We start from the raw sequence: 140,721 nt of genomic DNA on the forward strand, positions 1-140,721 counted from the left end.
TCTGTCGTGAAAACTGAAGCCAGAAGTAATCCCTGTGACTATTCTCTTAAAAAAATACTATGTCTGTCTCCGCCCTCTGACTAAGCCAGAAGTCTGCAATGCTTGCAGTCTGCCACAATGAAGTCCCGAACAGGGGAGTAGGAACCCATATTCTCCTTTGGGTCACTTGTCGTTTTGTGTGAACATGCCTTCCCTTTCTCCCCGGCAGCATTTGTGATCTACAGTTTCCTGAGCCTTTGCTTTGAGTACCTCGGCGGAGAGAGCACCATCATGAGCGAGATCCGAGGGAAGCCTGTTGTGTGAGTGAGCGGATCTGTTCCCCTACGTCGGGGGTCCCCGGCCTTTCTGATTCTGCGGGCGACTTTGTACCTTTGATTCAGGAGTCGATTGGCATTTTTAAAAAACAAGAACCGGGAGCATGATGAGCCGAGCGGCCCCTGTAGCACCGCTCAAGACTGTAAGCCCCCTTGAACCACAAGGAACGCCGGGATATAAATGTTTAAATAAATAAATAAATAAATAAGAACACCTATTACCTGCAGCTAGAGATGTCGGGGATCGAACCCGGAACTTTCTGCATAAAGCAGGGATGGTCCTGCTGAGCCGCAGCCTCCCCTTGGGAGCTTCTGTTGCAGATTAAGTGGGGTATAAATGTTTTATTATCCTCCCTGTGGCTGAATTTTGACTTGGCACCGTTTTCCGTCTGGTCCCAGGTCCAGTTGTATCTATGGGACCTGCTGCCTACAAGGGATGTCCTATTCGATTGGGTTCCTTCGGTTTTGCAAGCAGGTGAGAGCCCACTGGAGCGGGAAACCGTTTGGGGATGGGTAGGGGAGAGACGGGTACAGATCTGGGTCCAGTTTTGCGCCCGTGCTGTGACTGGTGGTGGTGAGGATACAATAGCTGGGACGAAAGGGACTGCCCCCTGTCCAAGGGTCTCAAAAACTCGGCAGCCACCCCTTACGGGGATCATGAGAGTTGCACATGGGGAGGAGCATAGCCGTGGTGATGCAGAGTTAAACGTTTAACCCCGCTTTTGTTCCGTCTGTCCAGGCGACGCTGCAGTTCTGCATCGTGAAGCCTCTAATGGCTGTTCTCACCATCGTCCTGCAAGCTTTTGGGAAATACCATGACGGCGACTTCAAGTGAGGATTTTGAAAAGTTGGGGTGGGGGCCTGGGCACCGGCTCGCAGCAAGGCCCAAAGGGGGTACAAGTGCGGAGGATCTTGATGTGCCACAGGGTCTCGGCTCATGCTCAGCCGTCCAGCAGCACAGGAGGGGACCGGCCAGTGTGGTGTAATGGTTAAGAGCGGCGGACTCTAATCTGGAGAGCCGGGTTCGATTCCCCGCTCCTCCACTTGCAGCCTGCTGAGTGACCTTGGGCTAGTCACAGTTCTCTCCGAACTCTCTCAGCCCCGCCTACCTCACAAGGTGCCTGTTGTGGGGAGAGGTAGGGAAGGTGATTGCAAGCCACTTTGGGACTCCCGAAAGGTAGAGAAAAGCAGGGTAAAAAACCCAACTCTTCTTCTTTTCGGTTGCACTGTACTGGCTGGGTCTAAGCCAGGCCCAGTCAATGTGAACCCAGGACATGATGGGTGTACCTTGCTTGGGATGAAACTGTGACTGGAATAGGACATGCTGGGCAATGCTTGTGACAAATGCCTGAACATGAGCCCTAACAATTGAGCAACATGACTGTCGTTCTCAAAGCAGTGTGTTTCCTTGGGTTTACCCAGTACAAAACATCCCCTGCTTTCCGTCACCAGCAAAATCTGCCAACTCCTACCTTTCCACATGCATTTTTAAAATTGACTGACATCCCCCTTTTCTCCCCGGTTGGGACTCACATGCAGCTTAGAGCATCGTTCTCCCCGCCTCCATTTTTTCACAACGGTCCTATCAGGTAGGCCAGGCTGAGAGTTTGTGAAGGGCCCAAGGTCACCCAGTGAGCTTCCATGGCAGAAGCGGGGATTTGAACCTGTGTCGCCCAGGGCCCTATTCTGTCATTCTATCCACTACACTATGCTGGCTCTCAATGTGGGACAGTGGTTGGTTTTTTCAGTGGGACTAAGAATGAACTGACCCCCCCCCTCCTCTTCTTGTCTCTCCCAGCATCCATAGCGGATACCTTTATATCACCATCATCTATAACTTCTCGGTCAGCCTGGCCCTCTACGCGCTCTTCCTCTTCTACTTCGCCACCATGGAGCTTCTGCGCCCCTTCGAGCCGGTCCTCAAGTTCCTCACGATCAAGGCGGTCATCTTCCTCTCGTTCTGGCAAGGTGGGTCTCGTGATCTCCACTTCCTCCAGCGGCAAGATCCCCTCTGCCTGAGCAGTCTGGGGTGGTGTACCCTCTTGGTATGGTCTTACACCTTCTTCAGCATCCAAAGAGTGCAAACTCATCACTACACTCTCTGCTCTTGTGGTCATAGATCAGTGGTAGAGCATCTGCTCGGCATGCAGAAGGTCCCAGGTTCAATCCCCGGCATCTCCAGTTAAAGGGAATAGGCAAGTAGGTGATGTGAAAGACCTCCGCCTGAGACCCTGGAGAGCCGCTGCTGGTCTGAGTAGACAATACTGACTTCGATGGACCAGGGGTCTGATTCAGTAGAAGGCAACGTCATGTGTTCATGTGGTCTTGTTGTGGTCTTGAGGTCATGTGCGACTACCTGCACTTTCCTTTGGCAGCACTCACGAAGCTGCCTTATACTGAATCAGACCATTGGTCCATCAAGGTCAGTATTGCCTACTCAGACTGGCAGATGCTCTCCAGGTTCTCAGACGGAGGTCTTTCATGTCACCTCCTATCTGGGCCTTTATTAACTGGAGATCCTGGGGATTGAACCTGGGACCTTCCGGATGCAAAGCAGAGGCTCTTCCACTGAGCCGTAGCCTCTCCCCTTTTTGGTTCTGATTTCCGGTTGGAGCAGGGGTTAAAACATTGCAAGAAATCTATACATGCTTGGGGCCAATCTGCAGAGAAACTGCTTGATGCAGCCTGAAGTTGCACAGATTGATGTGGGGGAAACCGCAAAGTAGCGAAGCAGGAAGCTCACATTTAAATACTGCTACCCTTGGGGGAAATGCCTCTATGTGGAAAAAAAATGTGGGGTTGAGAAGGATCCTATCCTAGCATCTTCTGGATGTGCTAGTTTTCTGTGTTGGAGAGTGCCGGCAACGTGTGTCGATAGGTCCCTAGTCTGAGTCTTATCATGATCATAGAAGGGATTTCAATCCGGGTCATCTTGACGCTCTACTAATGCATTATGACACTGTATCCTTCCCCTTCCTTTGCAAGCTGAACTAGTAGGGTCCGCCAAAGCTTTCCCTATGTGGTTTCTTTTCAAAGCCTCGTCACCTAGCTATGGTACTAGCAAGCTCCTAGATCTGTGTGCATTCTGTACTTAAAGAAATCCAGATAAACTAAGCCGATTATGGGCACACACAGTTGTTCTTCAGTTAGCTCTTCCACACACTATCGCTAACTCATTTTTTCCCCTTAGTTGTGGTTTATATTCCACTTTATAACCTCTCTTGTCGCTAAGTTTCCTCCCTGTTCATGTGATTTTCACCTTTTATTTCTCTTGGCTGGAAGCAATAAGGGAATTACACTCTCCATAGTTCAATTTATTCTTTCTGCTCTTAAAATTAGGCGCTTGTATGTATGATCTAAACCTGGAGATTGAACATTTTTAATTAATTATAATATTTAATAGGGAGGGAAGGCACCATGGTATAGCCCGATCTCGTCAGATCTCGGAAGATAAGAAGGGTCAGCCCTGGTTAGTATTTGGATGGGAGACCACCAAGGAGTACCAGGGTTGCTGTGCGTTCCCTCACTAATTCTTATTAGCCCTCTTCCTTCTTTGTATGTTCAAATATCTTAAAATATTTTTATATATTTGTATTTTACACACTTTTAATGACATGTTTTAGTGTTTGCCACCTTGGGGACCCTGAATAGGGTTGAAAGGCAGCATAATAATGTTCTAAATGCATAAATAACATCTAGTCCAACAGAGACCACCGGTCACTTCTGCAAAGCTGACAAGCATCGCAATACGGAAATAGCGATTCCCAGTTCCTTGCCTCCAAGCTGCTGATAATCAGAGGTAGACTGCCTCTGGATATGCAGGCTCGGCTTTTAACTTTCCCAGTGAATCAGATTCTCTCTCCATTTCTTTTTAAGGCCACCTGTCTCGTGACAATGAAATCCCTTAAGTCAATTATGTGCGTAAAGAGGCGCTTCTTTCAGCCCGCCCTGAGCCTGTTTGCCAATCGGCTTAACCGGCTAACAGGAGAAAATTTCCCTCTGTGGTTTTATAGGCCTCTATCATGTAGTGTTGCTTAGCTGTGTGGCTTTCCTCCCCCCCAAAAAACCCTTTCCTTACAGGGAAGATGCTGGTGCAAAAGAAACAGGATGGCCGAGAAAAAAAATGAATAAGGGAACAAAATTCCAGGGGCCGTGGAGACTTGTGTTCCTATGAAGTTTGGACAAGGTGGAGGCCCTGAAGGAACCTTTGTCTAGCAGTCCATGGAAGCTGTCGATGGTGGTGGGAAGCGCTGCCAAGTCACAGCCAACTACAACAACCCTGTAGGGTTTTCAAGGCAAGAGACATTCAGAGGTGGTTTGCCATTGCCTGCCTCTGCGTAGTGACCCTGGGCTTCCTTGGTGGTCTCCCTACTTAGCTTCCGAGATCTGACGAGATTGGGCGAGCCTGGGCTACAGGTCAGGGCAAGCTCTTCTTGATAGCCCTTCCCGTGCCGTTCTGGTACCACCTGGTGGCCGAGAGGTCAGGACGAAACGGTACTTTGTTTACAGCAGGAAAGGAGGCGGATTTCCTGCAGTGCAAACATCTTGTTCAGCTGTTTAGGTCTAGTTAAGGTTCGCAGGTCTGAGAAGCTTTGGATGCTGAGCAATGCGCCAGAATATTCGTGACACTGTGGGAATGTTCTTCGGATGCTGAGCAATGCGCCAGAATATTCGTAACGCTTCGGGAATGTTATTTTTTTACAGGGATGTTGCTGGCTATCTTGGAGAAATGTGGGGTAATCCCAGAGGTCCAGATCATCGACGGGAAGCCAGTGGGGGCTGGGACAGTAGCCGCCGGCTACCAGAACTTCATCATCTGCATTGAGATGCTGTTTGCCTCTGTCGCCCTCCGGTACGCGTTCACCTGCCAGGTGTACAGGGAGAAAAAGGAAAACTCGACAGGTAATTTGTCGCCCTTGTCTGGGGCATTCAGGCAACTATGATAAGCTGAATTTCTTCAGCGAGGATTTGAGGGTAACTAAGCATTGTAAGGCGGGTTAACTTAGCCGGGAAAAATTAAGAGTGTGTTTCTGAAACACTGTTCTATACTATATGTTTTATTTATTTATGTGTGTGTGTGTGTTAAGTGCCATCAAGTCGCTTCCGACTCATGGCGACCCTATGAATGAAAGTATTCCAGAATGTCCTATCTTTGACAGCCTTGCTCAGATCTTGCAAATTGAAGGCTGTGGCTTCCTTTATTAACTCCATCCATCTCTTGTTGGGTCTTCCTCTTTTCCTGCTGCCCTCCACTTTTTCTAGCATGACTGTCTTTTCCAGTGACTCTTGTCGTCTCATGACGTGACCAAAATACGAATTTATACCCTGCTTTTTTCTAACGAGGACCCGAAGTGGCTTACAATATCATTCTCCTTGTCTCCATTGACCCGTCCAACCACCAACCTCTGAGAGCGAATGATTGGCCCCAGCGAGCTTCCATGCCACAGTCAGAATTTGAAACTGGTTCTTCCAGATCCTAGTGTTCAGACTAGCCACTCTACCATGTGCTGAGCTTTGCCTGTTTCATGATCCAGTTGAGAGACTGTGGATTAATATTTAGTTATTATAAATTGTACCTTATGCCTTGCCCTGACCTGGGTGGCCCAGGCTAGCCTGATCTCATCGTATCTTGGAAGTTAAGCAATGTAGGCCCTGGTTAGTATCTGGATGGGAGACCACCAAGGAACCCCAGGGTTGCTGTGAAGGGCAGGCAATGGCAAGCCACCTCTGCACTTCTCTGGCCTTGGAAACACCATGATGTAGCACTGCATGGGGTCACTGTGAGTCGGCTGTGACTCGATGGCACCTTTTTTGGCCTTGACTTGGATGGCCCAGGCTAGCCTGATCTCATCATATCTTGGATGCTAAGCAGGGTCAGCCCTGGTTATACTTGGATGGGAGACCATCAAGGAAGTCCAGAGTTGCTACACAGAGGCAGGCAATGGCAAATCACCTCTGAACGTTTCTTGCCTTGACCTGGATGGTCTAGGATAGCCTGATCCTGTCAGATGTCAGAAGCTAAGCAGAGTCGGCCATGGTTAATACTTGGAGGGGGTTGCACTGTGGAGGCAGGCAATGGCAAACCACCTCTGATCCTCTGTTGCCTTGAAAACCCTACAGGATCACCATAAGTCATCTGAGACTTGACTGCACTTTCTACCACCACCTTATGCCTCTGTGAAATTTCTTCGGGTCCCCATTGGGAGAAAAGCAGGGTAAAAATGTGTAAAATAAATAAGATAAAATTAATTTGGGTGTGTGTGTCTGTGGGCTTTTCTCAGTGCCTTTTCATAGAAAGGATATTGGATTGGGTTCACACGGCCACGATTCCTTTCTTCTTCCCAGCAAACCTGGCCCCGATGCAGAGCATCTCCAGCGGACTCAAGGAGACCATGAGCCCCCAAGATATCGTCCAAGACGCCATACACAACTTCTCCCCAGCGTACCAGCATTACACCCAGCAATCCATGAAGGAAGCAGAGGCTGGGGGGTCCTCGCAGAATGGAAACACGGAGCCCAAAACGGACGCTCCACCCGGCAAGAAGAGCAAAAACATTGAGAAGAGGATGTTGATATTTTCAGACGACGAATCATAAAATCCGCCCCCCCCCCCGAGGGAGAACTGAGGTTTCAGGTGAGCCCCCTCCTTGCCTCGCTCCATAATTGGGCCCCCTCAAATGAACTAGCTGGTGGAGAAAATTGAGGTGGGGGGGGGTCTTTTATTCGCTCAGTCGGCTAACGCTCAGGAAAAATCGAGTACTTGAAAGCCCAGCTTCTCAAAACTGTTAGTCTCTGGTCCTAGTCTATGCCTAGAACTGTTCTCTCCTGCTTGTGGGATGCAAACTAGAACCAGGAGAGGACAAAATGGACTTTGGGTTTCTAGATGTACCAAAATCCCTTTGTCTACCTCTGGCTTTTTGCTGCGAGGGGGGAAGCACTGTGGGTCAGACTCTGTTCGCCATCTCTGGCCGAAAACGCCAAGACTTACCACTATAACGGGGCCGAGGAAGAAAAAGAGCAAGTGAATGGGCCGAATCTAACCTCCTTTTTTCTCCAAGAAATGTATTGGATAGAAAACAGTGGCCCCGATCTAACAATTGTGACTTAAGCGCTGTCGGTAGGAACGGGACATAGCTTCCAACGAGACGGAGCCCGTTGCGGGATGCGACCCCGTCGTCTTGGGACAGAATTGAGGGAGGCGGGAGAACGATGCGGCGACGGGGGCCTGTTCTGCTCCAAAAGGTATCCTTCGCCACTGGAAAGGGCAGGCCCACCCCCCCACCCCCAAAAGATCAACCGGAGGCTATCGGATGAAGCGTCAATGTTTGCAATTCTGTTTTGGATGCCAAAGGAAAGACCTACAACTTTTTTTTAATACGCGTCTTCGAAAGGGAGTGTTTATGGCTTATGCAATCTATCGCTGGTCAGGGAACTTGGCAACACGGCTTTAGAGCAACTAGAGATGGTACTCCTCGCTTGTGTCTGTACGTGGGGAAGGAAAGGGTTTTGAGGAACGCAGGCAGAAAAGCTGGGTTTCATTTCACATGTCTCTGCGGGGGTTCGTTTCATACCTGGATCGCTGGGAATTCTGTACCTGGGGCGGGGCTGAGTCGCTTGCAGGCTGAAAACCAACCTGCGCTTCGACGTAAGTGCTGTGAATGTAGTCTGCAGCAGAAGAGCTGGATTCGAGTCCAGAAGCACCTTAGAGATCGACAAGATTTGCGGGGGGGGGGGTGAGCTTTCGGGAGTCACCGCTCCCTTCGTCAGACTGTGGTATCTAACAAAGAGAGCTCATACCCCCCAAAAGCTTGTCGATCTCTAAGGTGCTGCTGGACTTCAATCTAGCAATCTGCTTATGGGGGTGCTTGAAGGTGTATAGAATTCCTATGCCAGAAACTATATGAAGCGATCCTTTCCCCCTCCCCCCCCCCACTGGATCGAAGCCACATGTGCATCAGTGACCCCTACCAATATAAAACGAGTATCTTGTCCGACGCGGTCAGAAAGTGCCCCATGACGCAAGGGAGGAGTCCCCTATTCAGTTCGCGTCTATTCCTCCCTCCCCAACTCCTTTGAGTGGAGCCCTACAATGGGTGAGGACCTCAAGACCAAAGATAGCTGGTTAAACAAATGGAAGACGGTCCATTCTGTAATCTGAGCATTGCTGGAGAGCCAGAAGAAGGGGGCTATTTCTCGTTTGTTAAAAGCACCAGAGGTGTTCCGCTGGGGATTATTGGGGAGTGTCTCCCTCCCTGACCCCCTCCCCCAGCGATCATTTGGGATGTTTCGTGTGTGACCTACCACAGCCTGAAGATTGTGGTAAAGAGTTTTGTCAGTTTTGGAATGGTAGAGATTCCCCCCCCCCCCACCACAGTGTGATAAATGAACGTGGAATGACCGCAGCGGCAACTGCCAGAAAGAGTATAAAAAGTGTAAAACTTGTACGTTTTCCAAAATTGTATTTATTAAAGTTTGTTTTTTTTCTAATGAAACGCTTCTAATGCTGTTGGACGTGTCCATCTATTCTACTGCTTGCATTTTGGCCGTAAGAATATCAGAGGAGCCCTGCTGGATTGGATCGCACGCGGGTAAATCCAAGTGCGGGGGGAGAAGGATAATTTTAAAGATCAACTGGGAAAGAAGAGTAAGAAGAGGAGCAAAACCAGCACGGTGGTGGCAGCTGTTGGTGAAGCCATGGTATTTCCATCTGCACAGGCAATCTGGTTTCCGATGGCCATTCAAGGGCTGGGTAAGAGTCCCACCTGGCCTCACCCACTTTCTGAAAACACATGGCGGGCACCATGCTGCCCAGCGTGTTGTAGAGAGCCAGTGAGGTGTAGTGGTTAACAGTGGTGGTTTGGAGCAGTGGACTCTGATCTGGAGAACCAGGTTTGATTCCCCATTCCTCCACATGAGCGGCGGAGGCTAATCTGGTGAACTGGGTTGGTTTTCCCACTCCTAACCACGAAGCCAGCTGGGTGACCTTGGGCTAGTAGTCACAGCTCCCGTAGAGCTCACTCAGCCCCACCTACTTCACAGGGTGTCTGTTGTAGGGAGGGGAAGGTGATTGTAAGCAGGTTTGATGCTTCCTTAGGTGGCACAATCATAGTTGGAAGGGACCACCAGGGTCATCTAGTCCAACCCCCTGCACAATGCAGGAAATTCACAAATAAATCCCCCACACCCCCAGTGACCCCCGACTCCATGTCCAGAAGATGGCCAAGATGCCCTCCCTCTCATGAATTCCTAAAGTCAAAGAATCAGCCTTGCTGACAGATGGCCATCTAGCCTCTGCTTCAAAACCTCCAGGGAAGAAGAGCTTACCACCTCCCGAGGAAGCCTGTTCCACTGAGGAACCACTGTAATTGTTAGAAAATTCTTCCTAATGTCTAGATGGAAACTCTTTGGATTTAATTTCAACCCGTTGGTTCACGTCTGACCTTCTGGGGCAACAGAAAACAACTCGGCACCATCCTCTCTGTGACAGCCCTTCAAGTACTTGAAGATGGTTATCATATCCCCACTCAGTCTTCTCCTCTGCAGGCTAAACATATCCAGCTCCTTCAACCTTTCCTCATAGGACTTGGGTCTCCAGACCCCTCACCATCTTTGTTGCCCTCCTCTGGACACGTTCCAGCTTGTCTACATCCTTAAATTGTGGTGCCCAAAACTGAAAACGTCAGCATATAAAAACCAACTCTTCTTCTTCATGTTGAGGACCCCAGATTTTAGGTACCCCGCCGGCAGCCAGCTCTGGGCCCCCGATCCTCCTGTTGCCGATCCCTTTGCTTAGCGATCTACCTCCCCCCACCCCGCACAGCACGACATTGACCCACAGCTCAACCCACAAATTCATGGACCAGGGCAAGTCCGAAACCAGAAAAAAAAAGCTTTATTGGAAAGGTACAAAATAAACAGTCATCGCAGCATACCATTTACAGCAATAAATTAACAGTGTGGTTTTTGTCCAAAGAGGCAAGTCGGTGGGACGCACACACATACACCAAGTGTATACGTCTTACGAAACGGGCACCCCACGTCACTTGATATAGCAATAATTTATTTCATAATAAAAAAAATAAGCAGCACGAAATAAATATGACCATGAAATTAACTGAGTAAACCACAAATTACAGAATGGTGATTTTTTTTAAAAAAAAGAATATCATTGGTTTTGGTTTGGAAGGGCGGGGGGAGAGGAAGCAGCCGGATTTGCCATAGGAGGGAAATGCATTCCAACAACACCGAATGAAAAAGAGAAAGAAATCCACGTTCTTGAAATGACTTTTTAGTTTAAAAAAAAAAAGACGAAAACTTTAAAAGTGTCAATGATTTTGAGAGGGAGAAATATTTATTACTCCTTCAGGCTCTGAATGCACCAGTAAGCCTCAATTCCCTTTGTCTTCTAGTAACAAGGACCACCACAGTTACCTCTGGCTATTCTTTTCCCAGTGTCCTTCTCATTCTCTCTCTCACACATACATGCATGCCCCTCTTGCTGCAAAAGCCCGAATGCCCGAGCCTGACAAAACCTAAGCATTTTCCTGAGCATTGTGTGGATTGAGATGGGACCACTTCTCAGGAATTTTCTTTTAAATTATGTTTAAAATAGTTTAAAACAGTTTAAAATAGTTTAAAATAGTTTAAAACAGTGGCACCCTGAGAGACCAACAAGACTTTCGGGGTATAAGCTTTTGGGAGTCGTTTCTGGCAAAGGGAGCCTTAACTCTCGAAAGCTTACACCCCGGGAATCTATTTGGACTCTAAGGTGCCATTGGGTTTGAATCGAGGTCTACTGCGCACCAATACAGCTACCCTCTGAAGCTATCTTCCTTGTTCTTTTTAAAGAAACAAACTCCTGCATCTACTAAAACAACTCACAAGGGAGGAAAGTTAAGTATCGCCTTCTGGCACACGAACAACGCAATGAGTTTAAAAAAATTAAATAAAAATGACCACACGCCCCTGTTGTCTGATAGTGGTACAGCCCTAAAAGCTACCCTCTTACTTTGAGCAATGCATGAAATGGATCTGTTCTTAAGTTTGTGGAGGGACGGTTAAGTCTTCAGCTTGACCTCTACACAGATGGGACGATTCCAACTAGCCATCGGTGGCCTGGCCCTGATCCGTGGGAGCTTTCCCCAATCGAACGTGGTCGTCTGTGCCTTTTTCAAACATACTGAGACTGGAAGTATGAAGTCCACTGGGTGTGTGTGTGTGTGTAATCAATGAAACCTTCCAGAGCCCGGGAGTGGGAGACAAAACTGGATCGTCACATTTGGGCCCGGGCTGTATGGGCAATTTCCGCTGATTCCTCTTTCCCACTGAAGACCCCCCAATGTTGTCTCTCAGGGACCCCTATCCAGCAGGAGAAGCATTTCCTGAATCAGCGGGAGAGGAAAAGCAGAAAAGATCCGTCCTGCCAATGGAAAATTTAGCCTTGATTCAGCCCTTAATCTCTTAAAACAGTGGTCTTATGGTGGGGTAGGGTGATTTTCTGGACGGTCGAGTGGAATGGTCAAATTGAACCCATTACCCCCAATGGTGCGGGTCTATTGGAAATCCCACTTCAACGAAAAGGAGCTAGAGCTGTACTCTCTTGAAGACAAACAAGCAAACAATCCCAAACGGCTGCCAAAAGTGGAAAATGAACCCAAGGAAACCATAGGAGGGCCGAACGCAAGAAGGGGCGTTTCGGAGTCGGTTAAAAGTTAGCCAACAGGAGCCACAGCCGGACAAGATTCAAATGCACATTTGAGTTGTTGTTTTTTTTACCAAGTGAACATGCACCCCCAAATCTCTAATGCAGGGGTGTTGAACCCAACTGTTATGAGAGCTGGATGTGACACGAATGGCGCTTGGCCGGGCCATGTCTCGCCAGCTCAGATTTAGAGTGGGAGGGGAGGCGGCTGCCTTGGTTCGTTCGCGGGCCGGATAAGAGCTCTCAAGGGGCCAGATCTGCCCGTGGGCCATATGTCTGACGCCCCTGCTGTAATGTAAGGGCACAACAATGACAGCCTACACGGGGTGGTGTGCTGCTTGCCACACACAAGAACCTTTCGCGTAAAATGGGAAGCATCACTAAAGGAATGGGTACGGTTGCACGAAAGGAAGGCTTCAGGATGGAAAGGGCTCCTCGGATGGATGCTTCTGGGATTCAGAATGCCACCTGCTCTTCGGAAGCCTCCATTCTTTGAGCGAGTGGGGTCAGGTAAGGTTTGCCTGGCCCCTGGGAGATGCTTCGGCTGGATGGCACTGGCAAATGTGCCGAGCACAACGGAGCAGGGAGGGAGGGAAATATAGCTTTCGGACTCCTTCCTCCAACCGCCACATGACGTCTGGATGTCCAATATGATTGCCCGAGATAACCACCAACGGTTCTCCCGTCCTCCGCACCCCCAAAGCAAGCATGATTTTATTAATAAGAAAACATGTCGTTGTCAAACTTAAAAAAAGAACCTTTCACACAAAAAAATTCTGTATGATAAAATGTATATAATTACGTATTTATTATTTATATATATATTATATATATTCATTTATTTATGTGTGTGTCTCTCATAGATTCACGTGGTCCTTAAACTGATATCCAATATGGATTACTTACCATGGTTACGGTATCAACAGTTTTTGAATTTTTGCTCTTGCTCTATAATGAACTGCAAAAGTACATATTCCATTTCTTTTTACTGTTTACCCCACGGAAGCTGCCCAAGATGGACTACGACCACCCCTGTTAAGAAATCCCTTCCCCTAGCTCGGTCAAGTTGTGGGGCAGCATGATCCTAACCTTTCCAATGCCAGTCCTTACTTAGGATGTACGCTTGTGAACATTCAGGTATGCTTTGTATACTTAGGGGGCGCGGCCACGGAGAATGGGCGGAAGGGAGCTACGGGGAAGAAAGTACAAAGAAAAGGGCTGTGGTGACAGGGTCGGCTTTAGAGGAGGAGGCCCGAGCAACCCTTAGCTGAGAGCTTCAAGGCTGGTTTCAAGCAACTGACCAAGTTTGCAACATCTATCGAGTGGTCTCCCACACATACAATATGGCCGCAAAAGGGGACAACGCAATGAAAATGCTCGGGAGGATTTCAGCAGAATCACAGTTTGTCATCCAAGTGTCGCCTTTTTCTTTTTTAAAAAATCAAGTTATTACTTGGTTACGCTGCAGGCCTTGTTTCCTGTTCTGATCGGAAGAAAACCCCGTGAAATGCTGAGATAAGAAAAGCTGAGCACACATCAGTGACGCTACAGTACTGAGGACTGCCAACTGGAAAGAGCATAGCAGAGGGGACCAGGACGCCTTCAAAGCAGCTAATTTTGGAATCCAGCTCCTGCCCTACATATAGCAGCTTTCACCATGCAGCCGGAAGTGCAGGTCTACTCTAGCCCTTCTTTATCTCGGCAATGAAACCGGGGCTAACTCCACCCTCTCTCACATTCAGGGATGCAGCTATGAGATAGCCCCGGACGGAGGTGGAATTGTGGTTTCATGTTCAAGAGAGGAGCGAGCTTGGAGGAGGGAGAAGAAATGGAAGCATTCAAGCATCCCCAGTGGCTGTATCTGTCTGTTTTTCAAAGCTCCCAACAGTGCAAGGAATCTAACCCCTCTCCTCCTCCTCCGCTTTAAGGAAATTCACAGAGATCTGGGAATTTTCCAAAATACATTAAAGAGGAAATCATAGTATCATATATATAGATATATAGACAATATCTTTCTTTTTCCTTCCTCAACTTTTGCCGAGGGTGTCAAAAATGGTACGGGGCAGGGTAGTGGGGAAGACGCAAGAAATCAACTTGCCTTCTAGAGGGGTTACACAAAGGCTGGAGAGAAAACGAGGTAATCCTAAAATGTCATACATGTTTGGCATGCACTCGTCTTGTCTGGATGGATGGGCTTGGTTTTCTTTCTCTCAGGCTTACCATAAGCGCTGATAACACTTGCCGGGAATTAACATGTGATCCGACGTTGACAGCCGTTTGTCAGCGGTAACCCACACTACCGGAGCGGGTGATGGTAAAGCAACTCTCCTAGACATGCACCCAACTTGTGCCCATGCGACGCCACTGGAACAGATCCTGGGTTTGAGCTTATCACCCTCGGAAACAATCTTTCAATGGAACGTCAAACAGAGTTTTAGACAACATGTAGCACTCCTGATTTGACTGCCTGAGCAGCATGTAACCCAACTGGGAAGGGGGAAGGAAGAAGAGGAACTGAGCACTGTTCCTTTTATCTGTGGCCGTTACTGGGGAGCGCATATGGAGCACTAGACCACTGCCAGTCAAGTATCAACGGCGGCATCTTCCATTCAAGTCCAACACTCGTTTGCATAACGGGTGGCTAGCGTGTGTCAAACAAGAGCACTAAAACAGGCAAAAACCGATACCTGTGTGGTTGAATTAGTTACTGGGCAGCACTTCTGCATACCGCGAATGAGGTATGAAATGTCTGGACGCTCCCCCAAATTAAAAAACAAAACAAAACCTATCCCCATTGTCCTGCAAGGAAAAAGTACCAAGGTACCTTTCCCCCCTAATATGCTACAAGTGCATGCCCATGTATGTGGAGGGAGCATTCAAACATTCAAGCCCCCGCTTCCACTCTGAAGCGGTACAGCAGTAGGTACTGCCATGCGGGGAATCTTCACATCTGTTTTCGGGCTCCTCTTGAAATTGGGGGTCCTTAGAGAGAGAATCCCTTGAGATTCTAAAATACCCCAAGGAAACAGCCGATTAGTCTTTCGGGCACAATGCAAACGCAGAGGAGGGGCTTTTCATTGAACCCGAAACCCGTGTTGGCCATCCCGTTTACCCCCTAACCCGGCCCGCCACACAAACATTCATCTATAAGCCAACCTTGGCCATCAGCCGAGTTGCTCTTTTCCCTGCTAAGTGCACAAAACTCAACTTTCTTCGCAACCTAACTCATCCTGGGCCAACTCAAAAGACATCTGCTTTCTACTCCGCTTCCTGCCAACTGCTCTTTTCTCTGTTGCTGAGTGAACTGTCTCTGTTCAAGAATCACTACCCATCTCTCACACTCGACTTTGCAACTATTTGAGAAATGCTGCTGGGATCACAGTCCACATTTTCTTGGGGTGACCTTCCCGGGGCCGTTTTCACTTGACCTCTGTAACTCTTAGACGCAGACTTCTCAAAGAAGGCTGCACCCTAAGGTGATCTTATAAAGTCCCAACAATGCGTCAAACTCACATTCTTCCTGCGGCATCCTTACAACTTCCCAACTTCCTTCGCATCTACCTTTTCACAACCCTTAAAGCGGCCTGTATCTGAACACATTTTCCCACCACACTAACGCACCACTTCATAGTTCCCCTTTCCTGAATTTCAATATTGGCTCAACCCACCCACCGCCACCCCACCCACATCTTACTCTTCTTGAGAGCTTCCCATTTCCTCTTCTCGGCAGCATCATGGAGCACAGGGTTTACAAAAGATGGGATTGTTTTGGAAGCGATTCAGATTACGTAAAAGACACCCACTTCACAGGCACGTAACGGAGAAGCAGCAGGCGGCAAGTTTTGCACGAGAGATGCCCTTCCATTTTTTGCTAGGCCGCACAAGAAAACACACAGCGCTTGGTAACCAGGGTGGGCATTAACCCGGGAAGGGTTTCTGAAATTTGACAGACAAAGCCAGGCCTATCCTACCACGCTCTGATGAACTTGGAGCACAAACCCACCCAGAGATGGAAATAGAGGTGACTGTGACGGGACGCACTTATTGTGATATTTTCCCAAGGGAGGAAGATGCCATTCTTGTTAGTTTACGTTGCCCACTAGGTCTGCCAGGGCATTCGTATCTTGGTGGCTTAGCTTGATGCTCCTGTCTTGTCTTCCAGTTGGGAAGCCACCACAGACCTGAAGAACCTGCACGGAAGAGCTGAGCAAGACCTCTTGATAGCAACAAACTGGGAATCCCAATCCTGGTCAAATAAAGTTCACAGAATTCTACGTCCACAGGAGAGCAGCTGGTTCATTTTTTGTCCCCTTTGTAGATATTCCGCTTGGTGGTTTTGGAAAAGTCGGATTCCTTGAAGCAGATAGGCTCTTCAGTGGTGGACAGCATCCCAGCATCCCATCCCCCCAAAGGTGGCCATTTTGCCCACCCCCGAACACTAGGACGCCGCCGAAAATGGCACCGAACTGGAAGAGATGTCCGCCGACTTCACGATGGTGATGACGCTGGTGGCGGCAACTTTGGCCGGGGTGATCGGGCCCCGGGCCACTGTGCGGGCAAAGCTCTGCAGCGCCTCGTACTTCGAGCGGAGGGCGTCCAGCTCGACCTTCATGCTGCTGTTTTCCTGGGCCAGCTTCTCCACCTCCTGCTGCAGCTCGACCCGCTGCCGCTCCAGCTCCTCCTTCTGGGTCACCCGTTTGATCCGGCAGCTGGCAGCGTAGCCCCGGTTCTTGAGCGTGCGCCGCCGCTGCTTCAGGCGGATCACCTCCTCTTTCGAGAGGCCCCTCAGGTGCTGGTTCAGCTCCCGCACCGACATCGACACGAGTTCATCGTCGCTCAGCACCGGGGAGTTCTCTCCCGACTCCTCCTTAACCTGCAGATACCAACGGCACAGAGGTAATGGCAGAGGCGAGCTTGTTGCATAAAACCTTGTGGTCCTGCCACTAAGCTCTGAACAGATCTGGATCAAGACGCTCCTTAGCAACATGGACAGCAAGGCCCCACGTCCCTGGCAACGGCGGCGCCCTTTGGGATGGGCCGTTATTTATTTACTTAAAACATTTATTAGCTGCCTTTCTACCTTACAGAAACTCGGCGGCTTACAAAGTAAATAATAATTCAATTAAAAAAACTACAGGTAGACAGAAGAACAGATCAACTAATCGAACGCCCTCGTGAATAAAACTGTCTTCAGCTGTCTCCTAAAGATCGAAAGAGTGGGGGCTGGCCGCATCTCCCTGGGGAGGTTGCTCCATAATCACAGGGCCACCACTGAAAAGGCCCTCTCTCGTGTACCCATCAGTTGGTCTTATTTGATTGGCGGGGCAGTCAAGAGGGCCTCTCCCTGTGATCTTAGCACGAGACCTGTGTGAACAGGGAAGAGTAGCTCATCTTCACTAAAGTACCGTCATGCTGAGAGGTCCGGAGGCAGAAACCTTAAAGAAGACACTGAAGTCAAAAAGGCCAATTTAGCATACAGCTAAGTAACTGGTTTGCAGTGCAATCCTACCGAGAGTTCCTCCGCTCAACTCAAGGTGCTTAAACTGGAGTAACTCTGCGTAGGATTGCTCTTTCGGGCTCACCTGGTCACCTACAGTGAGTAGAAATAGTCTTCCTGGATCAAAGCTGCAATGGGGGGGGGGGTCTTGGGGGGAGTTTTAGGCCAATCCTGCGTCACAAACGAGTAACGTTCATTCTAAGAACGTAAGAACATGAAAAGAGCCCTGCTGGATCAAACCATTGGTCCATCTAGTCCAGTATCCTGCCTCACACAGTGGCCAACCAGTTCTTTGGGAGATCCAACAAGAGGACATAGAGGCCGAGGCCTTCCAGTGATTTTGCCTCCTCGCATTGGTATTCAGAGGTTGACTGCCTCTGAACGTGGAGGTTCCCTTAGTATCCACTGACAGACCCGCCCCCGCTCCATGAATCTGTCTTTCCCCTGTTAAAACAGTCTAAGCCCCCGTGGCCATCATTACATCCTCTGGCAGTGAATTTCACATTTTAATTACTCATCGTGATTTTTCTAGCTCACCTCTCTGACCAAGAAGATCTTTATGTTAAACAGGAAATCAGCCAGACCCCCTCTTAGTTATTTGTTTTATTTATAAAATATTCAACAACGTAAGTGGGCTGGTAAACATTTTTCTGTGGCCCAGTAAGGGTTATCAATTCCTCTGCAAGACCTGCGTGCACTTCACTGTCACTCGGATTTGAATACAGCTTTAAAGGTTCTCAGAGCAGTCCATGTTCTTTATCTCAGATATCCTTACCACAACCGTGCCGTAGAGGGCCGTAGCGTTATCCCCATAGTGTAGAACAGGGTTCCCCCAACCTTTTTTGAGCCTGTGGGGCCACTCTGGAATTCTAACCCAGGAGGGTGGGTGCAACTATAAAAGGTTCCACAGAAGGTGGAACCAACTACAAAATGTTAAGGAGTCAGGTTAGGCATCGCTCTAATAGTAATTCTTCCGCATTTCAGGCAGAAGCTCAGTTTAACAGGAAGCCTTTCAAAATTAACATATTATTTAAAAACATTTTCTTGCATACATACACAGTAATGCAGCGAAGATCCTCGCATATACAGACTTTAAGTAAATGAATCTTGATGTCAGAGAAAAGGCTAATTTAGAAGACTTATCAGTGTGAAAATAACTGAAGGCAGAGCCCAAGTCCTTACTGCTGTATCAAGCACCATGTTTTTTATGTCGGCCAGCTTTTCAGCAGAGCAACCTCCTGTTTTCAGTCACCAGCATCTAATCCTTGGAGGTGTGCTGCCTCTGATCATGGAGTTTTTGTTTCGCTACCTTGGCCTGCTCCCTGTGAATCGGTCTAGCCTTTCTTCAATCGGACAGGGCTTACCTTTAATGTTTTGTTCGGTTTGGGATTAGCCGTCATAACCTGGGTGCAGTCTCCTGGACAGAACTGCTCAGAAATTGCAACTGGAAGAGAAAGAAAAGGGGGACGGGTTAAAATACCCTGCAGGTTTGGAAACCAAATATTCTGCTCCCCACCCCACCCCGGGACAACACACACCTCAGACATTCCAAACTAGTCATTTTTCTCCTTTATGTGTAGTACTTAAAATTCAGATTTTAGCACCTTTCCTTACTATGTTCACTTTCCTTAATGCTGTGGTGGTTTACAGACTTTTCATACAGGGAAGCTGCACCGTTCTAGTAACAGAATTCTGACAGCAGAATGCCAAGAAGTCTTAGGAACAAGTCTTGGGGAGGGGCTGTGGCTCAGTGGTAGAGCATCTCCTTGGCGTGCAGAAGGTCCCAGGTTCAATCCCTGGCATTTCTAGTTAAAAGAAGACCAGGCAATAGGTGATGTACTCTGCCCAAGACCCCAGAGAGCTGCTGCCAGTCCGAGTAGACAATACTGAGCTTGATGGACTGATGGTCTGATTCAGCAGAAGGCAGCTTCATGTGTTCGCGAGAACTGGCCTGGCACATTTCTAGCCCTGAAAGAGGCCGAGGGAAACCTGATAATACGCGGCGAAGGAACCTGTTGAGTGGCAGTAAACAAATTTTAATGTCAAAGAACTCTCTCTAGCTGTATATACTCTGCTCTGATGGTCACATGAAGCTGCCTTATACTGAATCAGACCCTTGGTCCATCAAAGTCAGTATTGTCTATTCAGACCGGCAGCGGCTCTCTAGGGTCTCAGGCAGGGGTCTTTCACATCACCTACTTGCCTAGTCCCTTTCAACTGGAGATGCTGGGGATTGAACCTGGGACCTTCTGCATGCCAAGCAGATGCTCTGACACTGAGCCACGGCCCCTCTTCAGTGCTTCAAGACTCTTCAGTGCTTCAAGGCCTTTCCCAGCCATGGTTCTGTGGAGATGCCAAGGATGTCACCTGCTTTTTTAAAAAAATAACATGCGAGGCAGGGGCTCTTCCCCCAAACCCTGAAACGAAGAGAACATCTGGGGTTGATGCTTTCCGTGGCTAGCCTGGAAAAGAATCTCAGGTCCCACTGGGGCTCCCAAAAAGTGTGCACCAGGGAACGGATGCTCCATTGCAACAGCCGGCACAAAAACAGGCCAGAACACACAGGAGGAGCCAACGCGCCACGTGTTCAAGTCACACTTGGTAAGAAACTGGGGTGAAGATGGGCCAGACAAGGACAGCAGTTGTCAGCGTCTGGTTGCCGTTTCTTCACAGGCTTTCCTACAGGAACCCCTACTTGCTCTGGGGAGACCCCACCTCCCACTCAGCAATACCACTAAGCCAGCCAGGCGTCGCGGACTCGGACCTGGGAGACCCGGGTTCGAATCTCCACTGGGCCGCGGAAGCTCGCTGGGTGACCTTGGCCCAGCCACTCCATCTCGGCTCAAGCCTACCCCACAGGGCTGTGGTTGTGAGGAGGAAAGGGAGAAAGGGGAGGAGAACAAGGCTGTATGCTGCTTTGAGTTGTTCCCCCCCCATGGGGCAGAAAAAGTAGGGTATAAAAAGGTAAACACAGTAATAACTAAGTAAGATTGCAAGCTTTAAAAGAATCTGGGCCACAAAGAGAGGTCTTTATTAGCAACCCTAAACAGATTGTTTCTCCCTGGGCCTTAAAAATTTCTGGATGGTAATCCAATTTCATATCCCCCCCCCCAAAAAAAACATCCTAGGTTAAGAACTGGGATTTTTGAACTGAGGACAGCTCTCTGCCTCTTCTGTCTGCCTTGCTGGCCCCTGTTGGTCCAGAAGATTCGATTAACACAAAACCCCAAAGAACCTCTGACCTTCCTCTCCCTTTCTCCATCCCAAGTTAACCGCAACGGGGACTGCAGTTACAAGTGGCTGCTTGTTTCCTTCGAAGCCCACAAACTGGAATTTTCGCAACCCATTTATTCCGGGGACAGAAGCAGGATTTCCCGGCGGCGGGACCAGCGAACGAGGCGGTCTTTACAAACAAACCCGAAGAACTTTTGATTCCGGACCACTCTCTATACAGAGAGCACCCAAAATGGCCATGGAGGGTAGCCCCCCCTCTTATCCCCGCCTGACCCCCGCTGAGAATCCGAACCCCGCTTCTCTGTCCCCAACCCCAAATGTGCATTCCCCCTCCCCGATGAAAGCAACAATCCCTTTTAAAGGAGGCAGCCACAAAGACACGCACGGGGGGGGGGGGGGACACCACAAGACGAGCAAAACAACGACGAACAGGTTGCAGGAGAGTGGGGGGGGGGAACCATGCACGGATTATACAGACGGAGGATGCTCTCTCGCCGGGCACGGTTTTCTCACCCCCTAAGGCGGTGGCAAAGGGCTTGGCTGATCTTCCCAGCTGTGCAGAGGGCGGAGGGGGCCACTGACATAGAATTTGCCTTCCCCCCCTTTTTTTCCTCTTCCTTTTTTCCTGCTGACTTGAGGCTGGCCCTTTGCTCTCGCCTGGGGCGCACTTGAGGAAACTACACCCCCCCTCCTCCCGCCGGCGCAGAGGAGACCGTCTGCCTGTCTAGACCGTGTGCCACAGCCTTTCCACCTGCAACGCGGGGCGATGCTCGCCCCGCCGTCGCGCCAGCGCGCCTACCTGCCACCCGGAGAAGAGGGCAATGCAGCGGTGACATCACAGTGCCACCCGTAGAAGGGCAGTTGCTCGGGGTGGGGGGTGAGGGGGGAGAAAGCAGTGCCAGGGGACCGGGATGGATGGGAACGGGAGACCGCCTGGACGGAGACCGCCTTTGCCCCCCCTTCTACCCCCCTCCCAAAAAAACTTGTCTCCATCGTGTCACGCATTCTGATCATTCATGAAAAAGGGGGGGCACACACACACACACGGGGGGGGAAGCATCCCGAGCATGATTCCTTTCCGATAGTTGCCATGGTGACCTTGGGAAAATAGCCAACCCCAGACGGTAGCCATGGAAACAAGAGAAGCCCCAAAAGCGAAGGATGTCTTGAGGGGGTCATTGCTGGGCAAAGGCGTCGAGGAGGACGACGGACGGACGGACGGGAAGACAAAGTCATTCATGTTGGGACACTGCCCGGAAAGGGGGGATGCAAGAGGGGAGGATCAGTAGAGAGCCGGGGGTGTGTGTGTGTGTGCAAAAGGGAACGCATGTGTCTGGCTCGGCTCCAGCGGCCTTTCTTGCTTGACACAGGGACAGAATCCAATGTGAGAAGGAAGGGCAGTGCGTGTGTGCGTGGGAGGGGGGGACATGTCCTGGCAGGCACCGGCCAACCCCTCAGCCTCGTCCTTCCTGCTCAAGCCACACCTACCCCCAACACGGTCCCCTTCCTCCCATGTATGGCCAGGTCACTCCTTTAAAGAAACAAATAGGGAATATTACAATGCAGAACGGTGCCTCTGAGCAGGTGCAGAGTGTCCCCCTGGCAGTGGCTCCCTGCGTGTTTAAAATTAAAGAGCCTGAGCCCCTGCAGCTTAAAAAAAAAATTAAGACTGACTTCCTCTTCTCTTCGCCACACTGGGAGAATTTGGGCCACTTTTTTCTGCCTTTAAAAAAAAAAAAACCTTCGGTGTTTTTTAGACTACTCAGCCATCAGACGGTATCCTGTGCTTGACTCTAGCTGCTCATTTTGGTGGGAACTGGAGCAGAGGAACAGGGCGGGAGAAAGCTACGAGAAGACCCGGAAGGCATCCTGTATCCGAAAGGTCCGTTTGCAAACGGAACGGAAGTCCAGCGGCACCTCCCAGACTGGACAACATTTATTCCAGTGTGAGGTTTTGAGAGGTAGGCAAGAGGATCTTTGCAAACGCGCAAGAAGCAAAACAAACAAGCCAACCCCCCCCCCCAAAAAACCACAAAGTTAAGTTGTAAGTTGCAAAAACAAAAAAAGGCCAACAGAGTCCAGATCGATCTATACATTCTGCCTGGGATGAACCGCAGCGTGCTCAGTTCTGGCATCCCATCCAAATTTACCACCTGAGCTCGAGGGAGGGGAGAGGGAAGAACGGCAAGAAACCAGTCAGAGCAAATGCAGCCACACCATACCTAGACCTGGTTGCAAATGAAGCCCCTAGGGAGGAGGGCCATGCACCAAAAATACCTTGTGGGAAAGGGAAACTTCGGAGGGAGAAAGAGGGGTTGCCGCCAGTTGTTCTGGGGAGAGGGGTTCCGGATGAGAATAAGCAGAGTTGTATGGAAGTTTTTTTTTCTTTTATGGAGTTGCAGGAAAGTTTTTTCTTGTTTATGGAGAACTGGAGAAGAAGAGTTGGTTTTTATATGTCGACTTTCTCTATCGCTTAAGGAAGAATCAAACCGGCTTGCGACCACCTTCCCTTCCCCTCCCCACAACAGACACCCTGTGAGGTAGGTGGGGCTGAGAGAGTGTGTCTAGCCCAAGGTCACCCAGCTGGCTTCATGCACTGGAGTGGGGAATCGAGCCAGGTTCTCCAGATTAGCCTCCGCTGCTCATGTTGGAGGAGTGGGGAATCCAACCCGGTTCTCCAGATCAGTCCACCGCTCCAAACCACTACGCCACCGAAGGCAGTCAGGGAACAGGAGATCAGGGCAGCGTGCCAAGGGCGGGGCAGGGTGCCGGAAAGCATGCGCCGCAGCAACCGTGACCGCTGGGCCTGGAACCTGGGGTTACCTTGTACGTGGACAGCCCTCCCCAGACACTCGGGCATCCCTCTGCAGCTCTCCTCGCCTGCCCTCATGTCTGGTCCGTGCTGTGAGCCCCCGAGGCGCTCTCGCCGCTGCTCCAAAGAGTCCCTCGGTGGAAGGCGGGGTGGGCGGGCGGCCGAGGCATGAAGGCGGGGTTGTTGGGAAGCGGCTCCGCCGGACCTTTCTGGAGAGAGAAGCCCGGGAGGCAAAGTGGAATGTGGCGTGAAGGAAGCCGCCGGCCCTGCCTTATCCGCGTGTTAAGTATGCGCACACATGACACTTGCTCGCAGAGCGAGCGAGCGTGCGATCTGTCGGTGCCATAGCTGTGTGGTGAGTCACCAGCTGTTTACAGAGCAGGGGAGAGAGAGAGAGAGAGCCTGCATTCCCACAGAACCAGAAACACTTCCTTCTCCTCCCCATCTTCCCCCCCTCCACCAACCCCCCCAATCCCTAAAAGGAAAGAGACCATATTGGACTCTCCCTGTTCTTGGCAAAAATAAAAAAGGGGAAGTCGAAAGGGAAGGAAGGGCAGGCAAACTCGGGGCAGGGACGCTTAAAAGCTGCCAGCTGACGGAAAAGCACCCAGAAGCATGCTCGGAGAGGCGCAAGAGCCCGAGAGATGCCCCCACTTCTTCCCCAACTTTCTATTTTGGAAAGGGGAAAAAAAGAAAGACACACACAACAACACCCCGTGACTTCCGCCTGTCTTCGGGTCACCTGTCGTATGTCATGCTCTTGCGCTTTTGGCTGCTGCACATGCTGCTCTGTGAAATTTTGTGTGTGTGTGCGTGGTATGCGCTCCCCGCCTTTGCCAGAACAGCCAAGAGTTCCAGAGGCAGCGCTGTAAGGGTTTCGTTTCCTTGGGGCGGCGGGGGGAATGGCAGGGGCGCACCGAGGGATTACGGTGCTTTGGTTACATCCCATTTATTTCCACAGCGATGTGCTGAAGATGCACAGTCGGCAGGAGCCTGCGCAAAGGCAGCAGAAAAATGGTGGAACTCCCTGCCCCAGGATGTGGTGATGGCTGCCAAAAGGCTTGAAGAGGGGAGTGGACATGTCCATGGAGGAGAGGGATGTCCATGGCTACTAGTCGAAATGAATACTACTCATGATGCATGCCTATCCTCTACACAGTATCAGAGGAGCGCACCTATTATACTAGGTGCTGAGGAACACAGGCAGGATGGTGCTGAAACAGTCCTCTCGTTTGTGTGCTTCCTAGATAGGGTTGCCAGGTCCCACCTCGCCACTGGCGAGAGGTTTTTGGGCCGGAGCCTAAGGAGGGCGGGTTTTGGGAGGGGAGGGACTTCAATGCCATAGAGTCCAATGGCCAAAGCAGCCATTTTCTCCAGGTGAACTGATCTCTATCAGCTGGAGATCAGTTGTAATTCCGAGAGATCTCCAGTCATAGAGTTGGAAGGGACCACCAGGGTCATCTAGTCCAATCCCCTGCACAATGCAGGAAATTCACAACTATCTCCCCCCACACCCCCAGTGACCCCCTACTCCATGCCCAGAAGAGGGCCAAGATGCCCTCCCTCTCATCATCTGCTTTCTATGCTTAAGGTCATAGAATCAGCATTGATGACAAAATGGCCATCCAGCCTCTGCTTAAAAACCTCCAGGGAAGGAGAGTTTACCACCTCCCGAGGAAGCCTGTTCCACTGAGGAATCATAGAGTTGGAAGGGACCACCAGGGTCATCTAGTCCAGCCCTCTGCACAATGCAGGAAATTCACAACTACCTCCCCCGCCACTTCCCCAGTGACCCCCACTACATGCCCAGAAGATGACCACAAAATCACACAAGGTTGGAAGAGAACACAAGGGCCATCCAGTCCAAACTCCCCCCCCACCCCCACAGGTAGCTGCCCTCTTTAACCGAGACACCGGGCAAGCGCAAAGGTCCGTGTGCCATCTCTTTTGCCTAAGCAAATCTCCCGTTTAAATCAGGCCCCAACTTCAGAAGAAGAAGAGTTGGTTTTTAATACCCCGATTTTCTCTACCTTTGTGTGTGTGTAAAGTGCCTTCAAGTCGCAGCCGACTTATGGTGACCCCTTTTGGGGTTTTCATGGCAAGAGACTAACAGAGGTGGTTTGCCAGTGACTTCCTCTGCACAGCAACCCTGGTATTCCTTGATAGTCTCCCATCCAAATACTAACCAGGGCTGACCCTGCTTAGCGTCTGAGATCTGACGAGATCAGGCTAGCCTGGGCCATCCAGGTCTCTACCTTTAAGGAGTCTCAAAGCGGCTTACAATCGCCTTCCCTTCCTCTCCCCCACAACAGGCACCTTGGTGAGGAAGGTGGGGCTGAGAGATTTCGGAGAGAACTGTGACTGGCCCAACGTTACCCAGCAGGCTTCATGGGGAGGAGTGGGGAATCGAACCCATTTCTCCAGATTAGAGTCCGCCGCTCGCGTGGAGGCGTGGGGAATCAAACCTGGTTCTCCGGGTTAGAATTCACCGCTCTTAACCACGACACCACGCTGGCCAGGAAAGACTAAACTTTGACTGAGGCCCTGGGAGAGCTGCAAGCCGGTCAAAGGAATCAGTAGTGAGCTAGATGGATCAGAGGTCCAGCTGGTAGAAGACATTTCCCATATTCGGAGCTGAGCCCCATGGACGCAACACCTGAAGTCCACCAAAAGGAACTGCTAATGCCTGAGCTTTGTGAGAAGCACGACAAAATTTCCGTGCAATTCAAGACAAACACCGAGATTTTCCGCACATGCAGAATTGTTGCCACTCAGACAGAACCTCTTCCCCTCTCTCTTTTGCAGAATCTTTGTTCATCTGCCCCAACGATCCCCCTCTCTCCTGCGCATACCTCAAGTCAGACACTGACTATACATCACACGCAGGGGTGAATATCGGTAAATAATAAGAATCAGACCACGATAATAAGATAATAATAATAAGAATCAGATAATAATAAGAATCAGACCATGCATACGCGATACGCTTAATTCTGCATAAGTGTGGAGGGGAGACGGGGGAAAATAGAAGAGACAGGTGAGTCACCATGTTTACTGTTCTAGAGAAAAGGAACAGAAAGAGTTCGCCCCACTGGCCGGCATCCTCGCTTCTCCTCTATGATCAGAACCAGCTGGAGCAGTCAGGAACCACCAGACTGAAAACAGATTTGTGCAAAGATATGGCTCTCTGGTAGGCTGCCGAGACTGATGCTTGCGATCACCAAGAAGCTGGACGCAGCGGAGGCAGAGGGAAAGGGATCCCGGGGAGGATCGGGCGAGGGTCAGCAGAGAGGCACCAAAACACAGATCCCTCTGCCTAGGGCACTGGTTTGCTGCCGGGGAACCCTTTCGGAAGCTTGTTGGCGGATTCTTCCCAGAGAAGAACCGGTTATAAGTTAGTGGCATGCCACCAACGGATGCGCCGTGCCCAATTTGGCCCTGCAAATCTGCCTCTCCCCAAAGCTGCTGCTGATGTCGAAATCCTCTCTCCCAGTTTCTCCGCAGGTACAAAAAAGGGTTAACTTCTCCTCAGCCCTGCTGATAACGCAGGGCTGCAATTGGGTAACGGCGCTGTCTGTCACGTTTTAGGAAGTGACTGCCAGGGGGGGGAAGCTTCCCTGCATTGCTGCTTACACACGAGAGGAAAGGGACACGCAGCAGGCCGGCCGGCAAGCAGAGGTTCTCCTCGCCAAGGGAGCCACAAGGTAAAATGCATTAAATACTGGGTGGTAGGTTGCTCAAGGGCTGGCCAGGCTAGCGGTTAGAGCAGGGCTGCAAAAATTCAAGCGGCAAAATGAAAGGGGGGTATGGAATTCCTCCAAGCAGGCATGATTTTCCACCCCACCAGGCTGGGATATTCTTGTTTTCTCCCAAGCCCTGTCTTTAATGCTTAGCTCGGAGACAGACCCAGGCTACTGCCTGCCCTTGGCGCCGGCGCTGTGGATCGTTTTGCTAATATCAGATTCCCAAAGGCCTCTTTTCGAAAGGGGGCGATCGTCACAAGTCCTCATCAGAGAGAAGAAGACATGTTCTGGAAAGCAGAAGGGTGAAACTGCTCAGAATCAAAACCAGTGTTTGGAAGAAATCTCGGTTCCCTTTCCTGTTTTTTGGGGGGTGTCCTCTAACAGGGTGGGAAGCATTGGGGGCTTTTAATAATAATAATACAGTTAGCATTCACGTAGTATTTTATTGTTTTATGTACTGTTTCTAAATGCTTTGCAGACATCATCTTGGTAATCTTTGGCAACGACTATGTAAGGCCAGTTTGATTATAGACACAAATGCTGAACGGAGAGTAGCTTTAGCAAGGCTATCCGTTGGGGCCCCCGAAACCCCTTTCACCCACTCCCTCCCTCCCAACATACCCTCTCCCCACCCCCCATCAAAGCTGCACGGTCAATTTGAGCCCATTGTGCATTTTACCACCATCTTCCCCAGCAAAAAGTCACCTCTAGTGCATGCTACTTAAACTAGAGTGTGTTTTTTATATATATATTTCAAGGGAGGATTGTCGGATTTTCTGACAGCTGTGTCCTCCACCCCCGCTTTCTCCTGACGGATCACCACAGCTAGAACTGAACAGCTTTTCCTCCAACACAAGAAGCATGCGCAGTCTTTCTCATTTACCAAAAAACAGAGTGACTGAGATGTAAACGGTAGTCTGTTTGTTAAGGACGCACAATGTAACGCCACAAGTCTATATGGAGCTTCCCACAATACGAGGCCTCCAATACACGGGCCTCCAATGCCCGTGTAGCATCATGATAATATCAGAGTAAGATCAGAGAGGCCTAGGCTCCAAATCCTACATGGCCACACAGCTTACCGGTTGAGCATGGGCCATGTTGTGTCCCAGCCTAACCTAAGCTACCTCGCAGGGTTGTTGTTGTGAAGAAGAAGAGTTGGTTTTTATATGCCGACTTTCTCTGCCACTTAAGGAAGAATCAAACCGGCTTACAATCACCTTCCCCTCCCCGCAAGAGACACCCTGTGAGGTAGGTGGGGCTGAGAGAACTCTAAGAGAACTGTGACTAGCCCAAGGTCACCCAGCAGGCTTCATGTGGAGGAGTGGGGAAACCAACCCGGTTCACCAGATTAGCGTCCGCCGCTCATGTGGAGGAGTGGGGAATCAAACCCAGTTCTCCAGATTAGAGTCCACTGCTCCAAACCACTGCTCTTAACCACTACACCACGCTGGCTCTCCACTCTAACCACTGAATTCTCTAGCCACTGGGAAGCAGTGCCTCCTGTCACTATCGTGCCCTGCCTTTTAGAGACGGGAAGATATCGGCCAAGTTCTTTCCCAGGACCTGTGACCCTTGAATGGGAGATACTGGGCTCTGAGCTGGGGACCTTTGGTGTGAGGAGGAGGAGGAGAAGAGTTGGTTTTTATATGCCAACTTTCTCTCCCACTTAAGGGAGAATCAAACCAGCTTACAATCACCTTCCCTTCCCCACAACAGACACCCTGTGAGGTAGGTGGGGCTGAGAGAGATCCAATAGAGCTGTGACTAGCCCAAGGTCACCCAGCCAGCTTCATGTGGAGGAGTGGAGAATCAAACCCGGTTCTCCAGATTAGAGTCCACCGCTCCTAGCCACCGCTCTTAACCACTACACCACACTGGGTCACAATGAGGATAGGGAAACCATTCCATGCTCCTTGGAAGGAGGGCAGGATGAAAATATGATCTATCTAGAGTCTTAGGATGTGATCACTTGACGTTTTCATTATGAAGAGCATAATAAAAAGGATATTGTAAAAGTCCTTCACTATCAGGATCGACACCTATTTCTGACAGGGTGCTTCTTGGATTTTACTTTTCCGTAGAAGCGGCAGACAGAGGAGCTCTGCCAGGTCAAAGCAACTCCAAAATCTGTAACCCTAGTCATAAATAAGGAGGACAGGGAACTATTCCTGTTGGCAGCAGAGGACAGGACTCGCAATAAAGGTTATAAATTACGGGTGGAAAGGTACCGGCTGGATATTAGGGGAAATTTATTTACAGTAAGAGTAGTTCAGCAGTGGAATCGGCTTCCTAGGGAGGTGGTGAGCTCCCCCTCACGGGCAGTCTTTAAGCAGTGGTTGAACAAGCACTTGTCAGGGATGCGCTAGGCTGATCCTGCATTGAGCGGGGGGTTGGACTAGATGGCCTGTCTGGCCCCGTCCAACTCTCTGATTCCATCCCCAGACCCAATACTTCAAATGGGAGATGCTTAATTTTTCCAAGACACTCTTTAGCCAAACCTCTCGCTTTAATGTGACCTAGCAGACACAATCCTGGGAACTGTTGAGGTGGTGAGTAGATAACCCAGTCTAAAGTTTTATATATACACAGGCAAATTATTTAAAGAATCGGACTACAGAAACCAAAATGTTGGTTTCAGGGCTTTAAGAACTTTGCAGAATCCCGCAGGTGTCCGGCCAGCTTTCCTTCTCTCAGCTCCGAGAGTACTCACATTTTGGTAGAGCCAATGTTTTGACCGGCGCAAGCGAGAGAAAGCGTGCCACTGAGACAGCGATCCTCAGCAGGAATTCTACTAGTGTCTCTTCAGTGGGGCTGACTGCTGGGTAAGCTCAGTTTAAGCAGCGAATAACTAGAGCAACATGGGGGGGGGCGGGGAGAAAATACTATCCTTTTATCACCTGCATTGCTCTGCCACACAAAGCTTTGCAAACATCTCATAGGAGCGCGTGCATCATTAAGTGGCAACTTCCCTTGCTCAAGATTTCAACATCAAGCTGTCATGTAAGGGTATGACAATTTGCTGGAGCCGACAGTAGCTTGTAAATCACAGACACAAGACGGGTGGGGGGGAGGAGCTCCCTCATGTTTGGCAGCTTCATCTTTAGGCTGGACTTAGGCTTGCCAATGTGCACGTATCTGACAAAAGAATGAACGAAGCTTTGCTATCCATGCTGCTAGGTCGCACGGAGATTAGATTGTGGCTGAATGTCCGCCTTTACTTTAATACAAAAGCTACTTGCAAAATAGGGAGCCCCGTGGCGTGGAGTGGTAAGCTGCAGTACTGCAGTCCAAGCTCTGCTCACGACCTGAGTGCAATCCCAATGGAAGTTGGTTTCAGGTAGCCGGCTCAAGGTCGACTCAGCCTTCCATCCTTCCGAGGTCGGTAAAATGAGGACCCAGCTTGCTGGGGGTAAAGGGAAGATGACTGGGTAAGGCACTGGCAAACCACCCCGTAAAACAAAGTCTGCCTAGTAAACGTCGGGATGTGAGGTCACCCCCTTGGGTAAGGAATGACCCAGTGCTTGCACAGGGGACCTTTACCTGCAAAATACAAGCTGTGACTTGACGGCGCTTTCCACCCCCACGCTTACTAAATACCCATGGGTGAAAAACAATACCAATTGACAATTACCAAAGAGAAAACACCAGCTAAAACAGCAAAAACAAAACCAATCAGGAGACTAAACAAGCCAGTAAAACAAATCACGGAAGTCAAGGCAGTAGAATAAATAAGGAAAAACAGATCAATAAAAACAAGCCAAGCCAACTATTATTACTGTTATTTACTTCGTTTCTATCCCATCTTTCTCCTCAATGAGGACCCAAAATTCTCCTCTCCTCCATTTTATTCTCAGAAGAAGAAGAGTTGGTTTTTATATGCCGATTTTTCTCTTCCTTTTAAGGAGAATCAAACTGGCTTACGATCCCCTTCCTCTCCCCACAACAGACACCTTGTGAGGTAGGTGAAGCTGAGAGAGTTCGGAGAGAACTGTGACTGGCCCAAGGCCACCTAGCTGGCTTCATGGGGAGGAGTGGGGAAACCAACCCTGTTCACCAGATTAGAGTCCGCCGCTCCTGTGGAGGAGTGGGGAATCAAACCCAGGTCTCCAGATTAGGATCCACTGCTCTTAACCACTACACCACGCTGGCTCTCACAGCCATCCTGTCAGCCGGGTTAGGCTGAGAGGGTGTGACTGGTCCAAGCTTATCCAACCAGCTTCCATGGCAGAGCGGGGATTCGAACCTGGGTCTCCCAGATCCCAACCTGACACGCCAATCACTGCGCAACACTGGTTGAGCACATAAAACAACCAGAGCAGTCTTCAATGATATTAATAAAACAGTTCTCAGGATAGGTGCAGAACATAGAATAACTTTTAAAAAAATGTATCCCCTTAGGAAAAAGCAAAGAAATCCTTTGGCCTGGCGCCTAAAGGAAAGTAAGGGAAGTGGAAAGCAACAAGCCAGGAGGACGGTGTTCCAAAGGCACAGTGCCACCATTAAAAAAGCCCTGCCTCTGGTCAGGCCATGCCTTATTTCTGGAGATGGAGGAACAGGGAGCAGGACTTGTGAAGAGGATTCATTGTACGGCTGAAGCGAGATTTGAACCAGGGTCTTCCCTTCTCATGCTCTTAACCACACACTTGGACTAGGAGGGGGTTATTTATTTGATTAGATTTGTATGCCGCCCATTCCTGACTAGGACAGGATTCTAGCAGCGGCCAGAAATGCGTCTCAGTCGTAAAAGAATTAGTGAATGTATTTATCGTCATCCACAAGCGCGGAGCTTTACAGGACAATTCAAGAGAGAGAGAGAGAGAAAAAGCGAGAGGTTGCTGCCCCAAAGAGCAGAGGCACAAGTTAAATATTACCTATTGAAATATCAGGCTTCTCTTTGTCACCCAGACACGGTATCTTTAGCAAACTGGGAAAGAGTCGGGGCTTCCCTCTCACCTTTTATGCCACCAGAAAGCTGTAAAATGGTTAATGGGAGCCAGCGTGTTCAGAGTGGTGGTTTGGAGCGGTGGACTCTGATCTGGAGAACCAGGTTCGATTCCCCATTCCTCCCCATGAGCGGGGGACGCTAAACTGGTGAACTGGATTTGTTTCCCTGCTCCTACACATGAAGCCAGCTGGGTGACCTTGGGCCAGTCTCAGCTCTCTTTGGGCTCTCTCAGCCCTACCCACCTCACAGGGTGTCTGTTGTGGGGAGCGGAAGCGAAGGCGATTGTAAGCCATTTTGATTCTCCCTTAAGTGGTAGTGAAAGTCGGCATATAAAAACCAACCTTCTTCTTTTTAATCTAACAGGAAGAAAGATAATTAAAACAAACAAACAAAAAACCCTGCTTGTAAATTTCATTCTAAGGCCAAAATGCATCTAGAAATATATGCAGGTTGCAGATGAGCACCCATGAACACATGAAGCTTGCCTTCCACCGAATCAAACCCTGATTCACAGATACCCTTAAACTAAGAAGGAAAAGAAGAAACCTGCGGCTTCCCCACCCAACTAACCCGTCCCTATCTTATAAATCAGAACAATGCCCCCCTTAGGGCTGAATAGGCACATAGGGTTCTTATCTCACTAGAGGTGCTAATGTTCTGCCCTCAAGCATTTCTCCTTCGCTCTAATGCAGGTGATTACAAGATGCATGGTACCTTTGCATCCTTTACAACAGGGGTGGGGAACGTCAGGCCCGGGGCCGTTTAAGGCCCGCAAAATCATTTGGTCTGGCCCTTTGTGGATCCTGGCAGATCTCTAGCTCAGAAGGATCTAAGACTGATGATCTGCCCCCTCCCGCAGACAGGAATAGCCTCTATTCAAGGCAGATATGAGTTTGTTATGCTGAGAAAAGGAACCTTTTCCCCCCCTTGCAGAAGAATCGTTAGCTATGGAGCTGCTAGGACCGCCCAAGAAACTGTGTTAACCTTTTCCCTCCCAGGCCGTGGAGAAACGTATTCCTTCTGTACTACAAGAAGGCAGGGGGCAGAAGTGGCGACAATGGAGGGGTTAAAAGGGGCAGGGCCAGAATGTGCGGGGGGGGGGCAGTTCTTAGCCAGTGTGTCCCCATTTCACCCCTGCAGTTGGAGATAGCAGGAGACAGCTGTAGAATCTGGCCCTGACCATGCGGCGCAGGAGCAACTCCGGTGTGTAGCTGGACAGCTACGCCCGGCTGGTGCAACCGACCATCCTGTGCCACCAGGTGGGTGAGTGCGCCACCGGCTGGATGCCTGCCTGCTTGTCTTCGTGAGGGGGGACCATCTGGGGCAGCTGCCTGCTTGGGGCTTGGTCGGCTAATTTTTAAGTTGATAATTTTGTATGGCCCGCGAATGATGTTATAAATATCCAAATGGCCCTTGGCGGAAAAAAGGTTCCCCACCCCTGCTTTACAAGCATCCTTTATAGCATCCCTCACACCTTCTGACTGGGATAAAGACTCACAGAGCAATCCTAAGGAGAGCGACTCCAGCCTAAGCCTATTACTTTCGATGGGGTTTAGACTGGAATAACCCTGCCCAGTCAGATCTCCGGTCTTATTCTTATCTGACAAACAAAACTCTCAAACGCTGATATCCTGCAACTTGCTGGTCTCTAAGGGGATACCGGACTCCAATCTAACTGTTCTACTGCAGATACCTGATAAAAGGAGCTTTGACTCTCAAATGTTTATACCCTGAAACTCTTGTTAGTTGCTAAGGTGCTACTGGACTTCAATCTAACTAGCTAATAAACGAGGCTGCCGTATGTGCACACACCCAATTATCTTTACTAGCCAGTGTGTAGTGGTCACAAAGTCAGGTTAGGATCAGGCCACGACCCTCATCGGCCGGCCTTGGGCCGGTCACTCTCTGTCAGCTTGGCCTACCTCACAAGGATGTTGCGAGGAGGGGAGAATAAGGCAGGGTACAAATGAATTGAACAACTAAATTTGTAGACACTTGTACACAATACATACCCATGATATATAAAGATATGTATCTACGTGTGTTTATACATATGTGCAAGTGTGTATATATACACGCATGTGTGTGTATAGTATACATATGTGTTTATATACATATGTGTGTACGTCTATATATGTGTATATTTATACCTATGCATGTGAATAAGTATACATATATGCATGTCTATATATTTATACCTATGCATGTGTATAAATATACATATATGCATGTAGAATCATAGAGTTGGAAGGGACCACCAGGGTCATCTAGTCCAACCCCCTGCACAATGCAGGGAATTCCAAACTACCTCCCCCCACACACACCCAGTGACCCCTACTCCATGCCCAGAAGATGGCCAAGATGCCCTCCCTCTCATCGTCTACCTAAGGTCACAGAATCAGCATGGCTGACAGATGGCCATCTAACCTCTTCTTAAAAACCTCCAGGGAAAGGAGAGCTTACTTATGCATTTGTGTATGTGTATACATATGCATGGGTTTATATACGTGTGTGTGTATGTACACACACATGTATATACACACATGCAAATACATACATAAATACATACTTATGCACATGTATAGTTATAATTATACACACATGTGTATATTTATATTGTGTATAATTACATGTGTATATTTATATTGTGTATAATTATACACACATGTATAGTTATAATTATACACACGTGCATAGGTATGTGTGTGTGTGTATGTATATATATATATATACATACATATATATATATATTTGAAACGAGATCACAAACATTTACAGACAATTGTATAAAATGTGATCCCCAAAAACACTAACCACAGCCCAGCCGCCTGCAACGTCATCAAGACAATAACAACAATAACAACACCAGCGCCCCTCCTAGCGGACCACGTGCCGGGCCGGACCGTGACTCAGCAAATTCCTCCTTTCCTCCCTCCCCTCCCCACGCCGGATTAGGCTCCGCCCCCCCACCGCCCGCTTTCCCTCCTCGCCTACCGCGCGCGCGCCAGCCGGAGAGCAGGGGAGCCAATCAGAGCCCTTCCCTCCTCGCCCCGCCCCTTGGGGCGCCTAACGAACTCTCCCTCGCTCCCCCCTCACACACACAGGCTTGAGGCGCCGCCGCCGCCTTTCTCTTACCTGAGGCTCGGCGGGAGCGCGCCCGGCAGCGCGCGCCCCCACCAACCGCAAGCGGTGAGGCGCGCGGCGTTCCCGGGAGGAATGCCTGAGGCGGCCGAGAGCGCGCTTTGCGACCCCTTCCCCCCCCCTCCGGTTTTTTTTTGCCGCCTGCTCCTTCCGCCCTCGGCGCGAGCGAAGTGAAAGTTTCTCCTCCTCGAGCCCCCCCTCCCTTACCGCCAAAGGGCGGGGAAACAGCGCGCGCGCGGCAGGCTCCGCCCCTTCGTCGCTGGCGGCCCGGCCAATCAGCGCTCAGGCCGCTTCCCGAGGCGGGGCGTCACGCCACAACAGACGTCAATAGGTGAAGCCACGCCCCCCTTTCCCCTTACGGCCGCGCCCACTCTGGAACTTTCATTCATAATAAGAGGAAACGCGGGGAGGGGGCGGGGAAGATAGCAAGCCCTGGAATAGAGGGGGGTGGGCGCCTGCATTCATTCATTCATTCTGGGTAAGGGGGAAGCTTTGCTTGCCTGCGCCTCTGTTTGCAATTCTGCGTTGCTATGACAATGGCCAAAAAAAACCCTTGAAGCTGCCTAATCAGGGAACCAAAAGTGATTAACTGGGAAAGATTTTATTTTTGTTATAAACGTGAACAGAAAATAAAAAGCAAGAGCCATATCACAGGCAACAAGTACCATTACATCAAAGAAAAATACCTATGATACAATAATGTATCATAATGTATAATGTATGATGATAGCAAAAATTAATAGTGATATAATAATTTGCATTGTTGTGATTATCATAATAATCTTGGCATAAATCATAGCATACCCTATACAATACTTAATAAAGATCAGTAACAAAGCTTGCAATGGTGATTACTATTATAAATTTCTTTAAAAAATACTTCCCAAAAAAATTGAGTACAGATATTATTATCATGACAGAAGAAATATTAATCGGGATTTTTTTGCTATCAAGTCACAGCTGAATCATGGCGACCCTGTAGGGTTTTCAAGGCAAGAGATTTAACAGCTGGCTGGCCATTGCCTGCCTTTGCATAGCAACCCTGGTATTCCTTGGTGGTCTCCCATCCAAATACTAACCACGGCTGACCCGACTTAGCATCCAAGATCTGACAAGATCATCCTAGCCTGGGCCATCCAGGTCAAGGCAAGTGACAAACAGAAGTGGTTTTGCCAATGCCTGCCTCTGCATAGCAACCCTGGACTTCTTTCATGGTCTCACATCCAAATTCTAGTCAGGGTCGACCCTGCTTAGCTTTTGAGACCTGATGAGAACAAGCTAGCCTAGGGCGATCCAAGTCAGGGCTCTAACGGGTTACATATGTTACATTAACAAAGCTTTAACGCATAACAAACATTGTGCGGGGGGGGGGGAGTTGGAATCATAGCTGGGATCATAAAGTTGGAACTTTGGAAGGGGTCATAAAGGCCATCTAGTCCAACCCCCTGTGTCCAATAGTTCCATAAAATCTCCCCTCGTTTCCAGCTCTGCCTAATAATTCCAGAGGGGTAGCCGTGTCTGTCCGCCACAGCAAAAATTAACAAGGCCTTGTGATAATTCAAAGGCTGGTTGAAGGGGGTGTCAACTTTCTGTCGAGTCCAGTTTGCCCAAAGTATGAAGTTTCTTCTTCCGCGTTACCCTCTTCATCTAACTATCAGAAGAATAATCAAATGTAGCCCAATCTTCTAAAGCATTATTAATAGGGTTGCCACCAGTGGGAGGTTTTTGGGGTGGAGCCTGAGGAAGGCGGGGTTTGAGGAGGGGGGGACTTCAATGCCACAGAGTCCAATGGCCAAAGTGGCCATTTGCTCCAGGGGAACTGATCTCTGTCGGCTGGAGATCAGTTGTAATAGCAGGAGGTTGGCAACCCTAATTATTAACCACTCTCCAAATGAGCCCAATGTGGCAATTCAATCTCTTCTTTACCTCCACCCCCATTCCCACACACCTAGTCTGCTGCATGCTATTTTTACAAACGGTTTCCTTTTCTCCACGAGATAAAATATAACAGCTTTTGTGCGCGCATTGAATAGCCCACAAAGGAGCCAAACGACTAAATCCCCCCCCCAAAAAAATGGTTGTACGTCGTTGGTATTTCTCAATACCTCTTACCTGTGTCCTTTCTGGGGTGCCACAATAAGGTTGCAATCCTGAGCCCACCTGTCGAGAAGCAAATCGTGCTCAACTCAGCAGGGTTTACTCCCAAAGAAATGTGGAAAGGAAGCTTTTCAACCCAGTGGTACTTGCTTCCAACTAAACATGCCTGGGAACTGCGTGGCGGTATCACTTTCCGTCGGCAGAGTTCTTTGGCTTGTTCGAAATGCTGACCTTTACCTTAGTTCTCTCTGTTTTGCTTTGGAACTGGATCTGAGAAAGCGGCTAGCGTGCCCTGAATTTCAACTTGACAGATTTATTTCTTTTCATTTTCTTCTCACAAAATAAAACCACTGCCCTGCCCAAAAGCCTCCAGGTTTCCTCTCCTGTACAAAAAAGTGGCAGGTACATTTTTTTTTTTGTTTAAAGGTAGAGCTCTGTGGTTAAACCATTCTGGGCTTTTTAGTTTAGAACAAGACATCCAACGACCATATTGAATAGAGTAATAGCCTTCTAGGAGCTTTGTGGCGCAGAGCAGTAAAGTGCAGTACTGCAGTCAAAATAGGGTTACCAACCTCCAGGTACTAGCTGGCGATGTCCCGCTATTACAACTGATCTCCAGCTGATAGTGTTGTGCCCATACATAAGGGCTTATACAGAACGCACACACATATGCCATGGATGTTTGGGGAAGTTGGCATCAGAAGACTATAAGCCACAACACATATCCTGTCTGGTAGGGCCCCTAGCATGTTAAGCATAGCTGTCCTTGGGTTGATGAAGGGATTCTCTTATCTGTAGTTAGGAATGTAATTTCTGTTTCCCCGCTTACAAATGCAAGCACTTTCTAGGAGCGCCTTCAGGCTACATTATAGGCTATGCTTATTAATAGCATCATGTATCTACTTGTGTATTGGCTCTTTTGTCTTTTTGTTATTCGAACTGTTTCCTTGTAAGGCAATGTACCTGCCCCAATCCTAAGGCATAAAGGATCCTTCCCTTCCTTTGTTCTCTGGTGGTGACTCTCCGCTCTTGTATTAGCGGTTGGCTCCACCCGGCTCTATTATTTAGCTAAGTAAAGAACTGACTGCTTTAATCCTAACCTCCTCCTTATTGACTGTTTATTGGACTCTACGGGCAATTAGGCACTTCAATAGAGACCAGTTCACCTGGAGAAAAATGGCCGCTTTGGCCATTGGACTCTATGGCATTGCAGTCCCTTCCCTCCCCAAACCCCGCCCTCCTCAGGCTCCGCCCCCAAAAACCTCCCGCAGGTGGCGAAGAGGGACCTGGCTACCCTAAATCCAAGCTCTGCTCATGACCTGAGTTCGATCCTGACGGAATTCGGTTTCAGGTCGCCGGCTCAAGGTTGACTCAGCCTTCCATCTTTCTGAGGTTGGTAAAATGAGGACCCAGCTTGCTGGGGGTAAAGGGAAGATGACTGGGGAAGGCACTGGCAAACCACCCCGTAAAACAAAGTCTCCCTAGTAAACGTTGGGATGTGACGTCACCCCATGGGTCAGGAATGACCTGGTGCTTGCACAGGGGACTACCTTTACCTTTTCAAATAGCCTTCTAAATCTGTTGAAGGGAGCTTCACCCAGTTTTCAATTTTTAAAAAAATTATTCCACTCTTTAGATTTTTAGGCTGCCAGTATGGTATAAGTAGAGGTTAGAGTTGTCAATCTCCAGGTGGTGGCTGGAGATCTCCCACTGATCTCCACTGATCTCCAACCGACAGAGATCAATTCCTCTGGAGAAAATGGACGCTTTGGCAATTGGACTCCATGGTATTGAAGTCTCTCCCCTCCCCAAACCTTACCCTCCTCAGTCTCCACCCCAAAAAAACCGTCCAACGGTGGTGAAGAGGGACCTTGCAACCCTATGTTGCAAGCCTGGAAGAACTCCCGACCCCTTCCCTGGGCCTTCCTGTTGACACCATATCAGAAGACAGCACATGTGGGTATGGTTTGGGGGTTTGTACGTTTTTAAGCTTTCCGAGAAGAAGCTTGGGTTGGGCGCTGCATCTTGGCAGAGCTTCCCGTGGAAGAGCGATTGGCACTTGCCCGTCACATGAAACCGCTAACCGGTTAATCCAGAATCAAATATGATTTGGAACTCCGGTCGGTGACATTATCAGGAGGGAGGGTTGCCAACCTCTAGGTACTATCTGGAGATCTCCTGCTATTACAATTGAGCTCCAGCCGATAGAGATCAGTTACCCTGGAGAAAATGGCTGCTTTGGCAATTGGACTCTATGGCATTGAAGTCCCTCCCCTCCCCAAACCCCGCCCTCCTCAAGCTCCCTCCAAAAAACCTCCCGCTGGTGGTGAAGAGGGACCTGGCAACCCTACACAATGGCCAACCAGATTCACTGGAGGTCCAACAAAGAGGGCGCAGAAGCCAAGGCCTCTTCCTGATATTGCAAAGAGGGACCTGGCAACCCTACCCCAATAACAATTACTGGCCCTCCTTCCTGGGTCTGGTGGTGTTATTTTTTAATGTGGTTTAATTTAATTATTTTATAATTTTAAATGTATTTTAAAACTCTTTAAAATGTATTATAATAACTCTTGTTTTATTGTATTTTTATTTGGGCTGTTGGAAATCATCGTTTGTATATGCTTCGGTAGATGTTTGGCTGTTCGCCGTATTTTAATAAAGGAAGTCATTGTTCAAACGTTTGGAGAGCCAGTGTTTTGTAGTGGTTAAGAGCGGTGGTTTGGAGCGGTGGACTCTGATCTGGAGAACCGGGTTGGTTTCCCCACTCCTCGGCATGAGCTGCGGAGGCTAATCTGGTGAACCAGGTTGGTTCCCCCGCTCCTCCACATGAAGCCAGCTGGGTGACCTCGGGCTGGTCACACTCTCTCAGCCCCACCTACCTCACAGGGTGTCTGTTGTGGGGAGGGGAAGGGAAGGTGATTGCAAGCCGGTTTGATTCTTCCTTAAGTGGTAGGGAAAGTTGGCATATAAAAACCAACTCCTTCTTCTTCTTTCTCATCCAGCACACGGAAAATGAAATCCTATCAGAAGCTGGCCGCCGATGACCCCCTGACTACGGAGTCGGGGGACGAAGCTGCTGACGAGAACCCTTTGTGCCACCACAAGCTGTCAGCGTGGTGGATGGGTGGGGGTCTCCTGATGGTCGCCGGCCTGCTCAGCGGGGTGACTGTTTGGGTTCTCGGCCAGATTTGGTGGAGCCAGCACCTCGTGCCCCTCCTGACGAAGTGCGCCTCTGTCCCCGAAAACCTGCGCTTTGACTGTTACCCGGAACGGGACACTGTGGTGACGAGAGAGCTTTGCGAGAAGCGGGGGTGCTGCTTCGTCGAAACCGACCGCCCCTCGGGCAGCGCCAGGGGGGTCCCTTGGTGCTTTTACCCCCCAGATTTCCCCAGCTACGCCTTGGGGAGCGTTAATGCAACGCAACTGGGGGTGGTGGGCTTCCTGACCAGGCGGACAAAAGCTTATTATCCGAGGGATGTCGCGAAACTGCAGCTCACGGTGGAGTTTGAAACGGACACCCGCTTGCATGTCAAAGTGAGTCATTTTCTGTGGTCGGTTGACATCCCCCTTCCCCGCCACGTTTCTCATTTAACCATGGCTGTTACCGCACTAGGTATTCCCAGCGATGTACTAAGTGTTTGAAAATATTATAAAAAAACCACTGTTCGCACTTTTTATGTATTCCCGCAAAAAGAAACCCTCGGTGTGTCCTCCTAATTCTTTCCATTGACCTGAGTGGGTTTGCGGGTGGTCTCTTTTCTGCAGATTACCGATGCCACCGGCCCTCGGTACGAAGTGCCAATTGACGTTCCTCGGGTGACGAAGAGAGCGGAGAATCCTGTGTACACCGTGGAGTTCTCCAAGGACCCCTTTGGGTTGATTGTGAAGCGCCGGACTTCAGGAGCTGTGCTGTAAGACCCTCTCCCCTCTTTATCTAATGCATTCTGAACAGCAAAATAGATCAGGTTACCTTTAGCTATCCCCTTCTTTGAGGAGGGGGCTCAGATAGGGTTGCCAACCTCCAGGCGGGGCCCAGAATTACAACCAATCTCCAGACTACAAAGATCATCTCCCCTGGTGAAAATGGCTGCTTTGGAGGGTGGACTCTATGGCATTATATATCCCACCGAAGGCCCTCCCCTTCCCAAACCCCACCCTTGCCTCCCAACCCTAAATATCCAGGAATTGCGCAACCCAGCATTGGCAACTGTAAGTAAATGCCAGTAGGAAGTGAGCCTTCCTTGTCTTGTGTTTTCCGATCTCTTTAAAAAAAAAAACAGGCGTGAGGACTAGAAACTTAGGTGGGAAGGCATTCTTAGGATTCTAGAAGAGACACTGTCGCCGCTTAACGTCCCCTCTCCTCTAGGATAAACACAACTGTGGCACCCTTGTTCTTTGCGGATCAGTTCCTCCAGATTTCGACTCTCCTGCCTTCCAAATTCCTGTACGGGCTCGGGGAACACCAGAGCAACTTCCTCCACAGCCTGGAGTGGAACACCTTAACCTTCTGGGCCCGAGATATCCCTCCCACGGTACTGTTTATGCATAATTGCCAAGTCTAGATACATGCAGTCATGCTTACTGTATATATGTACATATGAAGCTGCCTTATACCGAATCAGACCTTTGGTCGCTCAAGGTCAGTATTGTCTGCTCAGACTGGCAGCAGCTCTCCAGGATCTCAGGCAAAGTTCTTTCACATGGCCTCAGTGGTACAGCATCTGCTTGGCATGCAGAAGGTCCCAGGTTCGCTCCCCGGCATCTCCAGTTAAAAGGACCAGGCAAGTAGGTGATGTCAAAGACCTTTGCCTGAGACCCTGGAGAGCTGCTGCCGGTCTGAGTAGACAATACTGACATTTTACGTGTCTCACTGCACCGCATCAGCGTAGAGCATATATGCTTGCCAGGCTAAATGCACTACCCTCCGCCTTGCTATATGGAAGATTTAATAAAATCCCATTTGCGGACAGAGTTTGCCCCTGCTGGAATGGTGAAATTGAATCCCTTGTGCATGTCCTTTTCAATTGTTGCTTTTATGCTTGTAGCCGATCCCAATTCATTGACCCACTGTTCATAAACAGGGAATGGCTCTCTGGAGAAATAAGGACATACTATCTTATGACCACAGAAAACCCGAAAATAATTGAATCAGTGGCAAGGTTCTTACAGCTAGCAATCTGGTATCGTGAATGGTGTGTAGCTTTCCTTTATGGCTGATTTGGGATGGTTTTATCCAATTTTATTTATTTGTGCTCAGTTTTACACAACTGTATGTTCTTTCTTTTATATGCCAATAAAGGCTTGTGTTGTGTGTTGTGTGTACTGACTTTGAAGAGCCAAGGGTCTGATTCAGTATGTGATCATGTGTATTGGGGAGGGGCTGTGGCTCAGTGGTAGAGCATCTGCTTGGCGTGCAGAAGGTCCCAGGTTCAATCCCAGGCATCTCCAGTTAAAGGGACCAGGTGATCTGAAAGATCCACCTGAGACCCTGGAGAGCCACTACCAGTCTGGGTAGACAATACTGACTTGGATGGACCCAGGGTCTGATTCAGTATAAGGCAGCTTCATGTGATCCTTCGAACTGGAGATGTTGGGGGATTGAACCTGGGACCTTCTGCATGCCAAGCAGATGCTCTACCAACTGAGCCATAGCCACTCCCAACACAAAGCTGCCTTCTACTAAGTCGGACCCTTGGTCTAACAAGGTCAGTCTTGTCTACTCTGGCTAGCAGGATCTTTCCAGAGTCTCAGGCAGGGTCTTTCCCATCACCTACTGCCTTATCCTTTTAACTGGAGATGCCGGGGATTGAACCTGGGACCGTCTGCATGCCAAGCAGAGGCTCTACCACTGAGCCGTGACCCCGACCCGAGTGATCGTATCTCTGCAGCCCCTTGTTGAACATACGAAATTGCCATATACAGAGTCAGATCAGGAATTTAGTAACATCTAATCAGCTATCATATGAGGAGCGGTTGAAACACTTAAGGCTGTTCAGCTTAGAAAGAAGGCGGTTAAGGGGAGATATGATGGAGGTTTATAAAGTTATGCATGGTGTGGAGAGAGCGGACAGGGAGAAGCTTTTCTCCCTCTCTTGTAATACCAGAACGTGGGGTCATCTGCTAAAGCTGGAGGGTGAGAGATTCAGAACGGAGAAAAGGAAGTATTTGTTCATACAACACATAGTTAAATGGTGGAACAACCTGCCCCAGGCTGTGGTGATGGCTGCCAACTTGGATGGCTGTAAGAGGGGAGTGGACATGTTCATGGAGGAGAGGGCTATCCATGGCTACTGGTCAAAATGAACACTAATGATGCATTCCTACTCTCTCCAGGATCAGAGGAGCAGGCCTATTACATCAGGTGCTGTGGAACACAGGCAAGACAATGTTGCAGCAATCATCTTGTTTGGGGGCTTCCTGGAGGCACCTGGTTGGCCACTATGTGAACAGACTGCTGGACTTGATGGGCCTTGGTCTGATCCAGCAGGGCTTTTCTTATGTTCTTATGTGGTGGTGATGGCTACCATCTTGGAGCGGACATGTTCATGGAGGACAGGGCTATCCATGGCTACTAGCCAAAATGAATACTAGTCATGATGCATACCTATTCTCTCCAGGATCAGAGGAGCATGCCCATTATATTAGGTGCTGTGGAACACAGGCAGGATAATGCTGCTGCGGTCGTCTTGCTTGTGGGCTTCCTAGAGGCCTGCTTGGCCACTGTGTGAATAGACTGCTGGACTTGAAGGGCCTTGGTCTGACCCAGCATGGCATTTCTTACGTACTTACAACTGGATGGGCTTCGGTCTGACCCAGCGGGGTTTTTCTTATGTTCTTATGTAAAACTATTTTGTTTTGTTTCCCCCCCAGGACTCCTGCAACTTATATGGTGTTCACCCGTTTTACCTGGTAATGGAAAACGGTGGAAGCGCCCATGGAGTTTTCCTGTTGAATAGCAACACGATGGGTGTGTTTTTCTTTTGTGTGTTTGGGGGAGTAAAAGGGGGGGAGAGGGGGAAATGGGCACCAATCATAGGCATGGGAGAATCTCATCATTTCTCAGCCTGAATGTTCAAGAGATCCTATGCAAGACCCCTGCTTTTTTTTTTTTCAACAGCCTCGACAGAGGGTGACACTAGACCTTGCATCCCGCAGGGTGGTGTTTTTCGAGTAATCCCATGGATTTAAGCCACTTGACAATGCAGCTCTGGCCCCGTAACCTCAGGAATGCGGGGGCCGAGAAGCGACAGAGGGAAACGAGGCGGGCGAGCGCTCTTTCTGGCGCTGAGACATCTGTTTCCTGCCTCTTTAGCAATTGCCGAGCGGTTGAACCGCAGGCTACGGCTGCTGGCTTTCGGCCACGGAGGCTGGTCACTTGGCACCTTCCGATGGTTGGGTTTCGCTGGCCCTCCCTTCTGAGGTCTTTGCCCTTTGGCAACCCAGAGACAGTCAAACAGCTGGGAGGGAGAGAGCGAGAAAGCGAGAGAGATAAATGAGGAGAGTCTCAGGATTCCAGCCTGCGAGCAGGGGCAGCAACCAGACAGGCCTCCAACAGGCCAAGCTTGCCAGTGAGGTCAGGAACTGCAAAGGCAGGAGAGACCTTAGGGCATGCTCTCCGGTCACTGAAGAACAAGCTCTTCTGCAAAGCAAGGTCCGTAGGTGAGCAGGAGGCCGACGGCCTTCTTGCATCTGCACTTCCCGGCTGAATTAAGCGTGATTACTCCCGGGAGTAAGTGATTCGGAATGAGCTATGAATTTCTGTTTCTGCTATGTAAGGGCATCGGAGTGTTGCTGATTAAAAATAAATAAGTTGGCAGCTTTAGGTATGCCCTGACCCAGATGGTCCCGGCTAGTTCGATCTCATCAGGTCTCGGAAGCTTAGTAGGGTCGGCCACAGTTAGTACTTGGGTGGGAGACCAGCAAGGAAGTCCAGGGTTGCTACTCAGAGGCAGGCAATGGCAAAACCACCTGTTTGTCTCTGCCCTGACCTGGATGGGCCAGGCTTGCCAGATCTCATCAGATCTTGGAAGCTAAGCAGGGTCGGCCCTGGTTAGTTCTTGGATGGGAGGCAGGCAATGAGGAAATCTTCAACAACTATGTGATGAGTAGGAGCCAGAAAAAAGGAAACAATAAAGCAAATGCATTCAGATATATTTGCAATTTAAGAAATATATGTTTGGTTTTTTAATTCAGAATTTGTGTTTCCCGAGTGTATGTTCGCCCTCACCTGGATGGCCCAGGCTATCCTGATCTTGTCAGATCTCAGAAGCTAAGTGGGATCAGCCCTGGTTAGTATTTGGATGGGAGACCACCAAGGAAGTCCAGGGTTGCTACGCAGAGGCAGGCACTGGCAAACCACCTCTGTTAGTCTCTTGCCTTGAAAACCCCATAAGGGGTCACCATAAATCGGCTGCGACTTGACGGCACTTTACACACACAGTGTATGTTCAAATATTTTGCGTGCACACAGCCTTGGAAAAATCCCTGGGGAAAGAGACCCGTCCCCCTGCAATGTTCATGCATTTGCTGTGGGGAGTCCATTGCATCAGTTGTAGTTAAGAACACTTTTTACATGTGAAAAAATCCCAGGGTCTGTCCCTGGCATATCCAGAAAAGGAGATCTCTAGGGAGGGTTGCCAACCTCCAGGTAGTAGCTGGAGATCTCCTGCTATTACAACTGATCTCCAGCCGATAGAGATCAGTTCACCTGGAGAAAATGGTTGCTTTGGCAATTGGACTGTATGGCATTGAAGTCCCTCCCCAAACCCTGCCCTCCGCAGGCTCCACACCAAAATTCTCCACATATTTCCCAACCCGGAGCTGGCAGCCCTGTCTCTAGGCCCCACCTGAAAGTTATGATGCAATTAGGTAAATGTGATATATGTATTTTACAGAACAAATGTTCCATGAAATATTATCATAGATTTGCCTTTACTGAAGAAGCTGCTGCGAAATGGGACAACTTACCGGATACCCATAATATTGGCAACTATGGACTATGCATTTATTTGATATCAAAAAAGAAAATATATGAATTGTACTTAAGTGACATTTATATGTAATGAACTTTACCTGTTGAATAATTTGCACCTTGCACTTTTGTAACTATGGCTGGAATGCTTTGGTTATAAGTATTGTATACTTGTGTGACAACTTTTGATACAAGTTTTGAAATACATTCACTTGGCATATCAATTTTGTGCGTTTTTTTGCCAGTAGTGCTTTTGTGATTGTTTAACTACTTGTTTAGAATTCGAGTTTTGTTTGATTGCCCCACCTGGAAGTAGGCAACCCCACGAGGTAGTTTGCCATCGTCTTCCCCAGTAATCTACACTTTACCTCTAGCAAGTTGGGTACTTATTTTACCGACCTCAGAAGGATGGAAGGCTTGACCTTTAATAATAACCCCATCTTCCTTGGTGGTCTCCCATCCAAGGACTGGCCATGACCAACCTGCATAACCCACTCTAAAAAAGACAGCTGATCTCTACCAGTTCCCTTCTTCCAAACAATGAATTATGGTGTGTGTTTTCATGGTGTGAGCCACAGGGTGATCTTTTGATGCTTCTGAAAGATGTTCTAGGAGCCCCGTGGCGCAGAGGGGTAAGCTGCAGTACTGCAGTCCCCAGCTCTGCTCACGACCTGAGTTCGATCCCGACGGAAGTTGGTTCCAGGTAGCCGGCTCAAGGTTGACTCAGCCTTCCGTCCTTCCGAGGTCGGTCAAATGAGCACCCGGCTTGCTGGGGGTAAAGGGAAGATGACTGGGGAAGGCACTGGCAAACCACCCCGCAAACAAAATCTGCCTAGTAAACGCCGAGAAGTGACGTCACCCCATGGGTCAGGAATGACCCGGTGCTTGCACAGGGGGCTACCTTCACCTTTACCCTAAAAGATGTTTAATCTCTGCAGTTCCAAGTCAGAATTCTAGTGCTGCGGGGCTGTGATTTGTGATTTGAAATGTTGGTGCTCTTGTGTTCTTTGCCCAGAGGTGGCTCTCCAGCCCGCACCTGCCCTCACCTGGAGAACCATTGGGGGCATTCTAGATTTCTACATCTTTTTGGGACCGGATCCCAACTTGGTGGCGCAGCAGTACCAGCAAGTGATTGGTGAGTTATCTTCCCTCAAGGAGCTCAGTGCGTATTTCTGCCCTCCTCCGTTTTATCCTCCTGACAACCCTGCAAGGTAGGCTAGGCCGAGAGTGAGTGCGAGCGGCCCGAAGTCACCCAATAAACTCCATGGCTGAGGCGGGATTTGAACCCTACTCAGATATACTAACCCCATGAGGGGCCTAGCGTCAGTTGATGGGAATTAGGCTTTTCTTAAACCGTCGGCCTGTGTGCTCAATCCCCTCCTTTTTTGTTCCAGGATTTCCAGCCATGCCACCGTTTTGGGCGCTGGGATTCCACCTCTGCCGCTGGGGATATGGAACGAGCAATGAGACCTGGGAGGTCGTAAAGACCCTGCGGAATTATCAAATTCCCCAGGTAAGAAAGACAAAGAGAGAGAAAAGAAAGGCAGACAGAAAGAGAGACAGAAAGAAAACAAAGAGAGACAGACAGAGAGAGAGAGAAGGAAAGAAAGAGAGACAGAAGGAAGGAAAGGAATAGGCAGAAAGAAAAAACAAAAACAATGAGAGACAGAAAGGGAGAAAGAGATAAGAAAAGAAAGAACAAGACAGAGAGGCAGAAAGAAAGAGGCAGAAAGACAAAAGGAGAGTTAGAAAAACAGAAAGAGAGAGAGAGAGAGAGAAAGAGAGAAAGAGAGAGAAAGAGAGAGAGAAAGAAAGAAAGAAAGAAAGGGAGAGAGAAAGGGAGAGAGAAGAGAAAGGGAGATAGAAAGGCAGACAGAGACAGAAAACAGAGAGAAGGAAAGAGGGACAGAAGGAAGGAGAGAAATAGGCAGAAAGAAAAAGAGAGACAAAAACAAAGAGAGAGAAAGAGATAGGAAAAGAAAGAACAAGACAAAGAGGCAGACAGACAAAGAAGGGAAGAAAGAGGCAGAAAGACAAAAGGAGAGACAGAAAAACAGAGAGAGAGAGAGAGAAAGCAAGCAAGCAAGAAAAAGAAAGAAAGAAAGAAAGAAAGAAAGAAAGAAAGAAAGAGAAAGAAAGAAAGAAAGCTCCACCCTCAGAGAGAAAGAGAGGTAGATGGTTGGAAGCTGGTACCAAGAATTGACCTTTTCAGACATGTCAGACAGGGAGTGATGGTTCCTGTAAAAGAAAGTGGAGGTTGCTTTGCCCGAGGGTGACTCCAACGCAAACTGTTCTGCTTCCCCAGCGTGCTTAACAGAGGTGTGATTTGCAGATGTTGCCCAGGGTAGCATCGTTTTTAACAGCTGGTTTGACCAGGGTCATCTAGTCCAACCCCCTGCACAGTGCAGGAAATTCACAGCTACCTCCCCCACCCCACCCCGTGTCCCCTACTCCATGCCCAGAAGATGGCCAAGATGCCCTCCCTCTCATCATCTGCCTAAGGTCATAGAATCAGCACTGCTGACAGATGGCCATCTAGCCTCTGCTTTGAGGGAAGGAGCACTTGCCACCTTTCGAGGAAGCCTGTTCCACTGAGGAACCGCTCTAACTGTTAGAAAATTCTTCCTAATGTCTAGACGGAAACGCTGTTGGTTTAATTTCAACCCGTTGGTTCTGATCTGGCCTTCTGGGGCAACAGAAAACAACTCGGCACCCTCCTCTCTATGACAGCCCTTCAAGTACTTGAAGATGGTTTCATAGCCCCTCTCAGTCTTCTCCTCTTCAGGCTCAATCATGATCTATCCCAATAGAGGCATAGTTGTTCAGCTGTTCGTGTGATTCCTTTGTTATACATGTGGAATTATTTTTTTGAATAGTTTTATAAACTATTGTCTGCTTTATTAGCTACCAAAAGATCTTTGAACAACAAATTGAAATGCCAGTTTCTCTTGAATGACTCGATCCCTGAAATAACGGCGATGGTAGGCCAATTTCTTGCTGAGGTGCTGAAGATTAAAACTGTTTTGAACTAGTATATTTTGTAAATCATAATTTATAGGGATTATTACTAATCCCTAATTTAAAGGGTGCTGTATTTATATCCTGCTTCGGTCATTGGCTAAAGTATTGTAATTATGCCAATAAAGGTATGTGTGTGTGAATAGTTTTATATTATCTTTATCTGTTTCTGTTTACTAATTTATTTTCCTGGCATTTTGCTGGGTTTTTTTTTTTTTTTAGTAACTATTTTTTTAATTTAATTTAATTTTTCCCAGTTCTCTTATTTGCCTCATCAGCTTTTGGTTACGAGGCGGCATATAAATTATTTCAATAACTACAGCTATTGATGAATACTGTAATAATGGAATGTTATAAATTGGCGATAAGGATTAGATATGTAACAAGACGCCCAGCCGACGGAAAAGCTTCACACGCTGATTTCTGCAGTTGACGTTTGCTCAATCAGTTGGCAACCGTGTTGAGCTTTTGGTGGAAAATATCTCCCCTTTTATACTCACCGCAGTATAGCCCCGCCCACAAGTTGTCAGGAACTGGCTCAGCCTCCTCTGGGTCCTAACTTCCCCCTTTCCCGCAAGCCCTGGAAAAACTAGATATGACACCCAGCCTAGGAAACCAGTCATCGGGTTTGACCACTCGAAGAAATCATTCTGCGCCAAAGAGGTCTGTCATTTTTGGTTAGTTTGATTTTGGGTGTGTTTGTTTTTGGTAGGACGCACAGTGGAACGACATCGACTACATGGATAGCTACCGGGACTTCACCACGGACGCCCAGAACTTTGACACACTACCCCACATGGTAGAAGACCTACACAAGCATGGACAGCGCTACGTGATGATTCTGGTAGGGTGGAGTGCCACAGTGGAGTGCCACAGGGGTCTGTCTTGGTACCAGTGCTATTTAACATTTTTATAAATGACTTGGAGGATGGAATAGAGGACATGGTAATTCAATTTGCAGATGACACCAAGTTGGGAGGGGTAGTTAATACCCCAGAGGACAGGGTCAGAGTTCAGAATGACCTTGATAGACTAGAGAGCTGGGCCATAAGTAATAAAATGGATTTCAATAGGGAGAAGTGTAAGGTACTTCACCTAGGCAGAAACAACTTAAGGCACAGGTACAGGATGGGGGATAGTTGACTTGACAACAGTACATGGGAAAGAGATCTGGGAGTCTTAGTGGACCACAAACTGAACATGAGTCAACAGTCTGATATGGTGGCTAAGAAGGCCAATGCAATTCTGGGCTGCATCAATAGGAGTATTGTGTCTAGATCAAGGGAAGTAATACTACCACTGTATTCTGCATTGGTCAGACCTCACTTGGAATACTGTGTCCAGTTTTGGGCTCCACAATTTAAGAAGGATGTTGACAAGCTGGAGCGTGTCCAGAGGAGGGCGACCAGAATGGTCAAAGGTCTGGAATCCATGCCCTATGGGGAGAGACTTAGGGAGTTGGGTTTGTTTAGTTTGGAAACGAGAAGGTTGAGGGGAGACACGAAAGCCATGTTTAAATATTTGAAGGGATGTCATGTTGTTGAGGGAACTAGCTTGTTCTCTGTTGCTTCAGAGACTAGGACACGGAGTAATGGATTTAAACTAAGAGAAAGGCGATTCCACCTAAACATTAGGCAGAACTTTCTGACAATGAGGGCTGTTCGACGGTGGATTGCGCTGCCTCGGAGGGTGGTGGAGTCCCCATCTTTGGAGGTCTTTAAGCAGAGGCTGGATGGCCATCTGTCGGGAGTGCTTTGATTGTGGGATCCTGCGTGGCAGGGGGTTGGACTGGATGGCCCTTGTGGTCTCTTCCAACCTTGTGTGATTTTGTGATTTTGTGGGTGGTTTGTATCGCCCTGAGGTTCTTCTTTCTGGAACCAGTGTAGCTGTTTTTAATTTCTGGAGCTCCTAGCAGAGACACCCTCTACACCCCACACATTATTTGATAGAATATGCCTCTTATCGGTCTTCCTTCACAAAACTCAAGGCAACATTCACTGAGGAGGGGTGCATCCCAGGAGAATTCCTTTTCCATCGCTGAATCAGAGCTGTTCGGCTTCAGTAAGGTGGCTGGAATAAGTGCCTTCCAACCCTACCCTTCCTGTGTGCTGATTGCTACTTGTTTGTAGTTTGTCTTCTTCTTCTTTGTGTGTGCTGATTGCTACTTTTTTGTGGGTGCTGACTGCTACTTTTTCTGTGGCCGATTTCTACTTTTGTGTGTGTGTGTCGATTGCTACTTTTTTGTGTGTGTGGTTTTGATAATGTGTGTGTAAAGTGCCGTCAAGTCGCAGCCGACTTATGGCGTGGGGTTTTCATGGCAAGAGACTAAGAGAGGTGGTTTGCCAGTGCCTTCCCCTGCATAGCAACCCTGGGCTTCCTTGGTGGTCTCCCATCCAAATACTAACCCGGGCTGACCCTGCTTAGCTTCTGAGATCTGACGAGATTAGGCTAGCCTGGGCCATCCAAGTCAGGGCGGTTTCGATAATACCATGTGCTATACAACCGGGGAGTCCGATCTTCTGTTTTATATCCAGCGAAGGGAGATCTGATTCTTGAAAGTTCGTGCCCCCACCCCCCAAATCTTGTTGGTCTCTACGTTGCTACTGGACTGGGATCCAGCTGTTATAGTGCAGACTAACATGGCTCCCCTCTGAAATTAGCTTTATAAAAAATACCCAAGATCCAAAGAGCTTTTTTGGCTACGCTGCTGTTATTTGCTATTCTGTGTCTACTACTTCGGAGCAAGTCTCCCTGAGCAGTATGAGACTTGCTTCCAAGCAAAGAGCATTGAGCTGTGAAAAAGAAGAAGAAGAAGAGTTGGTTTTTGTATGCCGACTTTCTCTACCACTTAAGGAAGAACCAAACCATCTTACCATCACCTTCCCTTCCCCTCCCCACAACAGACAGACTGTGAGGTCGGTGGGGCTGAGAGAGCTGTGACTAGCCCAAGGTCACCCAGCTGGCTTCATGTGGAGGAGCAGGGAAATCAATCCGGTTCGCCAGTTTAGCCTCCGCCACTCATGAGGAGGAGTGGGGAATCCCAGCTCTCCAGATCAGAGTCCGCCACTCCAAACCACCGCTCTTAACCACCACACCACGATGGCTCTCACCCGCCACGCTGTGTCGGAATGCCAAAGGGACCCGTAGGCTCAAAAAGGCTCACCCAAGAGGCTTGCGATAATCTAGTAGGATATTTGCTTTTTGGTTGTTCTTCTTCTTTCTTCCCCCTTGGGACAGCTGACCCAAGTCCCGTGAACAGATCTTAGAATTCTGGACTGAATAAAAAACCTGCTGGGCGTGTACTCTCTTCGACATGGTTTTATCTCCCCCTTTTACAGGACCCCGGGATCAGTAGCACCTCCCCCCCAGGTTCTTATTGGCCTTATGACGAAGGCTTGAAGCGTGGAATATTCATCAACACTACCCAAGGGAAACCTCTGATAGGGAAGGTAAGAGTGAAGTCAGCGCACCTTGACCTGTGATTTTAGGCAGTGGGTTGTTGTTGTTGTTTTTTAGCCTTCTTAAGGACTTCTTTAAAAAACCCAGGAAATTCTGCCGGGACAAACGGGTGTTGCATTCTGGCATGGAACTTGCGTTCGACGGCTCCCTCTGCGTCTTGCCTACCGACACACTGTGTCTTCTAATGTCCTCCTAGGTCTGGCCCGGCCTCACGGCTTACCCTGACTTCTCTAACCCGGACACTCATCAGTGGTGGCTGGAGAACCTGAACCGTTTCCACGCCCTCGTCCCCTTTGACGGCGTTTGGATCGTAAGTGTTGTTCATGCCTTCCTTGGGAGGGTGTCTCGGCGGCCCAGGGGGATGACTTGGACTTGGGAATGATTTAGCCTTGCGGCAGAACTTTCCAGCACCTTACATGGGAGACCGGAACCTCAGAAGAGCCCTGCTGGATCAGACCACTGAAGATCCATCTAGTCCAGCATCCCGTTTCACACAGTGGCCAAACCAGGTCCTCTGGAGCAACAAGGCATAGAGGCTGAAGCCTTAAGTGGGAGTGGGGAAGACAATATTTTCTCTTTCCATTTTCTCCACTTCATGCTTAATTTTATAACTGTCCATCACACGGGTCTCCAAGGGGACGCCCATGGGCACCCGCAGACACCTTTTCTGGGGCCTGTCAAGTGTTTTTTAGAAAGTCGTTGGGGCTTTTGCCCAGCTCTGCTTCTGACTAGCCATTGGAGATTTGATTAGCTGTGCAGATTTTTAAAAAGGCCGCTTTGGCAGCTGCTGCCACCACAGCACAAGGGTCTTCACTGGGTGACTAAAAATAAGCTGCAGCCGCCGTTTTGTGGCTGGCTCCACCTCCTGTGGCAGAAGATGCTCAGTTTGCTCTCTGGGAAATCAAAATGTTGTGCTTAGGATGACCCTGTCGGCTGCAGGATCCGCTGGTGTTCACTAACTGACCCCCGTCGGAGGGAAGAGTGGCCATTTGAACTGCCGGCCCTTTTAACCCCCCCTTGATCTCTTTGCTCAGGACATGAACGAGCCGTCTGACTTCATGGACGGATCCCAGGAAGGCTGTCCCCAAGGGGAACTGGATCGGCCGCCCTACGTGCCCGGTAAGAAGGGAGATCCCGTCAACTCTGCAAGGACGGCTTCTGCACTTTGGCGGGGAGCTTTGACCGTTAACGTCTCCGACGAGTTTAGCGCCATCCTAAGTTGCCTTTCCTGGGAGTGAGCCCCTGAACTAGATTCTGAGTAGACTTCCTTAGGATTGCTCCTCTCAGTGGCTGGCGAGGGAGCAGTCCCTGAATAGGACAACGTGTCATGCTGGTCTCGGTCCTCAGACCAGCCCTCGTTGAGAGACGGTACGCTGTACAACCCCCTCATCACCCGCCACCTCGACGTCCAGTATTTATTTATTTGAAGAAGAAGAGTTGGTTTTTATATGCCAACTTTCCCTACCACTTAAGGAAGAATCAAACCAGCTTACAACCACCTTTCCCTTCCCCTCCCCACAACAGACACCCTGTGAGGTAGGCGGGGCTGAGAGAGCTGTGACTAGCCCAAGGTCACCCAGCTGGCTTTGTGTGTTGGGGTGGGGAAACAAATCCAGTTGCCCAGATTAGTGTCTGCTGCTCATGTGGAGGAGCAGGGGATCAAACCCTGTTCTCCAGATCAGACTCTACCGCTCCAAACCACCGCTCTTAACCACTTTTATCCAAGAGGCTGGCATAGGTGGGTCTCTCCCCTCCTTTCTTTGACCCTCACGACAACCCTGTGAGGTAGGTTAGGCTGAGAGAGAGAGAGAGAGAGAATGAATGAATGAATGAATGAATGGACCCACATGAAGCCTGCCTGGTGACCTTGGGCTAATCACAGTTCTCTCCAAACTCTCTCATCCCCACTTACCTCACAAGGTGTCTGTTGTAAGAAGAGGAAGGCAATTGTTAGCTGGTTTGAGACTCCTTAACGGTAGAGAACCCTGACCCGGATGGCCCAGGCTAGCCTGATCTCGTCAGATCTCAGAAGCTAAGCAGGGTCAGCCCTGGTTAGTATTTGGATGGGAGACCACCAAGGAAGTCCAGGGCTGCTGTGCAGAGGAAGGCACTGGCAAACCACCTCTGTTAGTCTGTTGCCATGAAAACCCCAAAAAGGGGTCACCATAAGTTGGCTGCGACTTGACGGCACTTCACACACACACACACAACAGTAGAGAAAAGCGGGTTATAAAAACCAACTCTTCTTCTTCTCCTCTAGCCATAGTAGGAGGCTCCCTTTCGGCCAAGACGATCTGTGCCTCAGCCAAGCAAAGCACCTCCGAGCACTACAACCTCCACAGCCTCTATGGGCTGATGGAAGCCAAAGCCACCGCCAGGTAAGCGGCTCCTGCACGCACCTGCCGAAAGGTGTACCTCTGATGTTCCTCAACGAGGGATGGTTCGGTCACATCCTGTCCCTGGTGGACCTACCACAGAGGAGACGTTGCCCCCATATGGAATGGTCTGGTCACATCCTGTCCCTGGAGGCCTACCAAAGGAAGATGTTGCCCCTCCCCACAAGGGATGCTTCCTGTCCCCGGAGGCCTACCAAAAGGGAGATATTGCCCCTACAAGGGATAGTTTTGCTCATTTCCTGTCCCGGGTGGGCATACCAGAGGGGAGATGTTTCCCCCACAAGAGATATGGTTTTTCTCACTTCCCATCCCTGGAGGCCTAGCAAAGGGGAACGGTTGCCTCCACCAGAGATGGTTGCTCACTTCCTGGAGGCCTACAAAGGGGAGATGTTACCCCCACAAGGGTTGGCTTGCTGACTTCCTGTCCCTGGAGCCCTACCAGAGGCAAGACATGGTCTGGCTTGGTTCTCACAACACTTCTTAAAGCTTCACTTCATGGCAGGGGCTCTACTCCTCTATGATTTGTCACTTCTGTAGAAGACCAACGTTCTCCTAGAGGAGACCCTTGTGCTGATAGACCTCCAGTTGAAGGGTCTTCATCCACGCACTCTCTGTTCCTGTCTTTCAAGTGCATTGATCAAAATCCGAGGGAAACGACCTTTTGTCATCTCGCGCTCCACCTTCCCTAGCCAAGGGAGGTATTCAGGGCACTGGCTCGGAGACAACCGAAGCAACTGGAAGGACATGTTCTGGTCAATCCCAGGTCTGTACCTACATCATGCATATGTTTTGGTGTTCCTCACACTTGGAGTGTAGCTCTCCAGAAACATAGGCCAGCTGGAAGCCCATTCCCCAGTTCTGTCCTGGGTTTCCTGCCAGAGGTGTGAGGTCCCCATAACGGGTATAGGCTTGAGAATTTGGAATTTTGCAGAGTTTCAGCGAGTAGCCGCATTGGTCTGCAGTAGAACAGCTACATTCGAGTCTGGTAGAACATTATAGACCAACAAGATTACCGGGCTACAGGCTTTCACTAGTCAAAGGCCCCTTCGTCAATCTGATGAAGAGAGCTTTGACTCTCGTAAGCTCTCGCCCCAAAAAACTTGTTGGTCTCTAAGATGCTACCAGACTTGACTCTAGCTGGAATTTTGCAGACAGATGTTGGGAGTCAAGCATCCCGCTAGGATACCATGGCTACTTGCTCCCTTTATTTCCTCACCGGCCTCCCCCCCACCCCCAGGTTTGCTGAGCTTCAGTCTCTTTGGAGTCCCGCTGATCGGAGCTGATATCTGCGGCTTCTCGAGCTCCACCTCAGAGGAGCTCTGCGTTCGCTGGACGCAGCTGGGCGCCTTCTACCCATTCGCACGAAACCACAACACCATGAACGAGAAGGTACCTCCGCCACCTAGAAGAGGTCACTTTCCTCGGACATTGGATAGCTTGAGCACACATTTTGTGTGCGAATTAGAACTTGAACGGGGAATTCGACGAACCCCTGATGCGGGCGCTTTCCCATCGACGCCCCTCAACAGCTGGGCAAAACATGTCCCGAAAAGGGGGAAAGAAGGGGGCCGCACCAAGGCATAAACGAAGGCAAGGAAAGAACTAGTGCAGAAGGAAACAAATTATTTAAATGTTTTTGCAACCCCTACACCAGGGGTGTCAAACATGTGGTCCGCAGGCCAAATGCGGCCCGCGGAGGGCTTTTCTCCGGTTCCACAAGCCTAGCCAGCATCCCTCCCCCGTCCCTTTCTGGGCTTCCCACAACCTCCACACCATCGGCTTCTTTGCCTTCATCCCAAAAAGGGGACCCAAGTTCACCTCCCTGCTATGCATAGCAAGATTGTCCACGAGGAGGATCCTACCCCAAACATGCCCTGTACAGACCCCTCTTTCGGACTGTCCCGCCTGCTTTTTTGCTGAAGTGGTCTCTCTTCCGCACAGGCCCAGGACCCGACAGTGTTCAGCCCTGCGGCACGGACCGCCATGAAGGAGGCGTTAGAGACCCGCTATGCCCTCTTACCATTCCTCTATTCCCTCTTCCACCGGGCGCACCTGCAAGGTGACACCGTCGCCCGACCTTTGTTTTTTGAGTAAGTTGGTCTACTTGTGTGGGGTAGCTCGAGCAAAGGTGAGTGTCATTCAGGCCTAAGTAAAAAGCATGTCCGGTGATAGAAAAGGACACAAGCATACACATGAAGCAGACTTATACTGAATCAGACCCTAGGTCCATCGAGGTCAATATTGTCTACTCAGGCTGGCAGCAGCTCTCCAGGATCTCAGGCGGAGGTCTTTCATATCACCTACTGCCTGTTCCTTTTAGCAGGAGATGCCAGGGATTGAGCCTGGAACCTTCTATTTTTTAAAATTTATTTATTTAATCCCTGCCCTTCCCCAACTATGCCAGGCTCAGGGCCAAGCAGAAGTTCTACTGCGGAGGCATGGACCTCTCCCTGAATGGAGATGCTGGGGATAGAACCGGGGACCTTCTGCATGCAAAGCAGATGCTCTATCAGCGAGCGACAGTCCCTCTCCTCCCTATTTCGTCCCCCCCCCCACATTTAAATTGACATATGCACCCTGGTTCTGATTAGTTCTTAAACTGACCTCTAAGCAGAACTTTGGGCCAGGAATAGAGCTGCCAACCTCCAAGTAGTGCTTGGAGATCTCCTGGGATTACAACTGATTTCCAGATGACAGAGATCAGTTCCCCAGGAGAAAATGGTTGCTTCAAAGGGTGGGCTGTATGGCATTATACCTTTCTGAGATTGCTCCCCTCCCCAAACCATGCTTTCTCAAGGCTGCGCTCTCCCCCCTAAAAAAAAATTTCCAGGAATTTCCCAACTTAGAGTTCGCAACCCTAGCCAGGAATACTTAGAAATACCATTGATGAGTTCAGGATTGTTTAACTGGAAGTTAACAATGCGGGGATGTCTCTTTTCCCCACTCTAGATTCCCAAAAGACGTGTCCACCTACTCAATAGACAAGCAGTTTCTGTGGGGGAGGGGACTGTTGGTGACCCCAGTCCTGGATCCTGGCACAGATTCGGTGGTTGGCTACTTCCCAAGAGGAGTGTGGTACGATTACTACACGGTAAGGGGGCGGGCCCGCAGCTCGACTGCGCTGGCCTGGCTTCTCTGCTTTGTCCCCCTTCCTAAACGTCTTCCTGAAATGGGTTTGAGCACCCCTCGAAATCCTAAAGAGACCTCGCTTGAGACAGGCCTTCTGAACGGACGTCGGATTTCACTTTGGCCAAATCCCAGGGGCGATTCTAGCACCCCTGCTTCCGGTTCTGGGAGAGGCGTCCGTTCCTGTGTGGATGGGGGGAGCCCCGGACTTGATCGGTCAGAGTCGGGGTCCTGGGGGTCTTTTTCTCCATTTCTTTGCCTCGCTTTGACAGCTCCGACTCTCGCTGTCCCCTGCAGGGGTCGTTGGTGAACAGCAGCGGGGAGAACCTGAAAATGGCAGCACCTTTGGACCACATAAACGTGCACCTCCGCGAGGGGACCATCCTGCCAACTCAGGTGAGATGGATTCGCCGCCGTAGCAAAAAGGCTCAGAACTTTTGTTCGAGTCAGTCCCCCTGGTGGAGTCTCTGGTGGCCTCAAGTGGGATGTCATTGGGGGAAGGGGAGTGAAGAGGTGGGCTTGGATTTGAATGCAGGCCTCAGTGGGGTCCCTCTTCGCAGGAGCCGACTGGGTGGCAGCTTTCTCCCATGTCGTGTCCTGGGCGATTACCAATGTTGCTGGCGCTTGTTGCCCCGTGGCCCCAAAATGCCCCGTTGATACCAGACTCTTTCGCTTCCCATTTCTACCCCTATCATCCCATGAGACTAGGACTGCCCTTGGGGTGCCTAATCCAAACTTCATGCAATGCTGGGCTTTTATCCCTCAGAAACCGGCGAGCTCCAGTTCAGTGAGCCGTAAGAACCCCCTGCGCCTGATCGCAGCTTTGTCGCAGAACTCCAATGCCTGGGGAGATCTTTACTGGGATGACGGAGAGAGCCTGGACACCTTTGAGAAGGGTGACTATTCCTACCTGGTGTTCAACATCACTCAGGTAAGAGAGCCCTCTTAGGGCTCAAAGAGATGAGACGATTTGTTCAGTCCGTAAAAGGCCCAACGGCGGGCTTGCGGAGCTTCAATTTGCCTTGGGGCTGTCCAGGGTCGGAAGAGAGTGTCCAACCCCTTAATCCCCAATCACAATCTCCTTTATTGGCATAAATAATTTCCAATCAGTTTCGCTGTCTGAATCTGCACACCTTGCTTTGAAAGGAGAAACGTGATTTCCCATCTTTGAAATTCCTGTAACAAAGCAGGGAACCCAGTTCTGAGTGGAGGTCAAAGAGCTGTCCCTTCCGTGCAGAGCCCTGAGGCAAACTGAGGCTCCAGAAACCTGCAATGTAATTTTGTATTTTGGACACAGAACATGATCTTCATCTCTTGATCTTCATCTCCCCAATCTGGTCTCCCAGCCAAATATTTCAGGGAACAGGGTGGATTCATAAATCCGCAGTAATGGGCAGCAGGGGGGGATGAATTTGCCACTGCAAATTCAAGTTATCCTTTGTCCAGCCGTGCCACCTCTTACCCTTAGGAATCTGCTTCTTCTCCCCCGTTCATCTAGAACACCTTCATTTCCACCGTCCTGCATTCCAACGTGGAAGCGACCTTCGTCACCGTGGGGGAACTGACTGTCTACGGGGTCCGGGATGAGCCAAAGAGAGTGACCGTCAATGGAAAGGAGGCGCCCTTCTCTTATTTGACAAACCAGGTAATCAGCCGTCAAGGCGTCGGTTTCCCCTTGGGAGACCCTAGTTGGTTTTTCAGGCTTTCCACCCTGAAGCTGGTCCCACCCACCTTGGATTCTTCAAGCTGGATCCCATTTCTCGTGTTGCACTGCTGTCTGGACTTCATGGCTGGCCAGATAGGATCCCAGAGTTTGGCCAGATTTAGCTCGACTAAGGTGCAAATTTTCACTCAGCCAGTAAGGTGTAGTGGTTAGGAGTAGTGGACTCTAACCTGGAGAACCAGGTTTGACTCCCCGCTCCTCCACATGAGCAGCGAACTCTAATCTGGCGAACCGGATTGGTTTCCCCACTCCTTGGCCACAACACTGATCTCTCAGTGATCTCTCACTGATCTCTGATTGCGGTTCCTTTGCCAGCTTAGCAGCCCCCAAAAGAGGGGGTGGGGACAGGGGTGGAGAAGAAGGGACCATGTCATGCACCACCCCATGCTGCAGAGGTCATCCGGGTATGTCACAAAAAGATGGACCCCAGAAACTGGCTTTTTTAATCTACGAAGATCCTAACTGCAGGTATAAGGCGAAGGGACACCTGACCTCCCCTCTTGGTCCACAGGGTTCAGAGTAATTGCCCCTGAGTTACCAATGAGACTTCCTGCCAGGTGGTGGAAGAATGGAGGCGTCCTAACGCCCCAGTTCCGCCACCAACTTCCACTTCCCGTTCTCTCTTGACAGGTTCTCTCCGTGGGCAACCTGCAGCTGAACCTCACCCACGGATTCTCCATACGATGGATGTGAGGTCGCCCTGGTTGTCCGAACGCACTGTTGTGAACGAGCAGGGGTCTGTCGCACTGTCTGTGCCTGCTAGGGTCTTCTTCTGGTCGGGGCGACTGCCTCAAGAAGGGTCTCGGCGGCTTTTCCTCCCAAGCCGAGGGTTCCGCTCTTCCCTGCGTCTGCCCAGAAGGGACCCCCTGGCTCTCATTGCTGCCCGCTCGTGCATTTCCCACCCCAAGTCTCCATCTCGCTTCTGCACTTTTGACCCTGCGAGCCTCCTTTGCGCGTTGCCGGCCATCCCCCAATTTGCCCCGGGTGTCAGACGGGGCTGTGTGGCGTTGTCCAGAAGGGAGAAGAGTCAGTCACATTTGCCGGGTTATAGTTCTTGGGATGTAAGAGTTTATTTTATTTTTGTATGGGAACCCTCGACCACAATATACTTGTGCCTTCTGGAGTGCCGACTCGGCTGTTCCGTAGCCGAGGTGCATCTCTCAGTTGGGGAAAGAGGGCTTAGCTGCATCTGAAGGCCCGGACGCAAACAGACGCAGGGAGTTCTAGTTTAAGGGATCTCAGGTGGAGAGCCAGTGTGGTGTGGTGGTTAAGAGCAGTGCTTTGGAGCGGTGGAGTCTGATCTGGAGAACCGGGCTTGATTCCCCACTCCTCCACGTGAGCGGTGGAGGCGAATCTGGTGAACTGCTCTACCACTGAGCCACAGCCTCTCCCTAATATTAATGTTTGAATATTTTTATTATTGCTGTTAGCAATGTATGGCCAAAAAGTGCATAGGAAGCTGCCTTCTACTGAATCAGACCCTTGGTCCCTCAAGGTCAGTATCGTCTACTCAGACCGGCAGCAGTTCTCCGGGGTCTCAGGCAGGGGTCTTTCACATCACCTACCTGCCTAGTCCCTTTAACTGGAGATGCCGGGGATTGAACCTGGGACCCTTCTGCATGCCAAGCACATGCTCTACCACTGAGCCACACACACACACACACCCGTTCCAGCGAGGTCAAAATTGGCCAAGCAGAGGTTGTGCCTTGGGACGGATCCGTCCCAACCCCGCAGCGGTCACTTGGGACGCCAGTCTTGTAGAACGCACAGCGAGGAATCTCGGTCCATCCCTCTCAGGCCGCGTGCATGTCGGGGTGCGGCCGGGTTGCCCGAACTCACCCTCAGCGTGAATGTCTACGGCGTGTTAAAACGCTTGGGAAAAAAGGAGAAAAACCTTCGGCTGCACTATTTTTTGTACTAAATCCCCGTCCCCTTTCTACGCGGGCAAAAATTCTCCCTGCTTCATGTCGTCCATCAGTAGGACCCTCCGCTTCAATAGTGTGTGTGTGGGGAGGAGTTAGGGTTGCCAACCTCCAGGTACTAGCTGGAGATCTCCCGCTATTTCAACTGATCTGCAGCAGATAGATAGAGATCAGTCCCCCTGGAGAAAATGGCTGCTTTGGCCATTGGAGTCTATGGCATTGAAGCCCCTCCCCTCCTCAAACCCCACCCTCCTCAGGCTGTGCCCCCGAAACCTCCCACCGGTGGCGAAGAGGGACCTGGCCACCTTATGGGGAGGAGATTCTCGACAATGTGGAAGTTTAAAAAGTAAATAAAAATGGGGAATGGTCAGATTACTATTGCCAGCTGTGGGTCCGGAAGTTCCTGGAGAGTTGAACATATGTAAAGCTGCCATACGCTAAAACCAATCATTGGTCCATCAGAGCCGGTGTTGTCTACTCAGACTGGCAGCCGCTCTCCAGGGTCTCAGGCAGAGGTCTTTCACCTCACCTACTGCCTGGTCCTTTAACTGGAGATGCCAGGGATTGAACCGGGGACCTTCGGCATGCAAACCGGATGTTCTACCACTGAGCCACGGCCCGTCCTGTTTTCCTTAGGCTGGGCCCAAGCGTGGGAAAAAGGAAAGGTGTACTTTCCAAGGCAGGCCACAACCCCCTTACCATGTGCGCTTGTGACTGGTCAGAAAGAAGACATTTTTTAAAAATCCCATGACTAATGAAATTGTAGGCATAGAACGGGCATGTTACAAGCATATTTGGGGACACCAGGGATTGAGCCTGGAGATGCCAGGGATTGAACCCAGGACCTTCTGCATGCCAAGCAGCTGCTCTAGCAGTGAGCCACAGCCCCCTCCCCAGTTTGGGGGCAGAGCCGGTGGAAAGGGGGATTTGGGGAGAGGTTTGACTTCGAATCCATGGTACACCGTAGAGTTTGCCTTCTGAAGCAGCCCTTTTCTCGTCTCTGAGGATCAGCGGTAATTCTGGGCCCGCCTGGAGGTTGGCAACCCTAGAAGTGGAAGAGGTCTGGGGAAAGGGATTTGGTAACACTGGGTTTTTTATCAATACATCTTGCTGGATTGGTTTTTTTCTGTACAGATTCTGTGTCGATAAATAAAATATAGAAGTTGAAACCAAAACTCGTCAGCCCATGAAGCGTGTTTCTTTGGGGAAAGGCGAGAGTCGTCCCGCGCACCTCCCGATCTTTCCCGGCAGCGGCTTTTCCAATTTTCTTTTCCCTGCCCAGTCCACAGCGACCTGTCTGTTGGCCAACCCCTAAATATCCGCCGTGGAAACCCCGTACGCTGCAGAGGATTCTGGGACATCGATTCAGCTCCAGTAGGGTGCCAGCTGGACGTGTCGGGAGCTCGTGGTCAGGTTTTGAACCCGAGCCTCCCCCCGCTGCCCTGCACTGCAGGGGTAGCGTTTGTCCGCCCTGACTGGTCTTCGCGTTGAGCAACCCTTTCGAATAGGCTTGCCAGGTCCCTCTTCGCCACCCACGGGAGGTTTGTGGGATGGAGCCTGAGGAGGGCGGGGTTTGGGGAGGGGAGGGACTTCAATGCCGTAGAGTCCAATTGGCAAAGCGGCCATTTTTTCCTTCGTGGGAACTAATCTGTATACAGCACCTTGAAATTTATTACTAAGATGTGCAATATAAGAGGAACATGCTTGAAGGACTGATGAAGAATTCAATTGCAAAGAATCTGAAACGGCCCTATCCTCCATGAAGTTATTCCTCCCTGAATATTTAATATCTGTTATAATTGCTCACTTACCTGCATTAGACGAATACAGAAGAATGATGTACATACTTTGAGAGACATTGCACTTTTGAATTGAACTGTTCCTGGTTACCACCATCCTTGAGATGGTTTTGTATGTTTGTGCATGATTAATTGTATGTTTGGTTCATTTTGTGCAATTGTGTGTGCGTATTATATTAGACACAGTAGCATATAAACATTCGTTGCACCTATATGTGTTTCTCGCTCCTGTACTGAGTACCTGGAGGTTGGCAACCCTAGTGGGTCACCTTTGGCCAGTCGCTTACTCTCAGCGTAACCTACCCAGCAGGGTTGTTGTGCGGATAAAACGGAGGAAGGCAGAACGATGTAAACCGCTTTGGGACCCCATTGGGAAAAAAGGGGGGGGATCAATAAATAAAAAAAAAGAGTGCAGAAGGCAAAAACAACCCAAAGAAAACAGAATTTTTAGAAACGCTTTGTAATAACTTTCCTCCCGTTTAGATCTCCCTGGGGCTGCCAATTCCATGTAGGGAGGTACTTCAGCGGGGTATAATGCCAAAGAGCCCTGCAATACCAATTCCAGCGGGGTATAATGCCACAGAGCCCTGCAATACCAATTCCAGCCTCTTCAGCGGGGTATAATGCCACAGAGCCCTGTCATACCAATTCCAGCGGGGTATAATGCCACAGAGCCCTGCAATACCAATTCCGGCCTCTGGGTGGCGGCGAGGTGCACAGGCTTTTCCCCTTCCCGAGGCGTCCAGGGCGGCCGAGAGGGCGCAGCTCCGCCCTCGGCCCGACAGGTGGCGCTAACGTTACGCGCGGGGAGCGAGCCGGCCGCGGCCGAGCTGGGCCCGTTGCGTTCCGGGTCAAAGGGCGGGCTCCACTTCCGCTTCCGGAATATTTTGGGTGGGTTTTTTTTTTCTTTCCCTTCACCACCGGCTCCCGACCGAATGTAGAACGGGAGTTTGGGGGAGGGGGGGGATTTTGTCCCGCCCCCCTTTGCCTGGCGTCACGCTCGTGGCCCCGCCCTCCAGGCGCGCCCCCGCCGGGGACCATGAACCGCCCGAAGCCCGCGGCCGCGCGCCGCCCCAGCACCGTCGCCAAACCCTCCGGTGAGTGGGTTTGGGGGGTGGGGGTGGGGAGGAAGGGGAGTGCGCGTGCACGTGCGAGAAAGCCCCACGAGTTGCAAGTCCCGGGTCGTCAATCAGAGCTATGGATCGTGGGAGCGTAAAAATTGGAAGGGACCCCCCGGGGTCATCTAGTCCAACCCCCCTGCACAATGCAGGAAATTCCAAACTACCTCCCCCCCACACCCCTAGTGACCCCTACTCCATGCCCAGAAGATGGCAACAAAAACCCACTAGGCTCTCTGGCCAATCTGGCCTGGAGCAAAAGTGGCTTCCTGGCCCCAAGGGCTGCTTGGTGTCACCCTGTTGACACAAATCCCCACTAGAGGATAAGGGAGGGGTTCTGAATTCAATAAACCGGCAGCGCTACTGGTGGACAACGGTGAGGTTGCTTACAATAAAACAAAACGTTTAATGCAACAGCACAACCTATCACTTCAAGTAACCAAACAATTACAAGCACAAACACAATGCGCAAAATCTCCAGTGCCTTTCAGGAAGGATCACGCCGTCCATCGGTAAATAACACCAAGTGCAGTAACAAGGAAGGAAAAGTCCACAACTTAAAAGTTTCACTGCAGGGTTGTTGCTTCACGAGTGCTGCTGCAGGTGCTGAAGGCCTTCTTCTCTCTTCCCAGTCTGTAAAGGGAAATGATTAGGTCCCCTCCGTGTAACTCTGGCTTCCCTCTTCCTAGCCAGCCCCACCGACTCAGGGGTGTCAGTGTCTAAACTATCCCTTAAAATCATTTTATTAACATAACTCTTTCGGGGAATATTCTAGTGTGCCCCTTTCTTTCTAACAGGACCCACACATACCTGTAAAGGGAAATGATTCGTCCCCTCCGTGTAACTCTGGCTTCCCTCTTCCTAGCCAGCCCCACCGACTCAGGGGTGTCAGTGTCTAAACTATCCCTTAAAATCATTTTATTAACATAACTCTTTCGGGGAATATTCTAGTGTGCCCCTTTCTTTCTAACAGGACCCACACATACCTGTAAAGGGAAATGATTCGTCCCCTCCGTGTAACTCTGGCTTCCCTCTTCCTAGCCATCCCAACCGACTCAGGGGTGTCAGTGTCTAAACTATCCCTTAAAATCATTTTATTAACATAACTCTTTCGGGGAATATTCTAGTGTGCCCCTTTCTTTCTAACAGGACCCACACATACCTGTAAAGGGAAATGATTCGTCCCCTCCGTGTAACTCTGGCTTCCCTCTTCCTAGCCAGCCCAACCGACTCAGGGGTGTCAGTGTCTAAACTATCCCTTAAAATCATTTTATTAACATAACTCTTTCGGGGAATATTCTAGTGTGCCCCTTTCTTTCTAACAGGACCCACACATACCTGTAAAGGGAAATGATTCGTCCCCTCCGTGTAACTCTGGCTTCCCTCTTCCTAGCCAGCCCCACCGACTCAGGGGTGTCAGTGTCTAAACTATCCCTTAAAATCATTTTATTAACATAACTCTTTCGGGGAATATTCTAGTGTGCCCCTTTCTTTCTAACAGGACCCACACATACCTGTAAAGGGGAACGATTCGTCCCCTCCGTGTAACTCTGGCTTCCCTCTTCCTAGCCAGCCCAACCGACTCAGGGGTGTCAGTGTCTAAACTATCCCTTAAAATCATTTTATTAACATAACTCTTTCGGGGAATATTCTAGTGTGCCCCTTTCTTTCTAACAGGACCCACACATACCTGTAAAGGGAAACGATTAGTCCCCTCCGTGTAACTCTGGCTTCCCTCTTCCTAGCCATCCCAACCGACTCCGGGGTGTCAGTGTCTAAACTATCCCTTAAAATCATTTTATTAACATAACTCTTTCGGGGAATATTCTAGTGTGCCCCTTTCTTTCTAACAGGACCCACACATACCTGTAAAGGGAAATGATTAGTCCCCTCCGTGTAACTCTGGCTTCCCTCTTCCTAGCCAGCCCAACCGACTGAGGGGGGTGGCAGTTGCAGTCCGTAACCTACCTAACTGCCCATGCTCAGTGAGCCCCCCTGGGTCCTGAAGCCCATAATATTGGCAGGGTTACATTGGCATAATTTCTAATCCTATAAGGGCCCCCCCAAGAGCCAGAGTAATGGTAAAAGTGTCAGACGAGGCTCTGAGAAACCCAGGTTCGAATCCCCGTTCGCGCCGTGGAAGCTTGCTGAGAGACCTCGGGACTGTCACACCTTCTCAGCCGTGACCCTGGCTGGTATTTGGATGGGAGACCTCCAAGGAATGCCAGGGTCCTGAGGCGGAGGCCGGCGACGGCCGACCGCCTCCCGACGTCTCTTGCCTTGACAACCTTACGGGGTCGCCGTAAGTCAGCGGCAGCATGATGGAGAATAAAAATAGGAAACCCCCCTCCCTCCAAGAAGGCTGTGCTTTTTCAGACGGGGCCCCTCTAAATTTTACACTTGCCCGCTTTGAAGCGCTGCGCCCATCTGGAGCCGGATCGGCCCAGCTTCCGCTTCCCCTGGCGCAGTTTCTGTAAATGGGGGTGGTGGTGGTGGCATGTTTAAGGGCATGTTTGCATTTTGCAGTCCACACAGGTGTAAGAATTGCCCCCTTTCCCCAATCCTGCAATCCCTTCCCAAATTCTTTCTTGGTCAATTTCACTGGTCAATTTCTTCTTCGCAAGGATTGTGTGTGTGTGTGTGTGTGTGTAGGGGTCATTGTTAAAATGAACTAGCAAAGCCCAGATGTTTTGCTCAGTTTGCAAGACTGGTAGGCAGGCCCCCTTTCTTGGGAATTCTATAGGGTGATGCAGATCCCACCGTGGCGGAAGCCCCACTTTTCCTGACGTTCCCGCTGTATGAAATCCTAATAACCGTCTTGACCAACCCAGTGACAGCTTCTTCATTGCGACCAGCTATTTAGTTGCTGTTTTCGAAAGGCGTTTCTCATAATACTAAAACATGGGGTCACCTGCCGAAGCTGGAGGGTGAGAGATTCAAAACAGGTAAAAGAAAGTCTTTCTTCACACAACACGTAGTTAAACTGTGGAACTCCCTGCCCCAGGATGTGCTGATGGCTGCCAACTTGGAAGGCTTGAAGAGGAGAGTGGACATGTTCATGGAGGAGAAGGGTATCCATGGCTACTAGTTAAAATGGATACTAGTCACGATGCACACCTATTCTCTCCAGGATCAGAGGAGCATGGCCATTATATTAGGTGCTGAGGAACACAGGCAGGATGGTGCTGCTGCAGTTGTCTTGATTGTGGGCTTCCTAGAGGCACCAGTTTGGCCGCTGTGTGAACAGACTGCTGGACTTGATGGGCCTGGATCTGATCCAGCAGGGCCTTTCTTATGTTCTTATTGATGTTCCCCAGAGAAGGCACCAAAAAGTATCCTGCAGACTTCTCATTTCCACTGATGGCTTTCCAATTTTTCTTCTAGGTCACCCGCCACCAGGAGATTTCATCGCCTTAGGCTCGAAAGGCCAAGCCAGCGAATCGAAAGCAGCTGCAGCCCTGCTCAAGCCGGCTTCAGCCGGGCTGCCTTCCGAGCGCAAGAGAGATGCCTCGGCCAGCTTGTCCGGTGCTTCTGGCCTCACCAGCCTGGCCAAGCGCCCCAAGCTGTCCTCCACGCCCCCACTCAGTGCCTTGGGACGCCTGGCAGAGGCCGCGGTCGCGGAAAAGCGGGCGATTTCACCCTCTATCAAGGAGCCATCTGTCATCCCCATTGAAGGTAAACAAGGCAAAGTCATTTGCTCCTTTTTTTTAAATTTCCAGTTTATTAATTTGCTTCGTTTGTACCTCAGGGGGCTTATATCGGCTTGCGGTGTCATTTTCCCTTTTTCCATTTTATTCTCACCACAACAACCCTGTGTGGTAGGCTAAGCTGAGAGCATATAGAATAGAATCATAGAGTTGGAAGGGACCACCAGACCATCAAGTCCAACCCCCTGCACAATGCAGGAAATTAACAACTACGTCCCCCCCCCCACACCCCTAGTGACCAGAAGATGGCCAAGATGCCCTCCCTCTCATCATCTGCCTAAGGTCACAGAATCAGTATTGCTGACAGATGACCATCTAGCCTCTGCTTCAAAACCTCTAGGGAAGGAGAGCTTACCACCTCCCGAGGAAGCCTGTTCCACTGAGGAACCACTCTAACTGTTAGAAAATTCTTCCTAATGTCTAGACGGAAACTTTTTGGAATCAATTTCAACCCGTTGGTTCTGGTCCGACCTTCTGGGGCAACAGAAAACAACTCGGCACCATCCTCTATATGACAGCCCCTCAAGTACTTGAACCTGGTTATCATATCCCCTCTCAGTCTTCTCCTCTTCAGGCTAAACATACCCAGCTCCTTCAACCTTTCCTCATAGGACTTGATCTCCAGACCCCTCACCATCTTTGTTGCCCTCCTCTGGACACGTTCCAGCTTGTCTACATCCTTCTTAAATTGCAGTGCCCAAAACTGAACACAATGCTCTAGGTGAGGTCTAACCAGAGCAGAGTAAAGCGATACCATCACTTCGCGTGATCTGGACACTATCCTTCTGTTGATGCAGCCCAAGACCACATTTGCCTTTTTAGCTACCGCATCACACTACCACATCACACATATGACTAGCCCGAGGTCACCCGGCGAGCTTCCATGGCAAGCAGGGATTTGAACCTGAGTCTCCTAGCCTGGCACTGTAACCACCAAACCACACCAGCTTTCTTTACCCAAGTGTTTGTCCTAATTTATGTTATGCTTTTAGACGCTGATACCCCACTTTGCTCCCCAGTGGGGACCAAAGACAGCATCATTCTGCCCTCCGTTTCACCTTCACAAGCAACTGTGTGTGAGGTAGACGAGGCCAACAGTGAATGGTCTAAGCCCCCCCCCAGTCAGTTTTCATGGGGAAGTGAGAATTTGAACTCTGTTCTCCCAGATTGTAGTAGTCCGATTCTCTAACCGTCTCGAAACCCATCCTGGTTTTGCTTCCCTTCCCAGTGGCGCCCACGGTCTTGCTGGACGAGATCGAGGCGGCAGAAGCCGAGGGCAACGACGACCGCATCGAAGGGGTGTTGTGCGGGACGGTGAAGCAGCTGAAGGTGAACCGGGCCAAGCCGGACCCCACGCTGTATCTGAGCCTGATGTTCCTAGCGAAGATCAAGCCGAACATCTTCGCCACGGAGGGAGTGATTGAGGTGAGGACCACATGTAACCTTGTATTCCAAGATTAGAAAACTGGTATTGCCTGGTCCCTCTTTGCTCCGGCAGGAGGTTTTTGGGGTGGAGCCTGAGGAGGGCGTGGTTTGGGGAGGGGAGGGACTTCACAATGGGTAGCCATGATAGTCTATCAAGAGCAGTAGAAAAGAACAAGAGTCCAGTAGCAGATTCTTTGGTGTGCTGTCCGCCTCAGTGTTCCCATCTGTAAAATGGTAGGATAGTTTTCAGGCCCCCCTCCAACAGCATGCAGAAGGATGGACTCACATTCTAGCTGTATGGTTAGTTTTTAAGGCGCTACTGGACTCTTGCTCTTTTCCGCTTGTATGGGGTGGCGGTGCATATTTTCCCTATCCCCCCCCCCCAAGCCCGATATGTCAAGAACGGACATTACAACAAAAACCGAAGCAGAATATTTCCACTTTCTGAACGGTCAGTGAAATGACATACGTTGCATTATCTGCGAGGTGTAGGGGCTAAGAGCAGCCGTCTCTAATCTGGAGAACCGGGTTCGATTCCCCACTCCTCCACATGAAGCCTGATTGTTCCTCCTTAGTGAAAACTCCATGGGTTTCAACCCGGAGGGGCTGACTTCCTGGGAAATAGATTGCTATCCTAAGCACATACACATGGTTCTGCTTAAGGCGTCCGCCGCAGTGCAGCTTTCCGTTGAGCTGGAAAGGCTCCGTGTTTCTAACTGAGGCGTTTCTGTCTCTCCAGGCCCTGTGCAGCCTCCTCCGCAGGGACGCCTCCATCAATTTCAAGGCCAAGGGGAACAGCCTGGTCTCCGTCTTGGCTTGCAACCTCCTCATGGCCGCCTACGAAGAGGACGAAAACTGGCCCGAGATCTTTGTCAAGGTGCAGCAGGGGAGGAGGGCGGGGCGTGCCGCAGGGGGCTCGGGAAGGAAGGGGAACGTTCGGCCCTCCCCTTCCTCCGAATGCTCCCGTGAGGTCCTTTCCAGCTCTGTGTTAGTGTGGGTGTTTACGCATGGGAGCGTGGTGCTTGAAGGTCACTCTGCCCACACGTTCTGTTGACAAATCTATGCGCCAGCAGTCCCCGAGCTCAAATCAGGAAGCATTGGAGTCCCCGCCCCCGCTGCCTTGCAATTGGTTGTAGGGCTTTCTGTGAGAGAAACGTCCATTTCCCCTCTCCCCACTCCCGGCGGAAACCCAAGTGCCATTTTACAAACCTTTTCAAAAAACGGAACTTTCTAAAAGGAATTGTGTGGGGTGGGGAGAGAAACCCAAGCATCTTTTAAAAATCCTTTCTTGTGTGAGTCTGCTCAGAAAGAACACCAAGAAATCAGGAAGCATTGGAGTCCCCGCCCCTTGTGAGAGAAATGTAACCCCTCCCCTCAACTCCCCTGTTGCGCGCTTTGGCTTATGCATGGAGATTTCACCCGAGCTGATCTCAGGGGAGATCGAAGAATTGGGTTGTTACTGGACGTGGCGACTTGAGAAGGAATCGCTCGGCTCTTCCTTGCAGGTCTATATTGAAGACTCCTTGGGGGAACGCATCTGGGTCGACAGCCCGCACTGCAAGACATTTGTGGATAACATTCAGACGGCGTTCGGCACCAAGATGCCTCCCAAGAGCATTTTGCTCCATGGGGAGGTCGGGCGCGGCGGCGGTGGCGACCTGAGTGCCGGTAAGGCAATCTTTGGGCGGGCGGGGAGGAGACCAGGCAGCGCAATATATTGGTTAGTGCAGGACTTGGGCAGGGGTCCCCAAAATTTTTGAACCTGTGGCCACGTATGGAATTCAGACAGAGCGTGGTGGGTGCTGCCACAAAATGGCCGCTGCCGCAGCCGCCAAAGTTAACATTTTTTAAAATCTGCATCACCAATCAGAAGCCCTGGCCCCACCCACTTTCTACAAGCGGTGGGTGGGTGCCCAGAAAGGTTTCGGCAGGCAGCCTGATGCCCACGGTCACCATTCTGGGGAACCCTGAACCAGGGTCCAGGTTGAAATTCCCACTCTGCTAGCCACTCTCGGCCTAACCTACATCCTATAGTCACACCCGGGCGTAACTACCTGCAAACGGAGGAAGAACAGAAGCTGACCTGAGATCACATCTATTGCAGCCAATGTGTCCCCCCTTTCCTCTTTGGGCTCCAAGTGTCATGGTCACACCTTGGCTCAGTAGGGTTGCCAACCTCCAGGTACTAGTTGGAGATCAGCTATTACAGCCGATCTCCAGGTGACAGAGATCAGTTCCCCTGGAGAAAATGGCCGCTTTGGCAATTGGGCTCGATAGCATTGACGTCTCTCCCCTCCCCAAACCCCGCCTTCCTCAGGCTCTGCCCCCAAAAACCTCCTGCCGGTGCTGAAGAGGAACCTGGCAACCCTATGGCTTAGCCGCTGAATTGCCTGAGGCTTTTTTGGGGTGACATAACGGACGCGTGTCCTTGGCCCCGCCTGCAGGGAACAGCCCGCACCCCTCGGTGCCGGAGGAGGAGGACAGCCAGAGCGAGCTGTTGATCGCGGAGGACAAGATGAGCCCGGAGCAGGAGGGACAGCTGATGCCCAGGTACGAAGGCCTTTCATCCTTCCAGCACTCAAGGAAGCTTAGGATATAAATAAAACACAGCATGTAAAAATGCATAAAATTGAATATCACAGTTTAAGGCTGCTTTAATCTAGCGCCGTCCTAAATAAAACTCTCTTCAGCTGCCTCCTGAAGATCGCCAGAGAGGGGGCCAGGCGCACCTCCCTGGGGAGCTTGTTCCGCAATCATGGGGCTGCCCCCGAAAAGGCCCTGCTCTGGCGTGCCCACTGAGCAAGCTACTTTGATTGGTGGGATAGTCAGGAGGGTCTTTTCCTGGGATCTTAATTCCTGGGGAGGAACGTATGGGAGAAGGTGGTCCTTCAGCACCAAGCCACGTAGGGCTTCCCCTAATAAAAAGCAAAACCCGCCGTGTAAAAGTCGGATTGTGCCGGCCCAGGTACGACGACCTTGCAGAGAGCGTGGAGGAGTACGTCCTGGACATGCTGCGGGACCAGCTCAACCGGCGCCAGCCGATGGACAACGTCTCCCGGAACCTCCTGCGCCTCCTGACCGCCTCGTGCGGCTACAAGGAGATCCGTCAGATGGCCGTGCAGAGGCTGGAAATGTGGCTGCAGAACCCCAAAGTAAGAGGTTTTGACCCTGTTGAGTGGGGGTGGCATTGCTCCGGGATCCCCAGCATGGAGCTCGTGGGTGCCACGGCACCCACAAACACCTTTTCTGGCACCCTCCAAGTGTTTTGAGAAAGTGGGGCGAGCCCTGTGGGGTCTTTTGCCCAGCAGGGCTTCTGATTGGCCAACGGAGATCCGACTGGCTGTGCAGATTTTAAAAAAACATTGTTTCAGCGGCAGCTGCCCCCACAACACAAAGATTTTCACTGTTTGTTTGTTAGATTTATAGGCTGCCCTTTTCTGGCCAAAGCCAGGCTCAGAACGGCTCACAACCTTTTAAAACAATTTATGACCAATCCATAAGTCACATAAAATGTACAACAGTAAAGCCAGGCGCCCTTATAGAATAGAGTTGGAAGGGACCACCAGGGTCATCTAGTCCAACCCCCTGCACAATGCAGGAAATTCACAACTACCTCCCCCCCTGACACCCCCAGCGACCCCCTACTCCATGCCCAGAAGATGGCCAAGGTGCCCTCCCTCTCATGATCTGCTTAAGGTCATAGAATCAGCATTGCTGACAGATGGCCATCTAACCTCTTCTTAAAAACTCATTCAAAGCATCCCAAATGTTTGTAGATTTTACAAACATTATTCAACTATAACAACAACAATATAGCTATGATAATACTGACGTAAGCAGCAATAACGTTTATACCATTAGTGGGAGCATAGCAGAGGTGGAGAGAGAAGGAGGGGCGAAGAAGAAGAGTTGGTTTTTATATGCCGACTTTCTGCACCTTTTAAGGAGACTCAAACCGGCTTACAATCCCTTCCTCTCCCCCCAAAAGACTCTTTGTGATGCAGATGGAGCTGAGAGAGTTTGGAGAGAACTGTGACTAGCCCAAGGCCACCCAGCTGGCTTCATTTGTAGGAATGGGGAGACCAACCCGGTTCTCCAGAGTAGAGTCTGCCGCTCACGTGGAGGAGTGGGGAATCGAACCCGGTTCTCCCGATTAGAGTCCACCACTCTTCACCACTAAACCACTCTGGAAAGCCGTCACCGTCCTCAAATGTCTGCCTGGCGGAATTGCTCAGTTTTACAGGCCCGGCAGAACTGCTTGAAGTCCCGCAGGGCCTGACTCTCACCAGGCATAGCATTCCACCAGGCCGGGGCCAGAACCGAAATGGCCCTGGTGGAGGACGTTTGGATACTTTTTGGTCCAGGGATCCCCAGTAGATTTTCTCCAGCTGAGCGAAGTGCTCTTTGGGGAATGTATCGGGAAAGAGGCAGTGACTGTGCGACTGAAGATAACCTGCGGCAGCCATTTTGTGACTGGTTCTGCCTCGTGTGCCCACCGTTCTGTTGTTATTTCGAAGGGGGCCAACAGCTCAAAAAGGTTGGGGACCGTTGCCCCCCTTTTGCTTGGGCCTTGACCGCCCTCGTGCCTTCCCTGGCCTCAGGTTGCAAGGGGAAGGGTTTTCCCCTCGATGAGAGGGAAGGGTCGTGGCTCAGTGGCAGAGCCTCAGAAGGCCCCAGGTTCAATCCCCAGCATCTCCAGTTAAAGGGACCAGGCAAGTAGGTGATGGGAAAGACCTCTGCCTGAGACCCTGGAGAGCCATGGAGAGAGGCCATGGCTGAGTGGTAGAGCATCTGCTTGGCATGCAGAAGATCCCAGCTTCAATCCCCAGCATCTCCAGTTAAAGGGACTAGGCAAGGAGGTAATGTGAAAGACCTCTTCCTGAGACCCTGGAGAGCCACGGCCGGTCTGAGTAGACAATACTGACTTTGATGGACCAATGGTCTGATTCAGTATGAGGCAGCTTCGTGTGTTCATGAGAGTCAACCCACCCCTCTCCCCTTCCGCTCCTCAGCTCACCCGGCCAGCCCAAGACTTGCTGATGTCGGTCTGCATGAACTGCAACACCCACAGCTCCGAGGATGTGGAGGTCGTCTCCAACCTGATCAAGATCCGCCTGAAGCCGAAACTCCTGCTCAACCACTACATGCTGTGTGTCCGGTAATCGGGGGGAACAGGCCTCGTTTCCCCTTTGAAAATTACACTGAGGAGAGGGGGTGGAAGGATTTGTTTTTTAAAATATATATATTATTGTATTTTATTAAAGATTTTATTTTTCTACACAAACAAAAAATATAGATCTTTAAACATAAACGATCGTGATGTTTCCGTTTACATGGAGCCTACTTTTTTTGAGATTACATTTTAATAATTAACTTCTTGAATCTCAATACTCTGTATCAGGGGTATCAAACATAAGGCCCGTGGGGTGGATCCTGGCCCTTGAGAGTTCTTATCCGGCCCGCAAACCGGCCAAGGCAGCCACCCTCCAGTCCCGATCTGGGCTGGCGAGGCATGGCCCAGCCTGACAAAATGACATTTATGTCATATCCGGCCCTCGTAACAATTGAAATCGACACCCCTGCTCTATATTCTCAATATATCTTTATATATCTTCATATGGGATAGTATGTGTGTGCAAGTGCCTTCAAGTCGTTTCTGACTCATGGCGACCCTATGAATCAATGTCCTCCAAAGTGTCCTATCCTTAACAGCCTTGCTCAGATCTTGCAAATTGAGGGCCGTGACTTCCTTTATTGAGTCCATCCATCTCTTGTTGGGTCTTCCTCTTTTCCTGCTGCCTTCAACTTTTCCTAGCATGATTGTCTTTTCCAGTGACTCTTGTCTTCTCATAATATGTCCAAAGTACAACAGCCTCAGTTTAGTCATTTTAGCTTCTAGGGTCAGTTCAGGCTTGATTTGTTCTAAAACACTCTCCTCCAACACCACATTTCAAAGGAATCTACTTTCTTCCTATCAGCTTTCTTCATTGTCTAGCTCTCACACCCATACATAGTAATAGGGAATACACTTCAGAATCTTTTGTAGCTCCTTCACGGCTGCCCTTCCCAGTCTCAATCTCCTTCTGATGTCTTGGCTGCAGTCTCCCTTTTGGTTAATAATGATGGGATAGTATGCTTATAATAAAAACCTATATTAAATAAATCATTTTTATTCTGTTTTGATTTAATTCTATTATTTTTAGCAACATAATTGGGGGAAAAATTGTTCCATTTCCCCCCACTCTGAAATTCTGAAATTGGTCTGTTACATACAAAGGATGTTAGTTTTGCCGTAGTTGCATATTGTGTTAACTCTTTCATTCAGTCAGATCTGGCTATTTCTCTACTGTCCATTTTGCTGCATATGTTACTCTTCTTCCATGGTGGTGGAAGTAGCAGGGTGCCGGCCATTGGGAAAGAGGCCGGTTGCCTGGTGTCGTCGCAAATCGGGAGAGATTCTCTGGCTAGGGCACAGCGGAGTGTCTGGGACAGCCATAGATCCTGCGACAGGGATATTGCGGTACATATGTCGCCGGTCAGCTGTAATGTTTTCTCTCCTGCAGGGAGCTGCTGAATGCCCACCGGGACAACCTGGGGACCGTGGTCAAGTCTGTGATCTTCAACGAGCTTTCCAATGCCAGGAACCCCAACAACATGCAGATTCTGTACACGGTCCTCCAACACAGCCCGGAGCTGGCGCCAAAGGTAGGCGGAGGTGGTCGAGGCCGGCGGGCTAGCCAGCGATGGCGGGGAAAGTGAGGGCCCTGGCTCAAACCGCTGTTTGGGTTTGTCAAGGCCAGCTAGGTCCTTGGGTGGCTAGTTGGCTAGTCCTGGATCCACTGGACTAGTTCACACAAGGCGGCAAGCCAAGTGCCAATAGTTCTTTCACTCTGCCTAAAGGGCCGCAGAAATGCCCTACACCCACTATATTCAAGGATATGTGATGTTGTAATGATGTAATGTAAACAATAATTGTATTTTATGATTTAACCATGAAAACAAGATGCTAGAAATTAATGAATGGGTTCATTCTTAACCTTTTTTCCTGGAGATGAGAATGAGACTAAAATTCCTTATATAGAGCGTCAATAAAGCTTAAAACTGATTCTTTATAGTTTAGCAAAATAGCCTCCTGAAAGAGGAAGTCCTTATTTGGTAATATAATGGGAGGCCACTGAGCACGTGCAGTGAAAATGAGAATTGCTTGATTCTCAAAGTCAGCCTCTTTTAAGGTGACTGAAACAGTATAAATACAGGCAGGGAGAGGGCTAGTACTTCAGACCTCTCTCAGAGGGTCTCAGAAGAGGCTGTTGGTATGTATGGCTTTACAAATATATTATGCTAGAGTGTGAATTAGAGTGTGAATTTGAACTAAATCAGACTAATTTGACTGTTATATTTTAAGTGTTGGGTTTTAAAACTGAATAGTATGTAGAACTTGCTCGGTTTCAGTTTCAGTACCTTTATTGGCATACCAAGGACAATCAAAAAGAGTAAACCTAGCCACTATCCATCATTTTACCTCGCCTCCTAATTACAACACCAAGAAATTTGGCTAGAGATTCAATAATCTCAGAACTTCGGGAGGATAACAACAAGTTAATCGTACTATTGTCGGCTTGATTAGCATAGTTTGATAGAAAAGGATCTAAAAGGGCAGCACGAATTTCGCAATAAAATGGACAGTACAAAAGAATATGGTCAATACTTTCTATCTGCCCCATAACACAGTTACACACTCTAGCAGAGTATGGAATTTTCTTGTATCTCCCAAACAGAATGGCAGAAGGGAGAGCATTAAAACGGGCTAGCATATAAGCGCTCCGAAGATGGTTGTAGAACTTGCTTGCTTTACTGTATCCATTGTTACTGAATATTAAGACTTTGTAATACTTGAATATACACATATATACATTAAATTACATTGGAGTACATCAATAAAAAGACTTATTTTTTAAGTGAGTAAAGTAGTTGAGTCCTGCTTAGTAGGTGACTATCTGAATAAGATAACCTACCCCTTCTCAGGAAGGGGTCGTTTCTAAGAGCATAGTCACTCGAAAGGCACCGACCCACTTCACAGGCTTAAATACGTGCAAGCAGAGGAAGAACAGTAGCTCAGCCGAGACGCCATTCCTCTGGCAAAGAAATGTTCCCATCCTTCCTCCGTGGTAGAAATGTCTCAAGGTTTGAATACCTGCAAGCAGAGGAGGGACAGCAGCTCCGCCCAGATCTCGTTCAGCCAGCTTTAAAGATGTTCCCCCGCCTTCCTCCTCTGCCAGCTTGTTTTCCCCCTCACTTCTTTTGCTCTTGGTCATCTTTAATTCTGCTGCTGGACGGGGTTTGTCACCCTAACCAGTTTCGCACCCCCATCTTCCCTCCCGGTCTCTCTCCCCCGCCCCAGTTCCTGGCGATGGTGTTTCAGGATCTGCTGACCAACAAAGACGACTACTTGCGGGCTTCCCGGGCCTTGCTGCGGGAGATCATCAAGCAGACGAAGCACGAGATCAATTTTCAGGCTTTCTGCCTGGGGCTCATGCAAGAGCGGAAGGAGTCGCAGTACGTTGAGATGGAGTTCAAGGTAAGGGGTTCCGTCCTGGTTTCCGCCTCCAGCTTCTGCTTCTGGGGGCAAACTCAACCTGAATTCCTTTTGCAGGCCTTGCCTTGGCCATTCCCTCTGGGATTTAGAAACGTAGAGCTGGAAGGGACCTCTAGGGTCGTCTAGTCCAACCCCCTGCACAATGCAGGGAATTCCCAACTACCTCCCCCCTACACTGCCAATGTGCCAAACGAGGTAAGGGTCTGCGGAACACGGCCGGCGTGTTGACAACCCCGGGGTCTCTCTCGTCCCGACAGGACCGGTTTGTCATCCATGTCACGGACCTGCTGGCCGTCTCCATGATGCTCAGCATTACCGCGCAGGTGAAGGAAGCGGGGATCGCATGGGACAAAGGAGAGAAAAAGAGTAAGCTCGAGCGTCGCTGGGGTGGCGTCTGAAAACGGGGCAAGTGAGAGCGAACGAGCGAGCCACGTTCCCATCAGGAATTTGCAATAAGTACCATGAGAGCCAGCGTGGTGTAGTGGTTAAGAGTAGCTGACTCTAATCTGGAGAACCGGGTTTGATTCCCCACTCCTCCATATGAGCAGCAGACTCTTATCTGGAGAACCGGGTTCGATTCTCCACTCCTCCATATGAAGCCTGCTGGGTGATCTTGGGCCGGTCACAGTTCTCTCCGAACTGTCTCAGCCCATGTGGAGGCAGGCAATGGCAAACCACGTCCAGGCGTCTCTTGCCTTGAAAACCCTACGGGATCGCCCTGAGTCAGCTGTAACTTGAAGGCACACACCCTTTGATCAATGGACCCATAAAGGAGATAAGTCTTGGATCTGATTAATATAGTCTAAATTCTGTACCCAAGGAAAGCTGATTTTTAATTTTATTTAGTTAAAAAAATACTTCTATTCCACTTAGCCTTCAAGGTGTCCGAGAAAAACATAAAAGAGTTTTTGTGACGGCAAAATTACTAACTCGCATAACAGAGTGGTGAAATACTAACCAATAGCAAAACCTGGACTCCTGTCTCTATTGCACCAGATACATAGGCTGTTACCGTACTAGGTATTCCCAGCAATGTATTAAGAGTTTGGAAATGTTATAAAAAATACTGTTCGCACTTTGTTTGGCCTCTTTAGCTGTGAAGACGTCTTCCAACCATTTTTTAGCCGTAGTATCCAAAAACCCTTTTAAAGTGATGTATTAAGAGTTTGGAAATGTTATAAAAAACATCGCTGGGAATACCTAGTGCGGTAACAGCCACAATCACAGAAACGTTCTGAAAATGGAGTTTTAGCGAATTGTCCTCTTAGTTCTGCTGTCTTATTTCTGCAATCTGGCGAGCGTAAAAGCTTGGAAAAGTTTAGAGATTTGCAATCCCGGAACCCACCAAGTTGCTTGAAACCAAAAGCCAGCTGGCCCCGTAACTCCAGGTTCATAATGACAGGTCGAAAGGGGCCGCTCAGGGAAGGGGGACCGCGGAGGAGAATCTGTAGGTGTTGCGCTGGCCATTCATTGGATACCAACCGGTATGATTTGTGGGGTTTGAATTCTGGCTGACTTTTGGCCTTCTCATTTTTGTCCAGACTTGGACGTGCTTCGCGCCTTCCAGAACCAGATCGCAGCCATTCAGCGGGACGCCGTGTGGTGGCTGCACACGGTGGTCCCCTCGATCTCCAAACTGGCGCCCAAAGAATACGTGCACTGGTAGGGAATGGGGCTGAAGCGGGCAGGGAGGGGGGACTTGGCCGAGGGATGTCACTCCGTTTTCTCTGTCCACCGAAACCTGAAGAGTGCCCCGCAGGTAGTAAGAGCTTGGCCTGCCCTGGCATTAAAGGGATTCTGCTGCCCGGGAACAGAAACTTACCTGTCCTGGGGGGTTCCGTTGCTGATTGTTAGTAACATTTTTTGAAGGATTCCCCTGTCCGGGGGGAAGGGGGTTTCTGTCGGCGGCAGCTGTGCATCTCGTATTATTTCCTTTGTTTATCGCGCTGGCTTTCTGCTCTTCCCCTGAAGAGGACATTGCGACTTGCGTGCAGTTCCCAGGCCGTCTCTTCTTCTGGTAGCTCACGGGGTCAGACCTGCTCCCATTTCAACCAGACTGTCCCGTCAACGTTCAGGCCCTCTGATGGGCCGCTCGTAGCGTGACTGAAGGTGTTTCACAACTCCCAGCGGACACCAATTGCATTTAGTGCAGCCTACTTGAGCTAATTGTTTCCTTCTCCTGGGAAGGGCATGGGATTTCTCTAAGGTTATTAATGGGACCCCCCCCCCGCCGGGCTCCCCAAATATCCCACCACTCCCACCAGCCGGGCTCCCTGAGTGTCCCATACCTCCTGTCAGCCAGGCTCCCTGAGTGTCCCACCCCTCCCACTAGCCAGGTTCCCTGAATGCCCCTCCAGCTGATCTGGCTCCCTGAGTGTCCCACCCCTCCCATCAGCCATGCTTCCTGAGTGTCCCACCCCTCCCATTGGTCAGGTTCCCTGAATACCCCTCCTGCCAGCCAGGTTCCCTGAGTGTCCCACCCCTCCCGCTAGCTAGGTTCCCTGAATGCCTTTCCCGCCAGCCGGGCTCCCTGTCCCACCTCACTTGTCAGCCAGGCTCCCTGAGTGTCCCACCCCTCCCATCAGCCAGGCTCCCTGAGTGACCTACCCCTCCTATTGGTCAGGTTCCCTGAATGCCCCTCCCGCCAGCCGGGCTCCCTGTGTGTCCCACCTCTCTTGTCAGCCAGGCTCCCTGAGTGTCCCACCCCTCCTGCTGGCCAGGTTCCCTGAATGCCCCTCCCGCCAGCCGGGCTCCCTGAGTGTCCCACCTCTCTTGTCAGCCAGGCTCCCTGAGTGTCCCACCCCTCCCGCTGGCTAGGTTTCCTGAATGCCCCTTCAGCCAGCCGGGTTCCCTGAGTGTCCCACCTCTCCCGTCAGCCAGGCTCCCTGAGTGTCCCACCCCTCCCGCTGGCTAGGTTCCCTGAATGCCCCTTCAGCTGGCCAGGCTCCCTGAGTGTCCCACCCCTCCTGCCAGCTGGGCTCCCTGAGTGCCCCACCCCTCCCACCGAACTGAGCTCCCCCAGCGTCAACCTGTTTGGTGAAGGATGGCAGCCTTTTAACGTTTTATGTCTGAGCCTGACGACATCTGATGATTCACGTTTTCTTTTTTGTTTAACACAGCCTCCACAAAGTGCTGTTCACGGAACAACCGGAGACCTACTACAAATGGGACAACTGGCCCCCCGAGAGCGACCGCAAGTGAGTGTGAACCCAGCGAAAGACGCTGTAGCCTGGCGGAGGTGCAAATCCCACCCCCGCCACCAATGGCCCCTTCCTTTCTCCCCCCCCAGCTTCTTCCTCCGCCTCTGCTCCGAAGTGCCCATCCTGGAAGACACACTCATGCGGATCCTCGTCATCGGGCTGTCGCGAGACCTCCCTCTTGGCCCCGCCGACGCCATGGAGCTGGCCGACCACCTGGTGAAACGGGCCGCTGCCGTGCAGGCCGACGGTAGGGCTCTTGTGGCCCGGTTCGTGCCCCCCCCCACCTTGCTTTTCTGCTCGGGCGTGAGCTTGGCTGGCTGGACGGCCAGCGCGGTGCAGTGGTTAGAGTGTCAAACTAGGATCTGGAAGACCCAGGTTCAGTCCCCGCCGTGCCTTGGAAGCTTCCTGACCTTGGGCCAGTCACACATTCTACCCCACAGGGATGTTGTGAGGGTAAAATGGAGGTGAGAATGATGTGAGCCACTGTAGGGGTCCCCATTTGGGAGAAAGGTGGGGTATAAATGAATAGATAAATACGCCCCACCCTCCCGCTTCCTCAATTAGGCGTGGCGTACGCACCCTCCCTATCTAGAACATTGCTTGGCCATGGATCCCAACTCCAGGAACACATGAACACGTGGAGCTGCCTGATACTGAATCGGACCCTTGGTCCATCAAAGTCAGTACTGTCTACTCAGACTGGCAGCGGCTCTTCAGGGTCTCAGGCAGAGGTCTTTCGCATCACCTACCTGCCCAGTCCCTTTAAATGGAGATGCCAGGGATTGAACCTGGGACCTTCTGCATGCCAAGCAGATGCTCTACCACTGAGCCACGACCCCTCCATAGGCAGAGACCCATAGGCAGCCTTCAGTCCCCCAAACCGCTTTGGTTTTTTTGACCGAGCAAGGAAACCCTGACTTCCCCGTTCGCGGAGCAGATCTGCGAGATCCAGAAAGAACGCAGGAGTGTCCAAGTCCAAGCGCTTCTGCGCCGCCTTTCCGCCAGAATCCCGCCTTTGGCCCTGCGGTCGAGCCGAGCAAACGTGACTGTTCTCGTTCAGTAAAAAACGTACTGTGTTTCGCGCAGCCGGCGCGCAGAATTCTGTCCCCATCTCCGACGAGGACTGTTTTCCTTCCTCAGTAACTGGTTTCTGTTGCATTCAGATCTTGAAGTCTTGCGAGTGGAAAGGATCCAGCTCATTGACGCGGTCCTGAACCTCTGCACCTATCACCACCCAGAAAACATCCAGCTGCCGCCGGGGTAAAGTTTTCACATGTTCGGTTCCTCAATGGGGGGAAGCGAGAAAAGGTTTTAAGTGAAATCTTAGCCAACAATATTTCTGTATCATTTCCCCTCCTTAACACAGCTGAATTGCTTTGTCATACAGAATCCATTTTGGCATGAAGAAACAAGTTTTTTTGAGAGGGTCAAACCTTTCAAATGAAATGCTGTCTGTTCTGATTTGCTTTTTTTGTTGCTGCTAGCCAGCATGGTGTAGTGGTTAAGAGCGGAAGACTCCAATCTGGAGAAGTGGGTTCAGTTCCCCACTCCTCCACATGAGCGGCGGACTCTAATCTGGAGAACTAGGTTTGATTCCCCACACCTACCCATGAAGCCAGCTGGGTGACCTTGGGCTAGTCATGGCTCTCTCCGATTCAGATTAATTAGATTTATTATTAATACAGCGTAAACCAGTAAAACACATGTGTCGTTGATACAAAAGGTAAAAAAGTATTGCAGTTCAACCAAAAACATTCCTAATTAAAATTTCCAAATAAGGGCAGGCGATTGTAAGCCGCTTTGAGACTCCTTAAAAAGTAGAGAAATTGGGATATTAAAAACAACTCTTCTTCTACACTTGAGTCCAGTGGCACCATAGAGACCAACAACATATTCGGGGTATCTGACAAAGGGAGCTTCAACTCTTGAAAGCTCATACCCTGAAAATGTGGTTGTTCCCTAAGTGCTACTGGACTCTTATCTACCTGTTCTTCTGCAGCCCGACACGGTTACCCTCTCAAACCTTTTTTGTCATTATTGTCTCAAGGTACCAGCCTCCGAACCTGGCTATCTCCACTCTCTACTGGAAGGCCTGGCCTCTTCTGCTGGTAGTGGCTGCGTTCAATCCTGAGAACATTGGTGAGTCAGGAAGGAAGCCGCAGCCGCCTTAGGGTGACTGTGTAGGGTTTTCAAGGCAAGAGACGTTCAGAGGTGGTTTGCCATTGCCTGCCTCTGCGTAGCGCCCCTCAACTTCCTTGGTGGTGGTCTGTCCAACTTCTAACCAGGGCCGACCCTGCTTACCTTCTGAGATCTGATGAGATCACGCTAGCCTGGGCCATCCGGGTCAGGGCAAGAGAGGGACAGAGGTGGTTTGCCATTGCCTGCCTCTGGACTTCCTTGTGGTCTCCCATCCAAGTACTAACCAGGGCCAGATCTGACGAGATCGACAGTATTATACTAGTGTATAATTCCCAGTTAACTAACTGGGATGGCTCTCAGTGGACAGGGCTGAAGCAGGAAGGGATGAAGGGGTGCCCAAGCTCCCCCCCCCCCACCTCATCAGATTTCCCCCCAGATTCTGCACTCTGGTATACTTTATCAGTAGTAATAAAGTATTGGGGGAGTGTTTCTCTACCAGGTGTGTTGCAAAAATATTCAGACTCTTGCTTTGTTTGTGCTGTTCTTTCCCTGCCCTTCTCCCTCTCCCTCCCTCCCTCCCTCCCTCCCTCCCTCAGGTCTTGCTGCCTGGGAGGAGTACCCCACACTGAAGATGCTCATGGAAATGGTGATGACCAAGTAAGTCGCGTCTGCCAAAGGGAACCGTGGAATGAACTTGTCGAGGGCAGGCAGTGGTGGGGAATCTTATTTCTAAATGAGATTCCCCGCACCTTTTACCCTTCCCTCACGCTTGTTCTTTTCTGCCAGTCTCTTCTCCAGCCTCAACCTCTCTTTGTTTTAATCAGGCTGGGTGTTGCATGATAATAACGCCGCTGTTATTTGAGAGTTGTTATTCTTGCTTATGTTTTATTATTTTTGCAATTGTTATTACTGAAGGACAAAGATAGGGCACAGAGCAGACCTAACTGGATCCTTTCTCGTTGCTGTTCCACGTTATGAGAGCCAACGTAGGGTAGTGGTTAAGAGCGGCGGACTCTAATCTGGAGAAACGGGTTTGATTCCCCACTCCTCCACATGAGCGGCAGATGCAAATTTGGTGAACCGGGTTGGTTTCCCCACCCCTCCACATGAAGCCAGCTGGGTGACCTCGGGCTAGTCACAGCTCTTTTACATCTCTCTCAGCCCCACCTACCTCACAGGATGTTCTGTTGTGGGGAGGGGAAGGGAAGGTGACTGTAAGCCAGTTGGCTTCTTCCTTAAGTGGTAGAGGAAGTTGGCATATAAAAACCAACTCTTCTTCTTCTGTTTGGCTGTGTTAGGAACAGCAGCACAAAGTGAAGGCAAGGTGTGAGATTGACAGGGGCATCCGCAAACTCTGTTTAATAGAATTAATCCCGAGACCGCACAGCTGGTTTTGTGAAAACAGACATGAGATTTACAGGCAACGTTCCCAGGTTTCCTGCACCTCGCTTTGCCTCAATGTCTTTTTTTTTTTTTTTCAGACACAAGGATATTAAAAATACAAAAAAATTGACGCACCCGTACATACCCTTTCTCCTGTTCTTTCGCAGTAACTACTCATACCCGCCTTGTACCTTGACGGACGAGGAGACCCGCACGGAGATGATCAACCGGGAGCTGCAGATCTCGCAGCGGGAGAAGCAGGAGATCCTGGCCTTCGAAGGCCACCTGGCCGCCGCCTCCACCAAGCAGACCATCACGGAGAGCAGCAGCCTGTTGCTGTCGCAGCTCACCAGCCTGGACCCGCAGTGAGCGGCCGTCGCTGTTCCCGGGCGGTGGGCGAGGAGGGAAGAGGGAGAGACAGAGTGGAGCAAGATCGAAGCGGGGAAGGAGGAACATCGATCCGTTTTCTTCCTGGGGGGGGGGGTCCTCCCATATGCGGAGCGTGATTTGGGCGGGCGGGACACGTGAATCTCCCGTTCTGTGCAGGACTTATAAAATCTTCCGCTCTGCATGGGACGCATTGAATCTTCCGTTCTGCGCGGGATGCGTTGAATCCCCCGTTCTGCATGGGATGTGGGAATTGCCCGTTCTGTGCCGGACGTATGAATTTCCCTCTTTGTGTCTTCGGCAGGGGCCCGCCCCGCAGGCCTCCTCAACTTGTCCTGGATCAAGTGAAGAGCCTGAATCAGTCGCTCCGCCTGGGACACCTCCTGTGTCGCAGCAGGCACCCCGACTTCCTGCTGAATATCATCCAGAGACAGGTAGGGCTGTGTGAGGGGTTGTTAAGACACTGTGGAGGAAGAGTTGGGAATTCAGAGAGTGGGGCCATTAACTGGCTTGCCTGGCATTAAATAATGGTGGAAAGGGTCTTCAAACCCCAGTGGGTGTATGGCAACCCTGTAGAGTTTTCCAAGGCAAGAGAGTTCATTTTTCCCATCCATAGCATGCCTGCTTATCTCACCATAGTCTCTGGCAAAACAGGGTGTGCAGGTTTTTCAGCAGGGCTTCCAAAAACCTGCGGAGCCTGTTTTTTCCAATCAGCAACAAACCAGAACAGCCACAGAAACGAGCGTGCAAGGTGTAATGTTTCTGGCTGTTCACCATCGTCTTTCTTAAAAGGGAGAGCAAAGGAGTTTGCCAAAGGAGTTTGAGAAATTTGGAAGAGAAGGGTGTGAAAAAGGCAGGGCGGGGCTTATTTCCCACAGGCCTGCATGGTTCCGGCTGTGGAGAAAGAAAATGAACCCTCAGGCGGAGCGTAATTCTCTCTCCAGGAGCCTTCGCCTCTTGGTTCTTCTTCTTCCACCACCACCACCACCACCACCCCGTATCATCAGCGTGGTGTAGTGGTTGAGAGCGGTGGTTTGGAGTGGTGGACTCTGATCTGGAGAACCGGGTTTGATTCCCCACTCCTCCACACAAGCGGCTTACACTTAATCTGGTGAACTGGGTTGGTTTCCCAGCTCCTTCACACCAAGCCAACTGGGTGACCTTGGGCTAGTCACAGCTCTCTTAGAGCTGTCTCAGCCCCACCTCCCTCACAGGGTGTCTGTTGTGGGGAGGGGAAGGGAAGGTGACTGTAAGCCGGTTTTATTCTTTCTTGAGTGGTAGAGAAAGTTGGCATATAAAAACCAACTCTTCTTCTTCTTCTTCAGGCTTCTTCCCAATCCATGCCGTGGCTGGCGGATCTGGTCCAGTCCAGCGAGGGCTCTTTGGACGTCCTCCCGGTGCAGTGCCTCTGTGAGTTCCTTCTCCACGACGCCACCGACGAGTCGGCCTCCGGCGAGGAGGAGGAAGAGGGCGAGAGCAAAGAGCAGCGGGCCAAGAAGCGGCAGGTGAGGCGGCCCCGCTCCGGCAGCCCGGCCCCGCGGCGCCCTGCCTGCCGAGGGGGCGGCCGCCCGGACCGACGGCTCCTTCTTCCGCAGAGGCAGCAGAAGCAGCGGCAGCTGCTGGGGCGCCTGCAGGACCTGCTGCTGGGGCCCAAGGCGGACGAGCAGACGACCTGCGAGGTGCTGGACTACTTCCTCCGGCGGTTGAGCTCGTCGCAGGTGGCCTCGAGGGTTCTGGCGATGAAGGTGAGACGGCCTAGTTGGAATGGGGAGAAGGGTCAAGCAGCGCTTGCAGAAAAGAGCAATCAAAATGATCGGGGGCCAGAGCAACGGCCCTATGAGGAGCGGTTGAAACGCTTTGGGCTCTTTAGCTTGGAAAGGAGGAGGTTCAGGGGAGACATGATCGAGGTCTATAAAATGATGCATGGTGTGAACAGGGAGAAGCTTTTCTCCCTCTCTCATAATACTAGGGCATGGGGTCATCTGCTGAAGCTGGAGGGTGAGAGATTCAAAACAGATAGAAAGGAAGTATTTCTTCACACAATGCAGAGTTAGCTTATGGAACTCCCTGCCCCAGGATGTGATGGCTGCCAGCTTGGAAGGCTTTAAGAGGGGAGTGGACATGTTCATGGAGGAGAGGGCTATTCATGGCTACTAGTCAAAATGGCTACTGGTCATGATGCAGATCTATTCTCTCCAGGATCAGAGGAGCATGCCTGTTACCTTGGGTGCCGTGGAACACAGGCAGGATAAATGCTGCTGCAGTCGCCTTGTTTGTGGGCTTCCTAGAGGCACCTGGTTGGCCACTGTGTGAACAGACTGCTGGACTTGATGGACCTTGGTCTGATCCAGCATGGCCTTTCTTATGTTCTTACGTTAAGGGTCTTGTTGGAGGAGAAAAGGGCCCAGTGAAGAGAAGGTCCCAGTCGAAGGGTCTAGGAGAAGGATTTAGCTGGAGAAGGGAGGGGTCTAACTGGAGGAAGAAAGGGTCCAGTGCAGGAAAAGGTCTAGCAGGAGAAGATTCTGCCCCTGATAGTTTGGGGCTCAGAATGTCGGAGGTTTGGGACGTCTGGGCCCTCCAGATTCTCAGTTTGAGAACCGGAGGGGCCCAGTTCAGCTGTGCCTCCGTGGGCTTTTCTGCCATGTGGTCTCCCCCTCTCCCTCGCAGGGGCTGTCCTTGGTCCTTTCGGAAGGAGGCCTCCGAGACAGAGAGGAGAAGGACCACCCGATGGAGGAGGACTCGGGGGACTCGGAGCTCCTGCCGGGGTACCAGTGGCTGCTTCGGGACCTGCCCAAGCTGCCACTCTTCGACAGCGTGCGGGCCACCACGGCGGTAGCCCTGCAGCAGGTGAGGTCTCCCAGGGATGGAGAGAGGGCTGAGCTGCTCGGGACAGGAAGGTCCTCCTGCAGAGAGGGGGGGGGGCAAAGATCTCCTCTGCTCTTGTCTCCCCCACACCGTTCAGCCAGTGCCGTCTCGTTCCAGGCCATCCACATGGAGACCGAACCTCAGACCGTCAGCGCCTACTTGATGTACCTTTCCCAGCATGCCCCGGTTGAGGAGCAAGGGCACCACAACGACCTCGCTCTGGTGAGAGAGGGGGACGAATCGAGGGACCTCCCACTGAAGGGGGGGTGGTCTTGGTCTCTTGTGCGAAAGGGGAGTGTCAGACTCAGGCGTCCATCCCTAGCGTCCCATAAACAGACACGCTCAGGCAGGTGATCCTAAGCAATGCTAATTTATTAGGAGCAAAAAGACAGATTAAAAGAAGCTGACTGCCTCTCACGCAGGAGAGGGTGCTAGTGGGGTCTATGCAGGTAGGTTACAGTATAAAAGCATTCTAGGCAAGAAAGTGAAACAAAGTGAAACCACAGTGCAGTAACTACGAGATAACGGTTCCCAGAGAATCGCAGACATAACATCTGTGATAAACAGTACACAGGATTTGCAGCGTGAGCACAAAACCTTGACTAGCAGCCAGAACCTGGCCTTGACAGGAAGCCAGCCTCTGGCCTGCAATTGCCAAACTCCTACTCCAAAGGTAGCAAAGACCTGACAGGGAGTTCACAACCGGGTATTTTGTTTTCTACAAATGTATCGCCGTTCCTTGGAATATCGTTGGCCCCCTTGTGCTGGGACCTTACAAAGTCGCCATACTTCTTCTTCGTCGTCGTCATTAATAAATGCAAGCATTTCCTGCCTGCTGTCCTACCAATGGGATGTATGGAATCTTCACGGTCAGTCCGACTTCCCCTCGTTCACGCTGCCCCTCCCGGTCCTCTCCCTTGCAGGACGTGGCCAGGCTGATCGTGGAGCGCTCCACCATCATGTCGCACCTCTTCTCGAAGCTCTGGTACTGCTCGGAGTCGGACGCCGTCCTGGTGGCCCTGCTCTCCGTTTTCGCACGCTACGTGCGCCGAATGCGCCAGAGCAAGGAGGGCGAGGAGGTCTACAACTGGGTGGGTGCCCCTCTCCTTTCCCCCCCTTCTGTTCACTTTCTTCTCTCGGAACAATCTCGCCTGTTTAGTCACTCCTTCCCTTTTCCTTCCGCGCTCTTGTTTTGCAGTCCGAGTCCCAAGATCAAGTTTTCCTCCGCTGGGTCAGTGGAGAAACAGCGACCATGCACATCCTCGTCGTCCACGCCATGGTGATTCTGCTGACTCTGGGGCCCCCTCGAGGTGAACGTCTTTGCGTGTGGTACAAGCAGTGGAACTGGTGTCGTGGTTAGGAGCGGCGGACTCCAATCTGGAGAACCAGGTTCAATTCCCCGCTCCGCCACATGAAGCCAGCTGGGTGACCTCGGGCTGGTCACAGCTCTCTCTGAAATTTAAGAAAGATGTAGACAAGCTGGAATGGGTCCAGAGGAGGGCAACCAAGATGGTGAGGGGTCTGGAGACCAAGTCCTATGAGGAAAGGTTGAAGGAGCTGGGTATGTTTAGCCTGAAGTGGAGACGACTGAGAGGGGATACGATAACCATCTTCAAGCACTTGAAGGGCTGTCATATAGAGGAGGGTGCCGAGTTGTTTTCTGTTGCTCCAGAAGGTCGGACCAGAACCAGCGGGTTGAAATTAAATCCAAAGAGTTTCTGTCTAGACATCAGGAAGAATTTTCTAACAGAGCAGTTCCTCAGTGGAACAGGCTTCCTCGGGAGGTGGTGAGCTCTCCTTCCCTGGAGGTTTTTAAGAAGAGGCTAGATGGCCATCTGTCAGCAATTCTGATTCTATGACCTTAGGCAGATCACGAGAGGGAGGGCACCTTGGGCATGGAGTAGGGGTCACTGGGGGTGTGTAGGAAGGGGAGGCAGTTGTAAATTTCCTGCATTGTGCAGGGGGTTGGACTAGTGGTGCTCCCTTCCAACTCTATGGTTCTATGATTCAGCCCCAGCTACCTCACAAGGTGTCTGTTGTGGGGAAGGGAAGGCGACTGTAAACCAGTTTGAGACTCTTAAAGGTAGATAAAAATTAGGGAATAAAAACTAACTCTTCTTCTGTGGGTCAAGGATTCAGGGGTGCGCTTCTCCATCACCCTCCTGGGGCCCTGGAGATGGTGGGTCTTAATTGCCTGCCTTATTGAGCCAAGCTCGAGGGAAAATTGGAAGAGATCCTGCAAAGAATCCATGGGGAACATCTAATAACAGGACTGCATGTCTTGGTGAGGATGCAGAAACCCCCCGCACCCCCCTTAGATACTTTGTCAAATCTTTTTGGCTGCCTTTTCGTTTGTTGAAGAAGTTTCTAGACCTCACGGATGCAAAAAAGATGCCTGTTCAGAACCCAAAAGTAATGGCTGTGTACAATTTCTAGTAATCTTTGGGCCGGACTTCAGATTCCTATGTGGCAGCCCGCATGACTAGAATAAAATGTGCAGATGTGTTTGAGTTTTATGAACGATAAAGAGCACGGGATCGCACATTTCTTGGCTAAGAATCTGGGTGACTGGCGAATTTTTTGAAGCTTCGTGGGGAACATATCCACGGCTCTGGAAACAGCAAAATCATTTATATATTTAAAACGTTTCTATGCTGCCTTTCCACCCATTCAGGGTCCGCAAAGCGGCGACCATAAAAAAAAAAGACACCATTAAAACATTTGACCGATTAAAATATAGTTAAAATTACAAAACAATTTAATCAAAAATGCAAACGAGCAAGACTGGAAGGAGGACCAGTAGCCGTTATTGGGGGTTGTCAGACTAAACAGAAAAGTCTTCACCTGCTAGCGAAAGATACTGATAGAGGGCGTTCCAAAATTTTGGTGCCACCACCAAGAAGGCTTTTTCTCGGGTTGCCGCCCATCCAGTTTCAGACGGTAGGGACAACCAAAGCCGGGCTTCCAAAGAAGACCAGAATCCCGCAGATGACCAAAATCCCGGCTTGGATGTATCCCTTTGGAGAGATTTTGTGCTCCTCCTCATCTTGGATTGCTCTGCGGGATTTTCAGTCTCGTACATGAGCAAGAGGAAGATAGAATAATTCCCGATCTTTCCTTATAAAGCTGGGGACGGTGACTTCTACACGCTGCTGGACATCTGGTTCCCGGAGAAGAAGCCCCTCCCTACGGCATTCCTGGTGGACACTTCGGAAGAGGCCCTGCTTCTTCCGGATTGGTTGAAGCTACGGATGATCCGCTCGGAGGTGCCTCGGTTGGTGGATGCCGGTAAGAAGGTCTTGCGGGGTTGGTGTGAGGGGACTTCTTAGTTCCTACTTTTTTTGCGCGCTTTCAGGCACGTAGTTTGCTGTACAGCAAACTACGGAAAGGAAGGTGTGGGTTTCACATCACGAGAGCCAGCGTGGCGTAGTGTTTAAAGTGTCGGACTAGGATCTGGGAGACCCGGGTTTGAATCCCCACTCTGCTGTGGAAGCTCGCCGGGTGACCACGGGCCGGTCACGCCCTCTCCGCCTGACCTACCTCGCAGGGTTGTTGTGAGGATAAAACGGAGGCGAGGGGAACGACGTGAGCAACTTTGGGTCCTCGCTGGGGAGAAAGGCAGGATATAAATAAAAGAAGATACATAAATTTTAGGATGAAAATAGGTTTTTGGGTTTCGTTTCGCCACGCGGAGAGGTTCCAGATTCTAGTTGCGGGTAGTTCCATGTAGGAATTAACAGGAATCCCACATGTTCTCTGACGCAACATTGGTTTTCCTTACCTCTGGCACGAGTTATGTATTGCGCACTCGTGAACTGGAAGAATAATCTCCCATGGCAAATTGAGTCAATTAAAAGACCCCCATACGAGCACAGATTAAAATAATACAAATTTAGCAGGCGTTCACGGAGCTAGTCCTCAGTAAGGCCTCGTTCACGGCGCAGCGGAAGGGTCCCTTCTAGCTCCTGTCTCTCCCTTTCTGGTAACGGCGAGCAAATACTCCCAGCGTGTAGAAAACTAGTGTGCCAAGGCTGCCCCAAAGAGGCTGCAGTATTAAATTGGATGGGGGGGAAGTGATTGACGGGAGGCGAGGGGGAAGATGGGAAGAAGGGTAACGCAAGGGGAGGGGCATTTTTGTTGTGTGTGCCGATGCAGGGGGGGAGACCAGGGGGCTAGTTTTAGTAGCTTTTGGGAGCTTCTGTTCTTGGCCTTTATGCCCCCAGATCCACGGGGATGGCAAAATCAGGGACTCGGTTGCATCCGAGGAACCCTGAACCCCACACATTCTGATTCTGGGGGGGCCGGGTTTGCTGGAGATCAAGCATGGTGTATTGGTTAAGAGCGCTGGACTCTGACCTGGAGTACTATGTTGGTTTCCTCACTCCTCCACACGAAGCCAGCTGGGTGACCTTGGGCTAGTCACAGTTCTCTTAGAGCTCTTTTAGCCCCACCTACCTCCCAGGGTGTCTGTTGTGGGGAGGGGAAGGGAAGGTGATTATAAGCCAGTTTGATTCTTCCTTAAGTGGTAGAGAAAGTCGGCATATAAAAACCAACTCTTCTTCTTCAGCCCTCCAGGACCTGGAACCCCAACAACTCCTCCTCTTCGTCCAGTCCTTCGGCATCCCTGTCTCCAGCATGAGTAAACTCCTGCAGTACCTGGATCAGGCCGTCTCCCACGATCCTCAGACGCTGGAGCAGAACATCATGGACAAAAGTAAAGGAGAGGTTTGCCGTCGGGGGGATGCTTTCAGACCCAGCCCTTACTGGCTTCTGTTCCCAAATCTGCCTTTCCCAGCGAGAAAGATGGACAATGAATAACAAAGATATATAAATAAAATGCCCAGGCAGGAGTTCTCAGCCGAGGCCCAAAATTAGGAGCTGGGCTTCTAAACCAGTGTGAATTTCAGCGCCTCTTCTAGGAGACAGAAGAGTGTATGGCGTGTGACTGCATCCCTCGCAGGGGTGGCATGCTGACCGGCCGTTCTCTTTCAGATTACATGGCTCACCTCGTCGAGGTTCAGCACGAGAGGGGAGCAACGGGGGGACAGACCTTCCACTCGCTTCTCACCGCCTCCTTACCCCCACGCCGAGGTATGGTAATTGGGGCCTTTGCTTCTCGCCCGGGACACAGTTTGGCCTGGGCTTTTCTCCTTCATGCTTTTCTAGTCTCAGAGCCCACAACTCAGACTCCCTGCATGTAGAAAACTAGTGCATCAAGGAGAATGTTCAGGCTAGAAACCCTTTTCCGTGACTTGTTGGTTTTCAACAGGCAAGGAATTTTCTTTTTGACGTACAGGGAGGAGCATTCAAATACATAATCTCTCATCTGTATCTGGGGAGGGGCTGTGGCTTAATGGTAGAGCATCCGCTTGCAGTGCAGAAGGTCCCAGGTTCAATCCCTGGCATCTCTAGTTGAATGGATTAGGTAGCAGGTGATGGGAAAGAAAAACCTGAAACCCTGGAGAGTGGCTGCCAGTCTGAGTAGACATTACTGGCTTTGATGACCGATTGTCTGATTCAGTATAAGGCAGCTTGGTGTGTTTGTGTGATAAACTGATATAGCTATTTTGGGGAAGGGCTGCGGCTCAGTGCAAGAACCTCTGCTTTACGTGCAGAAGGTCCCAAATTCTGCAGAAGGTCCCAGGTTCCCAATTCCTGGCATCTAAAAGGATCAGGTTGTAGATGATGGAAAAGACCTCTGCTTGAGAGCTGCTGCCAGTCAAGAGTAGATGAGGTTGTTCTCGACAGATTAACACTCTTGTTCAGTAGAAGACAGATTCACGTGTTCGTGTGTGTGTTTTAACCTTGAGAGCCATAATCTCTCTTCAGACAGCGATGAAGCTTCCCGGCCGAAAACGGGTCTCGAGGCCCCACAAGGCCCGGGCAGAATCCGGGCTCTGGCCCAGATCCGAGTCCTGGGTCCGGAGGACGACCTGACCAGCATCATCCTTCAGGTAACGCCCCTTGAACAGCGTGGGAAGGAAACACCGCGCGGTTCTTCCATTGCGAGTCAAATATCAGAAATGCCCTTCTGGGTTAGCTTGTCCGATCTGGCATCCAATCTGACTATCATTACAGAACATCTTATTATTGTTTTTATTTTTTATGAAGGCCTCGGCCTCTGCTGGAATGGAATCTAGCTGTTCTACCGCAGACCAACACGGCTACCTTGTGAAACTAACGTCACCCCCCACACCCCTTTCCTTTCTCGCCAGCTGTTTCCGCTGAACCCGGACCCCCGCTGGCAGAGCTCGAACCCCCGTCCGCTCGCCCTGGCTCTGCAGCAGGCCCTGGGGCAAGAGCTGGCTCGGCTTCGCCAGGGGAACCCCTCGGCGGCGGGGACCGCGGCCCGCCTCCTCCAGGCCTTGGCGGCACTTGTGAACTCTCCCCACGGCGGGGCGTTGGTGATGATGATGCACCGGAACCACGCCATGTCCTGCCCTCTGATGCGCTTGTTGTACCAGTACCAGGTGAGGGGTCAGCAGATCAGTCTCTGGATCAGCAGATCTGTTATTTTTCCAGCCACTTTTTGTTACTGCTCGTTCCGGGGGGTGCAAAATTAGTCCTCTCGGGTATCCTAAGTATCACTCACATGTTCAGTTAGGTGGGTTTATGGGCCCTACAATGACACTATTCTATTCGAGAAGAAGAGTTGGTGTTTATATGCCAACTTTCTCTATCACTTAAGGAAGAATCAAACCGGCTTACAATCGCCTTCCCTCCCCCTCCCCACAACAACAGACACCCTGTGAGGTAGGTGGGGCTGAGACAGCTCTAAGCGAGCTATGACTAGCCCAAGGTCACCCAGCTGGCTTCATGTGGAGGAGTGGGGAAATAAATCCAGTTCTCCAGATTAGCATCCGCCACTCATGAGGAGTGGGGAATTGAACCGATTCTCCAGATTAGAGTCCACCGCTCCAAAGCACCACTCTTAACCACTATACCACGCTGGCTCTCTAGCCTTTTGTGGGAACATTTTTCATTCTAGCCTTTTGTAGGAACATTTTTCAGTATCCGTAATGTTTTCCTCTGCCTCTTTCCTGTAACTCTGGCCCTCCTCTTTTCAGCGCCATGTCCCTCAGGACGCAACCTTCTCCTCGCTGTTCTTCAAAGTCCTCATGCAGATGTTGAAGTGGCTGGAGAATCCGGCTGTGGAAGAAGGACCCCTCCGGACGCAGCTCAAGTCCTTTGCCGTCCAGTATTCGTCCAGACATAGGATCAACGATGGTAAGAGGCGCTAACCCCCCTGAGAGGATCTCTCATTAAACCGTCAACTTTTGCTTAAGAGTTTCTGGGCAACACTCGATTTTTCTCACCCCTTTTTTTCCCCCCACAACAGTTCGAGGGGGGTTCCTCCACCTGGCGGATGCGCTGGCCTTCCGTCGCGACGCGGATGTGATTGGCTCTACCGTGCGGGCTATCATAGCCACCCTGAAGTCTGGGGGAAAGCACAGTGTCGAACCTGAGCTTGTCAGCAAAGGTGGGAGCGCACTAAGTTGTTGACACCGAGGGGGGGGGAAAAAGGGGTGAAATGGGTTGGCTGTCAGGGAATATGAGCCCCCTGGGCGGGAGCGTCCCTTCTCTGAACGAGAGCGAGTTTAAGCTGCCTTGTGATATACCAAGTCAGCCTGTCAATCCCTCTAGCCCAGGATTCAGGATTTGGGGCTCCCTCCTTTTTCACCCTCTGTTACCTGACCGTAGAAGCAGAATAATTGTTAACGGATCTCTCTATTGCTGTGCACGGAGCTGTGAAGAACTCGCGGCCAAATTTTATCGTGGACGTTTTAAACTGTTGGCCTATGCCAGCGTTATGATGGCATGGCCCCAGATGAGACCTGTCTCCCTCGAGTTAGGTGGAATATGAACACTCTTAATAATGTAAATAAAGTACTCAGTTCAGAAGAATTCATTAAGAAAACGAACAATTCTAATAATAGTCATTTTCCCGCAACTCTAGTCCTGCAGTTATCTTTCTCTGCAGCTTCCTTAGCGTAGTGGATAATTCCGGCTCCGTCAACAAAAGCTACGGAGAATTTTGCTTTGTCCCGAAGTGCCTAAGGATTGTCGAAGGCTTTCACTGTCAGAGTTCATTGGTTCCTGTAGGTTATCCTGGCTGTGTAACCGTGGTCTTGGTATTTTCTTTCCTGACGTTTCGCCAGCAGCTGTGGCAGGCATCTTCAGAGGAGTAACACTGAAGGACTGTCCTTCAGTGTTACTCCTCTGAAGATGCCTGCCACAGCTGCTGGCGAAACGTCAGGAAAGAAAACACCATGACCACGGTTACACAGCCCGGATAACCTACAAGAACCAATGCCTAAGGATTCTTTTCCCCCCTCCCCTGCTCCTCCTCCTCCTAAGGTTGACAATGAGGAAATTGAAATTGTTCAAGAGTTTCTATTCCTTGGCTCCACCATCAACCAAAAGGGAGACTGCAGCCAAGAAATCAGAAGGAGATTGAGACTGGGAAGGGCAGCCGTGAAAGAGCTAGAAAATATTTTGAAGTGTAAGGATGTGTCACTGGCCACCAAGACTAGATTAATTCATGCCATCGTATTCCCTATTACTATGTATGGGTGTGAAAGCTGGACAGTGAAGAAAGCTGATAGGAAGAAAATAGATTCCTTTGAAATGTGGTGTTGGAGGAGAGTGTTACGGATTCCGTGGACTGCCAAAAAAAACCAAATCAGTGGGTTATAGATCAAATCAAGCCTGAACTGACCCTAGAAGCTAAAATGACTAAACTGCGGCTATCATATTTTGGTCACTCCATGAGACGACAAGAGTCATTGGAAAAGACAGTCATGCTAGGAAAAGTTGAGGGCAGTAGGAACAGAGGAAGACCCAACAAGAGATGGATGGACTCAATAAAGGAAGCCACAGCCTTCAATTTGCAAGATCTGAGCAAGGCTGTCAAAGATAGGACATTTTGGAGGACTTTCATTCATAGGGTCGCTATGAGTCGGAAGCGACTTGAGGGCACTTAACACACACACTGCTCCTCTCTCTCTTCCTCCTAGTCCTTCAGGGCCTGACAGAAGCCCATTCACCCTACCTGGAGGAGCTACTGGCTGCCCTCTTCTCGGTCACCGCGGAGACCTCGTCTCGTTTCCCGGCCACGGGCCCCATCGCCGTGGTCAGCTCTCTGCTGCTCCAAGACCAAGAAGAGACCCCCGTGAAGAAAGAAACGGAGGGCTGCAGGTGGGCTGTGGGAGAAGGGGTGTCTTACCTTTTTCTCTTTCTGACTCTGTGAGGGGGACCCCACTTAGAACAGAATCGTAGAATCATAGAGTTGAAAGGGACTGCCAGGGTCATCTAGTCCAACCCCCTGCACAATGCAGGAAACTCACAACGACCTCCCCCACACCCCCCAGTGACCCCCTACTCCATGCCCAGAAGATGTCCAAGATGCCCTCCCTCTCATGCTCTGCCTAAGGTTATTGAATCAGCATTGCTGGCATATGGCCATCTAGCCTCTGCTTCAAAACCTCCAGGGAAGGAGAGCTTACCACATCCCAAGGAAGCCTGTTCCACTGAGGAACTGCTCTAACTGTTAGAAAATTCTTCCTAATGTTTAGACGGAAACTCTTTTGATTTAATTTCAACTCGTTGGTTCTGGTCCAACCTTCTGGGGCAACAGAAAACAACTCGGCACCCTCCTCTACATGACAGCCCTTCTTGAAGATGGTTATCATATCACCCCTCAGTCTTCTCCCCAGGCTCAGCATACCGAGCTCCTTCAACCTTTTCTCATAGGTCTCCAGACTCCTCACCATCTTTGTTGCCCTCCTCTGGGCACGTTCCAGCTTGTCTACATCTTTCTTAAATTGCGGTGCCCAAAACTTAAATTATTTACCCCCATGTATCTTATTTCATCCCCGCAGCGCCGAAGTGGCCCGGCTCGGCCCTGCCTCCGGCCTTTTCATTGACTGGCTGGAACTGCTGGACCCCGAGGTGATAAGCAGTTGCCCGGATTTCCAACAGCGGCTGCTATTCTCATGGAACAAGGTGAGGGGGGTTGTTCACGACCTGGGGTACAGCAGCTGGAAACTGGGGGGTGGGGTGCGCATCGCTCCGGTGCTGAAACTAGCAAGCAGAAGCGTCACGTGAAGCTACCTGGCTCCAGAAGGGGGGGTGAGAGTAACTCCCAGACAAAAACGAAATGGTACCTAGCAAAAGCATCTGCATGTTTTTTAATTATTTATTATTTTTATTTTTATTTTCAAAAGAATATAAAGGGGTGAATGTAAACAAAAAGGGATGGGGGAAATATGGGATGGGAATAATGCATCAAAAAGATTACATCTACCGTTCAGTTATATAGAAGGGAAAGTATATACACTGGGTGGGAATATGTCTTTTATCCCAATTCTAAAATGTGGTATTATTTATTACTTAGTGTAACAAAAATACCTTTAAAAACACATTTTTTAATATTATCCATACTGATCTCCTCATAACTTATGCAGTTTTCACCGAGGCACAATAAAGCCTCCAATTTAGAAACAATTCTTCTCTAGGTCTTTTGTTTACTAAGTTGGTTAGTTTTGCCATGACAGCATTTTCTGCCAATCTGTTCTTCCATTTTTCTATGTTAAGACCTTCCTCCAATTTCCATTGCATGGCTAGTACCATTCTGACGGCATATCTGTACAATTCCTCGGACGCCTTTTCCGGTGTTATCCCTAGTAGCATGTACCTAGGATCCAAAGCAAAGTTAATTTTTAACCTTGTTTGCATGTCTCTATGAACTTGAATCCAGTAATTTCTTCAGAATCTTACAAGACCACCAGATATGAAAGAAGGTTCCTTCGGTCTCTTTACATTTCCAGCGATATCTGCTGTTCTCCTTGTTTATCTTTTGAATGTCTTTGGGTGTGATATAACAGCCGAAGCATCTGCGTGTTTTGACTTTAGGCTTTTGGCTGCCGTAGGGCACTGTTGCTTCTGGGTGCACGGTCTCCATGGGTAGTCTTGGACCAAGAGCCGCTTGGGATGATGTTGCGCCATAGGGGCTCAAGCCTCCTCACTCGTTTCACCTTTCCAGGGGAATATGGATGTGATACCCTGGCTCTATCATTTGGTGGGCGGCGCCACCACCCTGGGGAAAATCCTAGATCCCTGGCCTTCCCTATCTTTTTCCTAGTTGACCTCTCACAATGACACACTCCTGTTCCCGCTGCAGATTCTCCATTGTAATCCCTGCCTTTCTCCCCCCCGTCGTTACCAGGACAAAGGTTCTCCAGAATCGGAGCCACCCTCTTTCCGCCCATACCTTTTGGCTCTCCTGACTCACCAGTCCAGTTGGACCACCCTCCACCATTGCATCCAGATCCTGCTGGGCAAACATCGAGAGCAAAGGTGCGTCTTCTCCGAGCCGGGTACAAGGGTTCGCAAAGGCTCTCTGATGTGCGTGCGGAGAAACCGTTCGTGCGTATGGGCGGTTAACCCCTGGCTGGAGAACATCGGAAAAGCAGTAAAAATGGATTCTTGTCATGATGTATACCTATTCTCTCCAGGATCAGAGGAGCATGCCTGTTATATTAGGTGCTGTGGAACACAGGCAGGACAATGCTGCTGCATTCGTCTTGCTTGTGGGCTTCCTAGAGGCACCTGGTTGGCCACTGTGAACAGACTGCTACAGAAAAAAGAAGGAGTGTAGGGGAAGAGCAAAATTTAACAAATTATATCTTCCGAGCCTTAACAAAAACAGTATTACAAAAGGAAAGTAACAATTGGTTCTTGTAAGTTATCCGGGCTGTGTGACCATGGTCTTGGTATTTTCTTTCCTGACGTTTCGCCAGCAGCTGTGGCAGGCATCTTCAGAGGAGTAACACTGAAGGACAGTGTCTCTTCAGTGTTACTCCTCTGAAGATGCCTGCCACAGCTGCTGGCGAAACGTCAGGAAAGAAAATACCAAGACCACTGTCACACAGCCCGGATAACCTACAAGAACCAATGAACTCTGACCGTGAAAGCCTTCGACAAAGGACAATTAATTTTGAAAAATGTCTTAGGAGAAGCCTCATCGTACCGAAGCCCGTGAAAGCCTTCGACAATATTTTGGAAAGTAACAAATTTATCAAAAGTTCAATTCTTACTCTATAACCCAAAATGCCTTAAAACTCTTTTCAGATAACATGAACATATCATACTCTTAATATTTCAATATGTAATCTCGTTACAAGTACTCTGCTATTCTAAAATAATTATATACTATTTGAATAGTGATCATAAAAAGGTAGTCATTCAGAGTTCAATTCTTATTCCGTATCATTAGAACCTATCAGGTAACCTAAACAGACTGCTGGACTTGATGGGCCTTGGTCTGATCCAGCAGGGCCTTTCTTATGTTCAGAAAAGAGTGGGAGGGAATCTGCGGCCTTGCAAGTGCCACGTTTGGGCTGAAATTCATGCGCCTTTTAAAAACAAAAATAGAGAATTTGGAACTCCGTTGCCAGGAGCCACACGACTCGCGAAACTGTCCCAGACTGGAAATGTTTGGGGTATCCAGAATCAGGTCCCTTTTTTTAACCCTTTTCATTGTCAACAAAGCCAGAAATTGCTTATGGGTTGAAAGAACATTCCCGGTCCTGGTATTTAAACCCCGGTCATGTGTTTGCTCAGGAGTTCTCTTGCGTACAGAAAGCAGGCATCAGGAAACAGATTTCAGTAATATTTATTCCCCCTCTCCCCAGCCCCATTTCTGTTCCTCTTGCAGGGTTGCTTGCCAGTTATATATTCGAGGAAAGGAATTATTTGAACTAGGTGTTGGTTGTTAATTCATGGCGTCGTATGTATGGGTGTTACTATGTATGGGTGTGAAAGCTGGACAATGAAGAAAGCTGATAGGAAGAAAGTAGATTCCTTTGAAATGCGGTGTTGGAGGAGAGGGTTATGGATACTGTGGACCGCCAAAAAAGCAAATCAGTGGGTTATAGATCAAATCAAGCCTGAATTGACCCTAGAAGCTAAAATGAGTAAACTGAGGCTGTCGTACTTTCATCACATTATGAGAAGACAAGAGTCACTGGAAAAGACAATCATGCTAGGAAAAGTGGAAGGCAGCAGGAAAAGAGGAAGACCCAATAAGAGATGGATTGACTCCATCAAGGAAGCCACGGCCCTCAGTTTGCAAGACCTGAGCAAGGCTGTTAAGGATAGGATGTTTTGGAGGATTCATAGGGTCGCCAGGAGTGGGAGGTGACTTGACGGCACTTAACACACACACACAAACACACACACACACACACAGGTGTTGGTTGTTAGGAAAAGGAATTTAGTGACACTGATTTTTGCCAGGTAAAATTGAAGGTGTGAAAAGTTCCAGACGAGAACCTTGGTCCGTCAGCTGGCCGAGGGGATTCAACCTTCTAACTACTTTGGAATTTCAACCCCCACTTTCTGTATCACCTGCCAGGTTTGACCCAGCTGCATCCTTAGATTTTCTGTGGGCTTGCATTCATATCCCTCGGATTTGGCAAGGCAGAGACCAGAGGATACCCCAGGTAACGGGCTCGTCCTCTGCCACGCGGCTCGGGAGGGGAGGGTGCAAAGGCTAGCCGTTGTAGTGTCACAAATTGAAAGGATAGAGCATAAGACGAGTGGGAGGGGCTGTGGCTCAGTGGTAGAGCCTCTGCTTGGCATGCAGAAGGTCCCAGGTTCAATCCCCGGCATCAGCAGTTAAAGGGACTAGGCGAGTAGGTGATGGGAAAGACCTCCGCCTGAGACCCTGGAGAGCCGCTGCCGGTCTGAGTAGACTATTCTGATTTTGATGGACCGAGGGTCTGATTCAGTATAAGGCAGCTTCATGTGTTCATGAGCTCACCCGGATCGCAGGATCTAATGTCCTGCTTCCTTAAGTCACCAGGCCTGGGCCCTTCTAGCAGGGTTCCGTATTTGTTGGTCCGCATGATGCTGTATTCCAAAGTCTGCTTCTTCTAAACACGAAGGTCCTGTTCAGTTTTCCTGGCTTACAACCGTTGTCAGTTTATCTTCTGAGTTCATCGGGATTCCCTCATTCCCCGTTTATACAGGAGCACCGAGTCTCTGATCTTGAAACTTTTCTTTGGGTTAAAGTTAGCTGGTTTGAGCGTGGGGCGACTCCTTAACGTGGGAGCGCACCAGCCGCACTTGCAGGTAGCTTTATTCGTTTATTGTGTCTATGAAAATTTTTATAGCCCACCTTTTCTTTTGTGGCTTGAGGTGGCTTACAAATCCAGGCTGATCCCCAAATAAACCCCCGTTGTCTGTCTGTCAGTCTGTCTCTCTCTCTCTCTCTCTCTCTCTCTCTCGTTTGGCGTTCCTCAATCTTGTCGTTTTCTTTCCAACTGTCTTCGGAACGGTCTTTTCAGAAACGGCGGGAGGAGTTTGTGCTCCGGCTGAAGGCGCCTGAGCTGGTCAGCCTGGTGGAGCTGATCCTGGCGGAGTCGGAGACCAGGAGCTCGACGTCCAAGGAAGCCGCCTGCTCGGCGATCCAGTCCCGGCTTCCGCTTTTGCTGAGCTGCTGCCACGGAGTTGTCGAAAACATCAAAAAAGTCGTGGAGTATTTGACGGGCGGCGTCCAGCGATGGGGGAACAGGTGGGGGGGAATAACCTGCCGCAAATAAACCCCGCATTTAAAATCCCGTCTCTTTCAAGAAAAATAACTTTGATTAACCATTATATAATTTTGATCTGATACATAATATTGGGCTGAATCCACAGATGACTATTTGCCATCAGGATAACCCTTCTGGGGGGCATTTTGTGCCAGCTCCTCTCCTCGCCCCCCTCCCAATTTTGCCCCCCACCCTATTCCCAAAAGCCTATTGATAATATCTGGGTGGACCCCTTTTTTAGAAGGAAGTGGTACATATTGAGCATTATAATGTAAATAAAAAGGTAAAGGTAGAGCCCTGTGCAAGCAACCGGGTCATTACTGTGACGTCACATCCCGGCGTTTACTAGGCAGACGCTGTTTATGGGGTGGTTTGCCATCGCCTTCCCTGGCCATCTACACTTTACCCCCAGCGAGCTGGGTACACATAATATAGCTAGGAGATATTATTTTCAGTAACCATTGGATAAATTACTGTGTCTGTATATGACTGGTTGTATTTTTTAAGTTTTTAGGACCATCGGTACAGGGCAAGGGCTTGAAACACAGCGGTTGACTCGTTTTTTAAAAAAATCAGTTGTCCTCGTCCTCTTTTGGATGTTTCCCTCCCAAGCGGGCTGAGGCAGCTCTCTTGTGTGTGTGTGTCATATCGACGAGGACTAGCACCTTGAATTTTCAAATAAGAGAAGCAAAAGCAGTTCTTCCAGCGGGATCGGTTTTGACCTAGGCGGGCACGGCTCCCCTCCCTCTTCGCAGATGCGTCTGCTCGACTCGGGAAGTCCCGCGTCTCTGTGTGTCGGTGGCGATGCGGGCGATTTCACGTCCCCTCTTTCCTCCCGCTTTTAGCTCTATGGGAAAACGTTGCCAGGACCTTCTGCTGCAAATCTACCTCCAGTCGCCCGAGATCCTTGTGCCCGTGCCGGAGACTTTGCTGTCCAGCGAAGGGGCCGCCGACAGCAGCAACTGCAAAGTAAGGATTGGGGCCAGTTTGTGGGGGGGCGCACTATAAGAGAAGCAATTCAGTCTACGTACGCACCCCACAAAAAGCGTATGGGGTTTAGATTGTTGTCCTAACATGCCTCAAACCGTAAGAATTCCGATAGTGTTCCTTGTGCTGGCGATCAACAATAAAGGAATAAATATGGCAGAAAGTGCCGTCAAGTCGCACCTGATGGTGACCCCTTAGGTTTCTTTTTTTTTTAAAGTTTTTATTGTGTTTTAGGGAATACAGAAGGGAAAGAAGGGGAAGGGGGAAAGATTTGCATCCGTTTGCAATAAACAATATTGTCTCGATCATTAATATACACACATAGTACCAAGATTGTACATTACTGTTGATTCAGAATATTAGTTTCTATTCTATTTTTGCTCGATAGAAAAGTAATCGGGTATATTTTTATACATCTTAGACAGCCAGTCTAAATAAGATAATATTAAAGATAAACCGTAGTCAATTTCTCTAAAGATAATCATCGTTAAGGTATTTATACATAAAGAGAACTTTTGCTCACATATAAAGGAGAAAGATTAAGCTAGAGTTAAATATTTGAAGACATGTAGATACACCATGGTAACCATTTCTCATTAAATTGCTCGACATTTTGCGCGTCGACCCCTTAGGGTTTTCAAGGCAAGAGATGCACAGAGGGGTTTTCCAGTTGCCTGCCTCTGCGTAGCAAACCTGGACTTCCTTAAGGGTCTACCATCCAAGTACTAATCAGGGCCGACCCTGTTTAGCTTCCACGATCCAATGAGATCGAGCTAGCCGGGGCCATCCAGGTCAGGGCAAAATGTGCCATCGAGACTCATGGTTTTCAAGGCAAGAGGTGAGTAGAGGTGGTTTGCCATTGCCTGCCTCTGCTGAGCAGAGAAGCCCTGGACTTCCTTGGGGGGGTGTCTCCTATGCAAATACTAACCAGGGCTGCCCCTGCTTAGCTTCCAAGATCAGGCCATCCAGGGCCATCCAGAAATAACTACATTTCTTGTTATTTTGCACGTTGCTTATCGGCTCAGTTGTCCTCGAAGGTGTTCACGTAAAAAACGGTACAATAATTAACAGTCCTGGGGTCAAAACTCAGGACTTTTCCTCTGTGCTCTTATCTGTGCGCCGGTTTCTTAAGAACAGGAACCTGGAAATCTGAGCCCTGGATCAAAATATTTTGCTGTTTTTTTAAAGACACATACACATAAGGGTATAAATTAGCTTAAGTGAATCGTTTTAAAGCCTTGTCTAAGGAGGGGGTCAAATTACCGTTGTGGGGGTCATGCCTAGCTTACGGCAGCTGTGGACCCTCTGAAGAATTTACAGGGAGTGGACTGATCCTCCCAGACAATCTACAACTCAAGATGCCAAGGACCATTAAAGGAATTTGAGCAGGGGGAGAGGGGACCGTTTCCAAAGTTGGCTGACACCTGGAGGTGATCTGCAGGCTGACCGTTTTGCCCGCCCGCACTCTGCTCGAAGGTCTCCCTGCCCCCTCAGTGGCGAGCACTTGGCCACGCAGCGGCTAAGCTGGGTCCTTGGGGGTCCGTCCCCCGCCACTGACTTGGTTGCGACTCTCTCCGCAGCTGGATGCCCTGGTCCACCGGTTCATCACCCTCCTCGCCGATTCCAGCGACTCGAAATCCAGCGAGAGCCGGCTGTGGGACGCCAACATGGCCTGTCGGAAGCTGGCCGTGGCGCACCCCATCCTTCTGCTCAGGTCGGTGCCTCCGCCGCCTTGTTGCTTTTAGACCCGCATCGGGACCTCTCCGTTTTCATCAGACACGTTCTCGAGAGCCAAAAAACAGGCATGTCTTGTGACGATGCCCAAAAGGGTTAGGGGCCCCAGTTGTACTCATTTACCTGTTGCTGGGGTACAGTGGTTAAGAGTGGCGGATGCTAATCTGGGGAACCGGGTTTCATTCCCCACTCCTCCACATGAGCGGCGGACTCTAATCTGGTCAACCGGGTTCGGTTCCCCACTCCTCCGCATGAGCAGCGGATGCTAATCTGGAGAACCAGGTTCGATTCCCCACTCCTCCACATGGAGCCGGCTGGGTGACCTTGGGCTAGTCACAGTTCTCTCCAAACTCTCTCAGCCCCACCTACCTCACAAGGTGTCTGTTTCGAGGAGAGGAAGGGAAGGCGATTGTCAGCCTCTTTGAGGCTCCTTAAAGCTAGAGAAAAGGCTGGGTGTATAAACCAACTCTTCTTCTAAGGAGGACCTTTATTTCCTTTTTCTTCTCCTGGCCCTCTTCATAGGCACTTGCCGATGATCGCGGCCCTTCTCCACGGGCGGATCCACCTCAACTTCCAAGAGTTCCGCCAGCAGAACCACCTCACGTTCTTCAACCACGTCTTGGGAGTCCTGGAGCTTCTCCAGCCCCAGGTCTTCCAGAGCGAGCACCAGGGGGCGCTGTGGGACTGTCTGCTCTCCTTCATTCGCCTGCTACTGGTGAGAGGCAGCGCTCTCTCGAACGCGCACCAAGCTGCCTGACACTGAATCAGGCCACCTGTCCATCATGGCCAGTATTGCCTACTCAGACCGGCAGCAGCTGTCCCGGGACTCAGGCAGAGGTCTTTCACATCACACCTACTTGCCTGGTCTCTTTAACTGGAGATGCCGGGGACTGAACCTGGGACCTTCGGCATGCCAAGCAGCTGCTCTGCCACTGAGCCACGGCCCCTCATCATGGCTCTCCAGGGTCTCAGGCGGAGGTCTTTCACATCACCTGCTTGCCTAGTCCCTTTAACTGGAGATGCTGGGGATTGAACCTGGGACCTTCTGCATGCCAAGCAGAGGCTCTACCGCTGAGTCACAACCCTTCCCTTGGCAGCCCAAGGTTACCCAAGTGTGACAGAGACCCTATAGCTGGGGTTGCCAAGCTCCAGTCAGTGGCTGGAGATCTCCCTGAGTTACAACTGATCCCCAGGTGACAGAGATCTGTTCGCCTGGAGAAAATGGCTGATGTGGAAAGTGAACTCTATGGCATTATACCCCGTTGAAGTCCCTCCCCTCCCCAAACCCCGCCCTCCTCAGGCTCCACCCCCAAAATTTCCAACTGTTTCCCTACCCGGAGCTGGCAACCCTACCTATAGCAGAAGGCAAGGGAAGCCAGGATCTGGTCACTGCCTGGAGCGTCACATGAACACACATGAATCTGCCTTCTACTGAATCAGACCCTGGGTCCATCAAAGTCAGTATTGTCTACTCAGACCGGCAGCGGCTCTCCAGGGTCCAAGCTGCCTGACACCGAATCAGGCCACCCGTCTATCACGGCCAGTATTGCCTACTCAGACTGGCAGCAGCTGTCCCGGGACTCAGGCAGGGGTCTTTCACATCACACCTACTTGCCTGGTCCCTTTAACTGGAGATGCCGGGGACTGAACCTGGGGCCTTCTGCATGCCAGGCAGATGCTCTACCGCTGAGCCACGGCCCTTGCCCTGGTTGATGGGACACTTAAGGGGGAGACATAAGGGAGGACTGTCTGACTGTCGGACTCCGCAGTTCTCACTTGTGGTTTGGGAAGAACTTAACTTGGAGCAAGCCAGCCTGAAGGAGAGTCTGTTTGTGTTTGCAGGGTGGGGGACGACTCCTGGAGCCCTTCTAACCCCCCCCCCCCTTCCATTTCAGAGCTACCGGAAATCTTCTCGCCACCTGGTGGCCTTCATCTCCAAATTCGTGCAGTTCATCCACAAGTACGTCACCTCCAATGCCCAGGCGGCCGTATCCTTCCTGCAGAAGCATTCGGACCCCCTCCAGTACGTATCTCGTCCGGGGGCCCCTCTCTTTGTTGGGGTTGCCGCAGCCCCCCCTTTAGGTGTACAGTTTGAAAATCAGGGAGGAGGGGTGTGCAGAAGGACCATGAGGCTGCGGAAGTGATCAGGAGCGAAGAGAGTGGGCTGCGAGCCAGGAAGCCACCAGTTCAAATCTGCAGTCTGTCAGTGATCTTGTGTGTGTGTGTGTGGGGGGGGGGGGACGGGTTCAGCCACACTTTGGTTTCTCTTCCCCTCTGTGATATGGAGATAAGAATACTGACTTGAAAGTTCAGAGCGTCGCTCCGAAATCCTATTTTATTTTATCGCGCCATTCCTCCACAGCGACCTCTCCTCGGATAACAGCGATCTCGCGATGCTGAAGTCCCTCCTGGCGGGTCTGAGTCTGCCGAGCAAGAACGGCGCTGCCGACATTGGTGCCGACAACGAAAAAGACGGTGAGTCTCGGTGTTTTCAATTGAGTTTGGAGGTGGCACGGTGCAGAGGGGACCTGGATTGATGTCCAACATCTCTAGCGAAGAGGGACCCCGTTATCGGTCAATGAACGGTCTTATTTACATTAGGGGATGTGGGATGCCGGAAAGATCTGGACGCCAGCAGGGGAATAGGGTTGGTGAACCTGAAAAGCACTTAAGTCTTCCGAAGTTACTGGAAACTTTGATGGAGCCAGCTGGAACCCTACTTGCCCTCCTCGGGTCGTGTGACACCTACCGAGTCAGTGGCTTCAATCCCACCTCCTGGCCACTGGTGGAGGTGGCGCTAGAGTGCAGTTGTGAGACTCCCCGCAAGGATCTCCGGGCAAAACCACCTTTCCCTCTTTTGTCGTCTAGATGAGGCCGCAGCCGGATCTTTGCCCCTGGTCAACGTTTCGCTGTTCACGTTGCTCACTCCCGCAGAAATGGCCCCATACATGAAGAGGCTTTCCAGGGGGCAGACTGTGGAAGGTACGGGCAGTGGGTTACGGTCTCTTTTTGCACGCAAGGAACCTTCTGTTTCGAGCCGCCCTAGACGTGGCGGTCGAGGGGAACGATACATGTTTCAATTGCTGATGCGTTCCTGGCTCTGGCAACACACCTTGCAGGGGTTGAGACCGATGCCCCGGTATAGGCATTGAATCCTTACTCCTTGACACACACACATAGGCAATGTGTTCATCTCTGCTCCGAGTTGCACCCGAGAGCGCTAATTGCAGGACTTCCTCTCGTCTTGCAGCGAACCTGTTTGGTTTCATCTCAGGGTCAGAATGAGCTGAAATTTCGCGCCGGTCTGTCAGCTTCTCTGGTTTTGCCGGATGAAATCGACAGACCTCTGGTCTGTTTCTTTTTCTTCCTTATCCCAGATATCCTGGAGGTGCTGTCCGATATCGACGAGATGTCCCGACGGAGGCCTGAAATCCTCTTCTTTTTTTCCGTATGTTGGTCTGACTCTCTGTGTGTCTCTTTGCTCACGCTGGAATTTGATTTTATTTTGCGTTCCTCCCCTAGCTTTGGCCTGCCCTGGTTGGGATGTTTTCACGGTCTGTCAGGGGGGAGAGTTTATCACATGGCTAACCTCTTTAGGCTTTTGACCGTGGTGGCTAATCACCTGTGCCGAGCAAAGGTTTCCCCATAAGTGATTAGGGAAGCTTTTTAGCAGGGAGAGACTTGGCTTTTTCTTTTTTCACGATGCTGGGCGAGTAACATAGGTGCGTTAGGATACAGACTAGTAACATTTTGTGAGCTGGTTACTTCAGCAGACTGCTTTTGGTGGTCAGCTTATTTTTCCCTTTTCTAGCCCGATAGCTGCTAGACATTTAGGGCACCTGACAAGCAAAAGCATACCTGCGCTTTACAGTACAACAAGCAAGCAGACAGGATGGGAGACATACAAGGATGCCTTAGAATCTTAGAGTTGGAAGGGACCACCAGGGTCATCTAGTTCAACCCCCCCTGCACAATGCAGGAAATTCACAACTTTACAAAGATGGCAAAAAAACAACAAAAAAAACCCCTCCAGGATCCCTTGGCTAATCTTGCCTGGAGGAAAATTGCTTCCTGACCCCAAAGTGGCGATCGGCCTTACCCTGGGCATGTAAGAAAGGAAGGCTTATTTTAGTCATTTATTCTGAGAAGGCTTATTTTATTTATTTCATTTATACCCTGCCTTTCTCCCCAGTGGGGATCCCAATTGGCTTACGTTGTTCCCCTCTCCTCCAGTTTATCCCCCACAACAACCCTGTGAGGTAGGATGGGCCGAGTGTGTGTGACTTGTCCGAGGTCACCCAGAGGGTTTCCATGGCAGAGGTTTCCATGAGCATTCGAACCTGAGTCTCCCAGATTCTAGCCTGTAGCCACTACACTGCTCTGAGTTGTATCACATTTGACTTCTATGGGGGTTCTCTCTAAGCATCGCTGTCCTTCTGCCCTCCTCAGACTCACCTTCAAAGGCTGATGAGCTCTCCCGAGGAGACCTGCCGCAATCTAGCCTTTTGCCTGGCTCTCCGCTCCATACAGAACAACCCCAGGTAAGGGACGAAGGTAGTACAACAGGCGGGAGGGTGTGAGAACAGACAGAGGAGATCCCTCATGCATCACCTTTGAGTATTTCAGTCTTCCTCCAATAGTCTGTGCCGCCAATATATTCCTTTCCCCCTGCCAACGTGGAGGATCTCAGTGGGTGAAAATGTTTCTTCCCCATTCTACTCTCTGGGGAGGGGGGGGAAGCTTTGACTTCCATACATAAGACGCAAAACCTTTGTTCCCTGATACTTCTTTACCCCCTTTAGGAAAGGGTACAACAGCTGTGCTTGCGGCCAACCAGCCAACGGCTGGCTGAGCTCGCGGCTGACCGGCCAGCGGTTAAAGACCCTCTTTCCCTCCCTGTCATTCCAGAGCATAGAATCATAGAGTTGGAAGGGACCACCAGGTCATCTAGTCCAACCCCCTGCACAATGCAGGAAATTAACAACTATCTCCCCCCACATCCCCAGTGACCCCAACCCTCCCCCTGCCATGCAGGATCCCACAATCAAAGCACTCCCGACAGATGGCCATCCAGCCTCTGCTTAAAGACCTCCAAAGACAGGGACTCCACCACCCTCTGAGGCAGCGCATTCCACCGTCAAACAGCTCTCACCGTCAGAAAGCTCTTCCTAATGTTTAGGTGGAATCGCGTTTCTCTTAGTTTAAATCCATTACTCTATGTCCTAGACTCTGAAGCAACAGAGAACAAGCTAGTTCCCTCATCAACATGTCATCCCTTCAGATATTTAAACATAGCTATCATGTCACCCCTCAACCTTCTCTTCTCCAAACTAAACAGACCCAGCTCCCTAAGTCTCTCCTCATAGGGCATGGATTCCAGACCTCTGACCATTCTGGTCGCCCTCCTCTGGACCCGCTCCAACTTGTCAACATCCTTCTTAAATTGTGGAGCCCCAAACTGGACACAGTATTCCAAGTGAGGACTGACCAATGCAGAATACAGTGGTAGTATTACTTCCCTTGATCTAGACACAGTACTATTGATGCAGCCCCGGTTTTACAGCATTTTACAAATGAATTTTTAAATGTTTTAAACGAGGTGCCGAATGAACAGATGTAGTACAAAATAAAAGTACATGCGGATCTCTTTAAAAAAAAATTTTTTTTATAATCTTGTAACTAGCCCAGAAGTGGTGAGGGAAGCTAGCCGATCAGAACCGCACACATCTCCCTTTTCCGCAGAATTTGCAGAACCGGGGAATGTTCCGGTCGTGCTCGAGATCAGGGTCTTGAGGTCGAGTACCTTGAAACGTTTTTTAAGTACCTGTCTGTTTTGAATTTCCAGCATAGCAGCCGACTTCCTTCCTACATTCATGTACTGCCTCGGTAGCCGTGATTTTGAGGTTGTTCAGACGGCCCTGAGGAACCTGCCTGAATATACCCTCCTTTGCCAAGGTAAGATAGATAGATAGCCTGCTTTTCCCTCCAATGGGGACCCAAAGCAGCTTACATTGTTCTCCTTGCCTCCATGTTATCCTCACTACAACCCTGCGAGGTAGGTTGATCTGAGAGAGCGTGACCGGCCCAAGGTCACCCAGCGAGCTTTCATGGCCGAGCGGGGCTTTGAGCCTGGGTCTCCCAGATCCTAGTCCAACGCTCTAACAGCTACACCAAGATGGCTCTCAAAAAGCTTGGAACCACTGACCTACCTTAAAGGGTTGTTGTGGGGGGGTTACGCAGATGAGGCACGTTAAACGCTCCGCAGACGCTGTCCGCGAGCTACATAGCGCCAAGATGAGTTTGTTGCGGTGGTGTCCTGACCTGGATGGCCCAGGGTAGTTGGATCTCAGCTTAGGTTCCTATTTGGATGGGAGACCACCAAGGAAGTCCAAGGTTACTCCGCAGAGACAGGTAATGGCAAACCACCTCTGTTCGTCTCTTGCCTTGAAAACCTGGCGGGGGTCACTGTAAGTCAGCTGCGACTTGGCGCTTTCCGCCACCAGTTGCAGTAGCAAAGAGGGAAAGTTGCATATAGCTAAGGTTGGCAACTATGGGGGGGGGGTCTAGGCACATGGTTCAGTGGTAGAGCATCTGCTTGGCATGCAGAAGGTCCCAGGTTCAATCCCTGGTATCTCCAGTTAAAGGGACTAGGCAGATAAGTGATGTGAAAGACCTCTGTTGCCGGTCCGAGTAGACAGTACTGATGTTGATGAACCAAGGGTCTGATTCAGTATATGGCAGCTTCATGGGTTCAATCTTAGAGTCTCTCATGAATGCGTGAATTACTCTCCCCGACTAACAGTTTCCTGCAGCTGGGCCGGTCATTAGCAGCGCAGACGCAGTTGGAATGTATAATTTTCTTTCTTTGCGGAGGACATTTTTACCCCCATCTTTCCAGAGCTCAAAGCTCTTCCACGCTGTCGAAACAGCCTCCCAAGCTCCTTGACTTAAATAAAGTAACAAAGGAACACACCAGCCTGTCTTACTAAAAGAAAACGCGAGCAAATTTTCTAGACCGCTGAAAAGAAAAGTCTCACTCTCTTGCGTGCCTGTGAAGCACCGGCGTATCAGTAGCACGTGCTGAGTTGGGAGGGGGGGCGGAAATCCTATTCTCATCCAGTTTGCCAGAGTTCCTTTCTTGCTCTTCTGGGAGCCATCCTGACTCGCCACAGGCGAATAAGGAAGAGGCCGTTAAGAAGCCGGCTAAGGAAAGGAAACGCTAAGAGCAACGGTCATTACTGAAGTTAGATCACTGAAATCTCGGCTGACGCCCAACCCCCCGTCGCCCAGGGGGTTCCCTGGCATGGCCCTGTGCTCTGCCCGATTCATTGAGCTTTGCGAGATGTTTTCCGGGGCCACCCTTGGTCACTAAACCGGTTCCTTTGCCCGGGCTTGGTTTTTTTCCCTTTCTCTCCGCCCCGAGAAATTCCAGAACGTTTCCCGCCTGGATCGGCCACTTTTTAGTTTACACTCCATGCTTGATTTCCGCTTCCCCCTCCCCTTACAAACTGGATTTTCCAGCGTCTTTCTAAGGGTGTTTTTTTTTTTAACTTTGCAAAACGTAGGTGGCATTTAAGTGCCAAAAAAAGATAGGCTGGAAATGCCTTTTCCTGTGATGTCTTTGGGGGGGGGGGGAGTGTCAGGCATTGGCTCCGAATCAAGTTAGCTGCTCTTCTGCCTGACGAATACTTGTCAAGCTCACACCGGGGGGGGGGGGGAGGTGGCATTCGCGGGGTGTGTGTTTTGGTCAAAATGTCAGCAGGCAACCTTTTATTTGATCCCTCGCAAATATTGGCAGACGCTCCTATTAGGCCAAGATGATTCTGATACCAGCCGCAGCCCTCTGCTGAGCGCGCCGCGAATAATTCTCTGGCCTTCCTGATAGATTTATTAAAAAATAAAATAAACCTTTGCACAACTCAAGTGGGAATATAGCCGTCGCTGCCCCAGGGGGGCAAGAGCATCCCAGAAATTAAGGGAGGTACCTGTTTGGTAGATTGCACCATTGTTAAGTATGGCTAATCAGCGAATCTAGGTAACTGGAGAACCGGCATGGCAGCAGAGGCTAAGATGTCTGGCTTGAATCGGGGAGACTCGAGTTCGAATCCTCATACAGGTGTTAAATCTTACTGTATTACCTTGAACCATTCCACTTGCCGTCAGAACAAGTAGTCCACAACAGGGCAAATAGCAGGCAAAAGAAATAAAGTTATGAATCCAAACCTGATATCCCTCTGAATTGCTTGGGTGAATGAGGCAGGTGTGATAGAACAACTGTCCTTATATGTAATAACCGAGGGCTGGCCTCTGCAGATCAAAAAATCCACAGACTTGGGCCAGCCCAAGCTATGGACTTGCATAAAAATCCGGAATTGCCCATAGTGGCCAGTCAGGTATTCTTGGGATGTCCAAGAATTCAAATTTCAATACCTTTATTGGCATACCATCAAGCAGTCGATCAAATAAAACCAACCCTCTAAACATCATTTAGCCTCCGCCTCTTAACAATTTCATTAAAAAAAATTAGCCACCGATTCAATAGTCTCAGAATCTCGGGAGGATAACAACAATTTGACCTTACTATCATCAGCTTAATCTACATGATTTGAGAGAAAGGGATCTAAAAGGACCGCATGAATTTCACAATAAAATGGACAATACAAGAGCAGACGATCAATACTTTCAATCTCCCCCAGGGCACATTTACACACCGTGGCAGAGTATGGAATTTTCTTATATCTTCCATACAAAATAGCAGAAGGGAGAACATTTAAACGGGCTGGGATGTCCACAAGACAACAAGAGCTGCTTTTGATAACCCCCCACCCTTGGGATTGGCACTTTAGATAGATACAGCAAGGAAAAGCCCATCAATGTTAACTGGGAGAGCTTAAATAGAAACTCCATATTCAGAGGCAGTCTTATTTTTGAATACCTTGGGCAAGGCGTTCTTCCTTCAGACGGATCTTTCTAACGTGTGCTTTCCCTCCTCCCAGAGCATGCGGCCGTACTGCTACACCGGACGTTCCTGGTCGGGATGTACGGGCAGATTGACACCAGCTCCCAGATTTCGGAGACCTTGAAGATTCTGCACATGGAAGCCATGATGTGAACAGGGGTCGGCTTTGAGGGCCCAAAATTCAAGAGGGAGGAGAAGTTGGGACTCTCCTGCCTCCTTCCCCAGGGTTGTGATGCCGCTGGCGGAACAGGAAACACTTTGCCATCCATCTCACATCCCAAAGCGGGGTGAAGGATATACCGAATCCATGAGAGGGATTTGACTGAGAGAAAAGTTGGCGCAGACTTGGGGCGGGGTGTGTGTGAGCTGGAACATCTCGCCCTGAACGTTCCTTACGTGGAAATTGAAGAGATCCCAAGACCAAAAGACAGGAGACTTTAATTATTATTTTTTCCACCTGTTGTCAAGTGGGAGGGGGATAAAATGGCAGTCGGCACGGGGCACCCTCTTCTTTGGGGTTGTCTGTCGGACTTCCCCTGAGCGTGGCACTCGCCAAACCGCCTGTCCCAAAACATGGGCAGGAGCGTAGCTGGCACTCCAGCTAACAAAAACCCCAAACATTTGTTCCTTTAAAAAAAAAAATTAAAACAAGCTACTTTTGTTATGCTTTAATTTATACCTCTTGATTCCATTTCTCTTTTATTTTCACAGTGTGTGCAAAGTCCGGGTTTCCGCGGGGGTGTGTATGTATATATTTTTTTAAATCTTAAACTTTATTTACTTCCTTCATTTATATCCCAAAGCATCTTACGTCATTCTCATCTCCTCCCTTTTATCCTCACCACAACCCTGTGAGGTGGGCTAGGCTGAGAGTGTGTGACTGGCCCAAGGTCACCCGGCGAGCTTCCATGGCGGAGTGAGGATTCGAACCTGGGTCTCCCAGATCCTAGTCCGATACTTTAACCACTACACCACACTGGCTCTTGTAATAAAAATAATTTGCTTTATCAATTTTTATCTCTCATTTAAAGGAACTTAGCATAAGTTGAGCACGCGGATACCTTTGGAGGGGATACCAGGGGGTCGCTAAACAACAACGTCTCTTGGCTTCACACAAACAGACGGCCCGTACTTGGGGTCAGGGTCACTGTCTGTAATTCCATCACATTCCCTTGGTTATGGGGGTACAGTTGAAAACATTCTAGCAGTGTTAAGTCAACTGTTGGGCATTGTAGGGAAGCACAGTTTCTTTATCCCACTTTGTTACCCAGCTTACGCCTTGTGACCCTTTCTCTTGTTTTCCACCATGTTTGGAACCGTGGCTCAGTGGTAGAGCTTTTGCTTGGCACGCAGAAGGGTCCCAGGTTCAATCCCCGGCATCTCCAGTTAAAGGGACCAGGCAAGGAGGTGATGTGAAAGACCTCTGCCAGAGAACCCTGGAGAGCTGCTGCCGGTCTGAGTAGGCAAAACTGACTTGGATGGACCAGGGGTCTGATTCAGTATAAGGCAGCTTCATGTGTTCGCTACGTAGCGCTACCCCCTTCCTGTCCCTGCATCCACAAACCCCACCCATGGTCCCATCGTTTCAAAGGAATGTACTTTCTTCCTATCAGCTTTCTTCATTGTCCAGCTTTTACACCCATACATAGTAATAGGAAATACAATGGCATGAATTAACATGATCTTGGTTGCCAGTGACACATCCTTACACTTTAAGATCTTTTCTAGCTCCTTCACAGCTGCCCTTCCCAGTCTCAATCTCCTGATGTCTTGGCTGCAGTCTCCCTTTTGGTTGATGATGGAGCCAAGGAATAGAAAGTCTTCAGCAATTTCAATTTCCTCATTGTCAACCTCATAAAGTTGAGTAATTCTGCAGTCATTATTTTTGTCTTCTCGATGGTCACCTGTAGTCCCGCTTTGGCACTTTCTCCTTCAACTTTCAGCAGCAGCCGTTTCAAGTCTTCGCTGTTTTCTGCCAGTAATGTGGTATCATCGGCATATCGCGAAATATCAATATCTCGAAATCCCTCTCCGGAAAAGATGGAGAGCTGTCAGAGATGCCTCGTCCGTCTTCCTGCGTGAGACTGAAGTTCTGTAGCGGACAGCCAGATACAAATGAAGCAAAGACCTAGCGGAAGGAGTTGCAAAGGTAGAAGTTAGTCAACCCAAGTCATCGGGGGACAGGGATTGATCGTCTTCAGGACCGTGGGAGGGGAAGACGGATCATGCTACCCGCACTGCTTCTCTCCACCTCGGGGATGACCATTTGTCCAGCTTGAAGTCCACAGCAAAAAGAGCCGTTCAGCCAGAGGCCTCCCGTGCTTCTTAGTTACACTTCAACTTTTAACGTGCCTTCCTCAACGTGGAAGGTGAGCATGAGAGGGGTTCCCGCTTAGGGGCAGAAGATTGTGGATGGAAGGGTCCTTCTTCAAATCTCACATGAAGCTGCCTTGTACTGAATCAGACCCTTGTGTGTCGGGGTCAGTATTGTCTGCTCTGACTGGCAGCTGCCCTCCACGGTCTCAAGTGGATGTTTTTCACATCACCTACTGCCTTATCCATTTCTTGAATAGTTGACCCTTGAACACCTGAACACACATGGAGCTGGCTTATACTGAATCAGACCTTCGGTCCATCAAGGTCAGTATTGCCTACTCAGACTGGCAGCAGCTCTCCAGGGTCTCAGGCAGGGGTCTTTCACATTGCCTCCAACCTGATCCTTTGGAGATGCCGGGGATTGAACCTGGGACCTTCTGCGTGCCAAGTGGATGCTCAACCACTGACCCTCAGCCCATCACCGGATGACCTTGGGGTAGTTGTGCACTCTCTGCCTAGCCTACCTTGTAGGGTTGTTGTGAGGATAAAATGGGGGAGATGGGAAGTTGTAAGCTGCTTTGGGCCCCCACTGAGGAGAAAAGACACATATAAATGAAGTAAAAAAATAAAATATTTGGCCCTGTGGTTTGTGGGGATTACCGGGCTGCTATTCTGACTCAAGCACCAAACTGCGACCCAAGGAAGAGCTTCTTTACATCGTGTATAATTTAATTGTTATTGATTTAAAATGTTTATATACCATGCTTCTGTCCTCCGCTTCACGTCAAGTGGTGGTGTTGAACGCCAGCTTAGGTGGCTTTAAAGTGGAACAAGAATGTGGGGGTCTAGCAGTAGTCAGACAGAGCCTCCATGTTCAGTGGCAGTATCCCTGCGGTGGGAAAAAACCCACAGAAGATCAAATCTGTGCTTCATACCCAGCCAGAGATTTTGTTAGTCTTTAAGGTGCTACTGGACTCTTGCTCTTTTCTACTGCTATTGACAGACTAACACGGCGACCCGTCGTGATCTATCTTCATGGAAGGCACCACTTTTAGCCGTGCAGAATGGAAATCCATCAACCTTGTAAAGAAATTTGCACAGATCCAGACGGGCATCACCTTTCTCATCAAATGCAGACACTCAAGACAGTGCGTTCTCCTGGATTGAATAGAGATCTGGGACTCCTATCTCATTATTTCCCCCCCACACTACCCCTCTGCATATCACACCTAATCCAGTCACACCTGCTAATGTCATTTACTTGCTTTTGACATTTGCATTGCCATTGGGTGTCTAATTCACTCTTCTCTACTTAAGGATAGATGGACTCACATTCTAGCTGTTATCTGAAGAAGTGAGCTCATACCCTGCCAGAAATTTTGTTAAGTCTTTAAGGTGCTACTGGACTTTTGCTCTATTCTACTGCTACTGCTGGAACGGGTCCAGAGGAGGACAACAAATATGGTGAGGGGTCTGGAGACCAAGTCCTATGAGGAAAGGTTGAAGGAGCTGGGGATGTTTAGCCTGAAGAGGAGAAGACTGAGAGGGGATATGATAAACATCTTCAAGTACTTGAAGGGCTGTCATAGAGAGGAGGGTGCCAAGTTATTTTCTGTCACTCCAGAAGATCGGACAAGAACCAACGGGTTGAAATTAAATCCAAAGAGTTTCCATCTAGACATTAGGAAGAACTTTCTTACAGAGCGGTTCCTCGGTGGAACAGCCTTCCTCAGGAGGTGGTGAGCTCTTCCCTGGAGGTTTTGAAGCAGAGGCTAGATGGCCATCTGTCAGCAATGCTGATTCTATGAGAGGCAGATCTTAGGCAGATCATGAGAGGGAGGCACCTTGGGCATCTTCTGGGCATGGAGTAGGGGTCACTGGGGGTGTGTGGGGGAGGTAGTTTGGAATTTCCTGCATTGTGCAGGGGGTTGGACTAGATGACCCTGGTGGTCCCTTCCAACTCTATGATTCTAAGTGAGCTCATATCCTGCCAGAAATTTTGTTAAGTCTTCAAGATGCTGCTGGACTCTTGCTGTTTTCTCCTGCTATGGACAGACTAACGCAGCTACCCATCGTGATCTATCTTTGTAACCTGCATAAAGCTTCCCGATTCAGCAGTCCGGTCTCTCCAGGAAACCGTTTTGCCGCGGGTAGTTGAGACCACGTCGAACCTGTCCTCCAAGAAACGAACTTGCGCGTTCATCTGTGGCAAGAGGGCAGGCTTGCAAATCCACCCCCCCTTTTTTCTCTTTCCTCTGCTTCCCCCTGCATTCGCTATCAGGCCGCGAGTTTCCCATAACACAGATTGCCACAACCTCTGGAGAAAAACTAACCGTTTATATTTGACCGCGGCAGCTTCGGCGCGCGGCTTTAGTGCCCACAGCGGGCATGAAATGAAATCCGAGGCTAATTCCGGAGGTGTTTCCCCGGGCAGCTTAAGAATGATGAATCTAATGTGCTGCCGGCCAGTGGATGGCTTTTACTTCTCACTGTACCGGTGGCTGACCTAAAGTAGCCGTGTGACGGTTTCCCTACCCTGGCGGAAAGCAATTGTGCCTATTCAGCTCCCTCCTTTCCCCGAGTTGTATTGTAAGGGGAAGGCAACGAAATCAACGCCTTAGGGACTAGAAACGTCGCTGGGGCTGGTCATTCAGCCCAAATGTATCCTGCAAAATGAAGTCGTTCAGGGTGCACCGTTGCTGAGCAAGCATGGGTAATTTTATTCAAAATGCTAGACTGTCAAAAGGACTGACCGGATCCTCTAGTTGTAGCTGCAAAATCTGGGATTCAAGGCAGGGGCTCTGCTTTTCTGTGTGTTAAGTGCCGTCAAGCCGCTTCTGACTCACGGCGACCCGATGAATCAATGTCCTCCAAACTCATGCTATCTTTAACAGCCGTGCTCAGGTCTTGCAAACTGAGGGCCGCGGCTTCCTTTATAGAGTCCATCTGTCTCTTGTTGGGTCTTCCTCTTTTCTCGCTGCCTTCAACTTTTCCTAGCATTATTGTCTTTTCCAGTGACTCTTGTCTTCTCATAATATGTCCAAAGTACAACAGTCTCAGTTTAGGGGCTGAGAGACCTCTAAGGGAGCTGTGACTAGCCCAAGGTCACCCAGCTGGCTTCACGTGTAGGGGTGGGGAAACCAACCCGGTTCACCAGATTAGCGTCCACTGCTCCATCCCGGTTCTCCAGATTGCAGTCCCTCGCTCCAAACCACCGCTCTTAACCACTACACCACAACGGCTCCTCTCAAGGGGCCGGATCCAGCCCGCGGGCCTTATGTTTGACACCCTTGGTCTATACCACACAGATTAGGAGAAATTCCTGTGGTTTGACGATAGGACGTCTTAGAGGTTGTTCATTCATTGGGTTGCCGTACGTCAGAAGCGATTTGACAGCACATCACACGTAACACCTGGAAGTGATGCCACGCTTTCCCCAAACTCCACCCTCCCCAGGTACCACCCTCAAAATCTCCTGGTTATTTGCCGAGGCCGTTCAGGCAACTTGTGACCCTCCTGAGGGTCACGCTCCATGGGGAGAAGACCACAGATCTACCCCATGCTTATTCAGTGTGTCTTAACCTGGGTCCCTTAGTCCTATCCCGTCTACCTTATGGTTCCCAACCTTTTTTTGACCAGGGACCACTAGGACTTTTTTGTTCGGTGCAGGGACCCCAAGGTTCAAAATAAAAATTCCGAGAATTTGAAAATAAACTTTAATCATAACTGTTAGTTAAACATTAAACTTAGAATAAAATTTGAATATATATTTTTATAATAGAGAACTTTGAATTGAAAATATTAATTTATTATGGGTTTATAACTTTGTTTCGCGGACCTTAATGTAGTTCTCGCGGACCCCTGGGGGTCCACGGACCCCCGGTGGGGAACCAGTGTGCTAGATAAAGATACTGGGGACTGAAGCGGAGACCTTGCATGTGTGAATGCATCCGTTCTCACACTGGGCAATGTCCCCATCCCTCTGGAAAGGCACCTAGGGGCAACCGATCTCGACGAGCCAGCGGTCAGAGCCGGAGCGGCTACCCCTACCTCCTTAAGCGCGAGAGAATTGCTGCTGCGCCGCGCAAAATAATTAAACGATGAACGGCGCTTGCGAGGCCAAAGCCCCCACCCCCGGCTCCCCGAGGAGGCTGCCCGCTGTTTCTCTGTGTGATATACTGCTCTGACCCACCGCGCGGGGTCGGGTGATTCCGCCGCCGGGTGGGCAATTGCCTCTTTCAATCACTTCCCGCGCGGAATTAGCACGGGGACGCCGGCGAACCTGCCTCGTCTAGGCCTTTAACCTAAATTCATTAGTTCAATTTGAGCAAAGACAATCTCTTCCTACTCCCCCCCCCCTTGAGGACACACACACACACACAAAATCTAGTACTAACTGAGGCTTCTTTCGGCCCGCGAGTAATTTTCCAATAAGCTCTGGAGAGCGAAATCGCCGCCGCCGTGATCTGCAATCTCTTTATTAGTGTAAAAAATAAAAAGGGGAGTAATTTTATTGCTATTACAGACTGTTTGCCATTATTTGCATAATTGTTAAATGCTAATAAGACAATTAGCAATTATAGCTTAATAATTATGCCGCCGCCATAACTGTCCTATTGTATCATAATGAAATTCTTAATTGTTGCTAGGGTTTTTTTTTTGGTTTTTTTGGCTCAGCCTCCGCTGCCTGTAAAGGAGAAATTCGAGGGAGGGGAACAGAGAGCAGAATGAACGTGGGGAGAAGAGAGAAGGTATATTCTAGAAAAAAAGACAAACTAGAATTTTGTTTGGCAATTTAAAAAAAATCTCTGTTGAGCGTACTTAATTCATTTGTACCCCCGCTTACTTAATTTAACTTACTTCATTTATACCCCGCTTCCCCCCCCCCCCAACAGGGATGCAAAATGCCATACGACGTTCTTCCCTTCTCTTTTTTTCTCCTCACCACAATCCTGTAAGGTGGGCCAGGCTGAGAACATGTGACTGGCCCAAGGTCACCCAGCAATCCTCCACGGTGGAGTAAGGGGATTCATAGAATCATAGAGTTGGAAGGGACCACCAGGGTCATCTAGTCCAACCCCCTGCACAATGCAGGAAATTAACAACTATCTCCCCCCACATCCCCAGTGACCCCAACCCTTCCCCTGCCATGCAGGATCCCACAATCAAAGCACTCCCCACAGATGGCCATCTAGCCTCTGCTTAAAGACCTCCAAAGACGGGGACTCCACCACCCTCCGAGGCAGCGCCTTCCACCGTCGAACAGCCCTCACCGTCAGGAAGTTCTTCCTAACGTTTAGGTGGAATCGCTTTTCTCTTAGTTTAAATCCATTACTCCGTGTCCTAGTCTCTGGAGCAACAGAGAACAAGCTAGTTCCCTCATCAACATGACATCCCTTCCAATATTTAAACATGGCTATCGTGTCTCCCCTCAACCTTCTCTTCTCCAAACTAAACAAACCCAACTCCCTAAGTCTCTCCCCATAGGGCATGGATTCGAGACCTTTGACCATCCTGGTCGCCCTCCTCTGGACACGCTCCAACTTGTCAACATCCTTCTTAAATTGGGAGCCCAAAACTGGACACAGTATTCCAAGTGAGGTCTGACCAATGCAGAATACAGTGGTAGTATTACTTCCCTGGATCTAGACACAACAGTCCTATTGATGCAGCCCAGAATTGCATTGGCCTTCTTGTCCGCCATATCACACTGTTGACTCGTGTTCAGTTTGTGGTCCACTAAGACTCCCAGATCTCTTTCACCTGTACTGTTGTCAAGCCAACTCTCTCCCATCCTCTACCTGTGCCTTATGTCGTTTCTGCCTAGGTGATCTGATGGCACTTAACACACACAATCCCTTGTATACATCCTGGTGACACTTGAAGATCTCCCGCTATTACAACTGATCTCCAGACAACCGAGATCAGTTCCCCTGGAGAAAATGGCTGCTTTGGAGGGTGAACTCTATGGCATTATCTTCCTGAAGTGCCTAGGTGAAGTACTTTACACTTCTCCCTATTGAAATCCATTTTATTGCTTATGGCCCAGCTCTCCAGTCTATCGAGGTCATTCTGAACCTGGTCTGGCACTCTAACCACTGCACGCTACTGCTTCTCGATGAGATAATCATATTTAGGGCACACGTCTCTCGGTGGTGGCAGTTTCTCTATGGATTCATTCCCAGTTTGGGTTCTTTTATCCCATTCTTTTTTCAGCCCCAAATGGGTTCCCCAGACAGTCTGCAGGGGTCGAAATCGAATTCAAAGGAAGAGGAGAAGACTGAGAGGGGATAGGATAGCCATCTTCAAGTACTTGAAGGGCTGCCATATAGAGGAGGGTGCCGAGTTGTTTTCTGTTGCCCCAGAAGGTCGGACCAGAACCAACGGGTTGAAATTAAATTGAAAGAGTTTCCGCCTAGACATTACGAAGAACTTTCTAACAGAGCGGCTCCTCAGCGAAACAGGCTTCCTTGGGAGGTGGTAAGTGCTCCTTCCCTGGAGGTTTTGAAGCAGAGGCTAGATGGACATCTGTCAGCAATGCTGATTCTATGCCCTTAGGCAGATGATGAGAGGGAGGGCATCTTGGCCATCTTCTGGGCATGGAGTAGGGGTCACTGGGGGTGTGAGTTGTGAATTTACTGCATTGTGCAGGGGGTTGGACTAGATGACCCTGGTGATCCCTTCCAACCCTATGATTCTATGATTGTTCAGCCTTGGTGTGGTAGCAATGCTGTGTTGGAAATGAATCTAGTTTTGAAGGAAGAGGGTATGGGTCGGCCCTTGAGTATAGTGGGAAAGGTCCCAGCGGGCTGTTGGTGGCGGCGTGGGGGAGCTCTGCCCAGCACCCCCTTGTGGCACTAGCCCCCACGACTTGGCCTCAGCTGGTATTTCTCCTGGCAAACTTCCAAGGCCGCAGCCTGCCAGGACCTTTCCCCGTGAATTAAAGAGCCAAACCCACCCCGGAAATGCAGAGATGCATTAAGATAGCTGCACACCTAGCTGTTTTTAATTGGCCTGCCGGTCCCCGCCCTAACTCTCCCATGCATAAAACGATTTCTTGACCTGAATAAATATCTTAATTAGTTAGGAGCTAATTGTTGGTCTTGTTGTGGGAAGTCTGGAGAAGACGCCCTGACGGTTGTTTTGGGATTGGCAGCTAGCGATGCCAGTTAGGATTGCCAGCCTCCCGGGGGGGACCTGGAGATCTCTTGGGATTGCAACTGCTCTCCGAACTACAGAGACCAGTTCCCATGGAGAGAACGGCCACTTTGGAGGGTGGACTCTCTGGCGTCACATTAGGGTTCCCCGCCTCCAGGTGGTGGCTGGCGATCTCCTACTATTACAACTGATCTCCAGCCGGTAGAGATCAGTTCACCTGGAGAAGATGGCTGCTTTGGCCGCCAAGTCAGTGCTGCAAAGCTACAGAGGTCCGGGCATCGCCCTGTTTCGACCCGCATCTTCTTCAGGAATCAACCATGGCAGCTACTATTATCTGCTCCAGCATTGAGAGAACAGAGGTACTAGCTGGAGGTCTCCTGCTATTGCAACTGATCTCCCGCCGATAGAAATCAGTTCATCTGGAGAAAAAGGCTGCTTTGGCAATTGGACTGTATGGCATAGAAGTCCCTCCCCTCCCCAAACCCCTGCCCTCTTCAGGCTCCGCCCCTCAAATCTCCAGGGATTTCTCAACCCAGAACTGGCGACCCTACGTCACATCCCTGCTGAGGTCCCTCCCCTCCCCAAACCCCACTCCCAAATCTCTAGGACTTTCCCAGCTTGCAATTGGCAACCCTAATTCCGTTTGACTGCTTCGAGGGGGGGATTGACGTCACGTCTGGGAGAAAACCTGAATGTAACATCAGCGTGGTAGTCGACGCTCTACAAAACTCTATGATATTACCATAGAGTTTCTAGACTTCCGTTTTTAATATACATTTGCTCCTATTTCGTCCTTGGTGGGAAGGCAAATGCGAAACTCAGTGAGCGAGTCAGGTTTGCTTATGTCCGTTTACTCGGAGGGAGATTTGTGGCTTCCACTGAGACGCTTCCGCCTAGGGTTGCCAGCTCCGGGTTGGGAAATACCTGGAGATTTTGGGGGCAGAGCCTGAGGAGGGTGGGATTTGAGGAGGGGACTTCTATGCCATACAGTCCAATTGTCAAAGCAGCCATTTTCTCCAGATGAACTGATTTCTATCAGCTGGAGATCAGTTGTAATAGCAGGAGACCTCCAGCTAGTTCCTCTGTTTTCTCAATGCTGGAGCAGATAATAGCTGCCATGGTTGATTCCTGAAGAAGATGCGGGTCGAAACAGGGCGATACCCGGACCCCTGTAGCTTTGCAGCACCGACTTGGCTGGTTTGCGAGACCTGTGGTCTGTCCACGAAGATCTGTGCATCTGTCAGGATACTACTCCACGAATGCACCATATGAAGAATTTCCTTTTTCAACTTGGAAAAAGCGATACTTTGCAAAAAGGAAGTCAAGTGGCTGATAATAATACTCCAATGTGGACTATTAGCTGAATTGATTTAGACATATATGTGATGTTATAGGATTGTTTATGTGTACTGGTTGGTGATGTATGCTATTTTATATTACACTTTTGGTTATTTAAAAAAGCTGGGCAATTTTCTGCTGTTGTTCATTTCAACGCACGTTATGGCAGGCTGACCAATTGCTGTCGCCATAACCTGGTGAGCGTCAGGATGCCAAAATGGAAAGAGACGTTTGCGTTTTCCAATGAGGAAAGAGATAAAATATTCGACGCAGCTTTGCCCTTTATCGCTCAAGAAGTTGGGTTTACTGCAGATTATAACACCCTGTTACAAACGTTTAAAAAAGTCCCCGCAGGTTGGCCCTTCCCCGTTTCAAGCTTCTTCCCTCCCTCTGCAATACCTGTTTGCTCTTCTGCCACCTCTTCCGTCTTGTTTGCAAAGCAAAGAAGGTGTGTCCACCTTTTTGCTTTTGGGGAAACAGAATTGTCCTCGCCGATAGCTTCAAGGGAACCTTTCCGGCAGGCTTTGCTACCTGATGCCTTAGACGGGTCTGTAGCAACCCTTTGGGGGTAGGTGGGGCGGCTGTGATCGCCAGCGGGCTTCCGTAGGGTTGCCACAAGCTGGCGACCCCAACGGAGCACACACTGGGTTGTGAGAGGATAATACCTACCTCACAGGGTTGTTGTGAGGATAAAACGGAGGAGAGGAGAATTATGTAAGCCCCCTTAAAAAGCGGGATATAAATAAAGTAAGCAAATAAATAAAAAGGACACCCCCCATGGTTCATTGTAGCGAGAACACTTCCCTTCGTAATAACAGTCTCTGAATTAAACTCCCAGTATGGTTGCCAACCTCCAGGTACTAGCTGGAGATCTCATCTCCTACTATTACAACTGATCTCCAGCCAGTAAAAATCAGTTCCCCTGGAGGAAATAGCCACTTTGGCAATTGGACTCTATGGCATTGAAGTCCCTCCCCTCCCCAAACCCCACCCTCCTCAGGCTCCGCCCCCAAAACCTCCTGCCTGTGGCGAAGAGGGACCTGGCATCCCTAACTCCCAGCCCCAGATGACGATACCCTTCCAAGAACAAACCCGGGAATCGTTCCTTTCTAGGGGTTTCAGCTCCAGTTGGAAATTACCTGGAGATTTTGGGGGTAGAGCCTGAGGAGGGTGGGGTTTGGGGAGGGGAGGGGCTTCAATGCCATAGAGTCTAATGGCCAAAGCGGCCATTTCCTCCAGGGGAACTGATCTCTGTCCCCTAGAGATCAGTTGCAATAGCGGGAGATCTCCAGCCACCACTGGGAGGTTATTCAACCAAAAAGCAATCACTATGGCAATATTCACAACAGGTTATATAAAAAATGAGCCAATGATATTATATATAATTCCTGTATTATTTCATACAGTCATAAAGACACTATTTTAAACTGAACTATATTCCAAAATCAACAATTCAACAAATCAAGACAACAGATCAATTCCGGTATTCATTCTGTTTCACAACTTTCCTCAGTTGAGAATTATTGTAGTCCATATAAGGGTAAGCATTGTCCAAAAATCTTCTATTTCTTTTCTTTTCTTTTTCTTTTCAAGTATTTTTGCCTTTCAGTTGTGTATTTTTGCCTTTCAATTGTGTTGAAGAAGGGGACGCTCACAGGCGCTCCCACGTTGCTTATAACCGAATTAGTTAAAAAACATTTTTACAGGGAAATATCATTGGAACTTCAAAAACGCTAAGAATAAACATGCATGCAATGCTAATACAATATACTTACAGACGACTTATCACGTCTCCATTCATTCATTAATATTGCTCCATGAGTCAATTTTGTTATTTTACAGTGGGATACCAAGGAGGAATCAGGGAGGTTGGCAACCCTTTCCCTTTCCCTGCCTTTGTGGTTACCTTTGGGCGAAAGGCAAGAGGCGCCGTGTCCACATTCACAGTAGATATACCATCCTTGCCAGGGCGGGGAGGTTAATTGGTTCACATCTGCGAGAGGATATGACCCGAAGTCCCTGCTAAATACCTGCTTGTTGTTTATCGCGAAATAACTCTTATCAGCTTATGGACGGGGGGGGTTAATCGCCCTTTTTTCCTTAATTATGGGCACAGTACAAGGCGAAGGAGAACGCCGTCGGTTTCAGAGTCCGATTAAGTCAGGGAACGGCGTGTGATCCCTACGGGGACGTTATCTTGCTTTCTTCGGACTTCAGCCCCTGGTTATCTCGGCAGCTCGGCGAGGTTCGCTTCAGGGAACTGGATGGGATAAATATGCCCCAAGTATTCTGTCGCTTTTGGAGAGAGCCGGAAGGACACGTGCCCTTGCGAGCCACATTGTTTATCGGGTTGCCAGCCTCCAGGTGAGGCCTGGGGATCTTCTGGACTTCCAACTGATCTCCAGATGACAGAGATCAGTTCCCCTCTTGTCGGGACCTGGAAGCTAAGCAGGGTCGGCCCTGGTTAGTAGAATCGTAGAGTTGGAGGGGACCACCAGGGTCATCTAGTCCAACCCCCTGCACAATGCAGGATATTAACAACTTCCTCTCCCCCACACACACACCCAGTGACCCCTACTCCATGCTTAAAAGATGGCCAAGATGCCCTCCCTTTCATAGCACTTGGTCGGGAGACCACCAAGGAAGTTTAGGCAACTGTGAAGGAAGTTTAGGCAACTGTTCATCTTTTGCCCTGACCTGGCTGGCTTGTCAGATCTCGGAAGCTAAGCAGGGTGGGACTTGGTTAGTATCTGGATGGGAGACCGCCCAGGAAGTCCAGGGTCGCTGCGCAGAGGCAAGTAATGGCAAACCACCTCTGTTTGTCTCTTGCCTTGACCTGCGTGACCCGGGCTGGCCCGATCTCATCGGATCTCAAACGTTAGGCAGGATCGGTCCTGGTTAATACTTGGGGCGAAAACGCATGGACGCTTTGTCCTCCTTTAATCCCTGTTTCAGCCAGGATTCAGCCGGGGATCGAACGCATGCGTTTCGCCCAGTGTGCGTTCGATCCTGGCTAAAACAGGGATTAAAGGAGGATAAAGCAACTGTGCATTTTTGCTCTTGGATGGGAGACCACCCAGGAAGTCCTGGTTTGCTACGCAGAGTCAGGCATTGACAAACCAGCCCCGAATGTCTCTTGCCTTGAAAACCCTACAGGTCGCCATTACTCAGCTGTGACTTGATGGGGATGAAAATGGGGAGGAAATGTCTGCTTTGGAGGGTGGTTTCTATGACATCATACCCCGCCAAGGTCCCTCCCTCCCCAAACCCCGCTCTCTCCAGGCCCCCACATGGAGAACGGCAACCCTGAAATTTCAGGCACGTCTAGATAGGGTTGCCAGGTCCCTCTTCGCCACCGGTGGGAGGTTTTTGGGGCAGAGCCGGAGCGGCGTTTGGGGAGGGACTTCAATGCCATAGAGTCCAATGGCCAAAGCAGCCGTTTCCTCCAGGTGAACTGATCTCTGTCGGCAGGAGATCAGTTGTAATAGCAGGAGATCTCCAGCTAGTACCTGGAGGTTGGCAACCCTATGTCTAGAAGTGCATGTATTCCCCGTGGGATGTTGGATTATCTCCCTCTCTCTTCCAACAGCAAATTCCCAGGCCGTACTGCAAACTGGTTTCCAACCTCCTCCATTTCCACAGCAGTTTTCCACATGCAGCAGGGGGTGGTGGTGGAGGAGGCTTGCAGGGAGGGGTTGCATGTGAGGAACTAGAAACGGGCTGCCCGATTCCCAGGGTTGCGGCGGACGCCCTCTTCCACAGCCTCGCGCTTTGCTGTAACTCAACCTGGCCTCCAATGCTGCCTCTCCCCACCATCTGGGCAACCTGCCGGTTCACTCCGAGCGCCGATCTAAAGATAAGCAGATGTCCAAGCCCAGCACCGTCCTCTGGAGAAAGCCAAGTTTCCACAGTGTAATATATTTCCCATCAGCGGCCGACATCCTATTTATTATCCCGGCTGTAGGACGACATATGCTAAACCCTTATTACAAGGGATTCCTATAAACAGCGCCGAGGATTAATAATGCATTTATAACACAACTTTGCTTTAGCATGAAATGATCTATAAACGCGTAATAAATGTTTTATAATGTTTTTGTAGCCTGTTATAAATGATGAATGGGGGGAGGGCGGAGGGAGGAATGCTATAGATGCCGCATCAAATATTAATGCCGCATTGTTTGCGCCGTTCACGGCGTTACTGTTCGGGAGCGCATTAATAATCAATCGGACGGAGAGGTACTGCGCGGCGGACACGGGCCGGCGAGCCCATTTATAACGCCATCTATAATCCTTACCATAAAGTAAATACATTGGCCGGTGACCGCTGACGAGCCGGCGAGAGGGGCGGTGAATTATTTGTAAGGGTGGTTATATATTAATGTATGTTATCCATATCGGGGCCCATACAACTGTCATTAATATATTATACGGTATGTATTATTAATCCTCTCCACCCAATTTATAGGCAGCTGCGCTCGAAGAGAGAAAACCTTACCTCGGCCTTTTTCGTTGCTTGGCCACCGGGGTCCCGTTTCCCCACGAGCGTGGGGTGTTTTTTTTTTCCTATCGACTGGTACCGAGGGTCTCCGGGTGACACTTTGGCCCGGACAAAGACGACGAATCAAACATGCAGCCTCCTCGACCGGCCAGAATATTAGTGTTTATAATTTATGCGCCATGATCAATGCTGCAGAATGTCACGGAGGAAGGTCAAATTTTGGCGCATCTCGGGGTGGGTTCATGCGCAGGGGGCGTTTCTTTTGGCTCTGTTTTTGGGTACCGTTGTGGGCTTTTAAGATGTTTTAGTGTGGATATGGTGGCGTCCTGTTCCAATGGGTAGGGTTGCCAGCGTTGGGTTTGGAAATACCTGGAGATTTGGAGGTGGAGAGCCAGCATGGTGTAGTGGTTAAGAGTGGTGGTTTGGAGCAGTGGACTCTGATCTGGAGAGTTGGGTTCGAGTCCCCACTCCTCCACATGAGCGGCGGACGCTAATCTGGTGAACCAGGTTGGTTTCCCCACTCCTCCACATGAAGCCAGTTGGGTGACCTTGGGCTAGTCACAGTTCTCTTAGAGCTCTCTCAGCCCCACCTACCTCACAGGGTGTCTGTTGTGGAGAGGGGAAGGGAAGGTGATTGTAAGCTGGTTTGATTCTTCCTCAAGTGGTGCAGAAAGTCGGCATATAAAAGCCAACTCTTCTTCTACCGTTGTTGGCTTTTAAGACATTTTAGTGGAAATATGGTGGCATCCTCTTCCAGTGGGTAGGGTTGCCAGCTCTGGGTTGGGAAATACCTGGAGGTTTGGGGGTGGAATCTGAGGAGGGCGGGGTTTGGAGAGGGGAAGGACTTCAATGCCATAGAGTCCAATGGCCAAAGGGGCCATTTTCTCCAGGGGAACTGATCTCTGTTTCCTGGAGATCAGTGGTTATAGCGGGAGATCTCCAGCCACCACCTGGAGGCTAAGCAAAAATCAAGCACAGATACCTTTAGACAAGCTGGATAAAGATAATGGTATCAAGCTCAAAATGGTATGCAAAAGTGATATATTATTTACAAGTGCAGATGTTATACAGAAATACAAAGAATATGAAGCATAAAGCTACTCAAAGAAAGCAGATAATTTTCAAAGGTAAGTACAATGACACAGCTTTCTTCTGGCAGCCATCCTGGTGCATGGAAGAATGAATATACGAATATTGTTAATAATAAGACTTCTGTGAAGGAGCAACATTTTAAGGCCACCAGCTGATGAAGCTGTCTTTGGATGGCGAAAGCGTTTAAAGCATCCGGAAAACGCTCCAGCAGAGGCGTGCCTACGTCGTTCTCAAGCTCCATTATTTCGTTCTGTCAAGAGAAAAAATTAAGTCATTGTACTTACCTTTGAAAGTATTTTACAAGTCATTGTCTCCTTTCCTATTGCCCCTAAAACAGGATCGTCCATGATTTGCAGCCTCAAGTTCCCATCCTATGTCCGAATTCATAGGGAAACAGTGCCAGGAAAATATTTCAAAGTCACGGGAGCCAGAATGCCTTTTGAAATAGTTTGAAGAGACAGGCTTGCCCAGAACTGAAGCATATTTCTGATTCCGAGCATCCTGTTCCCTACAGATTGGGCAAGCGAGGATTTTCCGGCCCGGTTTGGTAAAAGGCGAAAGATTTATATGCTCTGAAGAGAAACCAGAGTATGTTGTAAAATAAGCCGTTGGTCTTCAAGCTGAACCCCGCAGTATCTATCAGTGGCGAGTTTCACGTGGGTAAAAATGCTGCAGTCCCTTAGGGGTAGCTCACACGTACATATGTGGCTCAGTGGTAGAACATCTGCTTGGCATGCGGAAGGTCCCAGGTTCAATCCTTGGCATCTCCAGTTGGAAGGACTAGGCAGGAGGGGGTGTGGAGGACCTCCAGCTGAGACCCTGAAGAGCCGCTGCCAGTCTTAGACAAAGCTGATCCTGATCTATTGATTCGATAGAAGATGGCTTCAGGTAGGGGAGAAGGTATGGCTCAGTGGTTGACCATCTGCTGGGCATGCAGAAGATCCCAGGTTCAATCCCCAACATCTCCGGTTGAAAGGACCAGGCATTAGGTGATGGGAAAGACCTCTAGCTGAGTCCCTGAAGAGCATCTGCTTGGCATGTGGAAGCTCCCAGGTTCAATCCCAACATCTCCAGTTGAAAGGACCAGGCATTAGGTGACGGGAAAGACCTCTAGCTGAGTCCCTGGAGAGCATCTGCTTGGCATGTGGAAGCTCCCAGGTTCAATCCCAACATCTCCAGTTGAAAGGACCAGGCATTAGGTGATGGGAAAGACCTCTAGCTGAGTCCCTGGAGAGCATCTGCTTGGCATGCGGAAGGTCCCAGGTTCAATCCCCGGCATCTCCAGCTACAAGGATCAGGTAGGAGGTGATGTGAAAGTCTGAGACCCTGGAGAGCCACTGCCTGTCTGAGTAGACAATACCGATCCCGAGGGACCAAAGGTCTGATTCAGTATAAGGCAGCTTTCTATGTTCAACTCCTACCTGAGTCAGGATCACACCTTCTCTTGGGAGCTGATTACGCAAATACAAATTCTCATCTGAACGCGTGACCTGCATCTCCGTAGAGTTGCTGCCGAGGGATATGTAAATTCCATCCGGAGTGATTCATCTGGGACAACCCATATGTAGACGCGGGCTCACACAACAAATGATGTTGAAATCGGCTCAAAGGGGTCAATTAGGACTTCTGGCAAGGAGACCTTGGCCTCCCCACAAAACGGACTTCCACTCGGCTCTATAACTGGAAATGCAATCTTCCCCAAAGTTTTAAAGGCATGGAGAAATGTCCTTTTCGTTTTTTTAAAACCCCCTTGGCCACCAAAGTACGAATTCCCAAACTTCCACTAGCTATGACACTTAAAAATAAATAAATAAATGCATTGCCTTCTGCAAGAAGATCCCTCGTTTTGTCAGGCTGGTGGCCTTTTCAGCGGTGGCCCCTTTGGGTGGCATCTGGGGTCGCCAACCTCCAGGTGGGGCCTGGAGATCTCCCCGAATTCCAACTGATCTCCCGATGACTGCGATCAGTTCCCCTGGAGAAAACGGCTGCTTTGGAGGGTGGACTCCGCGGCATTATACCCCATGGCGGTCCCCCCTCTTCGCATATCCCAGACCCCACCCACAAAACCGCCAAGAATTTCCCAACCTGGAGTTGGCAACTGTAGGTGCGCTAGAGGCTGCTAAATTTGGCCAGGCTAGCCTGATCCCGTCAGATCTCAGGATTGAAGCAGGATCACCCCTGATTAGTACTTGGATGGGAAGTCCAGGGTTGCTACGCAGAGGCAGGTAAGGCAAAACCACCTCTGTCCACCTCTTGCTATGACCTGGATGGCCTGGCTAGGCGGATATTGGAAGAGTTGGCCTTGGCTAGCATTTGGACAAGAGACCACCAAGGAGGTCCAGGGTTGCTATACAGAAGAAGGCAATGGCAAATCACCTCTGCTTCTCTCTTGCCCTGCCCGGGATGGCCCAGATTAGGCCAATCTCATCAAATCTCGGAAGCTAAGAAGGGATGGCCTTGGTTAGTCCTTGGACGGAAGACTGGGCCGTGGTAGAGCCTCTGCTTGGCATGCAGAAGGTCCCAGGTTCAATCCCCGGCATCTCCAGTTAAAGGGACTAGGCAGGTAGGTGATGTGAAAGACCTCTGCTGGAGAGCCATAAGGGAGAGGCTATGGCTCAGTGGTAGAGCCTCTTCTTGGCATGCAGAAGGTCCCAGGTTCAATCCCCGGCATCTCCAGTTAAAGGGACCAAGCAAGTAGGTGATGGTGGAATGCCCTGCCTCGGAGGGTGGTGGTGTGTCCCCATCTTTGGAGGTCTTTAAGCAGAGGCTGGATGGCCATCTGTCAGGAGTGCTTTGATTGTGGGATCCTTCATGGCGGGGGGAGGGTTGGGGTCACCGGGCATGTGGAGGGGAGGTAGTTGTTAATTTCCTGCATTGTGCAGGGGGTTGGACTAGATGACCCTAGTGGTCCCTTCCAACTCCATGATTCTATGATGTGAAAGGCCTCCGCCTGACACCCTGGACAGCCATGGGGAGAGCCTCTGCTTGGCATGCAGGAGGTCCCAGGTTCAATCCCCAGCATCTCCAGTTAAAGGGACTAGGCAAGTAGGTGGTGTGAAAGACCTCCACCTGAGACCTTGGAGAGCTATTACCAATCTGAGTAGATAATACCGCCCTCGATGGGCGGAGGGTCTGATTCCATATAGTTTCCGTTTCAGTCACCTTTATTGGCATGATAATAATAATAAGAGTGCATACATGTACTCCATCTCTCTCAGAAGGGTCTCACATTTGACGATATAACTAAAACATGACTATCAAATTAAAACTCTTCAGTTTAAACGCTGTAATAATACATTCTTCCGGACAACACGTAAGAGCCACAGCTCACACCAACTAACACCAACACCCTTTTATTTATTGGCACCCAGTATCTATAAAATAGAAAATAGATTCCTTTGAAATGGGGTGTTGGAGGAGAGGGTTACGGATACCCTGGACTGCCCAAAAAACAAACCAGTGGGTTATGGATCAAATCCAGCCTGAACTGACCCTAGAAGCGAAAATGACGAAACTGAGGCTGTCGTACTTTGGACATATGAGAAGACAAGAGTCACCGGAAAAGACAATCATGCTAGGAAAAGTTGAGGGCAGCAGGAAAAGAGGAAGACCCAACAAGAGATGGACTGACTCAATAAAGGAAGCCACAGCCTTCAATTTGCAAGATCTGAGCAAGGCTGTCAAAGATAGGACATTTTGGAGGACTTTCATTCACAGGCGCTGTTACCGCACTAGGTTTTCCCAGCGATGTATCAAGAGTTTGGAAATGTTATAAACAACATCGCTTTAAAAGGGTTTTGGGATGCCACGGGCTAAAAAATGGCTGGAAGACGTCTTCTCAGCTAATGGTTGGAAGACGTCTTCTCAGCTAAAGGGGCCAAACCAAGTGCGAACCGTATTTTTTATAACATTTTCAAACTCTTCATACATCGCTGGGAACTTATTTCCTGACCCTCTTGTTTTTTTGTCTTTTGTTTTTCTAGTTTGTTTTTTTTTTTTTTAAAAAAAAAAAACAACCCTCAGAAACTGATTCCGTGCAAGGCAGTTTCGCGCGTCCACGCGTCCACACGTGAATTTCAAGGGTCGGGTCGGGTGGCTGTTGTTTTTCGCGTCACTCGCCCCTCCGTCCAGGAACGCGGTTTCTAATTGCGTTTGGGGGTGATGGGGGTGATGGGGGTGGGGATGAACCCCATTGATCGCAACGGGCTTGCTCGCGAGGAAGCGCCGCCGTCCGTCCAGGAAAGCGGCTTCTAATTGCGTTTGGGGGTGATTGGGGAGGGGGGATGAACCCCATTGAATGCAACGGGCTTGCTCGCGAGGAAGCGCCGCCGTCCGTCCAGGAAAGCGGTTTCTAATTGCGTTTGGGGGTGATTGGGGGGTGGGGGATGAACCCCATTGAATGCAACGGGCTTGCTCGCGAGGAAGCGCCGCCGAGCAGGGCAAGGGGGCGTGGGAAGGGCGGCCGTGCGCCCCCCCCCCGGCCTCCCGGAGGCGGAGCGCTGCGCTCCCCGCCCCCCCGGGCTGTGGGCATTGGATCGCGGCGTCCCCTCCCCCCAAAGCCCTCCCCCCAAAGCCCTCCCCCGCCCGCCTCCTCCTCCTCCTCCTCCTCCTCCTCCTCCGCGGAGACCCGGCCGTCGGGCGTCCCCCCTTCGCGGCTTCCCGGAGCGGCCGGGATCGGCGCGCCTCTGCCCCGACGGCGGCTCCGCGCTCCTGGCCGGAGAAGACGCGCGTCGGGGCGCGCACGTCGGAACGGGCGTCGGGGCTGAGGCGGGCGGGAGGCGCTTGAGGACGGCCCCCGCCGGTCCCCCCCCACCCCACTCCACCCCCGACGACCCCCCGCCCGCCCTCTCCCCGCGATGGCGGCCATCCAAGCCCTGCAGCAGTGGTGCAAGAAGCAGTGCGAAGGCTACCCCGGCGTGCAGGTCAGCAACATGACCTCCTCCTTCCGCGACGGCTTGGCCTTCTGCGCGATCCTCCACCGGCACCGGCCCGAGCTGATGTGAGTGCCTGGGCGGGGGGGGGTCTCCGCCTGGCGGAGCGACTTTGGGGGGGGCGCGCGCCGGGGAGATCTCTGTGGAGGGTGCCGTCCAAAGCCCCCTGGCCCGAACGGGACTGATGGGTTCCGAGGACCCTAGAATCCTAGAGTTGGAAGGGACCCCCCGGGGTCATCTAGTCCACCCCCTGCGCGATGCAGGACATTCGCAACTACCCCCCCCCCCCACACACACACATCCATCTCATCGTACTGGTTGCCCTGATCCGGATGGCCCAAGCTAGCCTGATCGCATAGAATCCTAGAGTTGGAAGGGACCCCCCAGGGTCATCTAGTCCACCCCCTGCGCGATGCAGGACATTCGCAGCTACCTCCCCCCCACACCCATCTCAGTATCGTACTGGTTGCCCTGATCCGGATGGCCCAAGCTAGCCTGATCTCATCGAATCATAGAGTTGGACGGGATCCCCCAAGGTCATCTAGTCCAACCCCCTGCACAATACAGGACGTTCACAACTACCTCCCCGTCCCACACCCATCTCATTATCGTACTGGTTGCCCTGATCTGGATGGCCCAAGCTAGCCCGATCTCATCGAACCATAGAGTTGGACGGGATCCCCCAAGGTCATCTAGTCCAACCCCCTGCACAATACAGGACGTTCACAACTACCTCCCCGTCCCACACCCATCTCAGTATCGTACTGGTTGCCCTGATCTGGATGGCCCAAGCTAGCCTGATCGCATAGAATCCTAGAGTTGGAAGGGACCAGCGGGGTCATCTAGTCCAACCCCCTGCCCAATGCAGGAAATTAACAACTACCTCCCCCCGCACACCCATCTCAGTATCGCACTGGTTGCCCTGATCTGGATGGGCCAAGCTAGCCTGATCTCATAGAATCATAGAGTTGGACGGGACCAGCGGGGTCATCTAGTCCAACCCCCTGCCCAATGCAGGGATATTCACAGCTACCTCCCCCCACATCCCCAGCGACCCCAACCCTCCCCCTGCCATGCAGGATCCCACAATCAAAGCACTCCCGACAGATGGCCATCCAGCCTCTGCTTAAAGACCTCCAAAGACGGGGACTCCACACCCCCCCACCCCGAGGCAGTGCATTCCAGAGAGGCATGTTTGGGGGGGGGGATGGACCAACTGGTGGCTCAGAGGAAGAGCCTCTGCTTGGCATGCAAAAGGTCCCAGGTTCAATCCCCGTGCCATCTCCCATCAAAAGGACCAGGCAGGAGGTGATGGGAAAGACATCTGATCTGAGACCCTAGAGAGCTATGGACTAATGGTGTAGAATCATAGAGCTGGAAGGGACCACCAGGGTCATCAAGTCCAACCCCCTTCACAATGTAAGAAATTCACAACTATCTCCCCCCCCCCCACACACCCCTAGTGACCAGAAGATGGCCAAGGTGCCCTCCCTCTCATAGTCTGCTGGAGGTCAAAGAATCAGCATTGCTGACAGATGGCCATCTAGCCTCTGCTTCAAAACCTCCAGGGAAGGAGCACTTACCACCTCCCGAGGAAGCCTGTTCCACTGAGGAACCGCTCTAACTGTTAGAAAATTCTTCCTAATGTCTAGACGGAAACTCTTTTGATTTAATTTCAACCCGTTGGCATGCAGAAGGTCCCATACAGAAGGCTAGCAGGTCAGGGAAAAGGCTGCTACCTTTCTGAGCGCAGATCATAGAATCATGGAAGGGGACGCCTGGGTCATCTAGTCCAACCCCCTGCACAATGCAGGACATTTTCAACTGCCTCCCCCCCCCCACACGCACACACAGTGACCCCTACTCCATGCCCCTAAGATGGGGAAAGAACCCTCCAGGATCCCTGGCCAATCTGGCCTGGAGTGGGGGGAAAATCCTGACCTCAAAGTGGCGATCGCCACTACCCTGGGCATGTAAGAAAGGGCCACGAGAGCCAAACACTGACTCATCCCTTCCTGCCCTCCCTCTCGTGATGTGCCTAAGGTCATAGAATCAGCATGGCTGACAGATGGCCATCTAGCCTCTGCTTCAAAACCTCCAGGGAAGGAGCTCTCACCCCCTCCCGAGGAAGCCTGTTCCACCGAGGAGCCGCTCTGTCATATCGTTTTGCATGGAGGGTTCAATTGGTCCTGTCCTCTGGAATGGATCTGGATCTGTGTTGATACCCCAACTTTCTGCCAACAAAGGTGTCGTCACCCTGACCCCAAAGAAATGTCCCCTCTAGGCACTGTCAAGGTTCAAATTTGCTCGTCTGCAGGGAGCCGGTTGCCTCCAGCTGTACCCTAGGAACCCGCCTGGCCTGGGGTAACACGGGAGAGCTGTCCGCTAGCATCAGCTGGGGCTCCTTGGCTGTCACGCTTTCCTCCCAGCTCCTTCCTTGGGGTGAGTCACACGGAAGGAAATGACACAGGGACATTATGCTGGGACGCGCGGGCCCGCTGCCGCTGAAGTCATGGGTCTTGTGGCTTTTGAGGTTGCAGAGGGCACGCCGGCAGACGTTGGGAAGGAGAAGGGATGTCGCGGGTCCAGTCTGTGTCCGGCTCTCCTTTCGGAGGGGGCCGGGCAACGTTTTTAGAGACTCGCGCGGTCCATTGAGATTCTCTAGCGGCTTCCATAAGAACATAAGAAAGGCCCTGCTGGATCAGACCAAGGCCCTTCAAGTCCCAAACTGCAAGAGGCTGCAGATTTCTCTCTGTGCTTGCCTGGATTATTATTATTATTTTTTGAGGGGGGGGGCTGCGTTTTGCCTTATCCAGGTGAGCTGATCTCTATCGGCTGGAGATCAGTTGTAACAGCAGGCGATCTCCAGCTAGTCCCTGGAGCTTTAGATAGAATTTGCTTTATGGTGTTGTTCTCTCATAAAAATTTCTGCTTGCCATAGTGACTGCATAGGGTTGAATAAGTCCCTGGAGCTTGGCAACCCCAGTTGTAGGCGTGGTGTCCACTGTGAGCCCCCCAAAGATGACAGAGGATGGAAGCTTTAGAACGACCATTAGAGAGTTGCTCATTCAGTACGAGCTGCGTCCGCGTTACCCCCTATCTTGGGGTATCGGGTCTCTTAAACACCCCTCAAATGGTTCAAATTTAACAATCGCCAACCCCCTCGCAAGATTAGGGTATCTCGAGACCAAGTCCTATGAGGAAAGGTTGAAGGAGCTGGGTATGTTTAGCCTGCAGAGGAGAAGACTGAGAGGGGATATGATAACCATGTTCAAGTACTTAAGGGGCTGTCACATTGAGGATGGTGCCGAGTTGTTTTCTGTTGCCCAAGAAGGTCGGACCAGAACCAACGAGTTGAAATTAAATCCAAAGAGTTTCCGTCTAGACATTAGGAAGAACATCCTGACAGTTCGAGCGGTTCCTCAGTAGAACAGGCTTCCTTTGGAGGTGGTGAGCTCTCCTTCCCTGGAGGTTTTGAAGCAGAGGCTAGATGGCCATCTGTCAGCAATGCTGATTCTGTGACCTTAGGCAGAGGATGAGAGGGAGGGCATCTTGGCCATCTTCTGGTCACTGTGTGTGTGTGCGGGGGAGGTAGTTGTGAATTTCCTACATTGGGCAGGGGGTTGGACTAGATGACCCTGGTGGTCCCTTCCAACTCTACGATTCTATGATTCACTGGCTGGATAGGCTACCCCCAGCTTGTTCTCCCAGAAAGCAGGGTTGCCAGCTCCGGATTGGGAACTACCTGGAGGTTTTGGGGGTGGCGCCTGAGGAGGGGGGGAGAGTTCAATGCCATCGAGTCCAATTGCCATCGAGTCCAATTGCCAATTGACTTCAATGCCATCGAGTCCAATTGCCAAAGTGGCCATTTTTCCCCCCGGGGGAACCGCTCTCTGTCGCCTGGAGATCAGTTGTCATAGCGGGAGATCTCGAGCCGCCACCCGGAGGTTGGCAACCCTACTTTATCCTAGTCAGACATCTGCTTGACTTCCGAGTCAGAAAGCGGGACGCCCATCTGACAAAGGCCGATCCACTCGTGGTTGAGGGGGGGGGGGGTTATGGCAGACAGGAAAACCCCGCTGTGACCAGTAGGGCACCTATTCCCTTTCCCCCACAGGAGTAAATGGCTACCGTTGTAGAAGACAAAGTTTAGGGGTGCAGCCGTTGCGGAGGGATCCGTGCCTTCTTGCTCCCCTAGGTCAGGGGTCCCCAACGGGGTGTCCCCAGCGACAGCTTTTCTGGCACCCGCCAAATGATCGGTGCCGTCCCCTGTTTGCAGCCACGTCAGAGTCCTTTGTTGCCTCAACCTGGGCTGCCAGCCAGACAGGATGCTTCCTGGATCGGGGAGGGACTCTTGCCAGCTTTTCCCTGAGCTTCAAAGTCTGGC

General features: G+C 50.2%; 5 protein-coding genes and 1 non-coding gene across 6 annotated transcripts in view; 5 read left to right on the top strand and 1 right to left on the bottom strand.

Moving 5' to 3' along the window:
- Positions 1 to 6,910, top strand: part of TMEM184A (transmembrane protein 184A) — a 16,571-nt gene extending 9,661 nt beyond the window's left edge. Inside the window, exons 5-10 of the mRNA XM_056866623.1 lie at positions 209 to 299; positions 714 to 789; positions 1,054 to 1,145; positions 2,113 to 2,282; positions 5,019 to 5,216; positions 6,660 to 6,910. Coding sequence (XP_056722601.1) covers positions 209 to 299; positions 714 to 789; positions 1,054 to 1,145; positions 2,113 to 2,282; positions 5,019 to 5,216; positions 6,660 to 6,910 — 878 coding nt within the window. The remainder of the gene's footprint in view (positions 1 to 208; positions 300 to 713; positions 790 to 1,053; positions 1,146 to 2,112; positions 2,283 to 5,018; positions 5,217 to 6,659) is intronic.
- Positions 6,911 to 16,453: 9,543 nt separating this feature from the next.
- On the bottom strand, positions 16,454 to 18,956 carry MAFK (MAF bZIP transcription factor K). The gene is made up of 2 exons (XM_056866383.1): positions 18,877 to 18,956; positions 16,454 to 16,888 (listed from the first exon to the last, which is right to left on the bottom strand). Exons 1-2 carry the CDS (start codon positions 18,910 to 18,912, stop codon positions 16,454 to 16,456), a joined length of 471 nt encoding a protein of 156 aa, XP_056722361.1. The 5' UTR covers positions 18,913 to 18,956.
- Positions 18,957 to 40,499: 21,543 nt separating this feature from the next.
- LOC130492451 (lysosomal alpha-glucosidase-like) lies at positions 40,500 to 60,875 on the top strand. The gene is made up of 19 exons (XM_056866200.1): positions 40,500 to 41,021; positions 41,253 to 41,398; positions 41,854 to 42,019; positions 44,358 to 44,454; positions 47,474 to 47,593; positions 47,853 to 47,971; positions 50,189 to 50,320; positions 52,815 to 52,925; positions 53,132 to 53,245; positions 53,970 to 54,054; positions 55,196 to 55,313; positions 55,961 to 56,094; positions 56,569 to 56,720; positions 57,273 to 57,421; positions 58,281 to 58,422; positions 58,755 to 58,853; positions 59,224 to 59,388; positions 59,956 to 60,102; positions 60,811 to 60,875. The coding sequence occupies exons 1-19, from the start codon at positions 40,500 to 40,502 to the stop codon at positions 60,871 to 60,873; spliced, it is 2,781 nt and encodes a 926-aa protein (XP_056722178.1). The 3' UTR covers positions 60,874 to 60,875.
- A 4,065-nt stretch (positions 60,876 to 64,940) lies between these two features.
- INTS1 (integrator complex subunit 1) lies at positions 64,941 to 115,157 on the top strand. Its single transcript, XM_056866199.1, has 47 exons — positions 64,941 to 64,998; positions 68,404 to 68,694; positions 69,955 to 70,151; positions 70,891 to 71,028; positions 71,657 to 71,819; positions 72,596 to 72,701; positions 73,117 to 73,303; positions 75,164 to 75,309; positions 76,715 to 76,856; positions 78,553 to 78,729; positions 79,005 to 79,113; positions 80,289 to 80,409; positions 81,867 to 81,944; positions 82,037 to 82,194; positions 83,111 to 83,207; positions 83,995 to 84,086; positions 84,683 to 84,743; positions 85,637 to 85,834; positions 86,161 to 86,290; positions 87,182 to 87,361; positions 87,452 to 87,601; positions 88,524 to 88,703; positions 88,839 to 88,943; positions 89,645 to 89,812; positions 89,920 to 90,031; positions 91,848 to 92,009; positions 93,289 to 93,435; positions 93,714 to 93,812; positions 94,551 to 94,675; positions 94,937 to 95,191; positions 95,789 to 95,948; positions 96,061 to 96,201; positions 97,739 to 97,919; positions 98,603 to 98,726; positions 99,949 to 100,079; positions 102,139 to 102,226; positions 103,073 to 103,299; positions 104,164 to 104,287; positions 105,886 to 106,019; positions 106,562 to 106,754; positions 107,935 to 108,062; positions 108,402 to 108,514; positions 108,908 to 109,021; positions 109,417 to 109,487; positions 110,489 to 110,580; positions 111,885 to 111,994; positions 115,036 to 115,157. The coding sequence occupies exons 1-47, from the start codon at positions 64,941 to 64,943 to the stop codon at positions 115,149 to 115,151; spliced, it is 6,579 nt and encodes a 2,192-aa protein (XP_056722177.1). The 3' UTR covers positions 115,152 to 115,157.
- Positions 94,061 to 94,132, top strand: TRNAC-GCA (transfer RNA cysteine (anticodon GCA)). Its single transcript has one exon. It is a non-coding gene; the product is annotated as a tRNA-Cys (tRNA).
- Positions 115,158 to 136,259: 21,102 nt separating the features above from the next.
- Positions 136,260 to 140,721, top strand: part of MICALL2 (MICAL like 2) — a 34,108-nt gene continuing 29,646 nt past the window's right edge. Inside the window, exon 1 of the mRNA XM_056866624.1 lies at positions 136,260 to 136,402. Coding sequence (XP_056722602.1) covers positions 136,260 to 136,402 — 143 coding nt within the window. The remainder of the gene's footprint in view (positions 136,403 to 140,721) is intronic.

This window comes from Euleptes europaea, chromosome 21 (assembly GCF_029931775.1).
Source record: "Euleptes europaea isolate rEulEur1 chromosome 21, rEulEur1.hap1, whole genome shotgun sequence".
In the NCBI taxonomy this organism is placed as follows: Eukaryota; Metazoa; Chordata; class Lepidosauria; order Squamata; family Sphaerodactylidae; genus Euleptes; species Euleptes europaea.

Excerpts from the sequence above, each read along its gene's own strand:
- MAFK (XM_056866383.1), bottom strand. The coding sequence starts at position 18,912 with ATGACGGCTAATCCCAAACCGAACAAAACATTAAAG. Across the intron at positions 16,889-18,876 it reads AACCGAACAAAACATTAAAG|GTTAAGGAGGAGTCGGGAGA; the intron begins GTAAGCCCTGTC and ends TGGTATCTGCAG.
- LOC130492451 (XM_056866200.1), top strand. The coding sequence starts at position 40,500 with ATGAAATCCTATCAGAAGCTGGCCGCCGATGACCCCCTGACTACGGAG. Across the intron at positions 47,972-50,188 it reads GGAATTATCAAATTCCCCAG|GACGCACAGTGGAACGACAT; the intron begins GTAAGAAAGACA and ends TGTTTTTGGTAG. Across the intron at positions 50,321-52,814 it reads AGCGCTACGTGATGATTCTG|GACCCCGGGATCAGTAGCAC; the intron begins GTAGGGTGGAGT and ends CCCCTTTTACAG.
- INTS1 (XM_056866199.1), top strand. The coding sequence starts at position 64,941 with ATGAACCGCCCGAAGCCCGCGGCCGCGCGCCGCCCCAGCACCGTCGCC. Across the intron at positions 78,730-79,004 it reads ACGTTGAGATGGAGTTCAAG|GACCGGTTTGTCATCCATGT; the intron begins GTAAGGGGTTCC and ends TCGTCCCGACAG. Across the intron at positions 108,515-108,907 it reads TGCCGACAACGAAAAAGACG|ATGAGGCCGCAGCCGGATCT; the intron begins GTGAGTCTCGGT and ends TTTGTCGTCTAG.